The sequence below is a fragment of the Chiloscyllium punctatum genome, chromosome 37 (assembly GCF_047496795.1).
Source record: "Chiloscyllium punctatum isolate Juve2018m chromosome 37, sChiPun1.3, whole genome shotgun sequence".
Classification (NCBI taxonomy): Eukaryota; Metazoa; Chordata; class Chondrichthyes; order Orectolobiformes; family Hemiscylliidae; genus Chiloscyllium; species Chiloscyllium punctatum.
Genome location: NC_092775.1, coordinates 16,661,698 through 16,805,876, shown reverse-complemented (window position 1 = coordinate 16,805,876; position 144,179 = coordinate 16,661,698).

The window sequence follows — 144,179 nt, the reverse complement described above, 5'->3', positions numbered from 1 at the left end:
ACCCCAGCTGCGCATCCAGCCACATTCTATTGAATGGAAGCAAATTGAAGTCAACAAACATGCACAAAAATGATGAAGGGAATAATCAATTTCTTTTAATTCTTTCCAAAAGGGGGACTGATGGTGGTGAGACTCCCTCTTGATGAGGGCTGGGAGATGGTTAAACCTCCAGACAGTACTGGCCAAACACCGGAGTTCATTGGAGAAGTGATCTCACAGTTGTCAGCAATTTGTAAAAGCATGTGAGGGATATTTTTGGACGTGAAGAGAGCGAGAGACAGAGAAAAAAAAATGTTGCAAGGAGCTTTAGTGAAAGAAGTTGCAGAAGGCCATGTCAAGTCCGGAAAGGAACACCACTGAAAGAGAAGTTAAGGAGCAGGGAGTTCCCTAAAGGAAAGAGAGCAGAGTCGAAGTTATTCACGCATTACAGCAGCTGCACATTATAAATAGCCTTTGGAAGATTTCCAGCTTATAAAATTTAGTCACCACCAGCAACCAGTCAATTGACTTTTTCCGAACCTCACAATATAATATAGAAAATAGACTTTTTTTTACAAAAGTCAGCAGGTCCTCTAAAAGCATTTATATTGAAATGTGAGCACAATATTTCACATGGGCACTAACTGTACCCTGCAAGCACAGTATATAAATCTTCTCGAGGTGGGGAATGCCATAAATATATACATAAATATTTCACATCCATTGTTATGACTTGGAGGTCACATTTGCCTCTGCATGAGATGCAGACCTTTGAAGAACAAAAATTATAAATTAAAATGCAAATATCACTTAAGAAGGAAAGAAAAACAAGTGTTTATGAGGTTCACAACTTGATGATAAATAGCCAGGCAATATATAGAGGAAAAAAAAACCAGTACATCATTGTAGATTTCAACAACACTCCAGTTACTTAAAAGCAAAGATGTGAGAGATATTTGAAAGGAAAAGGGCTGTTTTAAGCAATACATGGAGTTATATTCACCTCAGCAATGACTTTTGTTTTTGTCTGCATTATCAGTTTGCAGTTGTCTCTTGGGATTAAGATTCTGTATCAAATAGGGTACTTTGGATCACTACCCCACTCTCCCATTCCTAATCAGTAGACACAGTGAGACCTCCGTTTATTTAGCACAGATCTTTTTAATATAGAATGTTTTTTACAAGAGAAGCCCTGGATGGGCAGCTTATAGTCTGTGTTATAAGATTGGGCATTAGAAGAGATAATCTGCTTGATCAAGAATGTAGAGAACAGGAGGATCTAAATGTAGGTCAAGGAGAAGTCTTTTTGTTTAGGTTTCTGTTCGGCCATTTACTTTTCAGCTTTATTGGTTTGATTAACTCTACTTTTGGCCGAGCTGATCAAATGGAATGGGCCTGTTGAAATCAGGCAAAAGTTACCACTGTGGTTCGGTTCAATCTTCATAATGTGGTAAAAGTCCCTGTGAAAACAGAGTGCTAAACACTGAGTAAATAGCTCTGATTGAGAGCTTTAAGTAGAAGTGCATAAATAAATCAAGGTCCCTCTGGGAGAGGCTGCTGAGGGAGGAAAAGAGTGAGAGAGAGTTAAGTGTTGTTTGAGATTTGTTTGTTGAAAGCAAGCTCCAGGTTAAATGTTTACACAAGCACAAAATAATTAACCCTTTCACTTCACAGAATCCCTAGCCTGGATGTCTTGCATGTGTCCAGCCAACTGCTGTAGCGTAATTTTAACCATGTGTTAAATTGGAGCTGGAGTTATACTGCAGTAGTTATCAAAGGCCTGTAGTTGTACAGTGTGAGTTGCAGCTGGTAAGACCCAAGTTATATTGAAGGATGGTAAATGGTACTTTGTATTCCAGGAGTAAATAAGTACGTGTTCCACTTGCATGCTACTATTTTAAATGTTGGAAGTGGGTAAGCCAGAGTGCCTGCTTTCTTTTAGCATTCTCAAGATTTCGTATTCAGCATTTAAGTGCATGATAAACTGAAGTGACAGCTTGAACATGTTGTATACCACAGTTTTACTCCACCTGATGCCAAGCTCAAGTTGCGTAGTGCATTCCAAAGCCAATAGATGCTAGCGTTGTGTTGCTTGCATTTATGTGCAATAATGCTATAGTCCAATGCCACAGCTCTCTCAGTGCAATAAAACATCTGGATTAAGAAAATAGATCTTCTAAAGTGAAAACAGAGAACTAATACACCCACAGGGCATGATCTCATTAATAGTAATGTCTAAATAAAACTGAAAACATGTTACAATTGGGTTTCCTACTTCTACATCACTGCTCAAGGAGTGGGTGGCATGGTTGGTTAGAACATTTTTAATTCTGGGACTTGCGCTTCAGTTTGAGTGCACATGGATGTGATCAAAGCCTCTCATGTCGAATGGGAATGCTGAGGCAAAACCAATACAGTCCTGAAACACTGAGTAAGTGGTTGAAATCAGAAAAACATGGTGAACCCTGTGTCCTAGTCCTTTTGATGCAGCTTTTGCATGCATCCAGGTGCAGAGTTAAAGTGGCAGTTTAATTTACCAACTTGTCTCAAGTGAAAGTTTTCCAGTCCTTCTCTAGGGATCTCAAACTGGGGTGGTATGGTGGCTCAGTCGTTAGCACTGTTACCTAACAGGACCAGGGACCTGTGTTCAATTCCACCCTGTGGACTGTCTGTGTGGAGTTTGCACATTCTCCCTGTGTCTGCATGGGTTTCTTCCACGTGCTTCAGTTTTCTCCCACAGTCCAAAGATGTGCAAGTTAAAGTGTCGGCCATGCTAAATTGCCCGTGGTGTTCAGGGATGTGCAGGTTACGTAGATTAACCATGGAAAATGCGGGGTTACAGGGCTAGGATAGATTGGATGGCATGCTCTTCGGAGAGTTGGACTGCTTCCACACTGTACAGATTCTATGAACTGTTTGTACATCACGTATGTCATGAGCACAAACTTTTAATGCCAGCTTGAGTTTTTCAATAGGGAACTGCTACAACTAAATAAATGACGACAGATATAAAATCGGAGGCTGTCTAGAGAAAGAGAGAGACAGCATGGAAACAGGCCCTTTGGCCCAACCCATCCATGCTGACCAGGTTTCCTAAACTGAATTAGTCCCATTTACCTGTGCTTGGCCTATATCTATCTAAAGCTTTCCTATTTAGGTACCTGTCAAAATGTCTTTTAAGTGTTGTGGAGGTGCTGGTGTTGGACTGGAGTGAAGAAAGTCAGAAGTCAAATGACACCAGATTATAGTCAAACAGGTTTATTTGAAATCATAAGCTTTTGGAGCGCTGTTTCTTAGTCAGGTGAAGTGAAGGAGCAGCACTCCGAAAGCTTGTGATTTCAAATAAACTAGTTGGACTATAATCTGGTGTCATGTGCCTTCTGACTTTTAAATATTGTAATTGTACCTGCCTGTGCCACTTCCTCTGGCAGTTCATTTCAGCAACTCACCATCCTCTGTGTGAAAAAGTTACCCCTTCGGGTTCCTTTTGAAATCTTTCCCCTCTACACTGGGGAAAAGATCATGGCTATTCATCTTATCCATACCCCTCATGATTTTATAAACCTCTATAAGGTCACTTCTCAGCCTCTTAAGCTCCAGGGAAACAAGTCCCAGTTTAACTAGCCTCTCCTGATAACTCAAACCTTCCGGTTTCAGAAGTATCCTTGTAAATCTTCTTTTGCACTCTTTCCAGTTTAATAACATCCTTCCTGAGGTATCAAGGGAACTTCCAAGGGGTTGCAAGAAGGTAATGTATTACAAACTGATCTATCATCTCCTGAGAGTTATTTAAAACTGTGAGCATGAAGTGTGAAAACACATCAGTTTGGGTAAGCAATGTGTTTTGTATCTTTCGGTTTCACAGATACACAAGAATGGGGGTTAATAGTCAATTCTGGCTTTGTGGCCTGTGTCTACTATTGGTATAAGGTGCACCAGTGAATTGAGGTGCTCATGTGTATAAGCATGGGTTCGAGTGCTAGTGTGCTATGAGAGTCATAGTCATAGTCATAGAACCCCATCCATTAGATGCCCCAACATCACAAGTAAAGGAATCTCTCACTGAGTGCGAGAAGCCAGCTAGCTAGCCATCCATCAAAGACTGATTTACCTCCCCGTCCCACACCTCTCTAAGGTTCCCAATCCTTCCCTGACCAAAAGAAAGCCTGGATGTATCTTAGTCTGGTATCCAAATTGTCTTTATTTTCCCCTGAGGCTCCGTTGTGGTCCCAGCCACATCTAATCAAATTGGCTGTGCAGACTTGACTTTGAAGTGTCCAGTGGTGAAAGTCCCAATCTCAGACAAGGATGTTCCCCTCCTCTGCCTAACGTGCCAGGCCCCATCCTCACACAGCAGCCATTATCAACTCATTTGACTTGAGGTTGATTTTTTTTTTACTGATGGTCAAGCAGTGTGTACATGCCACCCAATAAAATTAACCCATTTCCAAACACAGTGAAGTTAATAATGTGCTAGAGGTGCCATAATTTTTAGGTCTATGCCCTTTCTCAAGACCCATGGAATCTGTATCCTCCAAATTGACTTCAAAAAATTGACGTTCTTGGAGGTTGCACGCTCTTCACTGGATTAGTTGCAGCACAAAGGTAAACAAGTGAGGTCATTGACAATTAATTGCCTGATTATCCCAGCACCCATCCTCATTAAAGATCTCTGCCTCAAAAATTATAAGTCTTAATACTAAGTGAATATAATTTCTCCCAGGCTTGTGCAGACAGAGTCAGACATGTGATATGAGAAGCCAGAAAAATAAGAGGGAACTTCATTCCTACCTCCAGAGGGAGAACCTTCTTGCCTTTCTGAATCACTTGTGCCAATAAATGGGCAATGTAGGGCATCACCCCAATAATCCTGGTACTAACGTAGCAGCAGGCAGGGGATGGGGGATTGACAGGCAGAAGCTCAACAAGTAAAGCTTAGCATGATAGCTTGAAAGCATGAAGGGAGGGGGCCAAAGATACTCAGTGCATGGATTGGTATTGGCACAATGGGCCGAATGTCCTCCTGTGCTGTAACAACTCTGTGATTCTGGGATCAAGGAGTCTGGCATCAAGGAGTACGGGCCTGCCGAACAGCGCTTCATCCACCACCCCGTCACCTCCCATGAAACTGGCACTCCACCATCTGATGTTTTTCAGTTCCTCCTTGCTCTGAGGCTTTGGATGGATACAACGGCAGCAGCTCCTGTATGTCCAATGGAGTTGATAAGTACCAAAGATCTGGCCCGTTAACTGCCTGAGCAGAACACAATGGATAGATCTTCTCTTAAAGAGGTGATGCTAGCGTCCTGCCAGTTTTCCAGTCACTAGAGAAACCCTGTTTACTCCATAATGGTTCTGCCCCATGCCTCATTCTCCCCCATTTGCTCTGTGGTAGCAATATATCAGCGAGTGGAATTAAATTCCCACCAGAGTCCAAAAAAAGGATAGCATTTCAGAAGTAGCCAACTAACTATTAGCACTTGATGTTCCCACTGTCTGTCAGTGGAAATTAAAACTTTTCACGTAGATTGACCTCATTGTAATTCTGCATTGGCACAATGAGAACATGAGGGACCCAGATCCTGTAGTGTATGGTTCCAGTATCTACTTTGTTTTGCATTCTGTACTTTACACAATTAGAAAGTTTTCAACACTTAAACCTTGATATAACATCATTTATTAGAACATTATGTGGAGCTGTTGTTTCCCACAGGAAACTTGGCCAGAAACTGCAGAAGCCTTTTACCTTTCCAGTCCAGAACATTTCTCAAAACCACACGAAAGAGATTCAAGTTTTTCAAAAACGTATTCTCTCAAAATGGTTTGCTATTCCCCTTTCATGTGTTTCTATAAATAATCTCAACACTCCATGACTCATTTGATGGAAATTGTTCACCATTAGTTACAATGATTTAACTCCTTTCTTTCCTGGCTGGATATTTCCTTGGTCCATTATTTTCAGAGGAAGCTCAATCTTAAGTCCAAAGTGAGTTGGTTGTTGTCGTAAAATAAAACAAAGATCCACGGATGCTTGGAGCTCTGATAAAAAAGCAGAAAGTGTTGGAGAAACTCAGCAGGTCTGGCAACATCTGTGGAGAGGAAAATAAAGTGAACATTTTGAGTCCAGTGACTTACTGGGTTCAAAATATTAACTCTGTTTTCTCTTCACAGATGCTGCCAGACCTCCTGAGATTTTCCAGCATTTTCTGCTTTGAGTCATAGAGTCATACAGCATGGAAACAGACTCTTTAGCTCAACTCATCCATGCTGATCAGGTTTCCTAAACTGAACAAACCCCATTTGGCCATGTAGGCCCGTATCCCTCGAAACCTTTCCTATTCATGTATCTGACTAAATATCTTTAAAATGTCATAATAATACCATCTCTACCACTTCCTCTGTCAGTTCATTCCATATACGCACCACCCACTGCATGAAAAGGTTACCCTTCAGGTCTCTTTAAAATTATTCCCCTATCGCCCTCAACCTATGCCATCTAGTTTTGGACTCTTCTACCCTTGGAAAAGGATCTTGGCTATTCACCTTATCTCTGCCCCTTGTGATTTTATAAATCTCTATAAGGCTATCCCTTCGCCTCAGACACTCCAGGGACAAATATTCCAGTGTATCCAGCCTCTCCTTATATCTCAAACCCTCCAATCCCAGCTGGGTGTGGATAGGATGCTCTTTGGAGGATTAGTGCAGACCCAATGGGCCGAATGGCCTCTTTCCACACTGTAGAAATTCTATGAAATACCTTTGCAACAATACCTGTTGGCCGAAAGGAGCAGTGCTGCTTCTTCCATGTTTTGAGCACTGCCCAGTAAACCCAATAGAACCTCTGTTCATGCTCTCACCTTCAATTAGTATTTGCTGTCCTAGCATCCCTGACTCGCAACCATCTGCTCCCACCATTCCTCCTCACCTATGCCCATCATCAGACCCTTAAAATTACAATCAGAACTTGTCTTTGAATAATTGTTAGATCCCTGATCAGCCTGCATCCCTTACCTTCACTGTGCTCAACCATGGCCCAATGTTCTGAATGCTACTTCTTTCTCTGGCTACTAGGATTCCCTCCCAGCATCTTTCCGCTGCCCAAGAATTGGTTTCCATATTGACATGATTCAGAATTGAAAGATAATCTCACTGCACCTCATGGTCACATGACCTCTACCACGAGGCACACACGCTGGGAGCAATCAACTTACAAGCACTTTAATAATGACACAGTATAGACCAGACCGCTCCCTTGTGTATACAGGACAGGCCTTTGTGAGGCATGTTTCCTGTCGAAAAGCTCTGAGGCCTGCCATTCAAGTTGCCTCTCAATGAGAAACTGACAGGAAGTAAACGTTCAGAGCAACATTTGGGAAATTTGCTTCTGGGTTTCCAAACATCACAACAGCAACTCCACCTAAGATCCCTGCTCCAGGCTGAAAATCCATGTTCACAATCATTTTTCTCAGAATCATTTTCTGTACTCAAGGAGTTTTTTTATTTTTTTTAGAATTTTCACAGACATACAGGATGTTTAAAGGTTTGGCAGGATAACGCTTGCAGGAAGTGCATTGGTGTTGTGTTTCCATGATGTTAGCTGTGGCTCAATGGTTATAATCTTGCCTGAGTCATAATGCCCCATTCCAGGATCCTAGACCCAAACTCATAATAGAGTTTAACACAGATAGTGAGCTGTGCAACTCATAGTGCCATCTTTCAGCTAAACAAAAGTCCTTTCCATCCTTTAACCCAGATGTACAGTCCCCATTGAACCAGTTCAAAGAAGAGCAGGCAAAGTCTCCCCAATTGGTAAGCCAACATTTATCCTTCAACTGAGACATAACATTAGATTACCTGCTTATTTATTTCATTATTATTTGAAGGATCTTGTTATGTGCAAATTGGCTGCCCTATTTCCTGCATTCCAATAGGAATTCTTATTTTCAAAAGTATTTGTTTGTGGCTGCCTTCATCGCAAAGATTAATTTGGGTCTACTAGGGATAGTCAGCACGGCTTTGTGCCAGGGAGGTCTTCTCTCACAAATTGGATTGAGCTTTTTGAGAAAGCGATGATGATGATTGATGAGGGTAGGGCAATGGATGGACTTTACTAAAGCATTTGACAAGGTCCCTCATGACAGCTAGTCCAGAAGATTAAATCGCGTGGGATCCACGATGAGTTGGTAAGCTGGACACAAAACTGGCTTAGTCATAGAAGACAGACAGTCATTAGGAAGGGGTGCCTTTCTGACTGGAAGTCTGTGACCAATGGTATTCCACAAGGATCAGTGCTGGGACCTCTGTTGTTAGTCATATAAATGATCTGGATGAAAATGTAGGTGGTCTGATTAGTAAGTTTGCAGATGACGCGAAAATTGCTGGAGTTGTGGATATTGAGGAAAGTTGTCAAAAGATACAACAGGATACAGATCAGTTTGAAAGCTGGACAAAGAAATAGACAATGGAGTTTAACTCAGACAAGTCCAGACAAGTATGAGGTGATACATTTTTGAAGGTTAATTACTGTGAGTCATCGAGTCACAGTCATAGAGATGTACAGCACAGAAACAGATCCTGTGGTCCAACTCGTCCATGGCAATCAGATATCCTAAACTAATCTCATCTCATTTGCCATTTTCCTCTATACCCTTCCTATTCATTACCCATCTAGATGTCGGTTAAATGTTGTAATTGCACCAGCCTCCACCACTTCCTCTGGCAGCTCATTCCATATCCTCTATTAGAAAAAAATTGCCCCTTATGACCCTTTTAAGTTTTTCCCCTCTCACCCTCAACCTATGCCCTCTATCTCCCCCACCCCAGGGAAAAGACTTTGTCTATTTACTTTAGCCATGCCCTTTATAGTTTTATAAACCTCTACAAGGTCACCCCTCAGCCTCCAATGGTCCAGGGAAAACAACCCCAGCCTATTCAGCCTCTCTCTATAGCTCAAACCCTCCAAGCCTGGCAACATTCCTTGTAAATCTTTTCTGAACCCTGGAAATCATGCAGTAAATGGTAGGAGCATTGATATACAGAGGGACCTTGGTGTGCAAGTCAAGAGCTCCCTGAAAGTGGCAGCTCAGGTGTAAAAGATGATAAATAAGATGTATGGCAAGCTTGCCTTCATTCATCAGGACATTAACTATAAAAGTTGGCAAGTCAGGTTGAAGCTGTATAAAACTTTCGTCAGGCTATATTTGAGTATTGTGTGCAGTTCTGGTCCCCACACGACAGGAAGGAGACTTCATGGAGCAGTTTTTAAAAAGATGCAAAAGAGGTTTGTCAGGATGTTGCCTGGATGGGAGTGTATTAGCTATAAACAAGGGTTGGACAAACTTGGATTTTTTTTTTGCCTGTGTCAGAGGCTGTGAATTGACATGATAGAAGTATAGGTGAAAATGTGTTGCTGGAAAAGCGCAGCAGGTCAAGCAGCCCTTCAAGAAGGGCTCATGCCTGAAACGTCAATTCTCCTGCTCCTTGGATGCTGCCTGACCTGCTGCGCGTTTCCAGCAACACATTTTCAGCTCTGATCTCCAGCATCTGCAGTCCTCACTTTCTCCACAATAGAAGTATATAAAATTATGAGAGGCATTGATAGGGTGGATATTCTGAGTCATTTTCTTGTGGGTGGAAATGGCATAAACCAGGGGCTTGGCCTTGAGAGAAGAGGAGTAAAGTTTAATGGAGATGCGCACAGCTAGTTTTTTGCACAGAGAGTGGTAGGTGCCTGGAACACACTGCCATGGCAAGTAGGAGAAGCAGATACAATAGAAATGTTTAAGAGGCATTTAGACAAGCACATGAACAGATGGGGAATAGAGGGAGACAGACCATGTGCAGACAGCTGGGATTAGTTTAGAATGGCATCACATTCAGCACAGACATAGAGTCATAGAGATGTACAGCACGAAAACAGGCCCTTCGGTCCAACAGGTCCATGCCGACCAGATATTCCAACCCAATCTAGTCCCACCTGCCAGCACCTGGCCCACATCTCTCCAAACCCTCCCTATTCATATACCCATCCAAATGCCTCTTAAATGTTGCAATTGTACCAGCCTCAACCACATCCTCTGGCAGCTCATTCCATACACGTGTGTGAAAAAGTTGCCCCTTAGGTCTCTTTTATATCTTTCCCTCTCACCCTAAACCTATGCCCTCTAGTTCTGGACTCCCCAACCCCAGGAAAAAGACTTTGTCTATTTATCCTATTCATGCCTCTCATAATTTTATAAACCTCTGTAAGGTCACCCCTCAGCCTCCGATGCTCCAGGGAAAACTACCCCAGCCTATTCAACCTCTCTCTATAGCTCAAATCTTCCAACCCTGGCAACATCCTTGTCAAACTTTTCTGAACCCTTTCAAGTTTCACAACATCTTTCCGGTAGAAAGGAAACTAGAATTGCACGCAATATTCCAACAGTGGTCTAACCAATGTCCTGTACAGCAACAACGTGACCTCCTAACTCCTGTACTCAATACTCTGACCAATAAAGGAGAGCATACCTATGACTCCACTTTCAAGGAGCTATGAACCTGCACTCCGAGGTCTCTTTGTTCAGCAACACTCCTGAGGATCTTATCATTAAGTGTATAAGTCCTGCTAAGATTTGCTTTCCCAAAATGCAGCACCTCCCACTTATCTGAATTAAACTCCATCTGCCACTACTCAGCCCATTGGCCATCCGATCAAGATCCCATTGTAATCTGAAGTAACCTTCTTCACTGTCCACTACACCACTGATTTTGGTGTCATCTGCAAACTTACTAACCTATACCTCTTATGCTCACATCCAAATCATTTATGTAAATGACAAAAAGTAGAGGACCCAGCACTGATCCTTGTGGCACTCCACTGGTCACAGGCCTCCAGTCTGAAAAATAACCCTCCACCACCACCCTCTGTCTTCTACCTTTGAGCCAGTTCTGTATCCAAATGGCTAGTTCTCCCTGTATTCCATGAGATCTAACCTTGCTAACCAATCTCCCATGGGGAACCTTGTCGAACGCCTTACTGAAGTCCATATAGATCACATCAACCGCTCTGCCCTTATCAATCCTCTTTGTTACTTCTTCAAAAAACACAATCAAGTTTGTGAGACATGATTTCCCATGCACAAAGCCATGTTGACTATCCCTAATCAGTCCTCACCTTTCCAAATACATGTACATCCTGTCCCTCAGGATTCCCTCCAACAACTTGCCCACCACCGACATCAGGCTCATGGTCTATAGTTCCCTGGCTTGTCCTTACCATCCTTCTTAAACAGTGGCACCACATTAGCTAATCTCCAGTCTTCCAGCACCTCACCTGTGACTATCAATGATCCAAATATCTCAGCAAAAGGCCCAGCAATCACTTCCCTAGCTTCCCACAGAATTCTCGGGTACCTGATCAGGTCCTGGTGATTTATCCACTTAAATGCATTTCAAGACATCCAGCACTTCCTCCTCTGTAATCTGGACATTTTTCAAGATGTCACCATCTATTTCCCTACATTCTATGTCTTCCATGTCATTTTCCACAGTAAATACTGATGCAAAATATTCATTTAGTATCTCCCCATTTTCTGTGGCTCCACGCAAAGGCCACCTTGCTGATCTTTGAGGGGCCCTATTCTCTCCCTAGTTACCCTTTTGTCCTTAATATATTTGAAAAAACCCTTTGGATTCTCCTTAATTCTATTTGCCAAAGATATCTCATGTCCCCTTTTTGCCCTCCTGATTTCTCTCTTAAGTATACTCCTACTTCCTTTATACTCTTCTAAGGATTCACTCGATCTATCCTGTCTATACCTGACATATGCTTCCTTCTTTTTCTTAACTGAACCCTCAATTTCTTTAGTCATCCAGCATTCCCTATACCTACCAGCCTTCCCTTTCACCCTGACAGGAATATACTTTCTCTGGATTCTTGTTATCTCATTTCTGAAGGCTTCCCACTTTCCAGCCGTCCCTTTACCTGTGAACATCTGCCTCCAATCAGCTTTCGAAAGTTATTGCCTAATGCCGTCAAAATTGGCCTTTCTCCAATTTAGAACTTCAACTTTTAGATCTGGTCTATCCTTTTCCATCACGATTTTAAATCTAATAGAATTGTGTTTGCTCCCCCACTGACACCTCAGTCACCTGCCCTGCCTTATTTCCCAAGAGTAGGTCAAGGTTTGTACTTTCTCTAGTAGGTACATCCACATACTGAATCAGAAAATTTTCTTATATACACTTAAATTCCTCCCCATCTAAACCCTTAACACTATAGCAGTCCCAGTCTATGTTTGGAAAGTTAAAATCCCCTACCATAACTACTTTATTATTCTTACAGATAGCGGAGATCTCCTTACAAATTTGTTTCACAATTTCCCTCTGACTATTAGGGGATCTATGATACAATCCCAATAAGGTGATCATCCCTTTTTTTATTTCTCAGTTCTACCCAAATAGCGTCCCTGGATGTATTTCTGGGAATATCCTCCCTCAGTACAGCTGTAATGCTATCCCTCATCAAAAACATCACTTCCTCTCTTCTCATGCCTCCCTTTCTATCCTTCCTGTAGCATTTGTATCCTGGAACGTTAAGCTGCCAGCCCGTCCATTCATGAGCCATGTTTATGTAATTGCTACGATATCCCAGCCCCATGTTCCTAACCATGCCCTGAGTCCATCCGCCTTCCCTGTTAGACCCCTTGCATTGAAATAAATGCAGTTTAATTTATTAGTCCTACCTTGTCCCTGCCTGCCCTGACTGTTTGACTCACTTCTGTTCTCAACTGCACCAGTCTCAGATTGATCTCTTTCTTCACTATCTCCCTGGGTCCCACCCACCACCCCCCCCCCACCACCCCCCCACCACCTTACTTGTTTAAATTCTCCTGAGTAGCTCCAGCAAATTTTCCTGCCAGTATGTTAGTCCCTTTCCAATTCAGGTGCAATCTGTCCTTCTTGTACAGGTCACTTCTGCTCCAAAAGAGATTCCAATGATCCAAAAATGTGAATCCTTCTCCCATACACCAGCTCCTCAGCCATGCATTCATCTGCTCTATCCTCCTATTCCTGCCCTCACTAGCTCATAGCACCGGGAGTAATCCAGATATTACTACTCTTGAGGATCTCCTTTTTAAATTTCTGCCTAACTCTCTGTAATCTCCCTTCAGAATCTCAACCTTTTCCCCTCCTATATCATTGGTTCCAATGTCTACAATGGCCTCTTGCTGGCCCCTCTGCCCCTTGAGAACATTCTGCACCCTCTCTGAGACATCCTTAATCCTGGCTCCAGGGAAGCAGCACACTATTCTGATGTTTTGCTGCTGGCCACAGAAACGTCTGCCTGTACTTTGGACTAGAAGTTCCCTGACACAATTGATCGCTTGGAACCCGATGTACCCCTCTTTGCATTAGAGCCAGTCTCAATACCAGAAACATGTTGGGCCGAAGTGCCTGTCCCTGTGCTGTCCTGTTCTATGTTCGATGTTCTAAGTTTGCAGCTTCTTTTTACAAAATCTAAAATCACATCACACCAGTTTATAGCCCAACTGGTTTATGTGAATATGCAAGTTTTTGGAGCCCCTGCTTCTTCCTCATGCAGCCAGCGACAGACATACACAGACATAGAACTTCACCTCCACATCATTTTTCCAAAATATTTGATCATCTGTTCTTACTGCTGTTGCTCCACATCGATTATATTTGTTTGTAAAGCACTTTGGGTTCAGTCTGTTTCTTTCCTCTCTCCAAGGGTTGGAATTGGAATCCCAAATGTTCAGTTGAGACAGTAGCATGTTGGCACAAATACTCCTCTTAACCTGTGTTTGGTTTCCTTACAGTTCTTCTCTATTGTTTCCTTACTTACTGCTTCCTTCTCCTACCCGAGCTTATGAACTGCTGCAGTACATCTAGTGAATCAGTTATGTCATTATCACAGCATTGTTTGCTACTGCTGCTATCCTATTCTCTTAAGTATACTGTCCACTGCTCCACTTAAAAAGAACCTTGGATTGAGCTAAGGCCTGCATTGCATACTAAGTGATGTGTTTTCCATGTGTGACTGATTGGAATCAACTAATGGATTGAAAAGAGAGAAGATCACAGTGGATTGCTGAACCACACCACCAGCTAAATCAAATAATGACATTGTTGTCCCTTGATTGATATTGAGCAGCACAGAGTTTGGGCTTGTACGATTCTTAGTGGATTTGACAGGGTAGATACAGAAAGCTTGTTTTCCCTTGAGGGAGAGTATAGGACAAGCATGTGGAATCTCAGAGTGAGGGCTCACCCTTTTAAGATGGAAATTAGGAGGAATTTCTTTTTTCAGTGGGTGACAAATCTGTGTAATTCTGCACTGCAGAGGCTTATCGAGGTTGGGTGGTTAAGGCCGAGATTTTTTAATTAGTAAGGGAATCTGAGGAAGAGTCACTCAGACTAAAACGTTAATTCTGATTTCTCTCCACAGATACTGCCAGACCTGCTGAGTTTTTCCAGCAATTTCTGTTTTTGTCTCTGATTTATAGCATCCACAGTTCTTTCGGCTTTTAAATGGGGCAAAGGCAGGAAAATGGAATTGAGCATAATCAAACCAGCTATGATCTTATTGAAAGGCAGAGCAGACTAGATGGGCTGAATGCCATACTTGTGCTCCTAAGTCTTATAGTCAGAGAAAATACAATCCTTGCACTTTACTAAAACTGGGTCTTGAAAGAACTGGACAACTGCACAGGTATAAATACTGTGCTACTGGATGTAAGTTCGTTCACTGAGCTGGAAGGCTGTTTTCAGACATTTCGGCACAATCATCATAGGTAACATCATCAAAACTTGCTAATATTGTGCTAGTGTTTAAGACCAGTAAAGTTGAATGTTTACTTATGAACATAACCATCTCATAGAAAGAACAAACACCAAACTGTCACAATACCATTTTAAGAGAATGTAAAAGGATTTGACTCACCTTAAAACTGTGAATAAGTGCAGGTACACATACACTCACTGCGGGAAAAGATTTGCTAACCCACGATAGGCCCACAAAAGCAAAATTGGCCAAACTGTACCAGAACACCCAGAATTCCCGAGCAGCTCACATGCTGCATCTGACAGTACGCAGACAAGGGAATACACTGTAAGCTCCCATGGACATGACAGAGCACCACAGATATGTCAAAGCCCTAAGGGCAGTTTCACAACCCAGCAATACTAAAGCCACACAAAGAGCAGGATACCCAGACAAGCACCAGCAAAGGACATGCTCCAGGAACAGGACAATGGAAGCATCTCACCACTGTAGAAGAGACTTTTACACCTACCTGTGAGGATGAATGGAACCATGATACTGTCAGGATGTTGCATTGTGTGAAGGAACAGGACATTCATCCGATTAAACTTGTTTTTCAATTAGCTCCCTTGTAACTAAATTACTCCATTTCCAGAAACATTGTAGTTTCCTATTTCTTAATCAGTGTCATTGTGCAGCATTGCTATAAAACTGGTCTCATCCTCAGCTCTGGGAGGAGAAATCTGATCTACCTGTGCAGACTGTCAGTTTTGTGTCAGCCAAGTCACTTCCTCCTCCATGCAATATTTGTCAATTTCACTTCGAACTGTGTTTTATGATCTCTAACCTATTGGGCAACTTTCTCCGACACTCACTCATGCACACACTCGCACACACACACTCGCCTCACAGACACTCACTCACACACATGCGCACACACACACACACACAATTGCCTCACAGACACTCGCTCACACACAGACAGAGCAATATCTTTTCATGGTGTCTGAAGCACATGTGGTTTCGGGTGTAACAGACTTGCACTGATAGTATGAAAGGGGTTGATTTTCTCTCCCAGCTTTTATTTCCATTGGAATGGGAAATGAAGAGAGCTATTATCTGTTTTGCGCTATCAGCCAAAGAGTCTAATCTCCCTCTTGATGCTCTCTTCACCACAATTTTTGCATATGCTAATTTAAAAATGGCAAAAAAAAATTCGTCATGTACCATATAATAGCATGCAAAGTCTAGACATTGTTTCCATCACGAGTTGAATAAGGACTTCTTTCATCACAAAGATAATTTGTGTCTGTTAGGTTTACAACTCCTTTCTTTTTCCAGAATATTTGATCATCTGTTCTTACTCCTGTTGCCCCAAATGTATTCCCATCTGGACATCTCTTAGATTTGTAAAATGTTGCAGATCATAAATAAATCCTTTGGCCACTGCACCAGCATTTTTTTTCTGTATGAGACGCCTACTCTGCTCCCACTTTCCTGCTTGATCTCAAATCATTAACATTGTTTCATTGTCCAGAAACAATTAATTTCAGTTCTAAAATTATGAGTTTTGACTACAGTTTGTGGCAGAGAATTCCACACTGAAACTATCCTTCAGAAGTGCTGTCTTAATTATTTTTACTTTGTGCCCTGTCATGATCAATAGAAATAACCTTGTGAACCATATTTAAAAGTAATAAGGTAACTCAGTGCAAATATACAAGGCTCCAAAAGGAAAGTTAGGGCTGTACAGGCCCGCAGCATTTTTTTGGTGATCTTGCCAGTACCTTCGAACAATCATTTCTTGTATACTTTGATAGATTGACTGGTGACATTTGGTGGGTGCGCTAGTTTTATTGAGTGTGTCAGCCAAACTATTTTGTGTGGGTTTGTGGTACAATTTGGTAGATTTTGTGGTGCAATTTAGATGCTATATTTGCTGATCTATTTTACTGAGGTTTCTTCTGCATTTTGAATCATTTTCAGTTAAAAAGAAAGTTGCCAAATAAAGCTCTCTCGGTCTATCAAGCTTGACTCAATGGGAATGAGTTAATTCAGCCCATCAACCCATTCTGGAAACATGACCAAACATTTCTATTGCTGTTCTCTGTCGACATGACGCAATGTAATTATTGAGGCCTGCTTGAGTGGGAAGATGGTTGAAGAATTCATTCTAAAGATGGCATCCCCTGCCAGCAATGTCAGAGGTTGCTACCTATGCAATGGGGTCTCCAGAGAAACACTCACCCATGTAGGAAGAAGGCCAATGACCTTTTCTCCTCCTCTAGCTTTAGTGCCACTACCTTCTATCGGTTACCTCACACTCACTCTATCTCTTCTGCTGCACAGCCCTCCCCCTAAGGCTCAAGTTCTACCACTCTCAAAATTGCATGTAACATCTTCCTTCCCTCGTTCTTGCCCTTCCAACCCCACAGATTAAGAACTACATGCTGCCTGCTTGCACCTCACCACCTTTGCCCCCACACTAAGAGCTGTAACATTTCACTTTTCTCTTACTTGGTAGCCCCCTTTTCTGTCATTCCAAGAGAAAATTGCTCAAAGCAGGATGGAAAGAATCAAGATGAGCGGTGAGATGCCAGACATATTTTTCTTTCACCCTGTGTGGAGAAAGGACCCTGTCTTTAGCCAGAGAGGATCAGGATCACTCTTCTTGGGGTCCTGAAACTTCCATATATTGTTATGTAAGAAGCATTGATGTGCTGCCAAGGGGCTGACATTTAAACACATTCGTTGCTCTCCCTCTGAGGAAGAAAGTATAGATGCCTAAGGGTATGCATCAGTAAGGCTTCATCCTGCACCCTACCACCTCAGATGGAGTTAGGAGATGAAAAGTGGTTACATTTGCAAGATTCAAGTTGGAAGCAGCTGATGGTGAGCACCTCACTGCCACATCTCCGCAGCTAGCTGAGGAAGAATTGTGATTGGCTGTTGCCACTCAGAGGACTGTCAGAGACCAGGGACCTGCTCAGCTCTAGGCAGGAGAGGAGCCCATGATGCTGGCTGTTAAAAACTTCATCCAGATACATAAGCAGACCTAGGATTAACAGGCAAGTTTGACAGGCAAGCACTGGGCAAATTCACACAAAGGATAACACCAAAACTGTTTATTCCAAGATGTCTCTGGCATGATAGTACCCAGCTACCATATCGAGCCACATCCAGCGGATTAAGATTCTGCTCCAGACCTGCACTCCATTGCTATAGCCATCAGTACTCAGTATGCATCGAGGTAAAGGAAGCACCACAGACAGGACCCCCGAGGTCTCCTCACAGGACACTCCAAAGGCATCTAGGCTTTTCACCGCCATTGTGTTTCTTACCCTCAGCCCTGTGGAAGTTCAAGCTGAGAAGGTGCACCTGTCTCCAAGCTGAGAAGGTGCACCTGTCTCCAAGCTGAGAAGGTGCACCTGTCTCCAAGCTGAGAAGGTGCACCTGTCTCCAAGCTGAGAAGGTGCACCTGTCTCCAAGCTGAGAAGGTGCACCTGTCTCCAAGCTGAGAAGGTGCACCTGTCTCCAAGCTGAGAAGGTGCACCTGTCTCCAAGCTGAGAAGGTGCACCTGTCTCCAAAGAGGATAAACTCAGCATGTTGGGACCCGCTAGAAACAAATCGCGTCAGAGTGGCCCAACCTAACTCCAAGGCCAGCAGTTTCCACTTACCCCAGATCAAGATCCTGGGGCTACACCAAAACCTAGTGGGAGTGAAAGCAAGAAGACGACAATCTGAGGACATATAGGTGGAGTAGGTGGCACATCTTCGTAGCTACATTCTCACATTTATAAATATATTTTCACTTTTCATCATAAGGAGGAGATAGAAGGGCCAGGGACCTTGGCAGTATCCTGAGAGAAAACTTGTGGAAGTCTAGTAATGGCACCTTAACCTTATGAGTGATTCTGGCCATGCGAAGAATGGGCACCTGGAGGGAGGTTGTGTTCCCTTAACCCCTCTTGCCTTACATTGATGCAGAGTACTTCTGGCTAAAGTGATGGACTCCACATCCATGTGTATATTCAGCAGAACACTGCACATGCTAGACCTGGCTCCTCACAGTGTTGATAAATCTAGCCACACAGAGAGCCAACCTCACCCCTGCCTGAACCAGCACAGTGCTGATAATGTTGGTGGACCTCTCAACCCTACAGTTCAGTTTATCGTGTGCCTCTGACAAACCTGTCTGCTGTTCTTGTGCCTGCTTGTACATTTTGATAAAGTCATTAATGACTGAGACCACGTAATCACTTTCTGCTTGCGACTGACCAGGCCTCTGATCTCTGGCAGATTCTTCTTTGACCAGACACAGAGATGGGTCAGTGATCTGCTCACCAGATTGTGCTCCTGAGGCTAATCGAGATTGGGAGCCCAGCGAGGTGAAAGTGGAAGGTGCAGGTGGAAGCCTCGACAGTGCGTTCACTGTAGATTCAGTAGCTTCCTCTTCAGAGGTAGAGTCAGGGGCTCTAGCACTGACCTCTTTGAAATTCAATCTGTGCCACTAGTCCCTGCATAAGTGAAGAGATGTTGAAGAGGAATAAGGGCTTGTACAGATGATGAGTGAGTCAGCATTGATGTTAATGAAAGAGCAGTACAGCACAGCGCCATGAAGTTTACATGGTTGGTTGGTCATTGAGGTCTGTCCATTCCCACATGAGAGATTGTGCTATTCTGTGGATAATTCTGGAATTTTCCCCTTATAGTGAGTGAGGAGTCAGATGTCCACCTCCCACCAGCAACCAACCTAAAACCTACCTCACACCACCACTTCCCAAGACTTGGACCTCTTGATGTGGTTACGGCTGATAGGATTAGATTCCCTACAGTATGGAAACAGGCCCTTCAAGCCAACAAGTCCACACTGACCGTCCAAAGAGTAACCCACCCAGACCTATTCCCCTACTCTATGTTTACTTCTGACTAAAGCACCAAATACTATGGACAATTTAGCATGGACAATTCACCTGACCTGCACATCTTTGGATTGTGGGAGGAAACTGGAGCACCCTAAGGAAACCCACACAGACACAGGGAGAATGTCCAAACTCCACACAGACAGTTGTCCAAGGCAGGAATCAAACCCAGGTTGCTGGTACTGTGAGGCAGCAGTACTAACTACTGACCCACAATGCCGCCCCTTTTTTAAAATTTTCTTTTTTGTCCTGTAATAAGACTAAGAAAGGGACACCATATGATGGACGCAGATGACCGAGCAGTTTGTAGGGGTTGGAGATGTGGTGAGGGGTCCCCAGTGAGTGAGTAGGAACCACAAAGTGAAGGAAAGCTTAGTAGTTTGGAGGGTTGAGGTGGGTGAGAACTGTAGAGGCAACATGCATGCAATATTGAGAGCGGTAGTCTATAGGCCTTGGTAGGATAGGTTTGCAATGACAGAGTTAGAGTCAGTGAGTGTCCTATGAAGGTTAACAGATATAAATATTTGACAGATTTTCACCATTATTATTGTTACATTTGTCTTTTGCTGTGGCTGCCCTCACAATCTGTTCCACTTGCTCTTTCTTCCTCTCTGTCTACAACCATCATTTTCCATCTTCTTTCAGTTCTAAACAAGAATCATAATGGTCTCAAAACATTAAACTCTCTTTCTCTGTCTCCATAGATACAGCCAGACCTGCAGAGTTTCTCTGCCAGTTTTTATTTTACTGATTATCCAGTTTCTGTTGATGCCCTGGCAACCAGTTTGGGATGTAAGTTTGTGGAAACCAATCCTTATCATGTAACTGTCTGCAACTGTGATTCCTTGCCCTTGTTGGAACCTTTCCTAGAGGGAAGGAACTGAGAGGGTAGTTAATTTCCTTCTCTGCTTTCATTTGCCTCATCGTTAAAGTGTTCAGACTCAAAGCATGTTGCAGCTTGATGGACAGTTGTCACCATTTTGCCAAATTTATAGCAAGCGTAACTCGGTCATTAATATCAATGCTGCTGTGCTTTGAGGAATGCTTTAGGTCATGATACTTGCACAATGATTGAAGTGCTGGGTTGGTGAAGGGGTAGAGAATGTAATGGAAGTGATGGAGAGAAAGTAAGTATTATTGAGAGGGGGAATGAATGATATAGGAAACAATAAAGGCTACACTCCCCAGCCTGAAGTCCAATCTCCTCAGCATGAGACCCACCAGCTCATGTCCAAAAGGAAAGATGAAAAGAGAAACCAAAGAAGAAAGGAGCAACAGCAAAGGAAGGAAAGAGAGCCTGAGGGGAAAAGAAATCGAGACTGGGAAAATGAATATCATGACAATGATCATATTTTCCAACTTATCACATGCAGCATTACAGGCAATTAAAGAATGAAAATCAACTTATATTCATCACAAGTTGCTTCTGTGACATAAAGGTGAAGCTGCTGAGGAGATGAGAAAACTATGAGAGGCTGTATAAAATCATAAGACCATAAGATGTAGGAGCAGAATTAGGCCATTCAACTCATCAAGTCACTCTGCCATTTGACCATGACTGATATCCATCTCCTGCCTTCTCCCCATCACTCTTGATTCCCTTCCCAATCAAGAATTGATGTATCTCTGTCTTAAATATACTGAAAGACATGGTCTCCATAGCCCTCTGTGGTAGTGAGTTCCACAGATTAACCACCATCTGGCTGAAGAAATTCTTCCTCATCTCAGTTCAAAAGGACTGTCCCTTCACACTGAAGCTGTGCCCTTGGGTCCTAGTCTCTCCTAATAGTGGAAACATCTTCTCAATATCCACTCTATCCAAACGCCTCAGTATTCTGTAGGTTTCAATCAGATATCCCTCCTCATCCTTCTAAACTCTATTGAGTACGGATCCAGAGTCCTCAACCACTCCTCATTTGAAAAACCCTGGATCATTCCTGTAAACCTCTTCTGGACCTCCCCAAGGCCAGCCCATTTCTCCTTAGATATAGGGCCCAAAACTGCTCACAATACTCCAAATGCAGTCTGTCCAGAGACTTATACAGCCTCAGCAGTACATCTCTGTTCTTGTATTCTAGTCCTCTTAAAATGAATGCTAACATTGCATTGCCTTCTTAACTGCCCAGTGAACCTGCATATTAACCTTAGGAGAATCCTGAACTAGAACACCCAAGTCCCTTTGTGCTGACTCAGCCCTATTTTAAAATAGACATCCAAGTACTCCACAATTTCATCATTAATAATGGCCGCTAAAATCTTACTAACAATTGAGATAGGTTACTAACCTATAGTTTTCTGTTTTCTGCCTCCCTCCCTTCTTAAACAGGGGTGTTACATCAGCCATTTTCCAATCCTATGGAACCCTCCTTAACTCCAGCAATTCCTGAAAGATCACCAACAATGCCTCTACAGTCTCCTCAGCTATTTCCTTCAGAATTCTGAGATGTCGCCCATCTGATGTGGGTGATTTTTCCATCTTCAGACCTTTCAACTTCCCCAGCACTTTCTCCGCAGTGGTTGCCATGACAGCCACCACTGCCCCTGACTCTCATTAAGTTCTGGTGCCTTTCTCTGTGAAAACTGTTGCAAGTATCCATTCAGTTCCTTCGCCATTTCTTTGTTCCCCATGACTACTTCTCCAGCCTTGTTTTCTCACAGCCCAATGTCCATTATTGCCTCTCTCTTACTTTTTAGATATTGAAAAAACTCTTGCAATCTTCTTTTGTATCGTTAGCTAGCTTACTCTTATATTTCATTTTCTCCCCATTATTGCATTTTTGGTTATCCTCTGCAGATTTTAAAGGCTTCCCAATCCTCTGGCCTCTCACTAATCGTCAGCATGTTGCATACTTTTTTTTGTCTTTATTCTACCCCTGACTTCTCTTGTCAGCCACGGTTACTTCATCCTCCCCTTAGTATATTTCTTCTGCCTTGGGATGAATTTCTGCTGTACCTCCTGAATTATGACCAGAAAGCCCTGCTATTATTCCACCATCTTCCCTGCTAGGCTCCCCTTCCAATCAACTCTGGCCAGCTCCTCCCTCCTGTTTACTCAATTGCAATACCATTACATCTAATTCCAGCTTCTCCCTCTCAAACTGCAGGGTGAATTCTATCATATTATGGTCATTGCCCCCTTGGGGTTCCTTCACCTTAAGCTCCCTAACTAAATATGTCTAATTACACATCACGAAATCTAGAATTATTTGTTCCCTTGAGGGCTCTACCACAAACTGCTTCAAAAAAAAAACCATCTCAAAGGCATTCCACAAATTTCTTCTCTTGAAATCCTCCACCAACCTGATTTTCCCAGTACACTTGCATATTGAAGTCCCTCATGATTATTGTAATAGTGGTTTTATTACATGTATTTTCTATCTCCTGACTTATTTTCTTCCCAAATCCTGACTGTTGCTCAAAGGCCTGTACATTACTCTTGTTTTCCTTTGTGGTCCCTCAACTCTACTCACACAAATTTTATGACTTTCAACTCCATATCACTTCTTGCTATTGATTTAATTTCACTTCTTACTGACAAGCTCAAACCTCTCCCTTTGTCCACCTGCCTATCCTTTTGATAGAATGCGTATCCTTGGATATTTAGTGCCCAGCCCTGATCCCGTTGCAGCTATGTCTCTATGATACCCGCAAAATCATACCTGCCAATTTCAATCTGAGCTACAAGCACATCCACCTTGTTTCTGTGACTGCGTGCATTTACGTACAACATCCTCGGTCCTGCATTGACTGCCTTCCTCTCTTAGCTGTGGAGAGAGAGTGCCTGAAGTTAGATTCCTGACACTTTCCACACTTTCTGTCCTATCACTTGTTCTAAAACTTCAAAACCCTCTACTAAGCCATTTTGTCCCTTTAACTTGTTCCATAATTTTCCACACAACCGAACCCACCCCTCACCCCGTTATTTAGTTTAAAGCTCTATATACAGTCCAAGGTTGTTTTTTGTCAAAACAATTTATTGTTCTTTGTGTTTCTTTCCTTCTCCACCAGGAGAACACCCATATGGCCCAACTGAATGTCTAAAGGAAAGCCTATTTAGGGGAATACTGACATCAAAAAAAGTGAGGGGGATGTAGGGAGAGAGGAAAGGACTAAATCAAAATGGAGTTGGAGGGGGAAATAAGGCACTCTATCCCCCGTGGTGCCCTCTCTCTAAAGGCATTAAGAACATTGGTGGACATCACGTGCTCCCTCTCCGATGACCACCCAGACTTGACAGTCAGTAGATAGAGCCTCCTCCACAGCCCACTACCTGGACCTTTTATAGGCAGCCTGGCCAAGCCCAGGAGCAGACCCATGAGGAGATCCTCTGATCTGCCCACACCACTCCCCACCAGGAACATGGGGGTGGTACTGCAACCAAAAACACAACAAAAGGTTTTGCCAATAACTAAAAAGGGGCTGCAATCACTGATAACCAATATTTACAAAGCCTATGGACTCCACAGCACTGTAAAATAAATAGTTGGGCTGGGAGCCTGTGAACTGCTGCAATCTGTGGCTGTAAGGGACTGCAGCATTCTACACCCTCTACCCCAGCTCCCCAATAGAAAGAGGAAGGACTCCCACCTGGAGAGCCCTACACTGGGGAACCCTGCCGGCCAGCAGTAAATCAGCACACCATGGTGTGTCCAGACGGTGGAGGTCAGAGTCAAGACAGATGTTGTGCAGCAGCAGTCCATAGAGAAACTGTTTCACAAGCCTAAAGGACATAACTACTCATATTCAGGAAGTGACTCAGTTATGCACTTTGCCAGGACTCTGGTCCCAACAAGATTTAGATGGAGCTTGTCCCATTGGAACAGCTCCCTCCTTCCCCAGTACTTGTGGCAATGTCCTGTGAATTCAAACCTGTTTCTGCCACACCAATCTGTGAGCTATACATCTGGCTCTTGAATCTGTTGACTCTGTGCCAATGTGCTTGTGGTTCAGGTCTTAATCCAGAGATTATTACCTTTTGGTTCTGCTTTTTAGTTTAGCCCCAAGCTGCTTATATCCTGTCAGCAGAACCTCTTTCCTCTTTCTACCTATGTCATTGATGCCTACATGGACCATGACAACTGGATCTTTCCCTTCCTACTCCAAGTTCCTTTGCATCCCAGATGAGATATCCTGAACCCAGGCACCAGGCAGGCAACCAAGCCTTTGGGACTCTCGATTCTGGCCATAGAGACCAGTGTCTATTTCCTGACTGTACTATCCCCTATTACAACTACATTTCTCTTTTCTGCCCTCTCTTGAATGGCTTCCCGTATCACGGTGCTATGGTCCTCCCTACAGCCCCCACTTTAATCCAAACAGGGAGCAAGAATCTCAAGCCTGTTTAACAAGATCAAGGGCTGAAACTCCTTCAGCACCACCTCCTGCATCCCATTACCTGCCTTGCTGTTCCTGACCACTGACCAAATTCGACACAATTAACCTAAGGGCTATGACTGCCTCCTGAAACACAGGTCTCCACCTCCCTGATGTGCCACAGTGTTTGAAGCTCAGATTCCAGCTCATCTGCTCTGAGCTGGGGTTCCTCAAGTAACCAACACTTGTCACAGATGTGGTCACTATGAACCACAGTGGGGTCCACCAGCTCCCATATCAGCTAGCTCAGTGACACTAATTCTTTGTTCTTAATTTGATTTTTCGGAATTTTGTACTGCTCTTTTCATTCATAGTTTGTAAATATTTTCCCTATTTACCGCCGATCTGAAAGTCACTCATAACAATGATTTGGAGGTGCCGGTGTTGGACTGGGGTGTACAACATCACACAACACGAGGTTATAGTCCAACAGTTTCATTTGGAAGTACAAGCTTTCGGAGCACTGCTCCTTCATTTTCCACAACTACTTGATGAAGGAGCAGTGCTCCAAATACATCGGTGTTGTATGATGTTTCACATATAATATAGTCAAATTAGTCAGTATCAACAACCAATGAACTTAGGTTTATCTGTAATACCACTCTATTGTGCTGGGCCCATGATCCCAGGCTTCAGTTTAGCCTGTTAAAAAAACGCATACAAATGGAGCCAACAAAAAACATTGCTTCTCTCTCTGCATCGAATTCCCATGTTGCCTCTGAATCCCTCAAACTGCATATTCACTCAGGCTGTGTCTCACTCTGGATGTAGTCTCTCCTTTCTGACCGTGTGATGCTTACTGATATAAAAAGAGGCGCACTGCACAAGAAGGAAGACATTCCTGTGTATTTTGCAGGAAAAGAAGGAAAGTTTCCAAAATGTTAGTCATTATTTAGAAATCTATTGGCAGCCGGCAGAAGCCACATTTAAATTCCAATCACTCAGTTGTCCACTTCAATCAAACTTCCAAGACCTTTATCAACTGTAGTGCACAAGTAGCAACATGAAATCATTGGCATGGCATTATGCAAAGCCGCACTATTAAGCTCAGTGCGCAGCAGTATGCTTCCAAGCAGAATGATTCATAGCCGGACCGACCGAAAAAAAAAGGCGTCACCATGGTCACTTCAGTTCATATGTTACATTTCCTGATCCTTTCTTCCATTTTCATTCCAGATATTTCTGGATTTTGAAATTACTTTCACAAGTGAGTCTTAACTCCCTACAGTCACAGAGACGTCTGCAATGGCAAATACTTAGCAAAGCTTGCCCAAGACAGTGACTACCCAGAAAGCACAAAGTCGGGTACTTTAGGTGCCTGATGATCCACAGGAATTTTCCGTTGTTTCAAAAATGTGGCAGAACCTTTCCTACATGATGGACATTGACCAAACCACCATGTCTGAAATCAGATGGGGTCTCTCTAGACAATAAACAAAACTGATTAGCTGTCCCATATTTTCATTTATTGAGACTAAAAGATGATCTTTACCAAATCTGATCTTTGACCATAAATCTGTGAAACACAATGGGCAGAAGGGCATCAGGTCAGTTGGCAAAAGGCAAGGAGGAAGCAGCAAAGGCTTCCTGTCACTGAACAGTGGCTAATCAACTTGAAGATGTCTTTTTAAAAATTCATTCATGAGATGGGGGTGTCACTGGCATTGCCAGCATTTATTAGAAATCCTTAATTGCCCCAAGGGCAGTAAAGTGTCAACCACATTGCTGTGGTAATACCACTAGACTTACCTTCCCATAATACCTACTTGTACTTCAGTTATGGATGTCATGGACTACCAAGGCTGACATGGCCCTACAGAAAGCAAAGCCCAACAAGTGCTGTGGGTGGTTTGAACAGGTCAGAGGCTAAGAATCCTGCAGTGAGTAGCTCATTTTATGAATCTCCAAAAGCACCCACGAGGCACATGTCAGGAATGTGATGGAATACTTTCCACTTGCCTAGATGTGTACAACTCCAAAAACACTCAAGAAGCTCAACATCATCCAGAACAATACAGTCTGCTTGGTTGGCATCCCATCTAACACCTTCAACAGTCTCTCCCGGCTTCACTCAGCATGCTATTTATAAGATACACTGCAATAATCATACAACATCAGGCTATGGTCCAACAGGTTTATTTGGAATCACTAGCTTTTGGAGCGCTGCGCCTTCATCAGGTGGTCATCTTAGAAGCAGCACTTTGAAAGCTAATGCTTCCAAATAAACCTGTTGGACTATAACCTGGTGTTGTGGGGTTTTAACTTTATCCATCCAGTCCAACAATAGCACCTCCAAATCATGCAACAACTCAGCAAGGCTCATGAGGCAGTATCTCTCGCAACTTCTCTTTATCAAAAAGTTGAGGACAGCAAATACATGGGAGCACCACCATCTCCAAGCCACACACAATCTTGAGTTGTAGTTACATTATCCTTCCTTTACTGTCACTGGGCCAAAACCCCTGGAGCTTCCTCCTTCCAGCCCTTGTGGATGTGCCTACAGCACATGCATTGCCATGGTCCAAGAAGACTATGCCCTTCAAGGCAAAGTTAGGGTTGGGCAATAAATGCAGGCTTAGCCAACAATACTCACATCTGATTAAGAATAACACTGCCACTGGCTGTATTTATTGCTATCTCCTTTCCTGTGTTTGTGTTTGGTGGTGAACAGCGCTTCACATTTGGGTGGTAGAATGTAAATATCTTCCTGCCTTCTCCTCTCTGATTAAACCATATCATCCATAGCCTTCTTGCACCAGTTCCAATCAATGCCTGCTTAGCAATCTCATCCTGCCACAGCTGGTAACACCTAGCAATGCCAGGGACCACAACAAGCAATGCTGGGCAGGGCTGCTTAATTACCAGCTCCTGGAGAGAGTATCTCTCACTTAAAGCACTCAGTCCCTGATTAAGGGATAGAGGGGATCAGGAATGGAGGGGCCTGATGAGGGCAACACCTTTAGCCTTTCCACTGAATGTCTTCCCTGTGGCTCCCAACATGTTAGCCAGTCTAGTGACCATTCACTCTTGGCCCAGATCTTGCAAAGATTCTGGAACTTGGACAACTGTCATACTGGCAGCACAACCTTCCTAGTGACATAGTTTTTCAATTGAGCAGCTAACCTGTGATTGGCATTGGCAGTTGGGATTTCTGCCTCTTGGGGAAGACCCACTACTGTCCTCTTAACTACCTGAGTCGCTTGCCATTTGGGAGTCCCTCCATGGAAGAGGTGATTCGAGGCTCGAGCTGGGTCAGCAGCCAATAGGTGAGACACCCATTGCCTCTGGTAAAATTAAGAGTTGCATTTTTCTCAGTTTATGTTCAGAGCCCAGATGGATGTGACTAAACAGATAAGGATATTTAACCCATTATAATGAATCTTCAGGCATCATTACCATTCCACAATATTGCTCCCCTGAAGATATGTATTTACAAAACTGACTTTACAAAAATTCTTGTCACACGTCACATCAGAGAAACTTGTGAAGTCTTTCTAAGAACAGATTAAAGGCCAAAGCACATTCCTTTGTTGCATTTAAGAGCCGAGCTTGGATTTACGAGGGATTTGCATGTGTCCCCACAGCACTGCCAGAATTGAGTCACGTTGCAGCGTCCCCAAACACATAAAATGCATGTAGCAACCAGTTGCTGCATGGTAGTGCAGCAGTATTGGCCATGGAATCTGGGACTGGGAGTAAATCAAAGACGCACCAGCCACTGAATAATTAACCACAGGCAGCAGAGCTGCTAGTACAAAACATGGGAAAGAAGGTTCTGCAGTGAGCTTGTGACTTTGGGTGTGCCATCTGCTCTTTATGTTTGCCTGCATGGCTAAACAACAAATACACTTATCGAAGGCAGAACAGTTCATGATTATGCTGCTGGTTCCTTAGCAAACACCATAGAACAGGAACATTTTTAACCACTTCCCCCCAACCCAATCTTCCAGTTAGGTACAAATTCATGTCTTGATTTGTCAATGGCGTGGTTAATGCTGGCTTGTCCATCCGTTTCATTCCTTTTTTTTGGAATTTGTAACAGTTCAATCCTACTACGTGGCTTGCTAGGCCATTTCAGGGGGCTATCAACAGTCAAGCACATTGCTGTGGGTCAGGAGTCAGATGTAGGCCAGACCAAGTAAGAATGGAAGATTTCCTTCCTTAAAGAACATTATAATGAGTTATATCGGTGCAGAATCAATATCTATCAATACTTTGATTAAACATTTGAACATTTGATTCTATGGTGTAGCAGTATCTTATTTTTAAAATTCACATCCTTATTTTCAAGTACCTCCTTCTTTATGAACACTGCAAATTCCTCCATCCCTACAACCTCTGAGATTTCTGCACTCCACCAAATCTGGTCTCTTGTACATGCCCTATTTTAATCACTGCATCATTGACACTTGTGCCTTCAGCTTCCTCGGCCATAAGCTCTAGAATTCCCGAACTCAACCTCTCTATCTCTTTCTCTCCCACTGTAAAATGCTTCTTAAAATCTAATCTATGACCAAACATTTGAGCATCTATTCTAATATTTTCTTAACTCATTCAGAATAAAATTATGTTTGATGCTGCTCCTGTGAAGTTCTTTGAAAGGTTTTAGAAAGTCAAAGGTGATTATATAAATCACCTTTTGATGTTGGGCCCAGTTGTTAGAGACTAGGGATCCAGGTGTCTCCCAAACTTCCATAATCTATGTCCTTTAGAGACTTTTGGGTTACAGTAACATAATGCTAACAGCACCGGAGCACAATCGGCCTGGAGGAATGATGCTGAGTGTAGGAGTTCAAGTTCACCACAGCAACAGAGCAATGTAAAAGCTTTATCAATAATGACCGTGCAATTACCAGCTTATTGTTAAAATGCATCGGGTTTCCTTAATATAGTTTAAGGAAGGGAATCGGCTGTCCTGAGGCCTGGGTGATCAAAAACACTAGAACCTGAATAGTATGATTGACACTTTACTGCCCTCTGAAATGGTGCAACAAACGTTTTATCTGCATTGAAAAAGTAGTTCATTAACACCTTCCCAAGGATAATGAGAAATAGGCAATAAATGCTGACCCTCCTAATGATACACATATCCATCACAAACTAAAAGGAATGTCCACCTTGCTCAATGTTTCCACCTTGTGCCCCCACTGGTTTATTCAGCCACGTGCATTACTTTTGTTGCTCTGGAGCTGTGTGCATGTTTGGTCCTGACCTACAAGTTCCTGCTTGCTTCCAGTAGTGATATTATCAGCTGTACTGGCCAAACCAGTATCAAGAGGTCAAGGAATTTAAAATGTGACCAAATTATCCCACCTGAGCCCAAAAAATAAATGTTGTTTTTATTCTCTGCAAGGTTTTACATTAGTTCAATATACAATTCACAGGGATCAGGTCCCTCCTATAAAATTGGACCCACCTCCAAATCAACAGTGCAAAGTTCCACAATTGCATTGATTTGGGATTGACCTTCAAAACTGCTTTTATTTCTTAGGTACACATGTCGGCACTAGTTTTCTTTTTATTCATTCAAGAGGTGTGGCTATCACTGTCTAGGCCAGCACTGATTGTTCTTGAGAAGGTGATGGTGATGGTTCTTGAACTGCTGCAATCCATGTGCTCTTGGTAGACCCACAATATCATTAGGGAGGGAATTCCAGGACATTGATCCTGTGACACTGAACAAACTGCTATATTTCCAATTCAGGATTATGAATGGCTTGGAGGGGAATTTGCAGCTGGTGTTCCCATATATCTGCTTTCTGTGATCTTTGAATTGGAAGTGGTCGTTGCTTTGAAGATGTCGTCTAAGGATTCTTGGTGAATTTCTATATGTGGTGTCTTTTATATGGTACATAATGCTGTGATTAAGCACCACTGGTAGAGGAAGTGGTTGCTTATGAAGGGGGTAATAAGCACATGGGTTTTATAGTCCTGGAAGGTGTTGAGATTCTTGAGTCTTGCTGGAGTTGCACATATCAGGCAATTGGGGAGTATTCCATCACACTCCTGACTTGTGGCCTACAGATGATGGACAGGCTTTGGGAAGTTTGGAAGTGAGTTACTCGCTGTAGGATTGTTGGCCTCTTTTGACACATTCTAAATGTTGCTTTCATCTCAAAAATGTTCCACTACAAAGATGTGGAGGTGCCGGTGTTGGACTGGGATGGACAAAGTTAAAAATCACACAACACCAGGTTATAGTCCAACAGGTTTATGTGGAAGTACCAGTTTTCAGAGTGCTGGTCCTTTGTCAGGTAGCTAGTGGGGCAGGATCATAGGACATAGAATTTATAGTAAAAGATCAATACATCATGATGTGATGTATTGAACAAACCTAGATTGCTGTTAATCCATTAATCACTTAGAATAGGGATGCTGGTTTCACTTGAATAATATGCAAATCCCAGAACTTCTTTCAAAGTCACAGTCCTGAGATAACTTAAGGTTTTATCAGTTTATAAAAAGGTGACATCTCAGCTCAGACAATGCATTAAAGGTGTGAGGTTAGATCCTGTCTGTATCCCAAACTTGAGTCAGACTGGTTCTATTTCCAAAATGGGAATTGATAAAATGTCACATGGACTGACTGCCTACATGCTGTGTGCTCTTTCAACCAAAATAAAATGTATCTGCAAATGCAAATTCACCCCATAGACTGTGTGTGTATGTGCTTGTGAGGGAGAGAGAGAGAAAGAGAGAGAGAGAGAGAGAGTGTGTGTATGTATGTGTGTGTGTGGGAAAGAGGGAGAGAGTGTGTTTGAGCGTGTGTGTGTGCATGCTTGAAAGAGTGTGTGCACGAGTGTGATGGAGTATGTGCCTGTGAAAGGGTGTGCGCATGTGCCTGACAGAGAGTCTATGTGAGTGTGTGTATGTGAGACTAAGTGTGCTTGTGTGTGAGTGTATAGTATAATGGGGTCACCATGAACCCAAGATCCCAGTTGAGGGCACCCTTATGGATACTAAACTTGGCAATTAACCTCTGTTCAGCGACTCTGTGTTGTTGCATATCCCAAAGCCTACCTTGGAGGATGGTCACCTGAAGATCCGATCATACCTGAATATCCTTGACCGCTACAAAGAAACAGACCAGTGCGTGGCAGCTAAACTGTTACATGGTTCAGAGATATTTTTAAAGCTATTTTCAATAATTTCAAACAGGTCACTCATTGCTGTTGGACTGGACACCGTAGTTGAAAATGCTTATTTTTGCTGATAATCCCATTTTCAGCTGTATTGATAAACTGCACCACCTTATTATTTTTCAACAGTGCATCCAGAAAATCTCATCAATAAAAGCATAAAAAACAAAAATAATTATAAGTATGCTGTCTGGTTGCACTGGTTCATGGAAGGTTTTACATTTGTGAGTATTTAAATGAATTTCAGTAGAAACTAAAATCTAACCTAACCAATGCAATTTCAATTGGATTTTGGCCAGTTTCCTAATTCTTTCTAAAGCTCTGCACACCCTCACCTTCATCACCCACTCACCCCATCAAACTGTATAAATTCATGAAGAATAATTGTGACCATGTATACATCCTCAGAATGTAAACTGGCCCCAAATAATTCACAAAATGGGTGTCATTGAAGGATTAGTTATGTTGGGGTTAAATGTTGGGACAGAAATCAAGTGAGTCTGCTGCTAGCTCAGCCAGCTCTGAGATATACGGTTATGGCACTGGGCTAGCAACTCAGAGATCATGAGTTCAAATCCTACTATGACAAGTTGTGAAATTGAATTCAATAAATCAGGCAATTTATGAGCTAACATGAGGAAGATGACCATTAAAGTTCCCATATTATTGTAAAAGCCCAATGTATTTGCTAATGCCCTGTAGGAAAAAAGAACTTGCGAACTTTACCCAGTCTGATCACCACATGACTCCACCTCACAATGATGTCATTGGTTTATAATGGTGCTTGAAGTGATTTAGCAATTCATTCCATATTGAACAATTGCTGCAAAATTGTCAAGATCACATTATACCCATATCCCCAGCATTATCAGATCCAGAGAAGACTCAAGCAATCCAATGTTTGTGGGGACTTGAGTTGACGTGAAAGAGTTGTTCTATTGGATGCCAAAACAATAGCCTCACATAATAAGACTCAAAGAATTATATCTATGAGTAAAAACCCTAACTTTTCTATCACTCCCATTCTCTGGGTACATCCCCTTCCACCACAAGAATAGAGGTGGTAGCCAGTAGTAAATCGAGGGTTGGGTTTGAACTTCGAGTCCTCAAACCTGATTACGGATTCCATGAAGCTTCATGGTTATAAGTCAAACAGAGGCCAAGATTAAATCATAATAATTGCCACTTACTACTGAAGTTACAATTTGCTACAAATAGCGTATTTCAAATTGCTCTCGATACCACATTATGTTATTTTCCTAAAAAAAAGTTTGAATACTTCATTTCTTACTTATGTACAAAATAACCCCCAATTTTATTCTTTTACACATACATGTAAACATTTCCAAACCAACAGAATGGAATGGTCCTGCCAGGTAGTGGTGACCTTCTTTAGCTGTGGTACCTCTTTGAAGAATCCTGCAAGTCTCCAAAATGATCAACATTGAATTGGGCTGATCTGTCACCCTCTGTAACTGGCACAATTCTGAACAATTTCTCGCCACCTAAGAGGTTTACTGCATTTCTTAACAATATTTGCAATAAAGATCTCCATGTTCCAATTTTTTGAAGTTAACTTGTCTTAATTTACATACTGCGACTCTTCAAAAGTTTTAATTGCACAAATCAGCATTCGGAAATTAAATATTTGTTCTTTGCACAATCTAAGTGCTAGCAGAGTATCAAAGGGGGAGCAAATTCTGGATGGCTAATTTTTATTTTATTCTTGTTACAGATTTACATTACATTAAGTCACTTAGCAGCTAAAATGCATGTATGCTTTACTTTGTTATGATCTGAGCTGATATTATTGCTGGACAAGTCAGATCTCAGATTGAAATCTTGCTTGACAGATCAATTATCCTTCTTTTTTACTTAATGAGGTGGTCCTTCACTGAAAAATAAGCACACTATGCTGCAGATCTGGTTTGAACAAGAAAACAGGAGTTTATTACCAAAAGAAAAGATAAAATAGAATAAATTAAGTGATTTATATAAAAGACAGTTTGAAAGATTTTGAAACACAGCAAAAGTGCAACAGTCCAACTATCTCAACAACATCCTTTCATAGTACTTAAACACCAGAGAGAATTCCTTTCTCTATCACATCCAAAGATTTTACTTTACTGTTGCTTTACATTCTCCATCTTGAGAGTCTGATAACCTCTCCCTTGAGTATTCACAAATTTTTCACCTCTGAATATATCCTTCAGGATTCTAACAGTACAGCCTGCTGCTTTCATACTACAATCCTTACACTCAAGTATCATATTTCCTAACTAATCTGAACTAGCTTCTTTCCTTTGGAGTGCTATTTCATACATCCAACTTCAACTATAACTTCTGTGCATTGAAAGCTTTCCAAGCCTGTATGTTGTCCTATTCTATTTCCTTATCATTCTATCTGTATATATTCCTTATCCTTCTAGTTAGGGAGCACAGTGACTCAGTGGTTAGCACTGCTGCCGCACAGCTCCAGGGACCAAAGTTTGATTCCAGCCTTAGGTGACTGTCTGTGTGGAGTTTGCACATTCTGCCCATGTCTGTGTGGGTTTCCTCAGGATTCTCTGGTTTCCTCCCACAATCCAAAGATGGGCAGGTTAGGTGAATTGGCCATGCTAAATTACCCATAGTGTTCAAGGATGCATTGGTCAAGGGTAAATGTAGGTGAATGGTTTTGGGTGGGTTACTTTTCACGAGGGTCAGTGTGGACTTGTTAGACCGAAGGGCCTGTTTCAACACTGTAGGGATTCTATGAAAGCAAATGTTTCTCAATATTCACTCTGTCTGCTTGAAAAACTCTCCCAATGCAACCAAATTTCCATTAACACTCCAAGAACTATTTTTCTCATACTGGTTTCAAATAAAAAGCATAGCAAGATGGTCAAGAGCATCAAGTTCCTTTAGAGTGAGGATAACCAACAATCTGTCCTGGACAACCTACATTGATGCGATGTTCAAGAAGACACAACAATGCCTCTGCTTCCTCAGGAGGCTAAGGAAATTTGGCATGTCTATAAAGACCGTCACCAACTTTTACAGATGCATCATAGAAAGCATTCTATCTGGATGCATCATGGCTTGGTATGGCAACTGCTCTGCCCAGGACCGTAAGAAACTGCAGAGAGTTGTGAACACAGTCCAGTCCATCACGCAAACCAACCTTCCAACCATTGACTCCATCTACACTTCTCGCTGCCTTGGAACGGCAGTCAACATCATCAAAGACCCCTCCCACCCCCGTTATAATCTCTTTACACCTCTTCTGTCAGGCAGAAGATACAAAATCTTAAGCAAACACACCAACAGATTTAAGAACAGCTTCTTCCCCGCTGTTATTTGTCTTCTGAATGGACTTCTCAAATTTCAAATCTAATGTTGATCTTGCTTTCTATTCACCATCTTTGCAGCTGTACCTTTGTATTTCTCACTCTGTTCTATCACCCTATGATCTTTGTATGATATGATCACCTTTACTGCATGCAAAACAAAACTATTCACTGTATCCATGTACATGTGACAATAATAAATAAAATCAGAGATCAAATCAACCAAAACCCATATTCTACAACCAAACTCTAAAATAGATGATATTAAAACATGTATAAATCACATCTATTGGATATTTCCTTTGAACCACCAGTACTTGCTCAATGGACTGAATGTGTGGTACTGGAAAAGCAAAGCAGGCCAGGCAGCATCCGAGGAGCAGGAAAATCGACTTCATCTGGCTTTTGCCTGAAACGTTGCCTTTCCTGCTCCTCGGTTGTTGCCTGACCTGCGGTGATTTTCTAGCATCACACTCTCGTCTCTAATCTCCAGCATGTACAGTCCTCACTTTTGCCCAATGGACTGAATAGTCTGCTTCAGTGTTGTATTATCATACTATTTTAAAATTCTTCTGCAAAATGTAAGGACAGTATCTATACTTTATGCAGATAAAGCGAAAAATAGAGCTCCAATCTTGCATATGGTTAATTGCATTTTTTTAAATATTTGCCCTAATGTGCAGCGCTGCTCTCTCACTGACTTGTGGAACATAATTTACTGCTTAAAGAGTAAACTTCATTCTGTGCAAACCACACAAAAGTTGGAACAGACAGAAAAAGCCCACCCCTCCTCCACCTTCTCCCAATTGAGCAGCTCGGAGCGTCACCTCAACCCCTCAGCAAACACAGATGTACTGTTTATAATGTGCCAAGGTCTTTACAATTTCCAAACCTCAGTTAGACCGTGAAAGGAATGAGACAGTGAGTGTTTATCTCACAGTTATAGTCTAATGATTAAGTGAATGTTTACAAATGTTTACACTGCGCAGACTAACGTGTCTCTTGGGTAGGATCACAATGTTACTTTGAACAAGACCAGCTCAGGCTGAAACAGTTCAGGCGTGGAAGACATGTTAACTGAAGCTTTATGCCTTTTCTTTATTTTTAAATAAATTCTGTTGGGAGTCACTGCCCTTTTGTATTGTATAACATTGATTTATTTTTATGATTTCTTCAGCTTTAAAGCACTTACTATTGATTGCTTTTCGATGTATATCTTACATTATACATTTGTCCAAATAAACATTTATTTACATGATTATACATGAATGCCTCTTCTCGGGCAATGTTTCTCCTGCAAGTGATGTTATACTGTTTATTTCATTTCATCTCTGCCAAAAGCAATGATGTCACTGTAAAATATAGTTTTAGAATCGAATTACAATGTATTTTTTGAGAAACAGTCAATAAATATTGATCAAAAATTATAAATCTTAATGTGAAACATGAATGCTTGACTTTATTTATGCACTGGGCAAGATTCATCAAAACAGAAAAAGGAAAATGGGGACAGTATAATATGTCAAATTCTCTCTGTCATCAATTTGTGCTGATGGTTGGCTGCAACAGTAAATTATTACAAACTTTATTAACTTTCAACAATGATGGGTATCACTTCTGTCCAGTGTGGTGGTGTTTTAATAATCAAGCTTTTGATCCAATGCACTTTAAGATTTATAAGACGACTCAGAGTTGTACAGCACAGAATCAGACCCTTCGGGCCAACTCATCCATGCCAACCAGAGATCTTAAATTAATCTAGTTCCATTTGCCAGCGTCTGGCCCATGTATCTCTACACTCTTCCTATTTATATACCCATCCAGATGCCTTTTAAACGTTGTAATTGTACCTGCTTCCATCACTTCCTCTGGCAGTTCATTCCATACACGCACCATCCTCTGTGTGAAAAAAGTTGCCCCTTAGGTACTTTTTAAACCTTTCTCCTCTCACCTCTCCCCCACTCTAAGAAAAATATGTTATCTATTCACCCTATCTATGCCCCTTATGATTTTATAAACCTCTGTAAGGTTGCCCTTCAGCATCCAATACTCCAGGGAAAATAGCCTCACCTGATAGCTCAAACTCTCCAAACCCACCAACATCCTGATAAATCTTTTCTGAACACTTTCAAGTTCCACAATATTTTCCCACAGCAGGGCGACCAGAATTGAATGCTGTAGTCCGAACGTGGCATCACCAATGTCTTGTGCAGTTGCAACATGACCTCCCAACTCCCATACTCAATGCACTGACCAATAAAGGCAAGCAGTACCAAATGTCTTCTTGACTACCCTGGTGACAGTCCCTCCCTGCCTTCAATGAATGTTCTCCAGCAACTGCAAGGCTATCTGTTCTAGATATCCATTTGCCCAGGAGCAATGCAATTCCCATGTCACAGGCAAGTGATGCATTGGAGGAACTTGGAAGTCAGCAGTTCAGCCATTACCAACCCACAGATGATTAACAAAATTAGCTACAATGTGGGACACAGCGAGTCAGCAGGAACACTTCTGTTTCAATTAGTTAATAGTCGGGTATTCTGAGGGCGAGGATGAGGGTTGCTACCAATCATTCAAAAGACAGCAACTTGCCAACTTTCCTTGGCGTCCAAATGCCTTAATAATGAAGAGGAAGTAAATCCTGCATCACAGGTCTCATTACCTTGTGGCAAATCTGTGGGTTGAAAATTTGGCCTGTTCAGATGCATTATAAGCCATGGCAGAACCTTGTTAATCTGAGAAAATGCCATCCTCAAATCAGGGAACAGCCAGCAACAATAAATGATGGTTTGTCGTATTTGTAAAGCATGGTGGCTCAGCAGCTGTACCCAAAGCAGGGATCATAAATTTGGAAGGAGACCATTAAAAAACACACACACAATTCAATGAGATGAACCATCAGATGTTCTGAGCAGAAGGAGGCAGAGATTATTGGGTATTAAAGGAAGGAAACCAGATATAAAAGTTACTTGTTGCAAAATAAAACAAAGTCCATTTTAGCTACTAATGGTTGCATTTTCCTCACTGGATCAGTGCAATACTCCAGATGCCAACTACTGGTCAAATGTAGAAGTAGGTACAGTGGGAAGGGGCAATAGCAGAAGGGGACAGTCCAAGGTGACAACAGCTCACAATATTCACATGGATCCAAAGGAACACACCTGCTCTTCCTGCCCCCATTTTGTTACTGATTCTTCTGTGACAATATCACCATGATTGCTTGGTTTTATTGGTCAGAGGGCCAACAGAACATTTTGTACAGTAACTGAACAGTGGGCCATCTTCCAAAGGACAATAACAAATTCCCTCAAATGGGAGAAGGTAAGACAAACAAATCCAGAGTTCCCTGGATGACAAAAGGGATAGAAATTAAGATAAAGAAGATAAAGTCCTTTTGTGACAAATGGTAGGTAAAAATGAGAATTGAGAAGCAAGAAAACTGCCAATGGTTCAAAGGGGAGGGCAAAAAGCTGAAAAGAGAAGGAAAAAAGAATTATGAGAAAAGGCTAGCATCCAATTTAAAGGACTCTGCTAAAGTCTTCTGCAGTATAGAAATAGTAAATGCATGATAAATAGGGAAATAGGGACCAAAAAGGGGATTTACACAGAGGCTAGGGGTGCAGCTGTTGTGGAAAATGGAAATTTAGCCTCTGTCTTTACCAATGAGAGAAATGCTGTCCAGGTCATGTGATAGAGGAGGAAACTTTCACTACCAGTGTTCAAGATTGATAAGGAACAAGTCATAGAGTTATAGAGATGTACAGCATGGAAACAGACCCTTCGCTCCAACCCATCCATGCTGACCAGATACCCAACCCAATCTAGTCCCACCTGTCAGCACCTGGCCCAAATCCCTCCAAACACTTCCTATTCATATACTCATCCAAATGCCTCTTAAATGTTGCAATTGTACCAGCCTCCACCACATCCTCTGGCAGTTCATTCCATACACGTACCACCCTCTGCGTGAAAAAGTTGCCCCTTAGGTCTCTTTTATATCTTTCCCCTCTCACCCTAAACCTATGCCCTCTTGTTCCGGACTCGCCAACCCCAGGGAAATGACTTTGTTCCATTTATCCTATCCATGCCCCTCATAATTTTGTAAACCTCTATAAGGTCAACCCTCAGCCTCCGATGCTCCAGGGAAAACAGACCCAGCCTGTTCAGCCTCTCCCTGTAGCTCAGATCCTCCAACCCTGGCAACATCCTTGTAAATCTTTTCTGAACCCTTTCAAGTTTCACAACATCTTTCCGATAGGAAGGAGACCAGAATTGCATGCAGTATTCCAACAGTAGCCTAATCAATGTCCTGTACAGCCACAACATGACCTCCCAACTCCTGTACTCAATACTCTGACCAATAAAGGAAAGCATACCAAACGCCTTCTTCACTATCCTATCTACCTGCAACTCCACTTTCAAGGAACTATGAACCTGCGCTCCAAGGTCTCTTTGTTCAGCAACACTCCCTAGGACCTTACCATTAAGTGTATATGTCCTGCTAAGATTTGCTTTCCCAAAATGCAGCACCTCACATTTATCTGAATTAAACTCCATCTGCCACTTCTCAACCCATTGGCCCATCTGGTCCAGATCCTGTTATAATTTGAGGTAACCTTCTTTGCTGTGTGTTAGGTTGTTGGTATAAAGATGACAAGGCACCATGACCGGTTGAGATGCAATCAAGAATTTTGAAGGAAGTGGGAGGGGACACTGGCTATAATCTTTCAGTCTTTCAGACTGTTAATTTTATCTTGAGTTACTGTTTCAAGAAGCTCTCTACCACTGACTGCTCTGTAATTTCAACCTTTCTTGAACAAGGCTATAATGTTTGCCATTTTTCCAGTCCCTTGTAACCTCCCTGAGTCTTAGGAAGACTTATATTTGGTTAATTAAGAAGAGTCAGCATGGAATTGTAAATGGGAAATCATGATGAACTAACTGCTGGAGTTTTTTGACGAGGGAACAGAAAGGCTGATGAGGTTAATGATGTTGATGTGGTGTACAAGGACTTCCAGAAGATGTCTGATACAGTGCCACACAACAAATTGTGAGGAAAGTTGTAGATTACGGAATAAAAAGATCAGTATCAATGTAGATAGAGAATTGGCTGAGTGCTAGGAAAAGAGAATAATGGTCAATGGATAATTCTTAGGGTGGAGGAAGGTTTGTAGGCAATTCTAGGTTCTAGAATTCTAGCATTGAAGGTTTGTAGGCGGATAGCTGGCAGATGAGGTTCAATACAGAGATGTGTGAGGTGATGCATTGTTGGTAGGATTAACATTTTTTAAATAAGTATAAAATTGGGGTATAATTCTAAAAGGGTTGGAGAAGCAGAGGGATTTATATATATACACACACACACACACACACAGGTCATTGAAAGTGGCAGAGCGGGTAGAAAGAGGAGTAAGTAAATCATCCTCAGCTTTATAATTGGGAGCACAGAGTGCAACAGCAAGGATGTTGAACTTATATAAGACACTTATTAAACCTCAACTGGAGTATTGTGTACAGTTCTGGGCACTACGTTATATGAAAGTCAGGAATATATTGGAGAGGTACAGAGGCGATTTATAGGAATGTTCCCAGTGATGAGAAGCTGCAGTTATTTGGACACATTGAGGAAGTTAGGACAGTTTCCCTGGAGAGAAGCTTAAAATGAGATCCCATAAAAAGTTTCAAAAACAAGAATGAGAATATGTAGATTTAAAATGATTTGCAAAAGAAACAAGAGTGATGCAAGAAAAATATTTTATCGCTCAAGAAGTAGATTAAAAGTATGCACTGCCTGAAAGCATGATGGACTAAAGTTCAATTGTGGTATCCAAGAGGATACCGTGATTTCATTTTTTGGATGAAAATAATGTGCAATGGTATTGTGGAAAACCAAGAGATTGGCACTAAGTAATGATAGTAACTGGGACTCATTTGAAGAGCCAGAAAAGGCACAATGTGCCAAATGGCCTCCTGCTGTACAAAAAGACTTCTGTGATTGTGTGGAATGTTACACACATTTGGCCTGACAGCTCCAATGACTGTGTAGGGAGATGTACACATATGTGTATATGACTCTGCCACGTAAGCAATGCAGAGGAAAAGGAGAGTTTAGCTGATGGCAAAATGGAAATGGTCCAGTCAATTAAATTGTTCCTGCTGGGTGGCAGGTGTTAACGTAGCCACATGTGAGTCCTTCACCTCACTGCAAGGATTGACAAGGGAAACTAACAATGCTAAAATATTATTTGAGCTTTGCTCTAGCATTTAAGCTTTTTGTAAACAAATAATTTGATACATCATACTTAACTTGTGATGATAAGCTTGAAATAAATAGAATGGTTTAAATTTTGCTGTACCAAATTAGTAATAGATGTTAATACTTCAAAACATGGTCTATAATCATGCCTGGAGAAAATCATTCTATTCACTATTTTCAAAAGTTGTGAAAGAAAAAAATTGCTATTTCTATGTAAACAATGACCACAGAAATGTACTGCCATTATTGCATTTCATGATTATAATCCCACTAAATTTTAACTTGAAACAGTTTGTGTCGGATAGTCAATATGCTGCAGAATCAAAGTTAAATTAGACCAATACATGTTGTACTTAAATTAATCCCCAGATTATAAAGTGGATGATTGGGATTGATTCTAAGATCATAACTGGAATGTTTTGTTTTTAATTCTTGGCTCCACATTTCAGGAAAGGTGTGAAGGCCTTAGGGATGGTGTGGAAAAGGTTTACTAGAATGGTTTGAGATGAGGGTGGATAGATAGGAAAAACCGAGCTCCGCTCCTGGACCAGAGAGGACATTGATATTTGGTTGAACTACTCAGAACCATGAATGGCCTAAAAGCGTAGACATACAGAAAATACTCTCTTAGTTGAAGGGCTGAGAAGCAAATATGATTGGCAAAAGAACCAAGATGACATGAGGAAAATGTCTCAACCCCAACTCCCCCAACATATAGTTCTGATCAGGAGTGCACTGCTTTAGAGACTGTTGGAGAAAGAATGAATCTTGGATCTCAAAAGGGAATGTGATTAAGGTAAAGAAATTTGCATGCTCATAGTGAAAACCCAGTAAAGAAACAAACAATAATACTTGAAAATGAATATACTGGTCTTGCTGATCCTCAATTTTGAAGTATAAAAGTCAAGTCAGACCGATGTAAGTCATTCACCAGTTTTACTGATTTTTCCTTCCAGACTGGAGAAAGGGCAGAGGATTGGGACCAACTAATTTTTTTTTGTCACACAGACTCAACACAGACTTAATGGGCTGAATGACCTCCTGTACTGGAAAATTTCCATAATTCTACAATCCATTCTATCTTTTCTACTATCATTGCTTCGAATTATAATTTAATGAATATTTTCCAAGTTTAAGAAAACTTGCTGCCCACGAAATAAAATGGAAAGTATCAGAAGTGTTATCAGGCCTTGGTTGCTGGTTCTTTCATTCCTAAAATGCTTCAGAATTTCCCGAAATTAGTCTGTCAATTTTAGTCCTGTTCTTTTGTTTCTGTAGCATTCCTAAAAATGTACCTCAAACCTCAAACTCTCAAGCCTATGTTTTTCTTAATGATGGACATAGGATTGAGGTTGCATCAAAAGAACCCTTTTGTTGTGTAACAACAGCAACTTGCACTTAATTATGAGTGACTTTAATGTGAGAAAATATTCCACACATGTGATAGGAGCATTACAAACAAAAAGAAATTGGCACCAAGAAGGGAAAACTATGACCTAATGTTTTGTCTAAGATTTATGATTTAAGCAACATCTTAGAGAATGAGAGAGAAAGACAGAGAGGCAAAGGATTGAAGAGACAAATTCAACTCTTAAGGCCCAGATGGCTGAAGACATGGTTATCAGTATTGGAACAAATGAAATGGGGAATTGACCAGAAGGCCCACTGTAAAGACTCAGGAAGCTCAGAGTGTTGTAGGCCTGGAATGGGTAAAACAGAGTGCTCAGAGTGTGGTGGGTGGTTGGTTGGTTAGGTGGTGTTGTGGTGAGCATTGAAGCCATGGAGTAGTATCAACTTGGGAAAGAGAATTTTAATATTGATAGCTTTCGGCGCGCTGCTCCTTCATCACCTGATGAAGAAGCAAGCAGCACTCCGAAAGTTATTGCTTCCAAATAAACCTGTTGCACTATAACTTGGTGTTGTGTGATTTCTAACTTTGTACACCCCATTCCAACACTGCATCTCCAAATATTTCGTATTGATGCATTCTTGGAGCAGGAACAAAAGAAGGTTAGCGAGCACATGGGTGGCAGCTTATGCTCTCTATGCCTCACATCAAAGTTAACATTTCTACTATCCATCTCAGAACAACTGCCTTTTCTAAAAAAAAAGTCTGGTAAACATAACTAGTAGGAAAGCAATATGTTTGTGGGGACAAATTGCTGGAGAAACTCAGCAGGTCTAGAAGAATCTGTGGAGAGAAAACAGTCAATGCCTGAGGACCAGTGATTCTACTTCAGAAGGGTTCTAGGTTCTGAAGAAAGATAATTGGACCCAAAATGACTTTGCTTTCTCTCTACAGATGCTGCCAGACCTATTGAGTTTCTCCAGCAATTTCTGTTTTTGTTTCAGATTTCCAGCAGCCGCAGTTCTTTGTTTTGTATATAATATTTTTGCTGGGCTATTCTACCAGTAGGAGAAAGGGAGGACTGCAGATGCTGGAGAGTCAGAGTCAAAAAGTGTGACACTAGAAAAGCACAGCAGGTCAGGCAGCATCTGAGGAACAGGAGACTCTCCAGCTCCTTGAATGCTGCCTGACCTGCTGTGCTATTCCAGAACCACATTTTTTGACTCTATTCTAGCAATTGGATTGAGTTTGTGTTTGCATTTGAAGTCAGTTACTCATCAATTTCAGACAGCTCTGCTATTCCCAATATTAATCATAGAACCCCTACAGTGTGGAAACAGGCCATTTGGCCCAACATGTCCACACCGACCCTCTGAAGAGTATCTCACCCAGACCCATTCCCCTACATTTCTCCTGACTAATGCATCTAACCTGCACATCCCTGGACACTATGGGCAATTTAGCTTGGCCAATTCACCAAAACTGCAGATCTTTGGACTATGGGGGAAACCAGAGCAAACCCACGCAGACACAGGGAGAAGGTGCAAACTCCACACAGACAGTCGCCCAAGACTGAAATCGAACTCCGGTCCCTGGTGCTGTGAGGCAGCAGCGCTAACCACTGAGCCACCATGCCACCCAGGTATTAACTATACCTTTATTCTAAGAATAGCTACAGAACATGTGTGCGAGTAGTTACATCATAGTGGTGTCAGATCATGTGAAACTGGGATCTATGTCTGGAGGTACCAGAGATTTTCTGTCTTCACAGCTTTAGCAAGTAGCACCATGTTCAAAACAAACGTCTTAATGTTCACTCACCTGAGGGTAGACCTTATCTTTCTCTACCATTTAGAGATAATAATGATGGGAGCATATATCAGGTATTCAGGTTCAGAGGCTGTGCATCACATAAATATCTCTAATTATTCATTTAATTGAATGGAAAAACATATCAACAGTATGCCATACCTTAAGTTTCAATAAGCACTTGCATCATATGAGTCAAATACATTCACCTCCATGTTTACATTCCTGATATGCAGTTAAATGTTAACTGCACTCTAAATGTTAAGTCATCAAATTTACTTTTATTCTTTTGCTTAGGGATGAAAACCTTGAATCCAATTTAAACAGGGGTGCTTATGGCTTCCCTCTGTCTATATCTCTGTCATTCATTTTCTGGGGGCAAGGTTCAGAATTCTTTGGTGTTTTAGAAGTTGGATATGAAGAAACAAATACTGAATTTAATCTAAGATGGAGGACAGGTAACTGTAATCTAATGGTCTTTTACTGTCCATTACAATGACTTGGAGTTAGACTGGATGCCTCCTAGGGAACATCTCCAGGACACCTGCACCAATCAACCACACCACCCCGTGGCCCAACATTTCAACTCCCCCTACCACTCTGCCAAGGACATGGAGGTCCTGGGCCTCCTTCACCGCCGCTCCCTCACCACCAGACGCCTGGAGGAAGAACGCCTCAGCTTCCGCCTCGGAACACTTCAACCCCAGGGCATCAATGTGGACTTCAACAGTGTCCTCATTTCCCCTTCCCCCACCTCACCCTAGTTCCAAACTTCCAGCTCAGCACTGTCCCCATGACTTGTCCGGACTTGTCCTACCTGCCTATCTCCTTTTCCACCTATCCACTTCACCCTCTCCTCCCTAACCTATCACCTTCATCCCCTCCCCCACTCACCCATTGTACTCTATGCTACTTTCTCCCCACCCCCACCCTCCTCTAGCTTATTAGATTAGATTAGATTACTTACAATGTGGAAACAGGCCCTTCGGCCCAACAAGTCCACACCGCCCCGCCGAAGCGCAACCCACCCATACCCTTACATCTACCCCTTACCTAACACTACGGGCAATTTAGCATGGTCAATTCACCTGACCTGCACATCTTTGGACTGTGGGAGGAAACCGGAGCACCCGGAGGAAACCCACGCAGACACGGGGAGAACGTGCAAACTCCACACAGTCAGCTGCCTGAGTCGGGAATTGAACCCGGGTCTCTGGCACTGTGAAGCAGCAGTGCTAACCACTGTGCCACCGTGCCACCGTGCCGTCCATGCTTCAGGCTCACTGCCTTTATTCCTGATGAAGGGCTTTTTGCCCGAAACGTCGATTTCGAAGCTCCTCGGATGCTGCCTGAACTGCTGTGCTCTTCCAGCACCACTAATCCAGAATCTGGTTTCCAGCATCTGCAGTCATTGTTTTTACCTAGTTAGCTGTACAAGTTGACCAGAAATGTTTTAAACTCCTGCCTTCTTTTGTGGAGTATAATAGTCAATTAACATACCTTTTGATTCAAGATAATCCTTTACAGAGTTTTCCAATCAAAGGTTCCAGAGGTTTGCTTTCAAGAGTTAAAACTGAATTCCCTGGCTTCAACCCAAAAAGGGAGTGGCAATCTCTGTTCTTCTGGTGTCAAGTCTCAGTAAATCATACTGAACCACCAGTTAGTTCAGGCCCACTGTAAGAATAGTGTCAGCACAGTTTGGGCTGAATGGTTAAGGGAGATAACACATTTGGCTGAAGAATCTATTTCCATCATAAGGAACATAGGTTTATTCTTGAGTTATGAGCCCCAGAAAAAGTAAACCTTTTATATCTTCGTGAATTCTCAAATCCCTTTACGACCAATGGATATCTTATCACGTGTAGTCACTGTTCTAATGCATGAAGTCTGGCTGGTAATTTTGTGCCCAGGAAGGTCTCACAATGGATAATGACCAAAGAATGATGGGGAGATGAGGAAGCAATGGCCTTGTGGAATTATTTCTGGACTATTCATCTGGAGAGCTGAAAATGTGTTGCTGGAAAAGCGCAGCAGGTCAGGCAGCATCCAAGGAGCAGGAGAATCGATGTTTCGGGCATGAGCCCTTCTTCTTCTCCTGCTCCTTAGATGCTGCCTGACCTGCTGCGCTTTTCTAGCAACACATTTTCAGCTCTGATCTTCAGCTTCTGCGGTCCTCACTTTCCCCTATTCATCTGGAGACCCAGGTAATGTTCTGGGGACCTGGATTTAAATCCCACCACGGTAGATGGTGGAATTAGAATTCAATAAATATCTGGATTAGAGAGTCTAATGATGACCATTAAGCCATTGTCAGGAAAAAAACCATCTGGTTCACTAATGCCCTTTAGGGAGGGTAACTGTCATCCTTACCTGGTCTGGCCTACATGTGAGCCCAGATCCACAACAAAGTGGTTGACTTAACTGCCCTCTGGGCAATTAGGAATGGGCAATAAATGCTGGTCTAGCCAGTGATGCCTTCATCTTATAAAAGAATTTTTTAAAAAACTCTGCTTATAATTGCTGCTGATTGAGGTGTAAACACTAGACTGGATATTGTGGAGGACATTCCTATGCACAGTGCCAAATGATATTTTAGATTCACCTAAAAGGGAAAATGTGCAAGACTTCACTTTCAACAGTGCAGTTCTCTCTCAGTGAGAGGAGTGAAGTCTGTCGATTCTTGGTAGAAGTGATGTTGGCTCCCTGATTCTAAAAGGCTCTGTCCCTGAGAATTGAGATTGAGACTATTGTCTTGCAAAACAGACAGCTGAGAATCCTACCCTACTGTTCTTGTGGTGATGTAGTTTTGGGAGTTCATTATTCGGGATTAATCTTTACCAACAGGTGCAAGAATTGTCAGCAAAAATGACACTTGTTCAGCATGGATTTCCCTTCTTGTTTGCAGAAGACAATGTCTCCATATTACATTGGAACAGCACAAAGTGTCTAACTTCCTGGTCCTCTCCCTGCTTGTAAACATTGAACAGTAATCTGGTGAAACTGAAAAATCAACAGTTCTTGAGGATCACGACAGAACACTAAATTTAATGTCTGTGCTCTGGATCAATTAAACCAGTTTGAACTTGTGTTAGATGAGACTGTCTAAAATATTGTATGACAAGTATGTAGGACGGCTTGTGATGTCATTGCTTGGTAATGATTATGAAGTTTGTTTGAATGAGGTTTGTACCAACTTGTAAACTGAGTAAATAAAAACATCATTGAGACAACCACTAGTCAACCACTAGTCTGACTAGCTGTATAATCTACTTGCCTCCTGTCTCTTCTGACTTAACCAAGGCTGGTTTTGTTGGACAAGATCCCACTGAAGAATAATTATCTGGATTAAAGCCATTCCAGCCGTCACATTTTGCCTCACATTTGCTTTCTTCAATCCCTTAAGAAGCTTACTAACAGTCCTTACTGAAAGATATATAGTTGGGACCAATACAAGTGAGTCAAACTACATTTTGAACTTGTTTAAACTCAGGCCATTTGTACAAGAAAATAAAATATATTCACACATCTGGTAGCCAGCTGCCACTTATTTTGAAAAAAAGGTCAGAAAGATGACGCAATGAATTATAGGCCTGTTAGCTTCATATCATAAGTGGTGAGATGTTATAAGACTATTATTGAAAAAATCCTCAGGAACAAAGATTGATTTAAAAAAACGAAAATGGCCCTAACTTTGTGCCTCATCCCCAAGATATGGAATACTTTAATATTCCAGCAGAAAAAATGGGGCAGTCAGACCATTAAGCTTATGTCAGTGATTTTCTCCTCACAAGCCAGTTATTCTGACCCCAATCTCCAACTTGGTACTGCACTAAAACGCTTCATTTTCAAGCAACTATTTAATTTCTGTTTAAAAAAAATTATAGAGTCTACTCAAACAATAGCTTGTGGTTGGGAATTCCACTTTCTAACCACTCTCTGTCCAAAGGCATTTCTTCTCTAACCACCTCCTTAGCTTTTTCTGTAATTATCTGGAAATGTCAGCCCTCGTCTTACTGTATCGTTAGTATTGGAAGTGAATTGTTACCTTTCAATTTATTGTATATGGTCGGAATCTTGAAGACCACTTCAGTCCTTATGATCTCTGTTTTCATTTCAATTTTTTAAAGAAATTACTTCAGCACAATTCAACATCTTATCTGTGCTGCTATATTTGAAGTCATTTCTAAAACTACATGATTGCAATATGGTACTCTTTGCACCATGAAATGTGATGAGTCATGGGGTACTGAAATCCTGGTTGACTACTGGTATAGACAGCAGGAACATTCAGCTAACTCTCTACTATTTAACCAATTCTTTATACTATTACCATAATAGGGTTAGGGCTATTGCACCTCCCCCCCCCCCCACCACCCCACCAAACCATGATTTTTTTAATAAAAACCATAAGAATGCAAACCATGTAAATTAGAAACAAAACAGAAATTGCTGGAAAAGCTCAGCAGGTCTGGCAGCATCTGTGCAGGGAAAGCAGAGTTAATGTTTCAGATCGAGTGACTCTTCCTCAGATGATTTCTTATTTTCTGCGTCACCCTTTCTTGTGGCACCTTATTGAATACTTTTTGAAACTCCTAATATGCTTCATCAATTTATTTCCTCTGCAACCAGAAAAAAATGCAAAACCTGCTAATTCATCACCCCCCTCACCTCCATCCAGGGCCCTAAACAGTCCTTCCAGGTGAGATGGAGGTTCACCTGCCTCTCTTCCAACCTAGTTTACTGCATCAGGTGTTCCCAATGTGGTCTTCTGTACATCAGGGAGACAGAACAGAAACTTAGGGAACGGCTCACCGAGCATCACAACCAGGCCCGCAAGGGCCGACCAGACTGTCCAGTCACCACTCATTTCGATTCCCCTTCCCACTCCCTTTCTGACTTGACCATCCTTGGCCTCCTCCATAGCTCCTATTGGAGGAACAACACCTCATCTTCTGCCTGGACACCCTACAGCCTGGAGCACTCAACATTGAGTTCTCCAGTTTCAAATAACTTCCCTCTCCATCCCCCAACTCCCTTCCCAGCCCCTCCCCATCCACTGTCCCCTGCCAGCAACCGGATTCATTCCTCCCATTGACCAACCAGGTCTTACCCTCTGAGGAGCACAGGAATTGACGTTTTGGGTATAAACCCTTCATCTTTCCTGATGAAGGGCTTATGTCCGAAAGGTTGATTCTCCTACTCCTCAGATGCTGCCTGACGTGCTGTGCTTTTCCAGCACCACATTCTGACTCTGAGCTCCAGCATCTAGAGTCCTCACTTTCTCCAGGTCACACCCTCTACCTGTCTTTACCAATCCCCACTTCACCACCCTGTCCCCAACACCTCCTTTACCTGCAGCTCCCCCCACACCCACCCCCAGTCCTGAAGAAGGATGAAACCTGAAACATCGACTTCTCCACCTCCTGATGCTGCCTGGCTTGCTGTGTTCTTCCAGCCTCCTGCCTGTCTACTTTGGATTCCAGCATCTGCAGCTTTTCTGTCTCTCATCAATGTCGTTGACAGAGATATCTAATAGGATGCATTGGCCTCGCAACGGGCTAATGCAATTGCTTAAAGATGAGAAAGAAACACAACTAAAGTCACAAAAATAAAGGGATTCAGTAGTAAATAAATAGTAACAGTAGGTATTCATAATATGGAGTAAAAACTGAAAGAGTTCTGAGGAAGGGTCATCGGACCCGAAATGTTAATTCTGATTTCTCTTCACAGATGCTGCCAGACTTTCTGAGCTTTTCCAGCAATTTTGTGATTCATAATACAGAGGCAGTTCAGCTTGCGTGCTTGTCTCAATGCTTACACGAAGCCAGTAAAAGTAGGCAGCATTGTGCATGAGGCAGACACATGACCTCTTCCAGCTCAAAGGACAAGGACAGATGACACATAGGAATACCAACGTCTACAACTTCCCATCCATGCTAGATATCATTTGACTTGAAACACTGTCACTGTTCCTTCACGGTCAAATCCTTGAACCCCCCTTCCCAACAGCACTCTATGTGACCCTACACCATATCTGTTCAAGTTGACAGCTCACCATCACCTTTACAAGGTCAATTAAGGATGGGCAAACAAATGCTGACCTGGTTGGCAATGTCTAGATCCAGTAAGCAAATACATCAAATAGATAAACATCTTTTTCTTTATATTATATGGTTTGATGCCACACTATAAGTTTATGTTTAAGACAAACTGTTTGAGGGGAAGGCAAGATCAAGAACAGTCTTCAAGTTTAGACTTCAAAGGAACACTATTTATTATACAGGTAAATTGTTACTAAATACTGCTGCACCAGACCCAGCTCTGATACTTTCATTACATTAGGTAAGGATTAATCTATATTCTTCATGACTTCACATCCACGGGCTTCTGTGAGTTGTCGAGAAAGTTCAAACACCTCTGCCAATAACCATCTAAGGGGCAGCCTGTGATGAGTTTTGTTCATCTTATTAGAAGCAACACAATGTAGAGACACAAAAGCAGCCTCATTGAAAACTGACAACAGTGTTTGTTCACCCAAGAAAAAAAGGCAGCAAGGTATAATAATCAGAGGCACAAAAACTCCCAACACCGTGCACTATTCCTAAGGGGACTGAAGTATATTGTACTGTGGATGAAAACAAATACAATAGATAGGATTCATCACAGTTCACTATCACCTTTTAAAGGGTGATAAGGGATGGACAATAAATGCTGAACAAGATGGGGATGCTCACAACCTGTGAACAGACATATAAATAAAATTAGCCTCAGGGTAAATGTTTCCTTATAAACAAGTAATACTGGCAGAAACCAGCCTAACAATGGATTAATGCATGTTTAGTAGAAGCATGTGTCACTCAAGATATTCTCTGATCAATCTGTTCAGGGATGATGTTGCATACCTCTGGGATAGGTGGGACTTGAACCCAGGATTCCTGGCCCAGAGGCCTCTGTCAACATGGTCCAGAATGGCCCCATTTAGGAAAAATAGTCCTCATAGATAAGTACAGTTCAAGCTCTACTCCATATGCCACACTGTAGTGAGACATGTAGTGTGTAAAGCTGCACAATCAATTCAACACTCAGTTGGATACTCATTTGACAGATTGCACAGCTCCAGCACGACTAACATGAGTTTGATGGAGGTAGGATTATTTTAAGAAGTGTGGTTTTAACAGCCCAATGTCTTGTTTTAATTTATATGTAAAACTTGCACTGCTATATTTAAAGCAACTAAAGCTTTAAAAGGTCTCCTGGCAATGTTAGTGGATGGATATATATGCAAAATAAACTGGCCCACACCTCCATAAAAAAAAAATCAAAGGATCTGCATACAAGCATGTTAACCAAAAATGCCTGTAGACTTATGCTTTCTTTTAGAGTTAGAAGTTGATTAAAAAAAAACCTCAGCCATTTGAAAAGTAACATTATTCATTTATCTTTCACTATTTGAAGAATATTCTTTTTCAATAACTTAGTTCCCTGTTCCTAGTAACTGAGACTGGACTGTCATGAGTCGGGATTACCAGGATCAAAGTCCGCCTTGTACTGGAACCAATGGAAAAAATGTCAGTCTGGCATCCTCATCCCTCACCATAATGAACATATGAAATGTAGCAATTATGATAATGGGAACATTTACAACAATTATGGGTCTTCTGGAGTTTTATGATCGTCTGCATATAATACGTATTTGTGTAAAGTTATGGAAAAATACTTGTTGGTGTGACATGGTCTGTCCCACAGTGCAATAGACCTTACTTTAGGAGCAGTGCCAATCATAAGAGGGAATGTTGAGACATATTTGTAATAATTGCACTGTACAGTCTGTACCCCAGCACTTATTTTTCACATATTGTGCCATCATATCAGGAGTGGTGCACACGCCCCTGATCATGTCTAGTTTGTGGCTTTGATTTAAACATGTGTTGCATGTTAAGCCCTCTGTACTGGAATACAGTAATGTGGATATGTCGTCAAGCAGAGAAATCAGACCCCTAATTCCTTCACATTTTATGATTTATTTTTCTCCATGTCTCTCAGTTTTCCCTTTGCACATACAAGCACTCACTCGCAATTCATCAATCCTCATCTCAAAGTGCAAAGCTTGGAACTTGTTCTTAAGCTTTTACTAATCCCTGTTGAGGTACAGACTGTATGGTGCAATTATTATAAGAATGTCTCAACATTTACTCTGATGATAGTGTCAGCCATGGCTCAGTTGGTAGTTTTCTGGCTTCTAAGTCAGAACGCTGTAGGTTCCAAGATTCCCTCCAGAGAGAACTGAGTAAATCTAGGTTGATACTCCAGTGCAGTTGGGAAGGAGTTTTGCATTATCGGAGGGCTTAAATTTTGTATGAAATTTTAAATAGAGATACGGAAGATTCCATGGCATTATTTCAAAGAAAAGCAATTCCTTGTAGAATTTTTTTTTAAAAATCAACAGTCCAGTTGTGTTATGACACACCGCTGGAGCTTGTGGTACCTCAATCCTGGCATTCTGATCCAAAGGTAGAGCTCTGCAAGTTCCACTGAATCCTGCCAAATACTTATCCCCCCAGTGGCCATTAAAAATAATCTGGCCATTGTGAAATGGGAGTTTGCTGCTTTAAAAATGGCTGCTACATTTCGTAGAAACACAGGATGGTTACAGCACAGAAGGAGTCATTTTATCCCATCATATCTGTGCTAACTCCTGCAAAAGGAATTCATGTGGAGACTGGTTCTCACCTTCTCTCAATACAACCCTGCTCACTCTTTCTAAATGGATAATAGTCCAAATCTCTCTTGAATGCCTCGATTTAACCAAAATCCACCATACTCTCAGACAGTTCAATCCAAATTCTCAGTATTTGCTGCATGGAAGAACATTTCCTCATGCTGTCATCACCTCTTCGCTGATTATCATAAGTCTGTTCCATCCAGTTCTCTAACCTTTCACCACTGAGAATATTTTCTCCCTATCCACTCTCTCCAGACCCTTCAGGAATTTGAATGCCTCTGTCAAATCTCTTCAAAATGTTGTCTTTCTAAGGACAACATTTGCAACTCCTCCAATGATACCTAACTGAAGTTCCATTTTCCTTGAACCATTCTTGTGAATCTTTTGTGCACCTTTTCTAATTCTTGTCCAGAACAGTACTTCAGTTAAGACCAAACCAGTCTGCTATACGGTCACATATCTTCTTTGTTTTTGTTTTTCTATACCCCTATTAATAAAGAATATATATGCTTCATTAACCATTCTTCCAAACCATACTGACACCATCTGTGACTTGTGCATCTATACAGCCAGGTCTCTCTGCTTCTGCATCCCCTTTACCCTTTACTTTGTCTCTTCATGTTCTTCCTATCAAATAAATCACTTCACACTTCTCGACATTAAATGCAATCTGCCATTTTTTATCTGCCCATTGAATCAACCCACTGTTGAAAGTTTTGCAGAATCTTCCTCACAGTTCAAAATAATTCCACAAACTTTGGAAATATCTCCAGTTTACCAAGGTTCAAGATCACGAACAAAGATCAGAAACAGCAGGGTTCCAGATACCAGCACTGGTGAACCCCAGTGCTGTAACTTTTCCTCCATTTCAAAAAAATAAATTGCTCACCAGTATTCTTTGTCTCCTGTCACTCAGTCAATGTCATGTTGCGACTGTCTCCTTAATTCTATAAGCAGTAATTTTTCTTATGGGTTGGTTGTGTGGCATTTTATCAAATGTCTTTCTGAAGAATAATATACTGGCAGGGAAATTTGCTAGAACTGCTTGGGAGGATTTAAACTAGTAAGGTGGGGGGGGGGGGGGGGCACGATGGTGGGACCAGGGAGATAGTGAGGAAAGAGATCAATCTGAAACTGGTACAGTTGAGAACAGAAGTGAGTCAAACAGTCAGGGCAGGCAGGGACAAGGTAGGACTAATAAATTAAACTGCATTTATTTCAATGCAAGGGGCCTAACAGGGAAGGCAGATGAACTCAGGGCATGGTTAGGAACATGGAGCTGGGATATCATAGCAATTACAGAAACATGGCTCAGGGATGGGCAGGACTGGCAGCTTAATGTTCCAGGATACAAATGTTACAGGAAGGATAGAAAGGGAGGCAAGAGAGGAGGGGGAGTGGCATTTTTGATAAAGAATAGCATTACAGCTATGTTGAGGGAAGATATTCCTGGAAATACATCCAGGGAAGTTATTTGGGTGGAACTGAGAAATAAGAAAGGGATGATCACCTTATTTGGATTGTATTATAGACCCCCCAATAGTCAGAGGGAAATTGCGAAACAAACTTGTAAGGAGATCTCAGCTATCTGTAAGAATAATAGGGTAGTTATGGTAGGGGATTTTAACTTTCCAAACATTGACTGAGACTGCCATAGTGTTAAAGGTTTAGATGGAGAGGAATTTCTTAAGTGTGTACAAGACAATTTTCTGATTCAGTATGTGGAAGTACCTACTAGTGAAGGTGCAAAACTTGACCTATTCTTGGGAAATAAGGCAGGGCAGTTGACTGAGGTGTCACTGGGGGAGCACTTTGGGGGCAGCGACCATAATTCTATCCATTTTAAAAGGATGGAAAAGGATAGACCAGATCTAAACGTTGAAGTTCTAATTGGAGAAAGGCCAATTTTGACAGTATTAGGCAAGAACTTTCGAAAGCTGATTGGAGGCAGATGTTCGCAGGTAAAGGGACGGCTGGAAAATGGGAAGCCTTCAGGAATGAGATAACAAGAATCCAGAGAAAGTATATTCCTGTCAGGGTGAAAGGAAAGGCTGGTAGGTATAGGGAATGCTGGATGACTAAAGAAATTGAGGGTTCAGTTAAGAAAAAGAAGGAAGCATATGTCAGGTATAGACAGGATAGATCGAGTGAATCCTTAGAAGAGCATAAAGCAAGTAGGAGTATACTTAAGAGGGAAATCAGGAGGGCAAAACGGGGACATGAGATAGCTTTGGCAAATAGAATTAAGGAGAATCCAAAAGGTTTTTTCAAATATATTAAGGACAAAAGGATAACTAGGGAGAGAATAGGGCCCTTCAAAGATCAGCAAGGTGGCCTTTGTGTGGAGCCACAGAAAATGGGGGAGATACTAAATGAATATTTTGCATCAGTATTTACTGTGGAATAGGATGTGGAAGATATAGACTGTAGAGAAATAGATGGTGACATCTTGCAAAATGTCCAGATTACAAAGGAGGAAGTGCTGGAGGGGTTGGGGAGTCCAGAACTAGAGGGCATAGGTTTAGGGTGAGAAGGGAAAGATATAAAAGAGACCTAAGGGGCAACTTTTTCATGCGGAGGGTGGTACTTGTATGGAATGAGCTGCCAGAGGATGTGATGGAGGCTGGTACAATTGCAACATTTAAGAGGCATTTGGATGAGTATATGAATAGGAAGGGTTTGGAGGGATATGGGCCAGATGCTGGCAGGTGGGACTAGATTGGGTTGGGATATCTGGTCGGCATGGACAGGTTGGACCGAAGGGTCTGTTTCTATGCTATACATCTCTATGACTCAATGAATCTAAGTCCATGTACACCAGAACAACAGATTCAAATCTCATCGTTAGCTCACCTAAAATCTCTTGTGAGGTTAGTTGAACATGATTTTAGCTTCTCAAACATTAAAATTCATTGCTCTTCAACAGCACTTCATTTGCTGGCGAGTTTTGAGAAAATTTGTAGCTTATGTTGAGGTTCTGGATGTAAATTTGCTCATTGAGCTGAAAGGTTTGTTTTCAGATGTTTTGTCACCATACTAGGTAACATCATCAGTGAACAACCAGTGAAGCACTGGTGGCATGACTCGCTTTCTAATTATGTGTTTAGATTTCCTTGGGTTGGTGATGACATTTCCTATGATGTTGTATTTCCTGTTCTTTTTCTCAGGTGGTGGTAAATGGGATCCAAGTCAATGTGTTTGTTGATAGAGTTCCAGTCGGAGTGCCATGTTTCTCGGAATTCTCACACATGCCTCTGTTTTGCTTATTCTATGATGAATGAGTTTGTCCCAGTCAAAGTGATATCTTTCCTCATCTCTGTGTAAAGATACTAGTGAGAGTGGCTCACATCAGGAAATGACATCACCACAGGAAATGACATCACCAACCCAAGGAAACCTAAACACATAAATAAAAAGTGAGCCATACCACCAGGGCTTCACCGTAGGATCATTGATGATGTTACCTAGTATGGTGAGAAAACGTCTGAAAATGAACTTTCCAGCTCAGCCAGTAACTTATATCCAGAACTTCATTTGCTGTTATAAGATGTAGTTCATGCTAAAGACATGAAAGGCAGGGAAAAAATCTGACTTGTCTCTTTTCTTTCTCTTCCACTGAGTACATGCTTACAAATTTTAGTATTGCTTTCAATTCCTGAATCCTCAATGTTCAATGAATGAAGAATGTAGCCCCTGTAAGAATCAGACTGGAAAGATAGTGTAGAGGTAGGAAGTGGACATAAATTTTACCAGCCATTTTGTGTTATGATACAACGCATCACAACCATATTGCTTACTGTTAACCTGTTGGCAAAATAAAGATAACAATTGTAACGTGCTCTGTACTTAGCATATTGAGCTGGATTTTGTCATGAGTTTTTTTTAGAACCTCACAGTATACAGGGACAATTTGGACTCAATTTTAAGATCTTGTTTTTGTCTAAGTCCAGATTATGTCAGGTCTTTGGAAGATGTTTCACTGTGAGGCATAGCAAGTTGTCTCACTGTATCTTACCAAACATGACTCATTAACTAAAGCAAAAATACTGTGGCTGCTGGGAATATGAAATAAATAGAGACAATACTGGAGAAACTCAGCAAGTCTGACATCATCTGTGGAGAATGAAACAGAGATAACTTTTCAAGTCCGGTGTGACCCTTCGCTACTGGTATGAAAGTCTATCCTGCCATTCTCAGAACAACTCACTACATATTGAATATCCACCAAAAGACCTAGCAAACACATAATCTTTGAAAGGTTATTGTGCACTCAACCAAACATTGGCAATCTGGCATTGTCTCTCACTGGCAAAAAAATGGCACAGCAACAACAGAACCATGCTGCCCACAACATGTAGCCAACATGGGTGACACACCTTCACACATATAACCCTATTCCCTCACCTTCGCTACTGTTTAACCAACACAATGTAGCTGCCTATAGCTACTCCCCCCATCTGAACACCCTATCTGAGTCAGTGCCTCCTCTGTGCACAATGCCCACTTTAGACTCACTTCTGGTCATTTTCCAGAAGGGCTACATTGCAGGTAGGCAAGCAGTCAGACAATTCCAAACCTGAACTTCTATTGCAGCCAGCAGAAATGAACACAAATAAAGGCTGCAGTCAGTCCCCAGAATGTAAACAAGCTGCTGGCACCATGACCAATGACTAATTCTAATTCCAAGTAGGCTGTCGGCAGTTCTCATCAACTGGGACTGAAGGTCAATCAGCTCCTGTCTGGCTTGTAGGACAAGGAAGCCTTCCTCCTTTCCATTGACCCCATCCTACTTCCAGGAAGATTGCTCATGATTCCACAATTGCTCAGCATTCTGCATGTAACTCATTACCTTCCACTACATCCACCTTTTATAAATGTGCAGATCACATCACACCAGGAAGATGCAGCACACTCTGTCTGGACTCTGTCATGACACTAAGGTCAGTAGAGTTGTGGATAGTGACGAATGATGTTGTAGGTTACAGAGGGACATTGATAAGCTGCAGAGCTGGGCTGAGAGGTGGCAAATGGAGTTTAATACAGAAAAGTGTGAGGCGATTCACTTTGGAAAGAGTGATAGGAAGGCAGAGTACTGGGCTAATGGTAAGATTCTTGGTAGTGCAGATGAGCAGAGAGATCGTGGTGTCCAGGTACACAGATCCTTGAAAGTTGCCACCCAGGTTGATAGGGTTGTTAAGAAGGCATTAGGTTGTTAGCTTTTATTGGTAGAAGGATTGAGTTTCGGAACCATGAGGTCATGCTGCAGCTCTACAAAACTCTGGTGCAGCCGCACTTGGAGTATTGCGTGCAGTTCTGGTCACCATATTATAGGAAGAATATGGAAACTTTGGAAAAGGTTCATAGGAGGCTTACTATGATATTGCCGGGTGTAGAGCGAAGGTCTTACAAGGAAAGTCTAAGGGGCTTGAGGCTGTTTTCGTTAGAGAGAAGAAGGTTGAGAGGTGATTTAAGATAATCAGAGGGCTACTTGGGGTGGACAGTGGGAGTCTTTTTCCTCGGATGGTGATGGCTAGCACGAGGGGACATAGCTTTAAATTGAGGGGTGATAGATATAAGACAGATGTCAGAGGTAGTTTCTTTACTCAGAGAATAGTAGGGGCATGGAACGCGTTGTCTGCAACATTAGTGAACTTGCCAACATTAAGGACATTTAAATTGTCATTGGATAGGCATCTGGATGAGAATGGAATAGTGTAGGTTAGATGGGCTTCAGATTGGTTTCACAGGTTGGTGTCACATCGAAGGCCAAAGGGCATGTACTGCACTGTAATATCCTATGTTCTATGTTCTATGCAGGATGACACACCTCAGCTCCATTCCCAGACTGTCTCGAGCAAAAAGACTGTTCAACAGTCCCATTGCCTGCTCCTGTATGGCCCTGATTAAAGCATGGACAGCATTGTATCTGTGCTCACATCATTCAGGGGTTTTACAATGTCGTCATCAGCCAGCTTAGTACATAATAGTACCCCTTGTGGGTCAGAGACCAGCTTTGTACACAAACACAAAGAGTGCTCCAGGATATAAGAGTCTTGGCAGCTACCAAGGTAGAGGGCATACACTTTCAGGAAGTGGTAATGGTGATTGTAGATCATCCAAAAATTAGTAAAATGGAGTTCCTTCTTGTTGATAAATTCCTAATGTGATTCATCCCTCTTAGTGTCACGTACATACAGTCAACAGCACCCAGCACGTGGGGGACACCAGCCAGGTTCCCATAACCCACTGCTGGGCTGCAGCATTGACATGATCATGGTTGAATGAAATGAACTGGTGTGACCTTGTGTGGAAATCATCGGTCACTGTCCTGATGCAGTTATGGGTGCATGACTGAGAGATCCCACACAGATTACCCATCACCCCTTGGAAGGAGCCAATTGCATAGACATTCAAAGCCACTGTCTCCTTCACAATCACTGGGAGAGGACGGCCTCCCACTCCTGCAGCTCTCGGGTCCAGCCGGAGCATCCGGCACACTTTCGTCACACTTCCTGGGGCATATAGAGCCTGCATTGGTTTAGCGCCTTGTCCATCCCCAGGAAATGGAGTCAGGGCTGAAAATCCCGAGGCTCCTGTCCATCCCACACACCCTCAGGGGCCCTGAGGCATCAACCTGTTCCCGAGCTGGGTGCTCAGCAGCCTCTGCGCTGGCCTCCTGCTACTCTTGAACTTGTCTTCAGGTCTGGTCCTCCTACATCCACCTTCTTCACCCGGTCAGGAAGGCCCTTCAGTGACTGAAATACCACCAGCGGCAGCTGGAAATGATCTAAAATGGAAACAGAAAGAGCTATTGCGCACTGGAAATCAAGCAGTATTCCCAGTCATAGAGACCTAAAGCTCAGAAAAAGGTCCTATGGCCCATCAAGCCTGTTCTGGTCACAAATTATTCTAATCCCATTTCCTCGCACTTGGCATCATCCCAAAGGTTAAAGATTTTGAAAGGTGCACAAAATTTCTGAATTTTCTCTGTTTTAAAAATTATTTTAGATTATTTACAGAGTGGAAACAGGCCCTTTGACCCAACAAGTCCATACCGACCCTCCGAAGAGCAACCCACCCAGAGCCATTCCCTTACATTCACTCCTTCACCTAACACTACGGACAATTTAGCATGGCCAATTCACCTAACCTGCACATTTTTGGAGTGTGGGAGAATACTGGAGCATGCCGAGGAAACCCACGCAGACACGGGGAGAATGTGCAAACTCCACATAGATAGGTGCCTGAGGCGGGAATTGTACCCAGGTCTCTGGCGCTGTGCGGCAGCAGTGCTAACCACTGTGCCACCCTTCATTCATCGTTGCCCATTCCTATTTGCCCAGGTGGTATTTAAGAATCAACCACTTTGCTGGAGTATCAGACCACGTAAAGACAGAAGTTTCTTTCCCTCAAGGACATTAGCGAACAAGATGAGTTTCAATCACAATCGACAATGATGTCATTGTTATATTACACTCTTAATTCCAGATTTTTAAACTAAATTCCAATTCCACCGTCTGCCACAGTGAGATTCAAACTTGAGCCTTGTGATAATATCACTAGCCCATCATTTCTGTCAGAGCTTCCATGCCTCTTTCTACTCTGCTGCATCCTCCAAGCTCACTTCCACCCATCTCCCTCATGTGAAGAGCCACCACACTGAATTTCACTAAATTGTCCCTCGGGTCTCCTGAATCTGGGCTTTTCACTTTCATGATGCCCATCCTGCTCTTCTCTGTTTCCCCTGTGGAAACCACAAAAGTGTTTACTGTCAGTAACACCACCGTCTATAGCATATCATGTCATCTAATGCTGTTATGCATTACCACCAAGCACATTGAGACCCCCCCCCCCCACCCCCCCACCCCCTTCACCGTCCTTGACTACAACTCAAAAATATCTCTGCTTTTCCCCTACAGCCTTGGCTCCCCCAAATTCTTGGCAATGATCCCGACCCTGCTCCAACAATTCTCCCTTCATGGCTTTCTGAACAATCAACAGAGGAACTTCCAAAACTGTATTCTCTGCAGACCTCTGACTGACTTCAACATGGCTGACCAGACTCTGATCAGATGCTGACCACTGCGCTTGCAGCTTCCCAACAGAAGATGCATGATTCCCCTGATGGATTGCATTGGTCCTAAAAGACTGACTACTGCCTGCACCATAATCTGTCATCAGGCAGATCCTGTGGCCATTATCCAAGTGGATAAAAGATGTTGACCAAGCCTGTGACTGACAGTACCAGGATCCCCTCCAACCCCCAACAGACCATGCAACCAATCCCCTGACTAAAACACGGAGTAGCCTCCAATCATTTTCTGACAGTACTGTTTGGTTGTAAAACCATGCAGAGGGTTTGTAGATAACTCATGCTGTAGGTGTTAGATTGACATCACAGCGTGCTGCACACAAAGATAATTTACCACCCAGATAGATCCCAAATGACAAGCAACTTGTTTTTTGCCTGCAGTAAAAAGCATGTCAATACCAGTAATAATAGCTCTGGTTCTGGTTGAAGCATTGATGCTCTAACAGGCACAGCATGGCAGGTCAGGGCAGGGATGCTGTGAGCACTCAAGTAGGTGTAAGAGAGAAAGTGAGCAGTCCTGAGGTGCAGCCTGGTCTAACACTTGATTTAGGGCCTGTCCATATGCATGATGTGAACTTACTGCAGCCTTTCAATGTTCATTGTGTGCACCTTACAAAGCTGGGCTGCACTGCCTAAGAGGCTGCAAGTTTATTGGAGCGGTGCCATTTAGTTGGAAAATGCCAGATGCCAATGTGCATGGACAATGGGTTCATGAACTGGTGCCTGTGGATCTAACATACTGTTTTGTGGTATGCAATGCAGAAGTCCTTTGGGGTAAGTGGCAAACTGAATTTGCCAGTTAATCGCTCTGATTTACAAGTATAATTTTCTTGACATCTAGTCTATATGTCACATTTGGTAAGACATGGAGTTAAATATTGGTGAGACAAGTTGAGCCTTTTACATGGCCTTTTACAGGGCATCCAACAAGCAGTGAATTTGCTTTGTAAATGTAAAGCCTTTCCTCATCAGTCCTTTGTTGTAAAATAGTCCTTTTCCTAATTCAGTTCACAAACAAAAATAAAGTGAATGAAAAAGGTGATGTTGTTAATCTATATGTCAACTGAGTTACTGAAGATTACCTTTTTCCTGCTGCAAACAAATGTGTTCCAGATGAACAGAGTGGCCTGTTCACTCACAATAGTAAAGATAGAAATACGTCACCAATATACATAAGCCTTGTTCCATGTAGATAGTAGGGAATTGTTTATTTTTCACATAAAGTCTCCTCGGCTATTTATGGACACAGTTTAATCAAGTACAGGAAATTATTCCAATAACTTCAATTGAATTCATCCTTTAATGGAGGGCAGTTTCAATTATTGTAGGGAAGTCATGAATTAAAATAAATACATTTAATGAATGACCCTCTAGATAGAAAAAAGACTCCATCTTTCGTAGGTCATTTTTTAATTAACTGATGAGATTTAGGCATGGCTGGCTGGGCCAACATCTATTGGCCTTCCCTCGTTGTCTCCAAGAAAATGGTGGCGAGCTGCCTTTGTAAACCACTTGCAGTCCATTTAGTGCAAATACACTCACAGTGTTCTTCGGGTGGAAATTCCGGGATTGTGACCCTGCAAAATGGACGGAATGGCCATACATTTTCAAATCAAGATCATGTGCGGCTTGGAGGGGAACTTGCAAATGGTGGTGTTCCCATGTATCTGCTACCCTTTTACTTCCAGATGGTAGTATTTGTGAGTGTTGTTGGAGCTACTGTCATCCTGACAATTGGGGAGTATTTCATTGCAGTACTGACTTGTGCCTTGTTGATGGTGGACAGGCTTTGCAAACAGGAGGTGAATTACCCTCTGAACCCTAGCCTCTGACCTTGTACTGTAACCACTGTATTTATTTGGCTAGCCCAACTCTGTTTCTGGTCAATGGTAATCCCCAAGATTTTGATAGTGGGAGATTCAGTGATGGTTCCACCATTTACTGTCAAGGGGTAATGGTTTGACTGTCCCTTGTTGGAGACAGTCATTGCCACTTGTATGGCATAAGTGTTACTTGCCACTTGTCAGCCTAAACCTGCTCTTATTTTAACACAGATTTGAACCAATATAAAAGTTAAACTTGAGTTAACTGCTAAATTACACTTCAAATAAAAAGCAAAACAACTTCTTAGCTGTTATATACTCATGCAGGAGTTCTTTCCTTTTGAGTTTCACAGGTATAATTATCATTAGCAAGACACACTTCTACCAATCCACTCTCCCTCATGTCACAGTAATCCTAATGCTTGGAAGGGAACTTGCAAATGATCGTGTTCCCATGTATCTGCTGCATTACTTTTCAAACACCCAAACAATAAAAATCCCTGTTCATATTTGGTAACTTCTGTGAAAACGCCCAGCTCTTTAGCATCTGCTAGATATCCCCACAGCTTTCCAGGTGTTAGATTTTTTTTCCCAGTCAGCTGGCAGGGTATCTCCAAAACTCCTTGTAGCTTTTCTACCAAACAGGAAAATGTGAGAGTGATTTAATTCTTCTCCTCAAATGAATAGTCCTCTTGCAGCCTCTGTCTACATTTTCTTTCTGTCTGCTTTCACACTCCAACTCCACTGATTGTGACTCTCTCTTTGGCCTGGGGCTTTGCTTGCAGTCTGTCAGACACATGGATTTTTTTCTTAACACTTTTGTTACTGCTTCCAGATTAAGGGTCACCGGGTCAGAGAGCCATTACTTCCTATTATCCAAGAAAATTATAATTGATCTGTTTATAATTGATGCAAAGTCTTAAAATCCCTTTTCAATCATTCTTTAAAACAATTACAGATTCCACTGATCTTGTAAAGAAAGTACACATTTTCCTTACAGTACTGATTCCATGTCAAAGGTCATCACAGGGTGTCATGGGATCTTCCTTTTTGTACATAATTAACCTTGCTGACAGATTAAAGTAAATTCTGGATTAGTGGTGCTGGAAGAGCACAGCAGTTCAGACAGCATCCAAGTAGCTTCGAAATCGACGTTTTGTGCAAAAGCCCTTCATCAGGAATCAGATTAAAGTAAATGTCATTCTTTCACTGCAATATCTAACTTGTGATTTAAAGTCATTATTTCACTGCCCTATCTTTTAAGAATGGGAAATGCATAATTGTGAAACATATGCACATTTTGTTGACTGAGAGCTGAAGTAAATGTAGAAGTAAATAATGCAAAAAATGGGTCTTGTGAAATTCCACACCAACTGATTAATATAACTTTTATTTCTTTTTCTCCCAGAACAGCTGCTAAAATTATTTAATATTGTTTGAGATAATGCCAGAATTCCTGGCTAACGCTATGAAACCTATGTAATATAATCAGGTGAGTGCTATGGGATAGATTTGTTTGTTCCCATATCTGGAATATTGGATCATTGAAATATAATGGATAGAAGGAAGGAGCACATGCTGCTAAGGAAACCTGCCCAATTTTCCATCCACTTAAATCAGTAAACAGATAATCAAACAGGTTCAATAACAGCACTGAGTTCCACTTTGTTTAACATTTCGCTATTCTTTGTTCCCAAGAGCCCAACAGTGTCTGGCACAGAAACAGAAAAAAAAAATTCCCGTATATTAAGGGATGTTGTCTTAATTTTCTTTTAAGTGGTTGGGAAGTCTTTGTTCATTTGTTTAAAATTCAGTACCATAAACCCTTTCAGCTCTGTTCTTAACGGCCTTGTGCTGAGGATCACGATGAACATGAAGCTTGTTTTTTTTCTGACTTTTCTACTTCTTCGAACAAAAAGCCTTTGCGAAACACTTTCTCATAGAGACAGTGTCCCTTTAATGTTAAACCACAGAGTCAAATCTGAAAACAGCCAAGATAAGCATGAGACATATCTATGCTGACGTTAAAAAAAAAGTCCGAATCTCTTCAGGAACGTTGATTTGCTATTTGGTGTCTGTATTCTTCCTTACAAATTACAGAGTTTTCTTTCTCTTTTTTTTCTCATTCCTGTTCTCAGTCTCTCTCCTTACATCTTCATTCTTTTTCCTTTGGGCAGGGTTAGTGGACTTTTTGGACTGTGAATTTACTACCACTCCCTCACCCCTCCTCCCCATATTGACCCTCACCTCTAGTCACCAGCCGAATAAACCAGAATCTATTTTTGCATTCACTCTCCGCTCCTACCACCACCACCCCCCTTCCACCCCTGCTGCTCTGTCAAAGTAACTAGATCGACAGCGTTGCTATTGAATGCAATAAGTAGCCAAAGTCTGAAGAAATGACAGGAGCGTAAGTGTGACATTTGCTGGCAACTCATATACATAGTTAATAGAGAAAACTCAGTGGGACTGAGACAGACTGGCTCTCTCATCATGAGAGGAGGCCAGCTATATCAGCTGGGCACAGCTCTTCATGCTGTTTATGTTACTGCTTTAGACATACACTCTCTGTGTGAGACGGGCACAGAAGCTAATTGAAGCTGCTGGAGTAAAGCCTGGGAGAACCTCACGATCGATTGCTCCCGAATGCCAATCAGTTATTAACAGTAAATCGGTAACAGCCAGAAATTCCTGTTCTCGAGTTTGTTTAAGATCTTTGAAGATAACTTGCAAATACTTGTCGAATCCATGATGGAAAACACAGCTGGTTTTTGCATGTGCCCAGTTGTGCTGGGAGATCAAATTCATTTTGATCTGAATTTCGTTTGGTGTTCCCAACATGGACATTCACCTCTGCTCTGAACACTGGACTAAGACATTTACTGGACGAGAGTGAGGACTGCAGGTGCTGGAGATCAGAGTCTAGATTAGAGTGGTGCTGGAAAAGCACAACAGGTCAGGCAGCATCCGAGGAGCAGGAAAATCGACGTTTCGGGGAAAAGCCATTCATCAGGAATGGCTGAAAAAGGGCTTTTGCCTGAATTGTCGATTTTCCTGCTCCTCGGATGCTGCCTGACCTGCTGTGCTATTCCAGCACCACTCTAATCTAGACTAAGATATTTACTAGGCAGAGGCAGTTATTTGTATTTTAATGTGTATCGGTTACACCAATTGATAAGTTGCTGTTTTGTTAAAACACCATAAATCTTATCTTGACTACATTGATGCTCATGTGACAGTTTCAACAGGTCATAATAGCAAAATGATTTGAATCAAATTCATGATTTGGAGGATCCAGTGTTGGACAGGAGTGGACAAAGTTAAAAATCACACAACACCAAGTTATAGTCCAATTGGTTTATTTGGAAGCACTAGCTTTCGGAGCACCACTCCTTCATCAGGTGGCTTCGAAAGCTAGTGCTTCCAAATAAACCTGTTGGACTATAACCTGGTGTTGTGTGAGTTTTAACTCTTTCTAAAAAATGAAAGATTTAATCTCAAATTGTTCAATGAATCACATTTCCATGACACTTGACTCCTTTGGCTATAAATTCCATGATCATGATCTTATTCTGCACAACCATCTGATGAAGGAGCAATGCTCCGAAAGCTGGTGCTTCCAAATAAACCTGTTGGACTATATCCTGGTGTTGTGATTTTTAATTGAATCAAATTCCACCTCATACCTTGATAATTACTTTTAAAATGGATTAGCGATGAAAACAATCAAGGAAATTGTCGTCACCAGGTAAGATTATTGCTCTAAGTTACCCATTACTAGAAAGAAATGAGCCAGGCTGAATCACATCACATCACTAAACAGAAAAAGAGCTGTCCAGATGCATGTCTGAAACGGGCATTATAGACCCCAAATAGACAAATCAACAAACAATTACAAAAGCTACAGAGAGAGGCTGAATAGGATGGAGCTATTTTTCCTGGACCATCGGAGGCTGAAGGGTAACCTTATAGAATTTTATAAAATCATGAGCAGCATAAAACATAGAACATAGAAAAGTACAGCACAGCACAGGCCCTTCGGCCCACAATGTTGTGCCAGGGATTAATCATAATCAAAATTAAAATAACCTAACCTATGCTCCCCTCAATTCACCGTTGTCCATATGCATGTCCAGCAGTTGCTGAAATGTCCCTAATGACTCTGCTTCCCATCTGCTGCTAGCAATGCATTCAATGCACTCACAACTCTCTGTGTAAAGAATCTACCTCTGACGTCCCCTCCATACCCTCCTCCTAACACCTTAAAACAATGACCCCTTGTGGCAGTCAATCCTGCCCTGGGGAAAAGTCTCTGGCTATTGACTCGATCCATGCCACTCATTACGTTGTATACCTCGATCAGGTCACCTCTCTTCCTCCTTCTCTCCAGAGAGAAAAGTCCAAGCTCAGTCAACCTCTCCTCACAAGACAAACCCTCCTTTGCACCCTCTCGAAAGCCTCCACATCTTCCCTATAATACGGTGACCAGAACTGGACACAATATTCCAAGTATGGACTCAACAGGGTTTTGTAGAGCTGCAGCAAAACCTCGCAGCTCTTAAACTCGCTTCCCCTGTTGATGAAAGCCAAAACACCATATGTTTTCTTAACAACCGTATCCATTTGGGTGGCAACGTTAAGGGATCTATGTACTTGAACACCAAGATCCCACTGTTTCTCCATACTGCCAAGAATCCTGTCTTTAATCCTATATTCAGTATTCAAGTTCAACCTTCCAAAATACGTCACTTCACATTTATCCAGGGTGAACTCCATCTGCCATTTCTCAGCCCACTCTGCATACTGTCAATGTCGCACTGCAGCCTGCAATAACCCTTGATACTATCAATAGCACCTCCAACCTTTGTGTCATTGGCAAAATTACTAACCCTCCCCTCAACCTCCTCATCCAAGTCATTTATACAAACTACAAAGAGTAGAGGCCCAAGAACAGAGCCTTGTGGGACACCACTCACCACTGACAACCAGGTGGAATATTTTCCAACTACAACCACTCTCTGCTTCTGTCAGCCAACCAATTCTAAATCCAGAGAGCCAAATCTCCCTGTATCCCATACCTCCTGACTTTATAAATAAGCCTACAATGAGGAACCTTATCAAACGCCTTCCGAAAGTCCATGTACACCACATCCACTGCTCGACCTTTATCAACCTGTCTTGTCACATCCTCAAAGTACTCAATAAGATTTGTGAGGCATGACCTATCCCTCACAAAGCCATGCTGACTGCCTTTAATCACGCTATGCTTTTCCAAATAGTCATAAACCCTTTCATTCAGAATTCTTTCCAAAACCATGCTGACCACAGACGTAAGACTGACTGCTCTGGAACTGACAGGGATTTCCCGATTCCTCTTCTTGAAAAGAGGAACAACATTCACCTCTCTCCCATCCTCTGGTCTGACTCCTGTAGAGAGTGAGGAAGCAAAGATCTTCACCAGTGGCTCAGCAACTTCCTTTCTCGCTTCCTGGAGAAACCTAGGATAAATCTGGTCTTGCCCTGGGTTTTTTATCAATCTTAATGTTTGTGAAAATTTCCTGCACATTAATTTCCTCTATATTGATCTGTCCAAGCTTGTTTCCCTGCTCCTCAAAGTTCCCATTCACAACAAGGTCCCTTTCCTTAGTGAAAACCGAGGCAGACAACTCATTTTGGGCTTCCCCTATCTGCTCAGAATCCTCGCGCTAGTTCCCTATGCAATCCCTGATTGGCCCCACCTTCTCCCTGATCATTCTCTTATTCCGCATGTATTAGTAAAATGCCTCTGGGTTCTCCCTAATCCTTCTTGCCAAGCCTTTTTTGTTCCCCCTCCTGGCTGTCTTCAGTCCATTTTAGAGCTCCTTCCTAGTAAGCTTGTAACCTGTGAAGCTGTGCGGGACCCTTGCTTCCTCCACCTTACGTAAGCTGCCTTCTTTCTTTTGACAAGAAGCTCCTCTGTTCTTGTCATCCAAGGATCCTCAATCTTAGCCTCCTCTGTTCTCGTCATCCAAGGATCCTCAATCTTAGCTCCTCTGTTCTCGTCATCCAAGGATCCTCAATCTTAGCCCTTCTTGCTTGACTCAGAGGAACAAATTTGTGCATCACTCGCAACAACTGCTCCTTAAACATTGTCCACATATCTGCTGTGCCCTTTCTGTGGAACAATTGCTGCCAATCTGTACTTCCCAACTCCTGTTTGATAGCATCATACTTTCCTTTTTCCCAATTAAATATTTTCCCATGGTAACTGCTCCTTTCCCTCTCCATGGCTCTAGTAAATGTGAGACAGTTGTGGTCACTGTCACCAAAGTGTTCTCCCACCGTGAGATCTGACACCTGTCCTGGCTCTTTGCTGAGTACCAAATCCAAAATGGCCTCTCTCCTCGTCTGTCTGTCTATGTACTGAGTAAGGAAACCCTCCTGAACACACCTGACAAAAACGGCTCCATCCAAACCATCTGCACTTAGGGGGTTCCAGTCAATGTTAGGAAAAGTGAAGTCACCTATAACAATAACCCAGCTACGTCTGCACTTTTCCAAGCCGGCCTATGAGTTTTTTGATCTCCTTACTGCTATTAGGGGGTCTGTAGAAAACCCCCAATGAGGTTGCTGCTCCCTTGCTGTTCCTAACTTCCAATCATACTGACTCAGTAGACAAACCTTCTTCGACAACCTTCATTTCTGTAGCTGTGATGCACTCTCTGATTAGCAATGCTACACTCCTTCCTCTTTTTCTACCCCCCCCCCCCCCCGTTCTTTCTAAATGTTCTCAACCCTGGGATAGCTAGCAACCATTCCTGCCCCTATGAAACCCACGTCTCCATTATGGCCACAACATCATGTCCCAAGTACTGATCCATGCTCTAAGTTCGTCACTCTTATTTCTGACACTCTTGCGTTAAAGCAGACACACTTTACCCGATTCCTTTATTCTATCACATGAATAACCTTACCGATAGATTCACTACATCCTATCTCTGCCTCATCTACAACTACCCCCTCTCAGATGAGTAGCTCTGGTTCCCAACCCCCCTCCACCAAACTAGTTTAAACCCTCCCGAACCACACAAGCAATCTCCCACCCAGGACATTTGTACCCCTCCAGTCCTTCATGTACAGATCCCACCTTCCTCAGAAGGCATCCCAATGGTCTAAATATCTGAAGCCCTCCCACCTGCACCAGCACGCAGCCATGTGTTAAGCTGCACTCGCTGCCTGTTTCTCATCTCACTATCTCCTGGCACCGGTAGCAAACCTGAGAGCTCTACTCTACTCGCCCTGCTCTTTAGCTTCCATCCTAGCTTTCTGCGGTCACTTTTCAGATCCTCAATCACTTTCCTGGCTATGTCATTAGTGCCAATGTATACCACGATTTCTGGCTGCTCACCCTCCCCCTTCAAAATCCTGTAAACCCGAACAGCGACATCCCGGACCCTGGCCCCTCAGAGACATCATACCTTCCGGGAATACTGATCCTGACCACAAAATCTCCTGTCAATCCGTCTAACTATTGAGTCCCCTACCACTAGCACTTTTCTATTCTCCCCCCTTCCCTTCTGAGCCACAGTGCTCGGCTCAGTGCCAGAGACCTGATAACTAAGGCTTTCCCCTGGTAGGCCGTCCCCACCGGCAGTATCCAAAACAGTATACATATTGTTGAGGGGAATGACCACAGGGGCTCCCTGCTCTGTCTGTCAGTTTCCTTTCTGCCCCCTGACTGTAACCTAGCTGTCCTTATCCTGTGTCTGAGGAGTGACCACCTCCCTGTACATCCCTCAATTTCCCTCGGATAAGGTGAATACCCAAGGTCTTTTCCCCAGGGTAGAAGAGTCTAAAACTAGAGGTCATAGGTTTAAGGTGAAAAGAGAAAGATTTAAATGGGACCTGAGGGGTAATTTTTTCTCACAAATAGTGGTGTGGGTATGGAATGAGCTGCCAGAGGAGGTGATGGAGACGGGTACAATTGCAACATTTAAAAGGCATCTGGATGGGTCCATGGATAGGAAGGGTTTAGAGGGATATAAGCAAAATGTTGGCAAATGGCACTAGATTAATTTGGGATATCGAGTCAGCATAGACAGTTTGGACCAAAGGGTTTGTTTCCATGTTTGCATCTCTGTGACTCTGTGAGCCTATCTGAGTTTTGATGTCCCCATACATAATGTTGAATCATCCTGAGCATAGCCAATAGCCTGCTAATTCTTGGAAAATGTGGCATACTTATGGCTTAACCAGTAGTATTTATAGACTGCTGAAGCCCACCATCAAATAAGACCCCTCTATTTTTAATATTTGCATATATGTGAAATGAAGAGAATTGGTAATGTTGTTGACCCTTACTTGGAAAAAATATTTTTTTTTCACTTTCTTCGAACATTTTTATTTACCTGTTATATAAACATTGGTGATGAAAAAATAACTTGTTAAACCAGGCGTAGTGTTATGAAACAGTAGGTCATAGGATAAAATCTCCAGGAATATGTTCCACCAGCACTGGCAGTCCTCTCGTTAAAATGATGAATGTCGGAGACTTTCATAGTAAGTAGCTTGATATAAACACTCTGCCGTGTTGTCAATATTATTTCACTATTTATTAATTTTACACTATTTTAATGGGCAGGTTTCACTGCAAAAGAAAGGAAATGCAGCCAGAGGTAAGGAAGAATAGATTGTTTTCTTTCTTACATCATCCCACTGAATTTTAAACACAGCGTACTATCAATAATTCGCTTAGACAATTGTGATAGCCTGTCACTATCTTGGACATTGTTATATAGGTACTCATTTAACTAATAGGTGTAAAACTGCCATGCATAAGCTTAAGAATTAGCTTTTTATGTGTAACAATCCTCTTTTTTTTCCAAATTAATATTTAAGATACAAAAAGTAACATTCTACTTCTCGCATAGCAGAGGGTGCAGAGGAGATTTATTGGGATGGAAAAAAACAAAGAACTATGGTTACTGAAAATCAGAAACAGTAACGGAAATTGCTGGGAAAACTCAGAAATCTGTCGAGAGAAAGCAGAGATAATTTCCAGTTGAGTGACCTTTGTTCAGAACTGCTCAGATTTACCAAGTTGTTGCCTGGGCTTGAGAGTTTCAGTTATGAAGAGAAATTGTTTAGACTAGTGTTGTTTTCCTTGGAGCGGAGGAGCTGAGGGGGCATATGGCTTGAGATGTATAAAATTACAAGGGGCAGAGATGGGGTAGGCAGGCAGAAACCTTTCAGCATGGTGGAAGGATCAATGACCAGGGGGCATAAATTCAAGGTAATCAGCATGACATTTAGAGGAGATGTGATGAAAAATGGCTTCATCATGAGGGTGGTGGGAATCTGGAATGCACTGCCTGTAAGGGTGATAGAGACAGAAACCTTCATAACATTTACGAAGTACTTATATGCACAGTTGTGATGCCAAAGGCATTCATGTCTATGGTCTAAATGCTGGCAAATGAGATAAAAGTAGTTAGGTAGGGGTTTTGGATGAATGCAAACACAATGGTCTGAAGAGCCAAAGGACTTTGATCTGTGCAGTAGACGTCTATCACTCATCGATACAGGCCATTCGGCCCAGCAGATTTGTGCCAGTTTATATGTTCTTGTTACCTGTCACTCAACTTCTTCGCATCTGATCTCATAACCTTCTAGTTTTGTTTTTCTCCCCCATGTCCTCCTCTAGCTTTCCCTTAAATACATTTATTTTACTGAGCTCAACTGCTCAATGAGACAGCAAGTTCCAGTAAACCATTCTCTGCATAAAGAAGTTTTAATTGTTTTTTTTTTAATTGGATTTCTTTATTGGCTACCATCTATTTAATTCCCCAGCGCCGATATTTTCAGTTTGTACTTATAACCCATGATCATGTTGAAATATCTTAAAGTGTTTTCACTGGCGAGCAATGATATATATTCTTGCATGGAGCTGAGTGATAATAGTACCATTATTGGGGAGGATGAAGCATAAAACCTTTAGGCAGGAAACTGCACATTTATACGTCTGACAATGGCACATCACTCCTGACAAGAGTCTCAGCATTAAAGCTTTTCCTCTGCAATCACCAGAACTGAGGCAAAAGGAACCAAACTTTGAGAAGAAGGTGGATTATAGCTCTCATGGAGATGGAGTGTGTTCTGTTGACTTTTAATCTTAGCTAACTGATTAACATCAGAGCAGGCAGATAGACTTTGACTGGTTAGGGTATTGCCATGGATATGTCACATTACTTTTCAGCATAGACTCTGGCTTTGGTCAGTAATATGAAATGTGCAAAAACTAACTACAATGGAAATAAGAATGGGCAGAGATGTAAACTGGGCTGTTGATTCACCATAACCTGGTTTGCACTGTCAGACAAACTCAAGATCTACCCTTTTCTGTACACTGTGGTGTCGATGGTATGACAGAGAATGATGGCCAGAAATGAAAATTTTGAGTCATTGCGTACAGACCCTTTTCCTGTTTAAAGCAGTCTCATTGGAATACAGACCAAGGTGGTTTGGATCAAAGTGATGATATTTTTCTGTGAGGGTATAAATCTGAGGCAGAGACATAAACTGGCATTTTAACTTCAGTTCAGTGCCAAACATACCTGACTCTTCTACATGAATGAACTTCTAAATTCAAAACCTTGATCTTCCAGTGTAATGCAGAAAGGAGGACTTGCAATCATATAGCTCCTTTCACAACTCCTGAATGTCCGAAGCAATAAGGTAAACTACTGAAGCTTTTGGTGATTGTAGGAAATGTAGCACCAATTAGCATGCAGCAAGGTTCAACAGCCCTGCACAAATTATTAGGTAAATATTGGTCACAGGTCTACTGCTCTCCTTTTATATTGTGACATTTGATCTTTTATATGAGCTGAGTCTTGGATTAACATTTCATTCAAAAGAAAGCACTTTAGACAGAGTGTCGGTCAGGATTAGGTGTACAAATTTTAGGTCGGAACTTGACTCTGCAACTTGGTGCATTCGAGACTTGATAAGATGAAATAAGAAGCATTAATTAGAGTTGGAAAGTCAATATTGGAAGAGTGTTTCCTTTATTTAATAAAAGTTGTTTTGAGCTTGCAGACGAGCTTTTCAAAGAGCAACTACACATGGTCTTCGGACACATGCTGTTTTCCAATATATAATCATAGTTAGTTCTCGCTTAACAAAAAAAAACAAACATTTGACAACAGAACCACAGGAATTAAACAGCCCAGATTTATTAGCTAAGTTGCAAACAAAGGCTAATTTGAGCACAGTCTGTACATTGGACTGTCACTATGCACAGAAACACCCTTACAGTATCAATACAGTCACAGCATACTATCCTCCCAAGCTTGAGTTTACTGTAGGTCTATACATGTATCTCAACAATCGTAAATCCTTGTTGATGAGAGTAATATTGAGTGATGACTCAACAAAGGTCTTCGAGGTAATGAAAGGTGTTGATAAGACAGATGTAGAAAACATGTTGTCACTTGTTAAGGTAGGTGGGGGAGCACCATGTAAAAGGAAAAGGATACCAGAAACAGAGGCCATAAGCATAAGCACAGCAGTCATAAAACCCAATAGGAAATTCAAGAGAAATATCTTTACTTTAAGAATGGTTACACCGTGGAACTTACCACATGGACCATTTGAGGCAGATAGATACACACATGAAGGAGTAAATAATAGAAGGCGAATAGAGGTGGAAAGAAATTCCTGTGGAGCATGAACACCAGCATGGACCAATTGGTTTGAGAGACCCGTTTATACTCTATCGAGTTAATATGACCTGATACATATAAATGTTCTGAAAATAATTTTTGATCTGCTGTCCAATAATTTGTGTCTAATGTATCTACTTATCCAATAAGAGGCTGCACTATGTAGGCTACAAAGTAGAACTCCAGAGTCCATCCTACATTAGTGCTGTTGGTTGACCTGATGAAAATGAGACTTAACCACTGGATTACTGAGAGCAAATTGGACAATGTTTCCTAATGGTGATCATCTAGTGACAATAACATCATTGTCACTGTGACGAATATCCTGCTAGTGCTCCATATCAAGTTCAGCATGTGGATTATATTTGGAAAGTGGATCTGGCCCATTCGTACAGCTGTATCTCAGAAAGAGATACCTTTGGGAGAAGATCAAAGGTATAGAAAAGTTAAGTGAGTCAAAAAGAAAGAGAAAAAGAAATGTTGTATGGTGCCATCTGCTAATCCAAAATGACCAAAGTGTACATTAGGTAAGGACCCATAACTGAACTGTTGCTTATCTTAGAAAACAAGAATATTATAATCATATTTCCATTTGGAGTCAAGCCTGCATTGCACTCAGGAGGTAATGAGATGCACCTGATTGATGATATGCTGCATCATCTCCCAGCCCGGTCAAAGTTCGAAAGGCCTGTCAGCACCAGATTGTTTTCATCAGGTTGATGACAATTAGAGGCTGCAGATTTGCAACTACTGTATCTGACAAGCCTCTCAGATAGTGCAAGCAATGAAACACCGACAGCTGCTCAGTGATAAGGCTGCAGAGTTAAAGTCAAGGGCTAACGTGGTTTGGCTTGGAGCAAAGCAAATGAAAAAGCATGGAAATTGAGGGGGATACTGAACATCAAGAACAGAGCAATGACTGCTTTGAACTTTTTTAACCAAAATATTCTCGACATAATTAAGCAAGAGAGAAAAGAATGAATACTGACATGGTTTTCAAACCTTGTTAATATTTCCAGTACCATGGAGGAAGTTGTTTTTGGATTTGTTTGGCGATTATGTTATGATCCCTGGAAAGATTGATAACCTCAAAATGATATTCAGATTTCTGTTAGCTGATGTAAGTGACTGACATGCAATTTCACATTTTAAATCTCCACTGTAAGAAACAAGCTAAAAGCAATATTGTCTAAACACTATTCAGTTAGCAACTTATACTCTAAAAGATCCACCATTCAACTTTTAAAACAACCAACGCTCCTCTGTATGTTTACACTTCACTCTGACTCTTATGTGAATACTCCAATCACCAAAACTAAGTAAATCTTCCAGTCTCATGTTTTCTTTCATGCACACTGTCTATTCAATTTAAGTATGAGCTCCCATTCACACACTGTATGGTGAGCAAAGGTCACTGGTTTTCTCTGCCTCTCTGCTTTGTCTCAGGTCCTTATGGAATAGTTGCATCTGTGAATTTGAGGGATGTCTTAGGAAAAGATGTAACACAATCTTAAACAATGGCTTCCAATAGATTATTCTCTCCTGAAGCCCATCACACAGGTCTTGAATGCAGAAAAAAATGTTAATTATATATTCTTTACACCTATTCTAACTTGAAATTAAATAGTCAGTTTAAAGTATGACCATTTGTAATAAACTGTGTCACATTAGTGATGACAGAACTCTGTTCATTCCTCTATTTTACTATAAAGTGGCTATCCCAGAACATAATCTTTTTGCCTTTGTATTTGTTACCATTAATAAATACATCCTAAGAGAACAGTTCAGCCAGATTATTATGCTTAGGTTTTGAACTTCATACATTATCTATTTAACAAGTTTGATGCAATTGATCATGGACGAGGTTTGGCCCCTTTAAGATCTCTCTGTTTTCTGCTAAACAATATTAAGAGCCCAATTGCATTCACTATCTATGGCTGCTATAATTGTGAAAGTAAATCCAAAAATTCAGGTAAACCTTATTAACTGTATAAATGTGCAGTTATGGCCATTGTTAACCCGAGAAAAATATTTCCTCAACTACTAAGGTTTTCATGTTGTTCCTGGAGATTTTTAACTTCTAATTAAGCTTTTTACAGTGCCAATACTGCACCTTACAATATTTCATGCTTTATTTTAAAATAACTTTCAGTGTTGCTGCAAGAATATCTCCAAGTTTATTTTTATGGGGGAAGCAAAGGTGTACGGCATTGTACATCATTAGAGAAGGAGACCTCCTCTCGCCTCCCTACCAAACCCAGCACTAACTGCATCCATATTCCATGCTTCACAACTTTGTAAATAAATATCTGAAATGTGATGCACCTTCATGTTGCACTCACTGTACACATTCTTTAAGTGTAGGAATCAGGAGTTTATTCTACTCCCCGACTGTTGAACTCAGTGTTCAATTGCATTTATTTAAACTTTGTGCTGTGTCAGACATGCGAACACATGATATGACATGATTAGGATTGAAATGTAGGTGGCTGTTATGCAGAACTTATTGGTTTTCTTCATGTATGTTTAGTAACTCATTGGGACTCAATGTAAGTGGTATCACTGAACATCTTAAATTATTTCAGTTCACATTGCATGTGTAAGACCTTCCCCGTGTTTAAGCAAACTACAGTGATATGATAATTAGAACATGAATGGTGCATTATACTCTAATGGCTTCTCTCACTCGCATATAATGCTATCATGAGTCAAGAACCTAACAAATTAAGGAGGTCGCTCGATCTAAGTGGGACATGCATCTTGTTGGTCAGCCTTATTAAATCTTTTCCAATGACTGAGGGAAGATAAATGTTGACTGTGACATAACCCCTCAGATGCTTTCCAAGTCCAGCTCATCAAATGAGCTGAGTCTGTTTACATGGATCCCAAATGAATGTGCATTCACAGTATAACCTGTGCTGCCCTGAAATGAAGGTGTTTTGGTTTCCCCTCATTGTGATTGCGATGTATATGCAGCCTGAATCAGACACCAGGATTGATCCATCACTGCAACAAGGATCAGTAAAGCTCCGCTGGCTGAGGTAGGCTAGCTCCACTTCACTTTGGAGTTAGTTCAGCCCTCTACATCAACTTAAACTGCACTGAGTTGATTATCTCTTTCAGCACTGTTTGGAAAACAGCCTGGTGGGGACAGATACTGACTATGTTTACTGCCAAGTATTCTTTACCATCTTTAGCATCTCCTACCAATGAATCACTGCCATCACAATTAAGAACAGACTTCCTCTCACTTCCACCCCTCTCCTCACTCTTGTAGATTTTGTATCAAATGGGATACCGACGAATGGGAACAAAGGGTGGATAATTACTTCCTTGGGCCTGTTCTTCCACTCATTCAGATTATGAACAAAATCTTTCCATCTCAGATTAAAACTTAATAACTGATTCAGCAAAAAGTGCAGTTTGCACATTTCCACCACCTTTTGCCTGAAGAGGCTTTTTTAGGTGTGGTTCTGATCTCCAGACTTTGCCTCCATGTCCTTTTCTCCTCACCCAGCTGAAATAGTTTCTTCCAATCCACGCTATCTGTTCCCTCTGTTATCCTGAAAATGTTGATCAAATCATCCTTAACCTTTATGGTCCAGGCCATGTAGCCCTACTGCTTAATATTCAGAGTCCAGGCATAATTCCAGTAAGTTTACATTGTATTTCTTCCAAGACTAATTTGTGTTTTCTAAGGTGTGGTGCCCAGAAGTGCTTGCAGTACTCCAGGTGTGATCTAATCACAGCTTTTTACAGCATTATTCTGTCCCTTTGTATTCTGCAGCTACAATGGTAAGAGCTCCATTAGTCATTTTGTAAATTTTCAGTGCTCATCTTTGACATTTTAATGATCAGTATATCTAAACAACCAACTCTCTTCAGTTATTCACTCTTTCTAGCTTTTCAACATTTGGGAGATACCCTGCTTTTACGTCCAAAATGGATGGTCTCACATTTTCCTACAATTAAGTGTATTTCACCTTCACAAAATTGTCATGTCAATGCTTCATTGGGCATCATTGCACGGGTTCCAAAGGGAATTTGTTTTCTGCCTATTCCGTAAGGAACATTCTCAATCCTTTCTTCTCTTATGGCTTGTATTTCAAAAGACAAGTGTGTGCCAACAGCATGAGAAGTATTTATGGATTCAGTGTAAATGTTACCAAGTTGGCAATTATCCAACATAATACACAATGATTCTTGATCTGGAAAGTAAAAGGTAAGTAATCGTTTTCAGATCCCTTGTTTTCAAGAATTCTAGCTAAGCCATTGTTTTTCCCCTCACTTGCAGAAGAGGTGTGCTATTATTCAGGGAGTAGGTCTTATGTAGCATTGGTATTGTCATAGAATCCCTACAGTGTGGAAGCAGGCCAAGCAGCCCATCGAGTCTACACCAACCCTCTGAAGAATAGCCCACCCTACCCTATAACCCTGCATTTCCCATGGCTAACCCACCTCATCTGCACATCCCTGGACACTATGGTCAGTATAGCATGGCCAATCCACCTAATCTGCACACCTTTGAACTGTGGGAGGAAACTGGAGCACCAGAGGAAATCCATGCAGATACAGAGAGAATGTGCAAACTCTACACAGTCACCTGAGGCTAGAATCAAATCCGGGTACCTCACGCTGAGGCAGCAGTGTTAACCACTGAGCCACTGTGTCACCAAAGTATTGCCCAAATGCTTGTATTCACAGCTTAGGTAGAGAATTGGATGTTTTCTACACAGGGAGTAGTTGAGAAAAACAGTTAGATGTTTTCAAAAAGAGGCTAACCAAGCACTTGAGGGAAATGTAAATGTTGTCTAAGGTAACATTTCTAAAAGGGTTAATGTAGGAGACTAAATTAAGCTCAACCTAATCTGATGATCATGTAACTTTGAGTGAGGAACGTCATCACTGTCTTCTACACTCTTGGTTAATATGTCTAACTTGCCAATGTAAATTATACCTACTGTTATCTTGCAGTAAACAACATCTATTTTAGTTAAAAATCACACAATACCAGGTTATAGTCCAACAGGTTTAATTGGAAGCATTGGCTTTTGGAGCGCCGAACCTTCATCAAGTGGTTGTGGGAGAGGCGCTCCAAAAGCTAGTGCTTCCAATTAAACCTGTTGGACGATAACCTGGTGTTGTGTGATTTTTAACTTTATACACCTCAGTCCAACACCGGCATCTCCAAATCATACATCTATTTAACGCAAGTACCTCTTCTCGTTAAGATTCATTAATGGTTCATCCTCCGACTCTATATAGCCAGTATGGAAAAGAAGATCATCACACCCAGAAGTGGCATTTTAGATTAGTTTTGATAAGTTTCCTTTGCAGGTCTGTAAGTTCCTGCTAACTCTTTGATTTCTATTTTTGTTACAGTGTCCCGCCAAGGGCTGTCTAATTAATGGAATATTTACTTTAAAAGACTAAAGGAAGATTGGTGGCAGCATCCCAACCTTACCTGGTTATCTGGGTATGGTTAGTTCTGCAGCACACGCAGCAACAAACCCACTCCTGTTATCTCAAATAATCTTGTGACCTAACGTTCACAACTACCAAATGTAAAAAATGATTGAACTCCATTAGTTACACAGGATCAAATTAAGCATAAGCTCAGGATAGCATAATGTCATACCTTGGGTTGATGGCTGTGTCTAGGCTTTTCCCTGTTCCACCTGGAATGATTGGAATATCACCTTCACAGCTTTGTGGAGACAAATGCCTCAGACTGTACAGACTGGCTGTCTCCTACTAATCAGAGTCTACCAGAGAAGAGAGAGGCTCACGTTACATCTTATATAAAGTACATTATACAATCATTTGAGGACTAAGGACTTGATATTTAGTTCATATACTTGTTATTAACATTTCCATATGTAACTATTCTAAAGTAAATCTAATCTTGTTTGTTTTCCAAAATAGCTGTAAGTACAGTCCTCAAAAATAAGTGCAAATTGAAGATAAGCCTATTTAGCTTTAAAGTCTATGGAAGCCTCCAATCTCCCCATGATGGTATATATCTGCCTTTGAGAATGATTCAAGAGGTTTTGCCACTCCAAAGATATCTGCATCAATCCTGAACTTGCCTTTCATCAGCTTGCATCCAAATCACCTGGTTCCTCAACTATAGTTTGGCTCAAAACAAAGCTCAGTATTAATCTCTTTGATCCCGGTTAATGAGCTGAATCTTGTCATATTTTGCCAAGCCTCAGTTTTGTAGAGTTCACACAGGGTTTCTCTCCTTGAGGCCCAGTGAGATTTCTCACCAATCAGCTCCAAACCCATTTCACTAACTAACCACTCTCCCCCTAGGAAGATTCATATGTCCTACTGTGGTCCAATTTTACCACCTGTCATAGCTAGGAGAACTCACCACTGCTGATAACCCAGCTCAGACTGGTATCCTTGGTGTGGGCACTACCCTTAAAAGGTCATTATAGCCCTGGAGCTGCCCTACACAATGACTGATATTTGCCCAGGCAAGACAGAGCAGGGGAAATTAGCATCTCAACATATGGAGAGGTACATGGACGTACTGCTGGAGGGGTTGGGGTAGAGGTGGACTATTGCCTTCCATCAGGACTGAACGTGGAGGCCTTGACACGAGACCATGGCAGCCTGGACCAAGGTTGCCAATGAGGTCAGTGCAGCCTCAGCCATCTGGAGGAATATCCAGTACCTTAGGAAGAAGGTGAATGACCTTCTCCACTCTTCCACGGTAAGATGTACCACCTTCTGTCTGCTACCTCACATACACTCTATCTCTCCCTCTGGACACACCTCCAACTAATGCACATGTTCTACCCCTCTCATTATTGCATGCTACACTCTCTTCCATCACTCACTCACACACACACACACATCCATGCCATTGCAGCCAACCCTATATTGTCTCTGCACTGTCTACTCACTCACTCAGGCCAACTCACCACTTCGCTCCCCAACACCACACCTCCCTTATGCCCCGCATCAGCACTAACAGCCATACCATCCACTTTAATCTTATTCAGTCCTTCCCTTTCTCTCATTCCAGGGGATAATAGTGATGGACCAGAATCATGGAATTCCCACCCTCAGGCTATAGTGAGTCTATCATCAGCACATAGACTGTAGTGGTTCAAGCAGGCAGATCACTCCCTTCTCAAGGTAAATAGGAACAGACAGTGAATGTCCACATCCAATGAGTGAATAAGAAAACACAACAATGCAGGAAGATTCACGAGATGTGGTGGGCTTTCTGAAAGTTAGCTCCTTATCCCTTATGAGGAGGAGTCCTGACTCTGATTGTGTCCAAGCTGCTGGTCTGGTATCAGAGGTAGTCCTTAATTTAATGTGCCAAGAACCATGAGTGGAGTCATCTCCCTTGCTGCGATTGAGGACTACTGCCAACTATAAGCTTCCTGACTCTATATCTGTGCTAAACAGCAAGGCATGACAGACGTACTGTCAGCCTGGTACCACAGTCTGATGGAGGCAGCATTCAAAAACACTGAGCAACGCAGGGATGCTGTGAGCATCCAGTTAAGATCAAAATGAGTGTGTGAGTTCTTCGAGAGTAAACAAATAGCTCTGAGATGCAGCCTGGTCCAGTCTGTGAGCTGGGTGTATGAACTTTGAGAAATGTCCTTGAAACAGCACTCCAACTCTAATTGCTGGTGTACCCTGAAGTTAAGCTTTAAAGAACCAAAATGTCTGAAAGTTAGTAGTTGTCGGGTATCCATGGATGAGGATACATGTGGCTAGTACCTTGCAGTGTGCCCTGAAGTGTTTTTCCAAGATGGCAGCCGGGAGGAGAAAGTAGCGAGCTTAAGTTGCCAGGTACCCATTCAGACTTTCACATATGGAAGCATTCTCTGATCTACCACCTTGGACACCAGTCACCAACATCTCAGGGCATGCTCCACTGGTAGTGGCCACCAGCATCACCCATCCATCCATGGGCATTGCCATTAGGCATGTACGTTTCTCACCTCACTGTCATGGCACATCTCCAATCCACTTGAAAGATAGCTTTCCATTTCTAGGGTGGACTATGGAGCATATCAGGACCTCTCAATGCAATGCATGCAGGGACCAGCTCATGGACTGGACCAGGCTGCATCTCAATGTTATTCATTCTCCACTCACTTTGCACATGTTTGAATCCTCATAGAGTCCCTGCCTTCCCTTGCTTTAATGTTTTGCACTTTGCCCCACCAACAGTACCTTAAAGACTCAAAGTACTGCTATCTTGTTATGTCCTTTAGCAACAACATAAAACTAGACAGCTTTTCATGTCTATCCACTGTCACTAGTCAAGGGAGTTACTGTATGACACTGTGAGATGTCCACTTGGGATTTGTGCCATGTGCCACCTGACTACACAGCAAAGTATAGAATGCTCTTCAATCAAATGGCCATGTTTCAAGGTCTAAGAGGAGTAGCCATCAGCTAAGTCAAGGGGCACCTTCAGTCAGGGTACTCAGGTGTGGTAAGTCAATAGCAGCCTCTAATATCAGTCCAGTTAACACAATCAGTCGGCCACTTGAGGTAATTGGGGTATCCATTCCCCGGAAGGCCAGAGAGCAGTCCATGGATCCACTGCAGTCCATGGATCCACTGCAACCCCCTCAATCCAGGAGTTGAGGGATCACACCCTAGATCTGGTCAGCCATCATTCAGGGCTGTCCAAACAAGTCAGTCAAAACGGTCTCTCCTTGAGTCTGTAGCTGCTTTGGGGGGAGGGGCACGATTAACAAGGACCAATGCTGTGGAGAGGAAGCTGGGGCATCCAAGTACGGAGATTGGAGGCAGCATGCTGGGAGATTGAGGGGATAACAGTTGTGAAAGAGGCAACTCAACATATAAAGGAGTATGTGATAGAGCATGAGAGGATGGTCATCAACAGTCAAGGTTAGACAGGTGCTGGAAAAGCACAGCAGTTCAGGCAGCATCCAAGGAGCAGTAAAATCGACGTATCGGGCAAAAGCCCTTCATCAGGAATACAGACAGAGAGCCTGAAGGGTGGAGAGATAGGTCAACACCACCCTGCTTTCATTGGGAGCCCTGTGGAGCGCTATGCTTAGGATATTCACTGGGCATGCTTGGACTCTGAAGATAATGTAGGGAGCTGAAGAGTTAGCTAGTTAGAACATGAGGAAGCTCAAAGCTAATGGGCTGACCCAGAAGGCAGCCAAAAAGGAATTATGAAAATTTGGGAGGTCACCTAGATTAAGAGGTTGAGCCTATGACTCCCTGCCTGAAGCATGGTGGCTGGTGCCTTCCAATATGATGCAAACAGCAAGAGCATAATGGAGATGAAAATGACTGTTAGCACACCCGGAGTGAGAGGATCAGTGTTTCTCTCTGCACACATGTCTGGGCACAGCTATAAGCACAAGTACGTAAAAGTGAGGACTACAGATACTGGAAACCAGGGTCTAGATTAGAGTGGTGCTGGAAAAGCACAGCCAGTCAGGCAGCATCCGAGGAGCAGGAAAATTGATGTTTCGGGCAAAAGCCCTTCATCAGGAATCTGATGAAGGGCTTTTGTCCGAAACGTCGATTTTCCTGCCCCTTGGATGCTGCCTGACCTGCTGTGCATTTCCAGCACCACTCTAATCTAGACACTGTATGCACAAGTGTAGATATGTCTCAGAGGGGGAGACGGTCAAGTGTCCAAAAGGAGTGAGTAGGCAGGGTTAATCGATTAGGTGGGTTGGAATGCATGAGAAAATATGTTGCATGCTATAGTGAGGGTGGTAGACCATGATTCTTGGTGGTAAGATGGTGCAGTAATAGACAGAAAGTGAGTATGAGGCAGAAGAGACAAGACGGTGGCACTTACCCTTGTAAGTGGAGAAGATCATTGACCTTCTTCCAGCATTGTTGGGCAATCCTCGGGACTGCCCTAGGTGCTTAGGATGGCACGGTGTGAAATGCCTTGGCCATCTCTGTCAGTCCTGAGGAAAGAGGACAACCCTCCTCTTCACCACCTTGTCCACCAGACCCTGCAAGTCCATGCCAGCAAAACAGGATAACAACTTCCCTGTGTCCAAGGTATCTGGAGCACTTGACACGAATCCTGCAGGACAGGTCCAGACTGGTAGCACTTGACCTGATGTGCAACTACATTTTCGATATGGTGCCAGGCCTGGGAATCTCTGATGTGGGGAGTGCTTCTGCCCACGCGAGAAGTAGGACATGACTTAATGGGATGCGATACAAACACAGTGCATCGGTAGTGAAGTGAGTTTAGCGAGACAGCATGAGAAATCCAGCTAGGCCTCAGCAAGAGAAAGCCTTTTTGAGACTTTGTCGAAATTGGCACTTGGCCAATTTTCAGTGAAATCCATCCACATGGATTGACCCAACAAAAGGTTAGGATATTTTCGCTTGACTCTGATGTTCAGATTTAACATAACACTGAAGTTGCGACCTTAACAGAGCACTATGCAGCATGCAACTCCAGCGTGCTGGTTGTTGACTTAAAATCTACCGATTTGGCAATATAGCTCAGCTATTGTGTAGAGTTCCTGTTTATCCAACAAGGTAGTCTAACTGTATTGAGTTCCTGTTTATTCAGCAAGGTAAGGGTTACCCACTATGTAACTCTGTGCAGTTCCTGTTTATTCACAGGATGCTCTCGGTGGGGCCTATGGCTTGTCTCCTAATGCAGAATCACAGAACCGCTAATCCCTGGGCACCGTGTGTGCCTCTGGGGATATGAGCTCAGCTCACATGATGTTGCAAGGTCATTTTATTTTAATGGGCTAGAATTTGTCAGCAATTTCATAGCAAGTCAAAGACACACACCATTATTAATGTGTAAGAAAATTCAGTGATCTGTGACAAGGGCTGGATATGTTTGAAGCTGTGAATCTCCACAAACTTGCACTGCATTCCAATAATGAGTGACTGATGTCAGTGTCCCCCTGAATTTCAAGAAATAATAATTGAATTGATTGAATAAAGTTAAGATAGAAATTTCATGATACAAATGCCCATTTAATTTTGTAATGTACGCCCTTGCAATGCCACTCAACATTAGATGAGCAGAAAGAAAACAATTGACACTATGGGATGTTACAATCATAGATCAGAACCTCAAATATGATAGGAACCTTTTAGCCCTTAATTCCAAATTGTGTTTTTTTTTAATAGGGGACTGTTACAGGAACAAAATAACTGTAGCTCCAAATTCAGTGAGTGGCTGGCAAAGTTTCTGTGTGGGACTGATGAGAGGTCACACCAAAATGTATCAAACAAACTTGAAACAGACTGCACTATGATCTCCTATGACTGCAAAGGTAACAAGGGGTTGACAAGTCCCTGCTTAGCTACAAGCCAGTCCCTGTCCCAAACTGCAGACACATTCTGTGTTTTTCCCTTTGAAGAATACACAAAGACAGGGGTTAAAAAAGCCAGTTTCAATTCTAGAGTAGTGTACTAATGGGAATGCTCTTACGTGTAACAGCCTGGGTTTGAGTATCAGTGTTCTGTGAAGCCCACTGCAGAAGAACTATTTCTAGTCACCCTTGTGTTACAGGTAAAGAAATGATATCTCTCACTCCAAATGCTGCATATTAAATGAGAAGGAACATGATAGCAAAAGGACTTGTCTCACCCTGAATGCTGGTATTCAATCACAGTCGATAGGAATCAGATCTACAGAATCTCAACCAATATGCAAAACTAAGGTTCCTGAAACTGACTGATAAACTACCAATGACAACATTACCAGTAATCTACACTGCAGTGGCCACAAGGTTCAACTATTCACTCTTCAGCTGTATAACAGATATACAGATGAACCTCAGTTATCTGAAGAAGATCTTAAGGTCCCAATAGAAATATTATATTAGATTACTTACTTACAGTGTGGAAACAGGCCCTTCGGCCCAACAAGTCCACACTGACCCTCCAAAGAGCAACCCACCCAGACCCATTCCCCTACATTTACCCCTTCACCTCACACTACGAGCAATTTAGCATGGCCAGTTCACCTAACCTGCACATTTTTTGGACTGTGGGATGAAACCAGAGCACTCGGAGGAAACCCACACAGACACAGGGAGGATGTGCAAACTCCACACAGTCAGTTGCCTGAGGCAGGAATTGAACCCGGGTCTCTGGCACTGTGAGGCGGCAGTGCTAACCACTGTGCCACCCTGCCGCCCTCAAAGAGGTTTTCCAACATTGATCGTGTCTTTTGTTTACAATGATCAAAAGTGAACTCAGCTTACTGAAATGTTGCCAAGAATAGTCCTGAACATTGATGGGAGCCCAGGAAAATGACTGACCACCCACCTTCTCTCCTCACGCTTTCCATGGAGTTCTGCACAGGGGTGTACCCAGAGGGTCAGCCGGGCTGGACACCAACAGCAAAACTGTTACTGCCTTTGGTGGGATGACAGTTTTGCTGTTGGTGTCCAGCCCAGCTGACCCAGAGAGGGAGGGGAGGGTGAGGGGGAAGGGAAGAGATCAATTTTTAAATTAACCTTATTGTGATCAATCGAGGGAGTGGGTGAAAAAAGAAGAGGAGCCAGATTATCCATCCTCACCCAGGACCTGAATAGTTTGGGATATTCCCATCTGGAACTGGAAATTAAGGAATCTCACCTGGTGTCTAGTAGTTATAGGGGTCTCACTCCTGAAAGGAGTAAAAGTGATCATGGAGGTATTTTGCAGGATTAAATCTTAATTTGTACTTTTTCCTTTTCCTTTTTATTTCATAGAATCACAGGCTCAGAGATATTTACTGTCAGCACCAGTGAACAAAGATTCAAATTCATTTATCCCATTTGTCTTTCTCCTCCCACTATTAATACTATTGTTTCTTCTATTTCTCCTTATTTATTCAACTTGACTTCCATCTTATTTCTTCTCAATCTTCCTTCTGTTTCTTTTTCTATCCTCAATGTTAATTTAATCTGGACATTGGTCACAGATGCCACATTGACCTTGCTGTACTAATATCTGCTCACATTTCCAACAATTTATTGCGCAACCATTTCTGAGATGAAGGGAGAGGAAAATAATCCAACTCAAAATTAGGGCAGGGTAGGGCGGGAGTAAACTATAAAGCAACAGAGCTGCTATTGGATTGTTGACTCCCTTAATACAATATTTCATTTTTATTAATATCTTAGGAGTTAGTAGTGCCTATGGAAAACAGGACTATGAATGAGCAGCTCAAGGACCATTTGGAATCAGAGGAGGCCTTTCTCTTCCAACAGGTCCTCCTCTCTTGTCTCTGGCCCTTTCAATCTGCGCTGACCCCGGAAAGCCCAAAGTCTCCAGTCAGAGCTTCTTGACCGCTCTGTCATGTTCTGGAACGTTTGCCAAATTACGTGGTTTTCGGAGACGGTGCTGAAGCTCGCTAAAGCATAAAACACAATATTTCCCCATCACGTTATTAGCCTACTATACCTCGTCTGTAATCCGTCCTTCTGACGAACCCTTATTGTGAAGTTTTTCTGCCATGAATTGTGCGGGTTTCATTTTTTTTAAATGCAGGGTCAGGTTTGTTCACTTCATGTGAATGCTCATCTTTTGTCCAGCACGGTAAGGGTTAACAATAATCCATGTTGACATTGTGATCCTTTTAAGTTTCTCTGATGAGACAGTTTTTATCATAGTTGACAAGAAGTTGACTCTTCAATGGAATAACCTTAATGAAGTGAACTCAACCATAAAGGCGATCACATATTTGCTGAGGTACTGCTACAACAAGCCTCAAATGCTTAATCTCTGCTATGTCTGTTAATGGGAGGAGGGAAAGGGGGCTAGATGGGGCCAGGTTTTCCCCATAATTTCTGGCAGAGTCACCAGCAGAGTATGCAAGTCCAGAACACCCAGCAAAGATGTTCTTTCTCACTACAAAGTATCTTGTTCCTGCAAATTCTGATTAGAAAGCCTCACCAGAGAGTGTGCAGCTGGCAAAACAGAGTCAGAGAGAATGAAACACAGAGAGAATGGCTCCAGAAAGTGAAATAAATTGTCAGAGGTTCTCCCAACCTGTCAGTGAGCTGGACTTGCATTCAGTGTATATTTGAAATTTCCTCATTTGTTTGATATTACTGAGAATATTCCTTTGCTTTCCCATATTAAATGTATGGCAAAAAATCCTACTTTTTCTTCGTGCAGTTTCATAAGAAGGGGGGGATACAATGTTAGGGAGAATGAACAATCAGTGAAGCCATCCAGCAGACCGAAACCAAATGAAGGATGTTTCACTACAGTGTAAAGCCCCCTCCACATTCCTCCAAGAATATGACTTGGCTCAGATTTCAAAAGAGCACCCCCTGCTGTGCTGGTGTGGCAATTTTCTGTCTCATGCACTCACTATCACCCAGTAATTTTGTTCTTCTCATTGATGCTATTGTTAAATTTTGCCAGTTCAACCCGGCCAGCAATCAGGTTGAAATCAGTGAACTGAGGAAAATGTAACAGAATTAGTCTTGCTCGTTAAAGAACTTCGATAATGTTACACCTAGCTGGATGAAGTAGAACTGAACTTTTATAATTGTGCTAAGTTTATAATTACTGCTGTGTAGCCTCACTGACCCTAAAAAAAAATAATTTTACGTGGGTATATGATTGTGAGCTAACTATTTAAAAGCTGGTAACATACAGCACACATGAGAACTTCCCCCTCTACCATGAACCCCCACATTATTCTGTGCTTGTGAATTATGGAACTAAGGTGTAAATTTACAGCTCACCTGAAATGACATGTACCTCACAGCCATTACTAAGATTAATTTGTACGCTTAATAGCATGGTCATGATTGCTTCTGGCCAGGTTTTTTCCTCAAGGCAGTTGATTCATGCATAAGGGTTAATCCAGAATTTTGATGTGGAGGTGCCAGTGTTGGACTGGTGAGAACAAAGTCAGAGGTCACACAGCACCAAGTTACAGTGCTACAGGTTTATCATTGACTTCACTTGACGAAGGAGCGGCACTCTGAAAGCTTGTGATTTGAAATAAGGCTATTGGACTAAAACCTGGGGTTGTGTAACTTCTGACTTTATCCAGAATTCTGTGGTAACAGGCATCCTTTTAACCTGTACAATGTGATTGTCTTCAGTGAACTTGCCCCTTGGAAGGCCTCACGTCATCCATCTACTTTTTCAGAGAAAAAGCCAACCACATACACCAGCTATTTTTCATTTCGAAAGTACACTTATGATTTGTTTCAGGGAGGAAGACAATATTGGCACCGCTTCACCGAGTTAGTTGCAGGATGACATTGTCAATCTGGGTGACCCGCAACCAACCTTCATATTCCTTTCTGCTTTCCCTCCCTGACAACCCCGTTGACTTTGAACTTCTACACATTCCCACCTAATGTTTTCTAACTAAGTATTTATCTCCTGAATTTATCACCTCAGCCACAAGTATACAGTTATGCCACGCATAATTATACACTGTCCCCAACTCCACACCCCTTGGACAACAGGGGGTGAAAAAAATCTCAGAGTCTTTTGCCTCATGGCTTGCCTGGAGAAAATGTCAATGTGATTGGCTGCTCGATTACATTATTGTTGTTGGATGCCTGGAGATTGCCTTCCATGGCGCCAGATTCCAACAAACACAAGGGAAAAATGGGAAATCCTTGCTACAGAGATGATTAGATCTTTGTGGGTGGCTTTCTGTTAAGTCATTGACAAGGACTATTGCTTCATTGCTGACCATGAAATGTAGGTGATTTTATGCTTGACAATTTAGACAAAATTGCAGACTGTACTGTAATTGATAGGTCCCCATGGTTTATATATATTTATACATATATATTTATGTGAATAATAATTGATGGGTTATAGTGAGTTACAGGCCATAATATAATCATAGGTTTCAGGTGGTTTATGTTCAGAATAATAAATATGCAAGAGTGAGTTATGGGCAATGATTGAACCAAAGTTCAAATAAGGATGATAATTAACTGGAGTTATTGCAAATCTATAAGTGCACCTTATACCAGCACATTGTAAAGGATTGGTATCAAATCCAAATGACTTCTTCCCAGATACTGACTGACTGACTGTTGCACTGCTGGATCAGACTTGGCAAGTATCTTGGCAGATTGACAAGTGAATAATTGGAAAGATAACACTTGCCTTTCAGCACAAATTCACAGAAATGACCAATTAGTTAACAGGAACATGTAGAATTGCCCCGCTGTAAAATTAGTTTTTGGGAGAAAGAGAGGGGGATTTGATTTCTCTTTTAATAATGAAGGAAAGCTGCAGAGAGTGAAACAAAAAAAAACTGCAAGCAGTGAACGAAAAGGTTATTAAATTCCCTCTAGTTTTATCTGATGCAGTTTTGTTCAGAATTGTTAAAGGGGTATACAGTACCTGATCAAGGACACATTTTACTTTCATTCTGTATTAGGTGTGCAGGAATGGAAAGAGCTGTAACCGACTCCATTGACCTACACAGTTGCCCCTAAACTAACCAGAACAGCTGTAGTAGGAAAACCAAGGGTACAATTGAAGCCTAAAACCAGATGTCAACGATAAGTGCCTCTACAGTATCTGACAGCTTACTCCAGTTTCTGAGGCCATTCTTTCACATGGTTTGTTTTGTCAGCTGTGGAAGTTCTGGTGCAACTTTTTTTTTGACAGAAAATATTACATTTGGCCACTTAAAGAAAACATAAGCACTGAGGCAAAAAAAAGGAATATTTAAGATTTTCAAGATGCAGAGTCTGCGTGTTCCTCTGCATGAAGAGTTATTTCCTTTTCTCACTTCCACCCCAAAATATTTCAAGGTAATTTGCTAAAACTTGCATTCATTATACATTGAAATTAAAAAATAATCATTTTATGCAGCCTTTCAAAATAATTCACGAGCTGCATCTGTTAACCCTTTGTATCTCATTCGAGCAAGACCAAAGAGGAAATGTGTTAGTTAAAAGAAAACTTATGTTTAACCGTATTCAGCCGGAGGGTGATGTTTAGTAAAAGGTCAATTATGCTTATTCACAAGTAATTTGGATTTTCAAGGTATCAAGGTAAGCTGCTTCTGTTGGCTGGAGAGTCCAGGGGCAGATTGAAAACCCAAAATGGTAGCTAGAGGACCACATGATGTGAAAAGCCAACATAGTGCAGAAAGTGGCCATTCAGCCCATCAAGTCCACACCGATCGTCTGACGAGCATCCCACCCAGCCCTCCATCCTATCCCCACATTTCACAAGTGCCTAGGCACTACAGACAATTTATGCAAGGCCAAACCACCTAACCTTCACATCTATAGACTGTGGGAGGACACCAGCGAACCCAGAGGAAACCCATGTAGACACAGGGAGAATGTGCAAACTCCACACAGAAGTCACCCAAGGCTGCATTCGAACCCAGGTCCCTGGCATTGTGAGGCTCCGGTGCTAACCACTGTGCCGGCCCCTGGTGATTTTCTCAGATTTGGCCAATTGGTAGCCGGAGGCTGCCTGGCTGATGATCTCCTGAAGCCAAAGGCTAACAGCAGGTCTGTTCAACTTGGAAACAGGAACTGGATGCCCAGATGAGGAGGAGGGCATTTTATCCTTGTTGCCCAGGTACCACTGTAGAGGGGCCATCTAATCAGGATCACTTGCACCTACAGCTGTACACAGGAGATCAGAAAAGGCCTCAAGACAAGGCTGTGGCACTGTCCAATCATTGCTTCCTGTCTGCCTTCAGATAACCACAACACCCCACACCATCTCCAGGGATATGGGGGCTGATTGAAAAACCCAAAATTCTTTCAGCAATAGGCCATCAAGGCCTTTGATTGCTTTAATTGATTATCCATCACTTGTGGGTAATCCCTGCCAATCTTTCCCTTCACATCTGTCTCTGGGTAGGGCCATCACATTGGCCATGGCTCAAAATCTCGCATTACCCACTATTGTGCCCACCTACATCAGAGAGTCAAAACTGAGTCTAAGGACTAAGGAGGCATTGTCTGAAAATTAAAACCAGAACTTTCTGGAATAAAATGAAGAAACACTTCTACAAACGAGAGGTGAGCAATGTCTCTTCTGTAAATGGCATTCGATGCTGGATCAATTGTTAACTTTAAAACTGGTTTTGATATATTTTTGCAAATCAAGACTGCTCAAGGGCATGGGCAGAGGTGGGTATGTAGAGTTAGGTGCTGAGCAGTACTGAAAGGCCTAATTAGCCTAATCCTCTCTCACTGTTTCTATGTTACTTATAATATTGAAAATATTCCCTCCATCAGACCTTTCAAATGGATTTCTTTGCACTCTTAAAAAAAATTACATTAGAAGGGTTTCCTCCAGTCATCACAAATTACTAATACGTCTGCATTCAGTCCTTCATATGAAGTCCACATAACATAAAAAGAAAGACTTGCATTTATGCAGGATCTTTCACGACCATGAAATTTGACAATAAGAAGTTGACACCCTCCAGCAGTGTAGTACTCCCTTAGTAATGCATTTGAGTATCTTAATTTTTGTGTTCATGTACATTCTGAAGTGGTACATTAATCTTGAGTATTTCATTGAACAAAGCAGTGGAAATCTTCCTGCTGCCCATTACAACATTTCTGCCTCATACTGATTGTTTTTATTCAATCTTCCCACCATGCAGGAATCCTAAAATGGTTTCAGAACAAGACGATGGCATTCAGCGTGCTGTATCTATGCTGGCTCTTAGCAAGAGCGAATTAAGCAGCTCTATTTCCAGCACGGTGGTTCAGTGGTTAGCGCTGCTGCCTCACAGCACCAGGGTCCCAGGTTTGATTCCAGCCTTGGGTGACTGTCTGTGTGGAGTTTGCAAATTCTCTCTGTGTCTGCGTGGGTTTCCTCCGGGTGCTCCTGTTTCCTCCCACAGTCCAAAGATGTGCAGGTCGAGTGAATTGGCCATATTAAATTGCCCATACTGTTAGGTGCATTAGTTGGAGGGAAATGGGTCTGGATGGGTTACTCTTCAGAGGTTCAATGTGGGCTGGTTGGGCCGAAGGGCCTGTTTCCACACTGGAGGGAATCTAATCTAATCTTTTCCTCATAGCACTACAATTCTTTCAGAAAATAGAACATAGAACAGGGAGAAAGTGAGGACTGCAGATGCTGGAGATCAGAGTTCAAGAGTGTGGTACTGGAAAAGCACAGCCAGTCAGGCAGCATCCGAAAAGCTGGAGAATCGATATTTTAGTCATAAGCCCTACATCAGGAATGAGACTTGTGGACAAGGAGGAAGAATGCTTCATCTTCTGTCTTGGGACCCTGCAACCACATGGGATTAATGCGGATTTCACCAGTTTCCTCAGTTCCCCTCCCCCCCCCCACATTATCCCAGTCCCAAGCCTTAAACTCGGCACAGCCCTCTTGACCTGTCCGTCATTTTTCTCATCAATCCGCTCCACCCTCCTCTCCGACCTATCACCTCCTCCCCCACCTTCATCTACCTATTGCATCCTCAGCTACCTTCCCCCAAGCTCTACCCCCTCCCATTTATCTCTCAGCCCCGTTGGCCTACAAGTCTCATTCCTGATGAAGGGCTCATGCCCAAAACGTCGATTCTCCTGTTCCTCAGCTGTTGCCTGGCCTGCTGTGCTTTTCTAGACATAGAACATAGAATATAGAACAGTACAGCATAGTACAGGTCCTTCAGCCCTCAGTGTTGTGCCGGCCTTTTATCCTACTCTAAGATCAGAATAACCTACATACCCTTCATTGTACTATCTTCCATATGCCTACCCAAGAGTCACTTAAATGTCCCAAATATATCTGACTCTACTACCATTGCTGGCAGTGCATTCCACGCACCACCACTTTCTGAATAAAGAACCTATCTTTGACATCTCCCCTAAACCTTCCTCCAGTTACTTTGAAATTATGCCTCCTCGTGATATATAATTCCACCTTGGGAAAAGGTCTCGAGCTATACACTCTATCTACGCCTCTTAATATCTTGTACACTTCTATCAAGTCACTTCCTTCTTAACTCCAGTGAGAAAAATCCTAGCTCATTCAACCTTTCTTCATAAGACATGCCCTCCAGTCCAGGCAGCATCCTGATAAATCTCCTCTGCACCCTCCCTAAAGCTTCCACATCTTTCCTATAATGAGGTGACCAGAAACTGAACACAACAGAACATAGAACATAGAACATAGAACAATACAGCACAGAACAGACCCTTCGGCCCACGATGTTGTGCCGAACATTTGTCCCAGCTTAAGCACCCATCCATGTACCTATCCAACTGCCGCTTAAAGGTCACCAATGATTCTGACTCTGCCACTCCCACAGGCAGCGCATTCCATGCCCCCACCACTCTCTAGGTAAAGAACCTACCTCTGACATCCCCCATATACCTTCCACCCTTCACCTTAAATTTATGTCCCCTTGAAACACTCTGTTGTACCCAGGGAAAAAGTTTCTGACTGTCTACTCTATCTACTCCTCTGATCATCTTATAAACCTCTATCAAGTCACCCGTCATCCTTCGCCGTTCCAATGAGAAAAGGCCTAGCACTCTCAACCTATCCTCATACGACTTTTCCAGGCAACATCCTGGTAAATCTTCTCTGCACCCTCTCCAAAGCTTCCACATCTTTCCTAAAGCGAGGTGACCAGAACTGCACACAGTACTCCAAATGTGGCCTAACCAAGGTCCTGTACAGCTGCAACATCACTTCATGACTCTTGAATTCAATCCCTCTGCTAATGAACGCTAATACACCATAGGCCTTCTTACAAGCTCTATCCACCTGAGTGGCAACTTTCAAAGATCTATGAACATAGACCCCAAGATCCCTCTGCTCCTCCACCTTACTAAGAATCCTACCGTTAACCCTGTATTCTGTCCTTCCAAAATGGACAACCTCACACTTGACAGGGTTGAACTCCATCTGCCACTCCTCAGCCCAGCTCTGCATCATATCTAAGTCCCTTTGCAGCCGACAACAGTCCTCCTCACTATCCACAACTCCACCAATCTTCGTATCATCTGCAAATTTACTGACCCACCCTTCGACTCCCTCTTCCAAGTCATTAATAAAAATTACAAACAGCAGAGGACCAGAACTGATCCCTGCAGAACTCCACTTGTAACTGGGCTCCAGGCTGAATATTTACCATCTACCACCACTCTCTGACTTTGACCGCTTAGCCAGTTTTCTATCCAACTGGCCAAATTTCCCTCTATCCCATGTCTCCTGACTTTCCGCATGAGCCTACCATGGGGAACCTTATCAAATGCCTTACTAAAATCCATGTACACTACATCCACTGCTTTACCCTCATCCACATGCTTGGTCACCTCCTCAAAGAATTCAATAAGACTTGTAAGGCAAGACCTACCCCTCACAAATCCGTGCTGGCTGTCCCTAATCAAGCAGTGTCTTTCCAGATACTCATAAATCCTATCCCTCAGTACCCTTTCCATTACTTTGCCTACCACCGAAGTAAGACTAACTGGCCTGTAATTCCCGGGGTTATCCCTATTCCCTTTTTTGAACAGGGGCACAACATTCGCCACTCTCCAGTCCCCTGGTACCACCCCCTTTGACAGTGAAGACGAAAAGATCATTGCCAACGGCTCTGCAATTTCCTCTCTTGCTTCCCACATAATCCGAGGATATATCCCATCAGGCCCAGGGGACTTGTCTATCCTCAAGTTTTTCAAAATGTCCAACACATCTTCCTTCCTAATAAGTATCTCCATTAGCTTACCAGTCCGTTTCACACTCTCCTCTTCAACAATACGGTCCCTCTCATTTGTAAATACTGAAGAAAAGTACTCATTCAAGACCTCTCCTATCTCTTCCGACTCAATACACAGTCTCCCACTACTGTCCTTGATCGGACCTACCCTCGTTCTCGTCATTCTCACGTTTCTCACATACGCATAAAATGCCTTGGGGTTATCCTTGATCCTACCCACCAAAGATTTTTCATGCCCTCTCTTAGCTCTCCTAATCCCTTTCTTCAGCTCCCTCCTGGCTATCCTGTATCCCTCCAACGCTCTGTCTGAACCTTGTTTCCTCAGCCTTATGTAAGCCTCCTTCTTCCTCTTTACGAGACATTCAACCTCCCTCCTCAACCAAGGTTCCCTCACACGACCATCTCTTTCTTGCCTGACAGGTACATACATATCAAGGACATGTCGTATCTGTTCCTTGAAAAAGTTCCACATTCCCACGACATCCTTCCCTGACAGCCTACGCTCCCAACTTATGCTCCTCAGATCCTGTCTTACAGCATCGTATTTACCCTTCCCCGAACTGTAAAACCTACCCTGTTGCACGCACCTATTTCTCTCCATAACCAAGGTGAAAGTCACAGAATTGTGGTCACCATCACCAAAATGCTCACCCACTAACAAGCCAATCACTTGTCCCGGTTCGTTACAAAGTACCAAATCCAATAGGGCCACCCCTCTGGTCGGACAATCTACATACTGAGTTAGAAAAGCTTCCTGGACACACTGCACAAACACCACCCCATCCAATCTATTTGATCTAAAGAGCTTCCAATCAATATTTGGGAAGTTGAAATCGCCCATGACTACTACCCTGTGGTTTCTGCACCTTTCCAAAATCTGTTTCCCAATCTGTTTCTCCACATCTCTGCTGCTATTGGGGGGCCTATAGTAAACACCCAATAAGGTGACTGCTCCTTTCCTATTTCTGACTTCAGCCCATACTACCTCCAAAGGCAGATCCTCCTCGAACTGCCTTTCTGCAGCCGTTATACCATTTCTAATTCGCAACGCCACCTCCCCCCCTCCTTTTTTACCACCTCCCCTAATCTTACTGAAACATCTGTAACCAGGAACCTCCAACAGCCATTCCTGTCCCTCTTCTATCCACGTTTCCGTGATGGCCACAACATCGTAGTCCCAGGTACCGATCCACGCCTTAAGTTCACCCACCTTATTTCTAATACTCCTTGCGTTGAAGTATTCACACTTGAACCCATCTCTGTGTCCGCAAGTATTCCCTGTCAGTGCTACCTTCTCCACAGCCTCCCTACATTCTTGGACATCCTGACACACAGCTAGCCTACTTGCTGGACTACAAGTCCGGATCCCCCTGCCAAATTAGTTTAAATCCCCCCGAAGAGTGCGAGTAAACCTACCTCCCAGGATATTGGTGCCCTTCTGGTTCAGGTGCAACCCGTCCTGCTTGTACAGGTCCCACCTTTCCCAGAATGCAGTCCAGTTGTCCAAATACTTGAAGCCCTCCCTCCTACACCATCCTTGTAGCCACGTGTTCAACTGCACTCTCTCCCTATTCCTTGCCTCACTGTCACGTGGCACCGGCAACAACCCAGAGATGACAACTCTGTCCGTCCTAGATTTTAGCTTCCAGCCTAACTCCCTGAGCTCCTGAATGACCTCCCCACCCCTCTTCCTACCTATGTCATTGGTGCCAATGTGAACCACGACTTCTGTCTGCACACCCTCCCCCTTAAGGATTCTGAAGACACGGTCTGAGACATCTCGGACCCTGGTACCCGGGAGGCAACAAACTAACTGAGAGTCTTGCCCATGTCCTCAGAACCACCTGTCTGTCCCTCTAACTATAGAGTCTCCTATAACTAGTGCTCTCCTCCTCTCCTCCTTTCCCTTCTGAGCCTCAGAGCCGGACCTGTTGCCAGAGACCCGGTCACTGTAGCTTACCCCCTCTAGGCCGTCCCCCCCAACAGTATCCAAAGCGGTATACTTATTGTTGAGGGGAACGACCACAGGGGATCCTTGCACTGCCTGCTTCCTCCCCTTCCCACCTCTAACTGTTGCCCAGCTACCTCTGTTCTCTGGCGTAACTATGTCCCTGTAGCTTCTATCTATCACCCTCTCAGCCTCTCGAATAGTCCTCAGTTCATCCAACCCCAGCTCCAGTTCCCTAACGCGTTCTGTGAGGCGCTGGAGCTGGCTGCACTTCCTGCAGATGAAGTCGGCAGGAGCATCGGTGGTAACCCCGACCTCAAACATCCTGCAGGAGGAACATTCCACTGCCTGCACTGCCATTACTCTACACTTACTCTCCAAAACAAGAACACTGAGTAGCTTACCTGTGAACTTTAAAGTAAGGTTAGAGGAGGAGGATGGGAGGGAGGCCCTACTTTGTAGGGTCTGGGGTCTAGAACACACCCACTCAAATATCAATCACTTACCTTCCCGACCAGCTCTGCGCTCCAACTTCACTTCCGCCCAGCTCCCGCCGCTCTCTGCTGTGAAAAGCAACATTCCAAGTGCGGTCTAACCAGGACTCTACAGAGCTGCAGGATAACCTTACAGCTCTTAAACTCAATCCCCTACTACTGAAAGCCAATACACCATATACTTTCTTAACAACCCTATCTACCTGGGTGGCAACTTTGAGGGATCTATGGACGTGGACCCCAAGATCCCTCTGTTCCTCCACACTGTCAAGCATCCTGCCTTTAACCCTGTATTGTGCATTCAAATTCGACCTTCCAAAGTGAAAGACTTCACACTTTTCCAGGTTGAACTCCAACTGCCACTTATCAGCACAATCCTGCATTCTGTCAATGTTCCACTGCAACCTATAACAACCCTCCACATTATCCACAATTCTACCAACCTTCATGTCATCGGCAAACTTATTAACCCACCCTTCCGCTTCCTCATCCAAGTCATTTATAAAAATCACAAAGAGCAGAGGTCCCAGAACTGATCCCTGTGGAACAACACTGGTCACCAACCTTCAGGCTGAATACTTTCCATCTACCATCGCCCTCTGTTTTCTAGGGGCCAGCCTATTCTGTATCCAGACAGACAGGTTTCTCTGCATCCCATGTCTCCTTACTTTCTGAATGAGTTGACCATGGGGAATCTTATCAAATGCCTTGCTAAAATCCATGTCCACCACACCCAAAAATGATCCATTTATCTTTCGAAGGTTTATGACAACATGTTGATGGATGTTGGGGTTAAGGGAATTGGACCTCTCCTAGCCCCAGACAGAAACCATAATTGTCCCCATCAGCTCCTTTCATCAGGAATTGAAACTTTTCAACACATTCAAAAGATGCTGGGAATCCATTCTACTCTTCAAATCAGAATCTTCAAGCAAGCCCAGTTCTGTCACTGAGTGAACCGATTTACTACTGCAGGTAACCTCCTGCCAGGCCTTGGATTTGCAGTTTGGAAGTTCTTGGTTTTGCAAAGCCCTGACCAGCCCTGCCAAATTCTCTTGTTCTCAATGTTCTTGCTCAGGACAAGCAAATGTTCCAGGTAAAAACAATGACTGCAGATGCTGCTCCTTGAATGCTGCCTGAACTGCTGTGGTCTTCCAGCACCACTAATCCAGAAGCAAATGTTCCAGCCCAGGAGATCCCAACACACAGTGTCAAAGCTACACAACTCAATCTGAGCTTAATTTCTAGCCCTTCCATTATCCCTTACCAAGGTGGAAACAGCAATAAGCTGAAAATACCATAGATTTTTCAGTCCAAGGCTTTTCAATTTTACTTATAGTTTAAAAACTATATATAAGAGAAACTAAGGGTCTGACAGTGAACCCAATGAGAATGGTGCACATAAATAATAATGGGTTATTTGTCTTAACTGTAAATTTTAAAATAACAGACCAGAAGACCATGAAAAGTAGAAGCAGAAGTAGACCATCAGCCCATCAATTCTCTCTGTCATTCACTGAGATCATGGCTGATCTGATAATCCTCAACTCCATGTTCCTGTTTTCTCCTCATAACCTTTGAATCCCTTACTGATCAAAAGTCTGTTCATCACTGCCTTGAATATACCAAGGTAGACAAGCAGGAGGCTGGAAGAACACAGCAAGCCAGGCAGCATCAGGAGGTGGAGAAGTCGACGTTTCAAGTGTAACCCTTCTTCAGGACTGAGGGTGGGTGTAGGGGGATCTGCAGATAAAAAGGGTGGTGAAGTGGAGATAGGTGAAGACAGGTAGAGGGTATGACCTGGTTGATCGATGGGAGGAATGAATCCAGTTGATAGCTAGAAGGAAGGATCGATGACAGGAGTGGAAGGGAGGGGGAAGGGCTGGGAAGGGAGTCGGTGGATGGGAAGGGAGGTTAGTTGAAATTGGAGAACACAATGTTCAGTCCTCTGTGCTGTAGGCTGCTCAGGCGGAAGATGAGGTGTTGTTCCTCCAATTTGCGGCCTGATTCGCTGTGGCAATGGAAGTGGCCAAGGATGGTCATGTCGGAATGGGAGTGGGATGGGGAATTAAAATGGGTGGTGACTGGGAAGTCAGACCAGTCCCTGCGGGCCCGGCTGAGATGCTCAGTGAAACGTGCCCTGAGTTTACATTTTGCCTCCCTGATGTAGAAAAGACCACAGACTCTGCAGCCCTCTGTAGTAAACATTCAGGCATATTCACTTGCCTCTAGCAGTAGAAATTCATTCTCACCTCTGTCTTTTAATTGTTAACCCCATTCTCTGTGATATGATGCTCTCCGGTCCGTGACTCTCCCATGTTGTGAAACAGCCTTCCTGCATCTATCTTGTTAGGTCCTTTCTGAATTTTGTATGTTTCAATAAAGTTGTCATTCATCCTTCTATATTCCAACAATTACAGACCCAACTTCACAAGGTTTACAAATATGACCGTACCTCCTTTTATATGGCTTCTTGGCTTTTAGATATGTTCAAAGATCAAAGAAAGATTTGCATTCACATGATTTTTAGTTCAATAAATTTCATCATAAAAATGTGACAGTCATGATGCACAACAAGAACCCACAAACATGACTGTGGTAACAACTCGATAATCCGTTTCGGTGCAGTGCAGATGGTCGAGGGGTAAAGATCTGTGAGAATGCTCCTGTTCTTCTTCAAAATAATGCTAAACGACCTTTTACAGATTTCAGCCAAATTTACCCAAGCTTTCAAAATCTAGTTTCCTCCCCCATCAATTAGCTTCTATTTTCTCAACACTAAAAACGAAACAGCAAAAACAAAGTAACAAGATTTTAAGTTGGGCATAAAAACTGACTTCAAATTTCTTGAACTTGGAATTATTGCTCTCTATACTTTGACCCTTACTTCCTCACCATTCTTACTATACCATTTACTATGCTATGTTATTTGCGATCTATATTAGTTACAAAAGCATTTGCTTATGGTACTATGTTTTCATTGACCATGTTTCTTAGCAAACATACAGATCACTTCTCCATACCATTTTTAACAAATTTACTAACCAACTGTACAGTTCACTGACCCATCACTTTAAAAGAAAACAAGTATCTTGCTAAATGTATTACACCTGATACCATCCCTTTTATTAACGAGATCCTTCACTAACTGGTCTGCTTACAATACAGATTCCTGTCTGTAACATACTGCTCACTATAATATAATACTTATACCATTCTTTGGCCATACCATTAACAACTTAACACTGTCAGTGCAGCATTCACTATAAAATTATGTTCACTCCATTGCTCCTAGTTAGTTTGATTAGATTAGATTACTTACAGTGTGGAAACAGGCCCTTCGGCCCAACAAGTCCACACTGCCCCGCCGAAGCGCAACCCACCCATACCCCTACATCTACCCCTTACCTAACACTACGGGCAATTTAACATGGCCAATTCACCTGACCTGCACATCTTTGGAGTGTGGGAGGAAACCGGAGTACCCGGAGGAAACCCACGCAGACACTGGGAGAACGTGCAAACTCCACACAGTCAGTCGCCTGAGGCGGGAATTGAACCCGGGTCTCTGGCGCTGTGAGGCAGCAGTGCTAACCACTGTGCCACCGTGCCGCCCCTAAAAATACAGTCACAGAGTCATAAAGATGTACAGCACAGAAACAGACCCTTCGGGCCAACTCATCTATGCCAACCAGATATCCTAACCTAATCTCTTGGCCATATCCATGTAACCCTGCCTATTCCCATACCATCCACATGCATTTTAAATGCTGCAATTGTACCATTTTCTTCTAGCAGCTCATTCCATACACATACCACCCTCTGTGTGAAAAGGTTGCCCCTTAGGTCCCTTTTATATCTTTCCCTTCTCACCCTAAATCTATGCCCTCTAGTTCTGGACTCCTCCACTTCAGGGAAGAGACTTTGCCTATTTACCCTACCCATGCCCTTCATAATTTTGTAAACCTCTATAAGGTCACCCCTCAGCCTCCGACGCTCCAGGGAAAACAGCCCTAGCCTATTCAACCTCTATCTGTAGCTCAAATCCTCCAACCCTGGCAACATCCTTGAAAATCTTTTCTGAACCCTTTCAAGTTTCACAACATCCTTCCGATCAGAAGGAGACCAGAATTGCATGCAATATTCCAAAAGTGGCTGAGCCAATGTCCTGTAAAGCCACAACATTACCTCCCAACTCCTATACTCAGTGGGCTCTGACCAATAAAGGAAAGTATACCAAATGCCTTCTTCACTATCCTATCTGCCTGCGACTCTACTTTCAAGGAACTATGAACCTGCACTCCAAGGTCTCCTTGTTCAGCAACACTCCCCAGGACCTTACCATTAAGTGTATAAGTCCTGCCCTGATTTGCTTTTCCAAAATGCAGCACCTCGCATTTATCTAAATTAAACTCCATCTGCCATTACTTAGCCCATTGGTCCATCTGATCAAGATCCCGCTGTATCTGAAGTAACCTTCTTTGTTGTCTACTACACCTCCAATTTTGTTGTCGTCCTCAAACTTACTAACTATACCTCCTATGTTTACATCCAAATTATCTATAGAAACGGCAAAAAGTAGTGGACCCAGCACCGATTCTTGTGGCACACCACTGGTCACAAGCCTCCAGTCTGAAAAGCAACCTTCCACTGTCCAACATAACTTGTTGTAATGTTTTAGACAAATTCTCACTGCAAGCATAAAGTTTTTAAATAAATCTCTTCTGTAACAAGCAGATAAATCAGAGAAACAGACGTATTGCTAATAATGAGAATCTGAAAGTTACCCAACGAATTAACGTTGGATGATGGAAGGTTTGAATCTGTTACAATTGAAACTTGTTATACAATGAGAAAGAAGTGGATAATTGGAAATTGTTAAAGACCACAAGGGCAACTAGAGGAAATTGATATTAATTATTCAAACTAACAACACTGCATCAGGGGAAAGGAGTGATAATTATGGTGGATTTTAATTACCCTTAGTTCACGTGAAATTGGGAAAAGGATCTTGACAAGGTCAGTTAATAGAGTTAATGCGGGATTGACTAGGAAAGAAGCTGTACTTGATTTAGAAATTAATCTGATCCTGAGAGGATGTAAAACATAAGATGCAAGTAACACTGATCACCAGTGATTGTTGCAATGTCTTTGACCACAATCTGATTGCCTCTATGAAATGGTGTGAAAGATTGCCTGTTTGCATACACACACACCCACCACTAACCCTAACTTCCTTGTGAAACTATTTGCCCATGTCCTCGTCTGCTGCTGAATCTCTCATTCACACCTTTGCTGCCTTTAAACTCTACCATTCCAAAGCAACCCTTGTTAGCTCACAGGTTTCATCCTTTGTAAATCTGAGCTCATCTAAGACTCTTTTGCCCTTTTTCCAGAGTGTGTTAAATCCTATTTTACCTCCATGCCCTTCGCTCATTGAAAATACATTGGTTTCTGGTCCGGCATTGCCTTGCTTTTAAAGTTCTCAACCCTGTTTTTAATCTCCTCCTCATCTTTTCCCTCTTTCTAATTGTCCAGTCCTGTGAGATCTCAACTTTCAAATATTGTCCAGTTATCTAACCTTGATCTCCATCACTTCACCATTGGCGGTCATGCCTTAGCTGTTGAATTCCATTCCCAACCTGTTTGTTTCTCTCTCCCCTTCTTATAAATAATCCTTCAAATTTATTTCTTTTCACCAAGCAATTGGACAGCTGTCTTGGAAACGCCTTGTGTACTTCAGTGAAAAATTTTGATTGATAACATTTCCTTGAAGTACCAATGTTTTGTGTATGTTTAATCATGTGGAAGATAGTTTATATGAAAATAAAATGTTGGTTTTCCAGTTGAAGAGCTAACAGCAGTGGCCTCAGTGATCAAAAATGAATTATTTCTAAACTATTGCTTAGAGGTGACTTGTGTTATAGGAGCCGATTGTCAGGAGGCAGTAGAAAATCCCTCAATGTACATGTTGTGCAAGACCCTTTTCATGAAACCTATCATTATGAGCCCTCTGCAATGCACAACACATAGCTGTTCACAGTAAACTCCTGACTAACAGACACTTCATTGCCACATCCGCGGCAATATGCCAGTCATAACATGATTTTCGTGTAACATACTTACGCATAATTTTTGTGTTATAAAGAGAGCTCATGTAATTAGGGTAACTGATCTGCACAAGGAACTTTCATTCAAAGTTTTGTAATATCTTTCTCTATAGATAAAAACAACTTAACAAGATTGTTTTGTTCAAGCTGCAGTTGTACAAAACTCTGGTGCGGCCGCACTTGGAATATTGCGTACAGTTCTGGTCACCACATCATAGGAAGGATGTGGAAGCTTATGAAAGGATTCAGAGGAGATTTACTAGGATGTTGCCTGGTATAGAGGGAAGGTCTTACGAGGAAAGGCGGAGGGACTTGAGGCTGTTTTTGTTAGAGAGAAGAGAGTTGAGAGATAACTTAATTGAGACATACACGATAATCAGAGGGTTCGATATGGTGGACAGTAAGAGCCTTTTTCCTCAGGTGGTGATGGCTAGCATGAGGGGACATAGCTTAAATTGAAGAGTGATGGATAAAGGGCAGATGTCAGAGGTAGGATTTTTACTTAGAGAGTAGTAGGGGTGTGGAACACACTGCCTGCAACTTTAAGGGCATTTAAATGATCATTGAATAAGCATATGGACAAGAATGGAATAGTGTTGGTTAGATGGGCTTCATATTGGTTCCACAGGTTGGCGCAACATTGAGGGCTGAAGGGCCTGTACTGCGTTGTAATGTTCGAAGCTCTATGTTCTAAGATCGTGTCATTTATGAGGATAAAGATGAGAAAAATGTAAGGATTGTTCTTTGAGCCTGTATTATTACCTTACTTGGAAGCAGTTCAGACCTTAAAGTGAAACATATTTTTTTCCCAACTTCTGTGTTTTGTTTGCTTTTTGGTTTCACACACCTGAACTTTTGTCATTTTGTCAGTGAGTCACCAAGGCTGATCTTCTTTAAATCTATCCAGGTTTTACAAAAATGGATACGTAAAGGCTTGTAACACTGCTTTTGTGCGCAAGTGTTGCCCCTCCCTCCCATTTTACTGTCAGTGCATGCAGCTCTCTTGGTGCCATTCTCCCTTTTGGCTAAGAAGACTATGAGTTAGGAAATAGATCAGATTGCTCTTTAGACAATATCGAAAGGTAAAAGAGCTTACATGAAATTCACTCTTGTCAAGATGAGATGGGTGATACTGCCTCTGGGCAGGAAACTCAATATATCCGTGGCTGTTAGCTCCAAATGCCTCCAGGGTCTCCTGACCAAAGCCCCAAGGCTAACAATCTCCACCATAGGACAGGTTCACTCCACCCTAATTGAGGATACCAGGATTGCACCAAGCTGTACTGAGAGGAAAAGGAAAAAGATCACCATGTACATTGCTTCCGTGTCTGCATGGGTCTCCTCCGGGTGCTCTGGTTTCCTCCTGCAGTCCAAAGATGTGCAGGTTTAGTGTATTGGCCATGCTAAATTTCCCAGAGTGTGCAGGCTAGGTAGTTTAGCCATTGGAAGTGAAAGATTAAAGGGATAGTGTCAGTGGGATGCTCTTCAGAGGGTCTCGATGGGCTGAATGGCCTATTTCCACACTGTAGGGAATCTATGATTCTTTCTTCTGATGGATGAAATTTCATTTTGAGCACGTTCTCATATTTGTAAAAATAGATTCACTATTCGTCATCAGCTGTGTGAACAAATGTCTTTCTAGCCACAATTAAAAGATTGAAGACCCAGAAGTTGGCCATCCTTCATGATATGTTATGGTGTGAAATGAGCTGCTCCTGAACAGTGTGCAGGCAATGTGGAAGGTGATGCCACTTTGGCAACAAGAGTGAACCTTTCTAAGCTGTAATACATTGCTGATTCCTGCTCCTGCATGACATGGTCAACAGAGACACGGCCAAGGTTTGGACTCCATACAGTGGATCAATGTCAAAGATTCACATATGGTAGTTAGAGCTCACAGACAAAAACAGAAATTACTGGAACACCTCAGCAGGTTAGAGTGTTGTCTGTGCTAGTCACAGTTCAGAGTTCAGTGGAGAGTATTCAGAGTTAACATTTCAGGTCTAGTGACCCTTCTTCAGAATATCAGAACTGATTATTTTGAGCTTGCAGTTGTCTTCTACCTGCACTATATGACGTCTATTTAGTGTTTTTGCCCTTTGAAGGGTTTCAGGAAAGTGAAGCCTAATTCTTCACAGAAGGAAATGCTTGTCCCCCTCACTCTGGCTACAATGACAGCCATCTTCATCATCATTGTGCACTTGCTGTTTGCATCATGATGGAAGGCACCAGCCACTATGCTCCACGTAGTGAGTCATAGGGTCATACTCTCTGCCCAGGTGATGTCCCAATTTTCACATTCCCTTCTCAGTTGTCCTCCCTGTCAACTGCAGTGGCTTTGTCCCTCCCTATGGTTCCACTTACCCGGCTTATTTAACTGTTCCTCTCCCCACTCTCCCCTCTGAGCTGCAGGAATATCGCATTGTCATGCTAGACATTGTGGACCACTGTCACCGATCAAGACCAGGGTGCTGCTGACTGTGGATAACCTCATCCCCCTTCACAATACAATTTTCCCTCCTTATGTATTGCATTACCCTCTTCATCCCAGCAGGAAGCCCCCAGCTTCCCCAATTGAATTCTCAGCTTCTCTACCACAGCAATGGCTTCTGAAAACCCCATATTGAATTTTAGTGGACAGGCCCTCAGGACTGACCGAGGCCCACCATCATGATGGACTTAGACCGATTATCCTGACTGATGACTAGCCACGCCCAAATTAATCTGTAAAACTCCCTGACTGACTTAGTGTGACTCCCTGGACTGGTTGCACTGGATCTCCCGGGCTGATTGTGGCCCACTTCCTAGATTGTTAACACATGGAACTCTGAACTGTGACTAGCACAGACAACACTCTGACAATGTCTAGACTCCTGAACTGATACTGATGATACCCTTGACTTAGTGTGCTGGGACCCCCGATTGAAAGCTATGTCATTTAACTTGACTGAGGACTTGTCCCCTTAGACATGGAGACAGAGGTGAAGCATGTGTTGTGTGTTTTTCATGTACCAGTGCAATATTGGCATTGTGTGATTTTACAAACCTCTATAAGGTTACCCCTCAGCCTCCTACACTCCAGGGGAGAAAAATCTCAGTCTATCCAGCTTCTCCTTCTTACTCAAATCTTCCAGCGTTGGAAACATCCTTGTAAATCCTTTTTGCACCCTTTCCAGTTTAATAACATTCTTATTATATTAGGGTGACCAGAATGGTACACAGTACTCCAAAAGTGACCTTAGCAATGTTTTATACAGCTGTAACACTATGTCCCAATTCCTGTACTCAAAGCTCTGACCGATAAAGGCAAGCATGCCAAATGCCTTCTTCGCCACCCAGTCTACGTCACTTTCAAAGAACTCTGTCCCTGCACAGAAACTCTCTTCACATTACAATGAGAGCTGCCTGTACACTCCAAATTGTAGCAGCAATGGGCGGAATTATATGACATTCAGTTGAACTTGTGCCATGACAGTGTGGTGAAGGTGACACCTTGTCTGTTGCGATCGGGATAGGATGTGATCAGCCACCCACAGAGTGTGCCCTCAGATGTTGGGGATGGCTGTCCAAGCTGGAAGCTCAGATGTTTAAGCTGAACTCAGCAGGTACAGAGGAACCTCAATTATCCGAATGAAATGGGCAGACATTATTTTGTTTGGATAATTGATTATTCGGATAATCGATTTTACCTTAAACAAAGGAAGCCATAGTGATCTAATGTTGTGCTCCACCGGAGAATCTGTTTAAATCTATAATTTTAATGAGTTTGCTATTCAAACAAACTAATCTTTGCATTCTACAAATTACTGGTTAGACTGAGAAGGACTTACCATCACATAAATACTGGATATTAAATCCCAGCATTAAACAAGGTCCCAAACAGCTTCTATGATTGCAAAAGCATTTGTCAGTTTCTGCTAACTCAGTATCGTGATAGAAATATGGAAGCATTGCCTCACGCATGTGTTTACTTTCTTCGCCATTTTTTTTCATGAACGGCCCGGTAAAGTGACAGGAATACTGTAAAACACTTACTTTCGCAAAGAGCTGTGTAATTAACCCTTACCTAAAAAATACCCAGTCGCTGATACTTGAGGTGCTTGTATTTCATTGTTTTTTGCCAGCGTTTTCACATGTTCTGCAGTACAGGTAAATCGGATACACTCACCTCTTTAATGTAACGCTTTTGCAGGGTCCTTGAAATCTTCTTCAGGTAATCCAAAATTTAGCTAATCGATATTTGGATAATTGAGGTTCCTCTGTATCCGCCTGACCTCATGTCAGGAATTGTCACCATCTAATGTCTATCTGGCTGGTGGAGAACGGGAAGCTCCATATCAATGTGGTTTACACCCTGCTGGGTTGAAGCATTGGCCAATTTTCCGACTTACCACTGCCTACATCATTCAAAGGCTGGGGAAAATTCTGTCCAGAATACCTGCTCATCATCACATTGCTGTTTGTGGGAGTTCACTTTGAGAAATTCTACCACTGTAATCTCCACATTAAAACAATGTTTCCATTTTCGAATTCCTTCATTGTTTATATAACACTCCAAGGAGCCCAGCCATCCTGAAAAGTGCTACAAAAATGCAAGTCACTGCTTTTTACTCAAATGAAGTGAATTGATTCAAATTTCTATTTATCCAATTCCAGTGACAGAGAATTAAACAACTTCACTGCTATTACAATTTCTCTCAATTTCCATCTCAGAAAATAAAAATTGCAGTCATCCACAAACCTCTATAATGATGGTGTACTCATTGTAAAGACTAGCACAAAACTGTCATAGTGGACCTATACTTTGAAACCATTTGGTCTGCTGTAGGCAGGATCCAGTACTCAACTGATGCCAAAATGGCATCTGTTGCAAATGCTCAAGTAATTGTTGATTAGGATAGTTAATCGTGGGCAAAGAAATGATTTTCAGTAAACCATGAAAATCTGCCATTTTTTAATATATTGACCATCAGTTGTGCTCTTAAAAATAATTATTCCAGATGTGACTTTGATTTAATTCTGTACTGGATTGAGAGACCACCTATGAATAAAGACCCCTCCATGGGTGGTCCCCCTTGACAGATCTCACTATACAGGGAATTAAATTATACACAATACCTTGGTGCGAACAAAGACATTGCTTCTAATGAGAATTCCATGCAGTAGTTATCTTGGTACTGGCTAAGTCAGGAATAAACCATCGGGGAGTTGATGAACATGTGTTTCCCAGAAATCTTCTTTTTGTGAATTGTGTTGAGGAGTTTGGGCCAGCTTTCTAATTAATTCAATGATGATAAGTGTAAGCCAAACGTTTTTTTCTGAGCACATTCTTAATTGATACTGTTGATTTAACCCTTTCACCTTCCTGGTGAGTTGCTGATGTGACTCAAACACATATTTCGTGCCAGACAGTCGTATGTCGATCTCTTTTCCAATGTGTGCCGGGAATAATGGCATTCAGCAGCTATTTCCTTAAGTGCTTTGTGCAAGCTGGAAATATAGATTGCTCGGTTGTCTTGCATCTTCACACACATTTTTTTTCCCCTTTGAGGAATAATGAGGAAGTGTTGGAAGGATTAGGAGGCTAAATATCAACCTGATTAAACTACATCATGAACACTCCTTTTTGGCCCCTAAAACCTGGAGTAGGTCTTAAACCCATAGCTTCAGGCTCAGAAACAGTGATGCTGACACTGTGCTGCAGAACGACGTATAGTATAATGACATAAGACGCAAATATTTTACACAGAGAGTGGTTCACGTGTGGACTGAACTTCCTGAGGAAGTGGTGGATGTGGGTAAAATTGCAATGTTTGAAAGATATTTGGATAAGTACATGAATAGGAAAGTTTGGAAGGATGGGGCCAGAAGCAGGCAGGTGGGACTAGTTTAGATTGGGATTATGTTCAGCATGGACTGGTTGGATTGAAGGGTCTGTTTCTGTACTGTATGATTCTATAACTCTATGACTCTATAAAGTAAGTGTCTTATAACAACAACACTTTGAAAATTAAGATCATTCACAACTTTCATTTGCATCATGGATTTAATGCTTTACTGTATTAATAGAACACCAACTGAAATTGTAGCACATGGAATTTATATCTATGGGTGCATTTATATTATCCTTAAGAAAATAAGTTTCTGCATATTACAAATGGTGATATGCATTTAATAATTAATTATGTTGTCTATGCACCATATATTAAATGAACCATATTCAATCAGCAGATGTGCAAAATTGTAGTAATTCCATTTTTAAGTGAAAGTTTAGTAACTGATGGAATTCCAATAGGGCACATGCCAATTACTGCATTCTAAATTTGATTTACTTTTTGGATTATTGATGTATTAGTATAGTGGAGGAAGCATAAAATGCATTGTATCCACATGCTAATATTGGAACAGCCTAATTTGAAAATGACTGAAATTCAGTGTGTTGTCAATAAAGGAGTTCAGAAAACATTGACTCGATACTATGCAGCACGCAACGTAACATGCACATCCAGGTTACTGAAACATGTGCCGTCCTGACCAGCTAAGGCATGATTTCTTTATTTGGAAAGTTGCTACTATCTTGTAACATGCCAGAAGTGGCAAGCCCATTTTTCTCACAGCAGTAACTTATGAAAAGTTGTTAGTTGTCCTGACAAGCTGAACAGTTTCCCACTGCAGTGAGTGAAAGGAATTGACTAGGAAGAGAATAGGGCTACGTGGACAGGGGAACCTTGACAAATGGGCATTGGTGCTAGGGAGATAGGAACCAAATGGCACCAGGTAACAAATGTAATATGCATTTCTTTTTAGAAACATCCCTTTCATGTTCCAATCAAACACTGTGCAGCTGGAGCACTGCTTAGGCATAATGGAGTGATTGACTCAATATCATCGTTAATAAGCCTGAGGCACAGGCTGGACACACTGGGTGTGTTATAGACCTCAGGCTCAACTATCGGTTTCTTGGAGAGCTGCATCTAATGCACCTCACTGGCTCAAAGATGAAAGAAAACTATCTTAATAGGCAGACATGCAGCCATAAGCAACAGATCACAAGTTGTCAATGACACACCCATAAATATTGATGCAAACTCTCAGGGCATGACTCCATTTCCTCTCTGATTTGGAAGACCTCATACGAACCAGTGTTCAGATATGTCATGTACATGTCCTATTATCTTTGCCAATTTAAATTTCGATGTTAATTTGACAAATTCTTTGGCACAACTTCACAACAGTAACTGTTCAAATGTTAATAATGTGACTAATATCTTTCGTTACAAGCTCAGTGACTCCCACAATTACCTTGACTGCATTGTGTTACTAATAATTTCCATTCTTCATTACCTCTGCCTCCATGGAATCTGCTTCTGATAATGTAACCTTTTGTAACAAAACAAAATATATCCTCCCTTTCCTCAGCTGAAGACATGGCCCCACAATTATAAGGAGAGTCCTCGAGCCTGCATTCCTTCCACTTCTTGCCCTTTTGCTCTCATCCACTCTCTCAACTCCAAAAACTTAGACAGTACTCCACTTCTCACCTTCTACCCCACCAATCTCTATGTTCAATGGACCATCTTTCTCCAAGTTTAGCATGACGCCACCTCCAATCACATTTTCACTCCTGCCCTATTTCAGCATCCCCCCCGAAGGGACCATTCTCTGAAGGATATGCTGGTCCGCGAGTCACCAGTAATACTCCTTCCTCTTCCCATCATACCTTCCCATACAGCGCTTGTCCCTTCATCTCCTCTCTCTTCACTGTCTATTGCCCCAAAGTTGACTCATACTTCTTTTAGTTCAGTACACAATTCAATTCAACAGTACGTTCACTGTTTGTCGTGTGGTCTCTATTACGTTAGGGAAACGAATTGTTAATCAGGAGATAGTTTTGGAGAACATTCATTCCCCAAATGTGAACTTGAGCTTCTGGCATTTTGTCATTTTAATTTTCTGTTCCACTTTGACTTGTTCAAAATTGAGACCAAACATTGTTCCAAGGAAACTCATCATGAGTCCATAGTTATTTGAAATCTGCTACAACTTTAACTTCTTCCAATTTCGATAATAAGTCATCAAACTAAAACATTAACTCTGTTTCTCCCTGCAGACATGCTGAGTATTTCTCACATTTATATTGGTATCGGAGATGTTGTCACACAAGCACAATGAGTAACCTCTTTAAAAGCCTCCACTTAGTTAGGGCTGAGTTAATTTAAATTTTAATAAATGAATTTTCTTGCATTGCCATTTTAGAATGTAGGAAATTTCGCAGTGTATAAACCTCCCTCCCTATTTCATCTAACCCTAGCATATGAACATAAATACCTACAGAGACCGGTTGGGTCAAATTGCATGTTTCTCCACTATAAATTCTATGTAAGTTCTTTATGGATATGTAAATTGGTTGGATTTAAATCTGAAATGATGTTAATGTAAAGTATTTCTTTCCTGTTTTGAGCTGTACAGATCTCCAGAGATCTATAAAAACTTTACTGGGGTACATAAAATATTCGAGAAGGTGTGCAAATGACTGGGCTGGAGAAGATCTTGATTTGGACCAGGACTTAAAAGGAACATGTGCACTGCAGAGTGAGCTTACTGTCTCACCTCAGAGAGAAGGCAAGCATGAGGGTGGCAACTCTGAAGATGACAGATCACTAGATAAAACTACAATTACCAAGATTGGTGATGGAAATGTGGTAAGTTCAGCCTTGTTCAAAAGACGAGAGACTGATGCTACATATGTTATTTAAACTCAAAGAAAGGATACCAAAATATGAGTCATCTTAATGTATTACGAGTTGAAAGTAGTATTATAATTTAGATGTGGACGTCCATGCTACTTAACTATTTAAAAAGCGGCCTTTCATTCAAACTTACTTGAGAACTGCTGTGGTATAGCAATTGTGCTTTGAATTGAGTTAGCTCTATATGGGTTAGAATGATAATGTTAAAAATCACAACACCAGGTTATAGTCCAACAGGTTTAATCGGAAGCACACTAGCTTTCGGAGCATCGCTCCTTCATCAGGTGATAGTGAGCGTCGCTCCAAAAGCTAGTGTGCTTCCAATTAAACCTGTTGGACTATAACCTGGTGTAGTGTGATTTTTAACTTTGTACACCCCAGTCTAACACCAGAATCTCCAAATGATAATGTTGCATGTGTTGTGCTCCCTAAGTAATGCAGACTTGAAGGCCCACTGTTTAATTTCTAGCCTTTGGTAAGTTGGGCTGATCTCAGCTCATGAAACAGTCAGTGGCAGTGCAATTGCCATCAGTGCCTTTAGGCCCGGGAGGGAAAGTATTGGGCAACTTCTTCTGCAAGGTGTGCATGTCTAGACAAATAGGGTTGGGCTGGACACGGTGACTGAATAAACATTCATTATCTCAGCTCAGCAACCTTGGGTGGAGCATCAGAGGCCAGGCCACACCTAGGGAAGTGTACCCCAGAAACATTACAGCTTCAGATGAAAAAGGAACAGAACTGAGCGAAAGATTCTGTTTTAACATAGCTGTCACTGCAAACCTTCGGATAATGTGCTGCAAAGAGACCTACTTATACACATAAGATGCGAAAATACCTTGAGGGAGGGAGTGCACCTACAATCTGAGGTTTATTTAAAAGTACGAACTTTCCTCCACATTGACTTCCTTACTTTGACAAGTGTCGTCTGTCTCTATAGTGGAAGTGAACTCTGCTTTCTGTACATCGTGCGGAACCAAACTTTTCCAATGTGTCTTTCTTGCTGTGGCTTAAACCTGACATTCGTGTTTTCGTTGGAGAGGTACCTCACTGTAACATCTGGTTCTTGTATATTACTTCCAGGATTCCTAAAGGGGGTGGATTTAATGGCGCAGATCCATTAAAAATGTTTCTTTCTCTATAAACAATTATTCACTTTTTTTTATTGGCAAAAGGGACTGTATAATTTAACTTTTTTAACTTTGAGAGAAATGTAAAACCATTGATTGCATAATTTTTTTTTACCATTGATTTATTACCATTCACCATCCCATTAACACAAGTTGAAAAGAAAAAAAACAGTAGCAAAGCTTATGGTCTCAGAAGGTGATTTAAAAAGTAAGTGACTGACCTGCAAACTTTGGAGGAGCAACTAGACAACCTTGTTAAAATTTTCCACTCTGTGCACAAATAAAAAGTAAGACTGGGTTCTGGAATAAATGTTATGTACACCTCCACAGCCCCCTACCCAAAAGAGATTCCTAATGTTATGGAAAAGGACTTAGTGCCAAAACACTGTAAGTTGGATAGATTAAATAATATTTAAATGCTTTTACTTTTGTTCTACTGATTTTAGAGGGGACATCTTGTGGCACAGAGGTAGTGCCCCTGCCTCTGAGTCAGGAACTCCAAGTTAGAGTCTCACTCCAGCAATGGATGGTTTTGGAGGGTGCACTGGTTACTAAGCTGTGTATCCTGTTGATACGTCAGTGGCAGACAGTAAGGGTAGGAATGTCCTTGTTAGCCATATTTGATGCTGCATGATGTGGCTCAAGGTAGGACATCTGACAACTGCTTTTTGACCTGTTCCACAAAAAATACCTAGCTGTGGAAACAGGCATAAGAACATCTATGTCTATATCGTACAATATCAGGTGTGAGAAAAGAATAGAAGAATGTTAGAAAAGTGCATTGGTGTTGCTTACAGTGTTGGTATTGGATTGACAAAAAAAAACTGGTGAGAACAGCTCTCAAGACCTGGCTCTGTCACAAGTAATCTACTGGATCAGCTGGGATCTTGGTAAATTGGCAGCTCTCCTTGGAAAGACACAAGAATTAGGAGCAGGAGTTGGCCATTTGCCCCCTTGAATCCATTGTCTAGTATTTTAGGGAGTTGAACAGTTATCACTTCCAGCATCAGTCAGCCATTAATTAGTCCAAATATAAAAGACTTGTAAAGTGGGGTTACATTTCAAAAGGATTTTAAAATTTGTTTTTCCTGTCTTCTCTTGCTTTAGAAGATGGAAAGATGTTGTGAAACTTGAAAGGGTTCTGAAAAGGTTTACAAGGATGTTGCCAGGGTTGGAGGGTTTGAGCTATGGGGAGAGGCTGAATAGGCTAGGGCTGTTTTCCCTGGAATGTTGGAGGCTGAGGGATGACCTTACAGAGGTTTATAAAATCATGAAGGGCCTAGATAGGATAAATAGACAAGGTCTTTTCCCTGGGGTGGGAGAGTCCAGAACTAGAGGGCATAGGTTTAAGGAGAGAGAGGAAAAATTTAAAAGGGACCCGGGGGCAGATTTTTCCACACAGAGGGTGGTACACGTATGAAATGAGGTGCCAGAGGAAATGGTGGAGGCTAGTACAATTTCAACTTTTAAAAGGTATCTGGATGGGTTTATGAATAGGAAGGGTTTAGAGGGATATGGGCCAAGTGCTGGCAAATGGGGCTAGATTGGGTTGGGATATCTGATCAGCATGGACAAGTTGGACCGAAGGGTCTGTTTCCATGCTGTACATCTCTACGACTCTATGACCCTCAGATAAAACCAAATTAACCTCACCAGCATGCACACTCTGATTTGAATCTGAAATCCTATTATCAGTGACTACCCACAAAGTGGACATCTCCATTCAGTTTCCGTGCTGATCAGATCCTTATTCTGAGTATCTCTATAGCTGCACTAGGTAACAATCTGCCCTCATTGTAGCGATTTTTAAACTGAAGGAATGCGGTCAATAGTAGAGAACTATGGATCCTCCTTCATTATCGATATTGTAAAGCAAATATTGGAATTAGGTTCATCATTGTGACACAGAACTTTTGCTTTAAGGTCTGCAACAAACATAAATTGGAGGTCATGTGTTTGTATTTTATAACTGCACATCAGAGTCCAGCATACTTAAGGACTTGGGTTTCCATCATTGAATGTCAAGGGAGAGAGGTCATCAATCCAAACAATAACAAAGAAATGCCAGCTGCGTAAAAACATTTTATAATGATCTATCATGTAACATGGTAGAGTTGCATGTGATATTTATCATTGACTTTAGGAAGGGAGATATAGGTTATGAATATACTACCACCTGTTCTGCCTTATTGCATGCAAATTTAAAATGTTCACCTGTATGTGCAATGCACTTTGAGGAATAAAGTTAAAAATGGCCAAAAAGGAGAGTGTAGCAATAGAAACAAGAGGCTAAATAGATCTTTTCTTTGTCATAAATTCTGAATGAAGCTTTCCTTTTCTCTGAAAAGTGATCTGGCACAAGGTAAATTATTCTGTCTTAATTGTTTGTATCCTTCTTAATTTCATTCCAGTCATTTATTCCTCGTGGTTCTTCAGTTCTCCATAGGGGGAAGGAGTAGTCCATCAGATGTCTGTGCTTCTGTGTGGAGTTGTATTACTTCTGTACAAAAATACAGGAAGTTGGTGAAATTGACATTTTTGTACACCCTATGTGACAATAGCCTGCTGAACACAATCAGAAAAATAATTATAACTCTGAATGTTCATCTCCCATAAGGAGGAGCTGTTTTTGCAAATAATTACAATTTCCATCTTGCCTGGACTTGAGTGAAGCATATTACTACTGACTGACTCACCTTGGAAGCAAAGACTGTGCATGTGATTGACTTGTGTAAGCATGGATACTTTGAATAATAAATCCAGGCTTGCTGTCTGTATAATATCTTCTGGAATTGAATACATTTCATTCATAATGCTGAAGAGAGAGAGACAGAGAGATGTTTCTGACACATTGTGTCTTGAATTCAGTAACACAAATACAAAAACATCAAATTCCAAACAATCTCAACATTCGAACAGCTGACAAGTCAACTCTGTTTGGCTGAGGTGGTGCCATGGAGAAAGCAATTGGAAACGACAGGGTCCTGAAGCTCCAGGTAATTTTAAAAGAATGCAAGGCTGTTTCTCCAAAAGGCAGCTTTATGAAGGACTTATACCTGAAATGTCGATTCTCCAGCTCCTAGGATGCTACCTGACCGGTTATGCTTTTCCAGCACCATACTCTTCTATCCTGATCTCCAGCATCTGTATTCCTCACTTTCTCTTGGAATATATTTCTGTTTGCAAAAAAAAAAGGTTCCTGAGTTTCCGTGTTGTTTCTACATGTGTAAATTAACCACACTATGAGCTTGACGAATCATCCTAATTAAGTTGTTAGTGTTAGTTCAGGATAGTTCAGTAAGTGCTGCTCAATAGCAGAATCACATCCAACAGTAAGACTTTGAGCTGGGTTTCACAAACACAGCCATGATTTTGATTCACGGTTGCATAAACAGAAGTAGGAAATGTCTGGCTCTGTGAACTTGGTTTTTAAAATTAGCCATCTGCACTTCCGACTTTTGCTCTGGAGTGGGCAAGCTGAATTAGGAGTTGGACTAGGCCACCCAGGAAGAATCCAAGAGACTGCTTGTTCCCAAAGTGTACTGGGTGGAAAGCCTGCCCTGGGGGCTCCAGTACCTTGCTCAGTATTTAGAAATGAAGTATAAAGCATGAAACATTCATCACTCCCACAATACCAATACACTCCCCGTGTCCCATCCCCATTACACTAGACTGTTCCATCTGTCTCTATGGGCCCTTATATCCCTGCACCACCCAATGGTGATTTGCCCAGACCTGGGTCTATCTATAGCCCTCTGCCACCATGTGGCCATCAGCCCATCATCCTTAGCCCATCATAACCCATATTTCACCCATTGTCCATTACCCATTCTGATAAAATATTATAGCATCTGTACCACCCAATGCCCATTTTTGGATTACCCAGAGCCTCTAATATTCTCATGGCACCTTATGCTCCAATCATTCTCTTTGGTTCTTCATTGTCCCTTTGTCAACTTGTACCTCCACCTTTTGCCCTTGCCTTTCATTCCAACTCACCTAATACCCACCATGGATGTTGACAGTTATTTTTGATGTTGTCACAAAAGGAAACAAAAAAACCCAGAAAAAATTAATACTTTTGAATTCCTGCAATTAATCTTTTATGAAACTGAGCATTTAATATAAGTACATCCCATAGAGACATAAAATTCTCACAGGACTATACAGGGTAGATGCAGGGAGGATGTTCTCAATGGTAGGTGTGACCAGAACCAGGGTCACAGTCTGAGGATTCGGTGTGGACCATTTAGGACAGAGATGAGGAGACATTTCTTCACTCAAAGAGTGGTGAGCCTGTGGAATTCATTACCACAGGAAGTAGTTGATGCCAGAACATTGAACGTATTCAAGACGCAGCTAGATATAGCTCTTGGAGCGAATGGGATCAAAAGTTATGGGGAGAAAGTAGGAAGAGGCTACTGAGTTGATGATCAGCAAAGGTCGTGATGAATAGTGGATCAGGCTCGAAGGGCCAAATGGCCTCCTCCTGCACCTATCTTCTATGTTTTCATGTTTCTATATCCCTTAAGTGCATAATCCCATAAATCAAAAATATAATCCCAATGCATTCATTGAGCATTGGAATGGTCTTTCAATATATTTATTTGATGGGCACCCCAATATAAAAATAACAGTTTAGCTAATCAATAAACCACTATAATGGTTTTATGTGAACAGGCATTTTGAGATAGCATGCGCATATTTTAAAAATCCACCTTTTTTCTGAGGAGCTCCTTTAGCAGTATTGTCAATCCCATTACATTTATGTACTTTTTATGCAGAAACACACCCTCCCACAACCCCAGAGAGCACCTTACCTCCTCCAAAGAAAGCCTGACCTCTACTAAAGATATGCCTGTGCCAGATACACAAGGGGTACCTTACCTTTGCAAATTACCCTGACAAGACAAAGTATCTCAAAAACTTAAGAAGTTTAACACGCCATGTCACATTGCTACTATGCAGTGGCTGCACAAGTGATATCCTACACTATCAGGATGCTGGCATCAATCCAAGAAGAATGTTTTGCTTCGTACTCAATTGTGCAACAACGAGTTTGAATGTCAGTACAAGTGAAATGCCGGGTAATTAGACTGTATGTTGCAACAATTGAATTCAAGAGAGGTGGGCAAATCCTTCAAAAGGAAAGAAGAAACTAGAGAGGTCTTCAAAGCAAATGAGGCTTAATATTTGTATTTTCAACTCAAAACAACAGAGACTAAAAGCATTTTCATTGCACTTATCAAGTAGTAAGGAGATAAGATGTGAATTTAGATAGTGCCTTTCACATTCCCAGGCAATTACAAAATTTGACACAGCCAAGACTCCATTTTTGAAATAGAAGGCTCTTGCAGGATTTTCCTGCTCCTTGGATGCTACCTGACCTGCAGTGCTTTTCCAGCACCACTCTAATTCAGATACTTGTGATTTATGTCCACATTCAAGGAAATTGTTTTGAAGCCATCTCTGTGCTACAGATTACATGCTTTTCACTGACAAATGATTTTCTCCATTTCATATGGTGAAATTATTACCTGCCCACAATTAATGAATCAAAATGTGCCTTGCTCCTCTAAGGACATCAATCCAATGCTAACTACAAAATATGTTTAAAGTTAAAAATCACACAACCACCTGATGAAGGAGCAGTGCTCCGAAATCTAGTGCTTCCACTAGACCTGGTGTTGTGTGATTTTTAACATTGTACACCCCAGACCAACACCGGAGTCTCCAAATCATTACAAAATATGTACTTCACAGCAGACACCTTTCCATTGAAAAAGTTATGGACCTGAAGCCCAACACATACTAAATGCACCCATTGCTTTATCCTCACCTGAAAGAAACAATGGGACACCAAAGAGTGCAACAGGAAGTCCTTATGTACCTGGCAGTGATGGGTGGGTTCCAGGTTCCTCATTTGCATTAAGGGACTCAAACAACACTTGTTCTATATCACAAGGGCCATTATTGTCATTAGCTTTCACACGGTTTGGGTATAAATCTCTCAGGAAGTGGCGAATCATAAAATCCCTACAGTGTGGAAGCAAGCCATTTGTCCCATCAAGTCCACACCAACCCACTGAAGTGCATCCCACCTAGATCTATCCCATCCCTTAATCCTGAATTTCCCATGGTCAATCTACTTGATCTGCACATCTTTGGACTGTGGGAGGAAACTTGTGGACAGAGAGACACCCAAGGCTGTAATTGAACCTGGGTCCCTGGTGCTGTGAGGCTAACCACTGAGCCACCATACCTAAAATGAGTGGTATGAGGTCTGAGGTCACACCATTCCTGACAAGCGCTATTTCATCTTGACTGACTCTCAAGTTAACCAGAGCTTGTACAACAGGGAGGCATGCTGCCTGATTTAAATTCACAGCACCTTGTAAAAGCCAATGTCCTCCTTAATCTATATCAAGAAACTGGCATGATTCCACACAGAAAGAATTCATGCCATACTGAGAAATAAGGGAATGCTGAAGGAAATACCCCACAGTGAAAGACTTATTTTGGATTCTCAGAAGGGGAGTGAAGTATGGAGGGGATTAATTCTATTGTGAGGGGGTAAGAGCTCAGTTCTGTGTTAAAGGAGACCTAGGAGTACATAATTGCACTGCTGACATATCAGTATCATATAGGGAAGTTTTATATCCATTCACTACAGAAGTGGGGAAGTTTGATAGTATTATCTGGTACTGAAAGGAAAGTTAATCTTCCCCTCAAAAAGATTTGGTTTCAAAATCACAGAAGGCGACTGTTTTGGAAAATGCATCACATGCTAAAATCTGCTGAAAGGGTCAAAATTATTGCCAGTTATGCTTGATAACTCCACTGAAAGCTGGTATCCTGTCACCAAGTCACTCTTTATTTACACATGCACAGTACGTGATACTGACCCAGCTAGCTCAGAGCCAGCTCCTGGAGTGAGCAGAAACCCTGGCACTCCTGTTTATATCTGTCAGCCATAGCTCCCTGACTGGGGCTCTCAACCTATTCCATGAGCTCCAAAATCAGAAATTGTTGGAAATGTGCAGCAGATCTTGCAGTATCTGTGGAGAGAAATCGGACTTAGTGTCCAGTGACCCTTCCTCATATCTGATGGTAGCTAGGAGGTCGACCTGTCGTCCTTCTCCCTCTAAGTCCAGGGATGTAGGTCCATTCTTTCTCCTACAGTTTCTCCTGGGATATTTTCACACCAGGTCCAGTTCCTCCAAATCTACCTTGGGTACTGTAGCCTGTGCCAGACTGTAGTCAACCTCTTGTGCCCGGAGCACCTTGGTTGAATTTCGTCTTCTTCAGGCAGTAACAGCATCGAGGCTGTGACCTTTGTCCTGTCCATCAAATGTGCAACAGGTTTTCTAACGCTAGGTGGAGGGGGAGGACCTACAGGTTCTGACAGCCTTGTTGGATATTCTGAGGGACCGAATATGTTTTACTCGTGCACCGTTCGTGATTTACATAAGAACTAGGAGCAGGAGTAGGCCAGCTGACCCTTCCAGCCTGCTCCACCATTCAATAAGATCATGGCTGATCTTTTCATGGACTCGCCTCCATTTTCCCACCCTCTCACCATATCCCTTAATTCCTTTATTGTTCAAAACAATATCTATCTTAACTTTAAAAACATTTACTAAAGTAGTGTTAACCTCTTCACTGGACAGGGAATTCCACAGGTTCACAACCCTCTGGGTGAAGATGTTCCTTCTCAGTTCAGTCCTTAAACTGGTTCCCCTAATTTTGAGACTATGCCCTCTTGTCCTAGTTTCACCCGCCAGTGGAAACATCCTCTCTATGTCTAATTTATATATTACCTTCATAATTTTCTATGTTCCCCCCTTGTTCTTTTAAATTCCAATGAATATAATCCCAGTCTATTCAATCTCTCCTCATAAGCCAACCCCCTCAACTCCAGAATCAACTTAGTGAACCTCCTCTGTACCCCCTCTAGTGCCAGTGCATCCTTTCTCAAATAAGGAGACCAAAACTGTACACTGTAGTCCAGGTGTGGCCTCACCAGCACCCTGTACAGCTGCAACATAACCTCCCTGCTCATAAACTCAATCCCTTTAGCAATGAAGGACAACATTCCATTTGCCTTCCTAATTAGCTGTTGTACCTGCAGACCAACCCTCTGTGATTCATACACAAGGACACCCAGGTCCCTCTGCACAGCAGCACACTAACATTTTACCATTCAAGTAAAAATCCTTTTTACTGTTACTCCCACAAAAATGGGTGACTTCCCATTTATTAACATTGTATTCATTTGCCAGACCTTTGCCTGTTCACTTAAAGTATCTATGTCCCTTTGCAAAGTTTCACAGTCTCTACACACTTTGCTCTGTTACTCAACTTAGTGACATCTGCAAACTTTGACACATTACACGTGGTTCCCAATTCCAAATCATTGATATAATAGTGCGGTCCTAACACTGATCCCTGAGGCACACCACTAGTTTCTGATGGCCAACCAGAATGGCACTCATTTATCTCCACTCTTTACCTCCTGTTAGTCAACCATCCTCTAGTTTGCAGCTTTCTTGTTGTTCACGTGCTTGTTCAGGATTGCACTCCTGCCAGAAGTTTGTACTTCATAAGACCTGACCTTGGATTGACCATGCTTCTTACCCATGCAGGGCCATTCCTGTTGTTTCAACGCTAAATTTCATTCCCTGAAGTCAACTGCTTCTCTTGTTTAGAGGAATCTGGTGTCCAGCATTGGTGTTCCTGATGCCGCTTCACCCCCTGACCTACTCTGGGAAGATCAGGTTTAACCTGGTGTGGAGTCTTCTCCACATTAACAACTCTGCTGGAGCTATCTCTGCAGATTCATAAGGAGCGATCCTTTAATCAAACAGGAACCGGGACAGGTTGGTATTGAGTGAAGCTGCAGGCTGTTACATTAAGCCTGCCTTCAATGTTTGGACTGTTCTTTTCACCGACCATATGATGATGGATAGTATGGAGCTGTCCTTAATGTTGAATGCCATTTGACTTTAGAAAATAGTCAAATTCCCTGCCGGTAATGCTGGCCTGTTGTCTGTGACCAAAACTTCCGGGAGTTGGCGTATTGCAAAAGATACTTGCAGCTTTTCAATTGTTGTCCCTGTGCTTTACGAATGAACTCTGTGCATGCCTCCCACTTTGAGAACATACAGCCCATTACAGGATCAGCATTGTCATAGAGTCATAGAGATGTACAGCATGGAAATAGATCCTTTGGTTCAACTGCCAACCAGATATCCCAACCCAATCTAGTCCCACCTGCCAGCATCCAGCCCAAATCCCTCCAAACCCTTCCTATATATGTACCCATCCAGATGCATTTTAAATGTTGCAATCACACTAGCCTCCACCACTTCCTCTGGCAGCTCATTCCATACACGTACCACCTCTTAGATCCCTTAGGTCTCTTTTATATCTTTCTCCTCTCACCCTAAACCTATGCCCTCTAGTTCTGGACTCCCCTACCCAAGGGAAAATATTTTGTCTATTTATCCTATCCATACCCCTCATGATTTTATAAACCTCTATAAGGTCACCCCTCAGCCTCCGACGCTCCAGGGAAAACAGCCCTTCCCTATTCAACCTCTCCCTATAGCTCAAATCCTCCAACCCTGGAAACATCCTTGTAAATCTTCTCTGAAACCTTTCAAGTTTCACAACATTCTTCTGATAGGAAGGAGATCAGATTTGCATGCAATATTCCAATAGTGGCCTAACCAATGTGTTGTACTGCTGCAACATGACCTCCCAACTCCTGTACTCAATACTCTGACTGATAAAGGAAAGCATACCAAGCATCTTCTTCACTATCCTATCTACCTGCGACTCCACTTCCAAGGAGCTATGAACCTGCACTCCAAAGTCTCTATGTTCAGCAACACTCCGTAGGACCTTACCATTAAGTGTATAAGTCCTGCTCTGATTTGCTTTGCCAAAGTGCAACACCTCATATTTATCTGAATTAAACACCATCTGCCACTTCTCAGCCCATTGGCCCACCTGATCAAGATCCCGTTGTATTCTGAGGTAACCTTCTTCGCTGTCCACTACACCTCCAATTTTGGTGTCATCTGCAAACTTACTAACTATACTTCTTATGTTCACAAAGAGTCATCAGAGTGTAGCCGAGCCCAGGGTTTACCCAGCCATTGCTGCGAATGTGTGCAAGTTGCTGCTGATAATTTTTGTCCTCGTTGGCACTCTGGGCACTGCCCCACCAATGTGGCTATGTCAACACCCCATCCTGGTCACAGGACATAACTTCTTGCCATTTTGGAAACCCTGGATGACCCTGGTGAAGGTCAGCCAATATCTGGTGGCAACCTTTGATCAGGTCAATCATCTGTGTTCCCCATTATAATATGCTATCCTGCAGTGTGATCTGGTCTCACCGGATCCAGAAAGGTTTCAGTCTTTGTTGTGATGGGCCTTTTACTTCCCCTATTATCACCAGCTGTTTTAGTTTTCCTATGGTGCGATCCTTTTGCAACCACAGCCTGATATTCTCAGCAGTGACTGGAATATTCAGAAAGTTTAAAATCAGAATTATCTCTTCTAAACATCTGCCAGCAGGAGGCTGCTCAAGGCAGCTGCATTTGTCACTTGGCCTCCTGGATGGTGTTCTGACTTGTAATTGTGTTCTCTCAGAACAAGAGTCCATTCCTGCCGCATTTGACCTGAAGTTATGGGTGGCATGGCCTTGTCTTCTTTAAGTAGCTCTAGCCGGGATTTGTGGTCCATCACCAGAATAAATATACATCAGTGAAAGTATTGGTGGAACTTTCTCACACCAAAAATGACTGCCACATCTTCCTTCTCTATCTGGGTGTATTTGCATTTGGCATCAAAGTCCGGGAAGCATACGCTATCGGCCGTTCCTCTCCATTGGGCCACAAGTGAGCCAACACAACCCCGATACAGTATGGGGAGAGATCACATGTCAGCAACACCTCTTGTTTGGATCAGAGTCTACCAACTCCTTCGACTACAATAGTTGCTTCTTCACTTCCCTAAAGACTTTATCTTTGCTATGAGATCATTTCCAAGGCTGGGTCTTTTTCAATAGCAGATGTAAGGGTGCTAGGATGGACACCAGGCTTTGTAAGAATTTTCTGTAATAATTCACCAATTCAGATCTGGTACAGATGTGGGAGCCAGGACTCCTTTGATTGCCCTCAATTTATCTTCAACAGGTGTAACCCGGCCTTCTTGATTCTGTAACCCAAGAAGGTCACTTGGGATGCCTGGAAAACGCATATTTCCCTCTTAAACATGCACCCACCCTGGTTCAGTTAGTACTGATTATAGTAAAAGGCTTGGGCCCAAGCTTGCTGTGGAAAAATTGGTTAGGAAAGATTCAACTTGATTGGCACAAGATTGTTCAATTAGAAAATGGGTGCCTGAGTAAAATCCTAATTAAATACCTGGAGGTTTTTCAGGAAGGTCAAGGGACTATCAAAAGGGCCAAGGCCACCTTGCATGTTGACCCGGAAACAATTCCACGATTCTGCAAGGCCTTCCCAGTGCTATTTGCATTACAGGCAAAAGTGGAGGCAGAATTCAGAAGCTTGGAAAGTTGAGGAATCATCAAACCAGTCCAGTTTGTGGAATGGGCAGCAGTGGTCATTCTGATTGTGAAGCCCAATACGTCGTTTAAGCACTACGTTCTAGGTGCTCCTTATCAATCTTCCCTGTTATGAGCATATCATCCAGATAACTGGCGACCTGGGGTAGACCTTGCAAAATGTTCTCCATCGCTCGCTGGAAAATGGCTGATGATACTCCAAACAGCAGTCTTGTATACTCGTACAAACTGTTAGGCGTATTAATTGTTGCATACTTCGGGGAATCCTCACCTAACTGCAATTTCAGGCATGCGTGGCTCATGCCCAGGTTCGTGAAGGACAACACCCCCTCTCGTTCTGCATTTAAGTCCTCCATGTGAAGGATTGGTTATTTATCCAGCTGTGAAAAGTGGTTTAGTGTTTGTTTGAAATCCCCCACAAAGTTGAATTGACCCATTGGGCTACCCATTCCACAAACTGGACTGGTTCGATGATTCTTTAACTTTCCAGTCTCCTGATTTCTGCCTCTACTTTTGCACATAAGACAAATGGCACTGGGCGGACCTTGCAACATCATGGAATTGCTTCCGGGTCAACATGTAAAGTGGCCTTGGCTCCTTTGATAGTGCCTTGACCTTCCTAAAAATCCTACAGGTATTCAATTAGGATTTCATTCAGGCAACCATTTTCTGGTTGAAAAATGTTGTGCCAATCAAGTTGAATTTTTCTAAACCAATTTTGCCACATCAAGCTTGGGCATGATGCTTTTAGTACAATCAGTGGTAACTGAATCAGCAGCTTTTCATAAGAGAACCGAAGTTGTACCCTTATTCTGTAGGGATTCCCCGTTCTTGGTTCCCAGCCTGGCCTAGGTCTTATGTAAACTCAAAGGTTGGAGTCCAGAGCGGATTTTGGTTAAGACTGGTTCCGCAATCACTGTTCCAGCCGTGCTGGTGTCGACTTCCATTAAAAGTGGCAGACCATCTAACCAGACATTTATTTTGTTTAGTTCTGATTTGGATGTTGCTAAGCAGTACAACTGTTCCAACCCAGCTATGGGCAAACTTTCCAGGGTGTGCACTCTTGCTGGATAATGGCCTAGGACTTATTTTACTGAAGTCAGGCCTCATAGGACTTGTTTGCTGTCTTGAGTCCACATTCCGGCAGCAAATACAATGGCCTACCAGCCTGGATCCATATTGAGATTATTTAACAGTTGGACTGAGACTTGGCTTTGTTTTAGGGTTTTGCTAGAGGTTTACCCAGAGTCCCTCTGTTCAGGAAATGTCCTGAGTGAGGCTATGCAATTGTCTTCACTCAAATGCTGTTCCCCAAGCTCAGTCAGCCTGTCGAGGACTGGCACTTTGTTCAGAATACCCTGTACTCATTAGCTCAATTTGCCACATTTTCTCATGACAAAGCCAGTTGCAGTGCCTGTTTCAAAATCCAGTTGGTCTTCAGCCAGTAGGTGCTTTGGTATGGTCACACCATTAATCCCACATCTCAAATAGTCTGTCAGCATCTCATTGAGGGTTAAACCAAAGTCACATGCCTCTGCCGGTCATCTTAACCTGATCAAAAATCCTGATACAGATTCCCCTGATTCTTGAATCGCCGAGTAAAACCGATAGCATCTCAGAATTAGAGGTTTCATAATATTCCTTAACTAAATCCATCAACACCTGAAAGGTTTTATTATCTGGTGCCTTGGGGAAAGTTAGACAAATAACAAATGAAAAAGCGAGGGGCCACAAGCTGTCAAGAGAATTAATCATTGCTTTTTGTCCATCCCAAAGTCATTTTTCCAGAAAAAAGTAACACATTCTTTCCATACTCTGGGTCCAATCTTCTACGGCAGGATTGAATGAACCAAGTTTCCTAAATACTGGCATGATGCCAGGAATGCATGTCCCCAACTCAAAGATGACTATTGCAAGTGAATATCTTCAGGGACGTGTTTTTCTCTCATCATTATTGAAATAATTCCACGAAGGCCAGTATCCCATCACCAAGTCACCCTTTATTTTCACATGCATAGCACATGACACTGACCCAGCCAGCTCAGAGCTGGATCCTAGACTAAACAGAACCTCTGGTACTCCAGTTTATTTTTTTTTCTTTTTCTTTTTTTCTTTTTGTTTTTTCTTTTCTTTTTTTTCTTTTTTTTGTGCAGGTGTTTTTTTTTCTTTTTTTTCTTTTCCTTTACCCCCCCACACTACCGCCTAACCGCGGTAGTGTTTACTCCAGTTTATATCTCTCAGCCAGAGATCCCTGATTGGACTAGATTAACAGCTCCAATCAGGGAACTCGTTCTATGAGATCCACCTGGCTGACCTCGTTCCAATCCCCATAATGCTGATTTTTTGATCTATTCAAATTTCAGCCTCCTTTGGAAGTGTTTTCAGAGCCCGCTGATGAAATGTGAAGTAACTATCCAAAGAATTGAAATCAGGTTAAGTTTATCAGCCACGTGGGAGGCTGAGAGTTTTCACATTCCTCACATTTCAGAAACTCCACCCAAATTACAACTAAAGCAGGTGCACAGCATTCAACCCAATACGTGAGCTTGGCAGCAAGAAAACGTTCAGAAGAAAAGGAAATGCCTTTGACAGGCGTTCAGGCCACAATCAGATTAGCGATCATCTTTATTGAAAGCAGTTATTGAGTGGCACAGTGGTTAGCACAACTGCCTCACAGTGCCAGGGATCAGTGGTTCAAATCCATCCTCAGGTGACAGTCTGTGTGGAGTCTGTATGTTCCCCCCATGGCTGTGTGGAGTCTGTATGTTCCCCCCATGGCTGTGTGGAGTCTGCATGTCCCCCCCCCCTCCCCCCCCCCCCCCACCCCCCATGGCTGTGTGGAGTCTGCATGCTCCCCCCATGGCTGTGTGGAGTCTGCATGCTCCCCTCATGGCTGTGTGGAGTCTGCATGTTCCACCCCCCCCACCCCCCACCCCCCATGGCTGTGTGGAGTCTGCATGCTCCCCTCATGGCTGTGTGGGTTTCCTCTGGGTGCTCTGGTTTCCTCCCACATCCAAAGATGTACAGGTTAGATAGATTGGCCATGGGAAATGCAGTGTTACTTGGATGGGGTTTGGGTCTGGGAAAAATGCTCTTCAGAGGGTCGTTGTGGTCTTGGTGCGCTGAATGACCTGCTCCCATACTGTCGGGATTCCATGACAGTGCAGCTTGAGTGACCAAATAGCTTATTCCTGCTTATGCTCTTATGAAATCAAGGTGCATGTACTTCAGTGATGATGAGAACAAATGAGCATTTTAGTTTTGCTCTGTAAATATACACACAAGGTATTGGGTATCTATGAAATAACCGGTGTAGTTATTTAGATGGTTGAAATTCCCCTATATCATGAGGTACTTGGATTTTGATTATGGCCCTTTTATCACTTAAAGAGCCTCCAATCTCCTGATCAGAGGATTAATATCTCAGTTAAGCAGCTCTTCCTCACATGTAACAGGACACTGTTGACAGCATCCTGAGAGTATGCTGCCTTCCCATCTGCCCACTCACTCGCGTGCATATCCTCTGATTCATAAATGACGTCAATGAAATCTAAAAGAGGAGGAGAAAAATAATTTAAATGCAATGCCTAAAAATCTTGACATTCCTTTGGTTGTTGGAATTAGTTTTAACTGTCATCAACATCATCAGCTTCAAAAACAAACTCCAAAAAAGCCTATATTAAACAAACCATAAAAAGATCTAAATATGGGTTACATGGAGTTACATATAATGACACTTATGGGGCAATAATGCGAGTTTACATGGGCTTCCTATGTGGCTAAGTTACATAATTTGAACTAATGCAGCATTGTAACACGGTATGAGTTACAGTCATATCTGGTTTCATTTAACACCATGCTTTAGGGAATGACCTACCTTGTGCACTTTAAAAAGCTGAAGTACAATCTCAAATTTCAGATGATGCATATTGGGCAGTGGCTTTGCTGTTAATGACAGTATCTGAATCCACAACTGCGTTCAACCTAATCAACACACTACTGCCCAGAAATGAATGTAAGTGAATGAATATTTAACCCATTGATATGGAAAACATTTGTGATGTAACATCTTTGTCAAAATATTGGAGAAATATTATACAAACACAATAACATTTGCTTTCTAAAACTAACTGTGATAATGTCTAGCTTTCTATTGTCAGGTCAGTCGCTGTGTTATCTTACTCCCATGTAAAGCTCTGTTCTGTTACCTACATTTCTCTAACGAATTCCAAATTCACTATAGACAATTTCTCTACATGTGGAAGACACAGTTTTTGTTAATGTGGACAAAGACTTGAACTGAAACTTCCTTCACAAGGTAACATGCTCCCTTCACTTTGATTTGGTAATAATGAATGCTTGTGTCAATCACCGGATTTCATCAGTTCACCCCTTTGGCATTTCTTTCTCCCCCATTTCATTTTGGCGACGTTATAAACATGTCCACTTAACAGGAGGGGTTGAGTAGTGTTGAGTAAAAACAGAAGGCCTGAACAAGCCACTTTTCTATTTGTTACACTCACGAGCTGTTTATTGCTGAAGTGAAAACAGAGCTACTGGGGCTTGTCACTGTCTGTAACCACAGGACTGCATATGAAAGGAGCTAATAATGTCAGCAGTTATAAGTCCTTCAGTGCTGGCTTTTATAGTGTGACTGACTCTGCAGGGAATTGAAGTTACTTTAGGTTTTCTTGGATAAGCGTTTTTCGCTTTACAGAGGATGAAGACTTTGCCAGTAAGGATGTGAGACTCTACTAAATTTTGTTACTTTTTCTCCAGTGTTTTCCACTACTGGGTCCAAAAGACACTGTTGGATATGTTCTCAACAAGCAAAGAAAGCAAACAAGAAACTGATAACCCCTCACAATAAGCACCAACTAAATATATATGTTTGTAGATACAGATTCTAAGTGACAGGCTGGCAGTAATCTTATCATGGATCTATGATGATGCTTAGAAATGGCTGAATTTTACTACCAGGGTTTTTGAAGTCGTCTGATCCCTTTAGCTGAAATAGAGTGTTTAGCTTCCAAATCCCCAAGGAAGCTTTGGAGCTAATTTTCGAGAACAATTATGTCATATTCTACTCCTGTATTGATTATCCTGAGTTTGAATTTCTTAGAATCCTTAAAATCTCTACAGCGTGGAAACAGACCATTCAACCCAACAAGTCCATACCAATCCTTCAAAAAGCATCCCACCCAGAACCATTTACTTCCCATATCCCTGTATCCCTACATTTCCCATGGCTAACACACCTGACCGACACGCCCCTGGACATTATGGGAAGTGTTAGCATGGCCAATCCACCTAACCTGCACATATTTGGACTGAACTCTTCAGTTAAGTTTAGTTGCCAACGTAGTTTACATGTTGTTTCAATACATCCCAGAGCCGAACCTGAATCTATTACACACTGTAAGTTTGAAGGTATCATTAAGATGTAATCTGTATCAAGTTAGCTTGTTTGAGTTTGAAGAGATGGACAATTCTGAGAGGTGATGTTTCCTGACAGTTACATGGGTCTGATGTGAGAGAAAAAAACTTACAATTCTGAAGATTCTTTTATGACTTTAGGAATAACCAAAGCATTTTGCAGGCAATTAAGTATTTTTAAAGAGTATCTAGTGTTGCAGTGTTGGGAACATGACAGCAAATCTGCACACATTTATAATCTGCACAAATACTATGGTGATTATCTGTTTTTAGTGATTTGGTTGAAGGATAAATATTGGGCAGGACACCGAGGAGAACGCTCTTCTCTTTTTGAAAACTGCTGTGGGATATTTCATGTCCATCTGAGCAAGTTATGGACTATTAATTTATCCTATCCATGGGATTAAACTTCTGACTGTGTTGTACTTCCTCAGTACTACATGGGATTGTGAGCATAGATTATGCACTCAGTCCTGAACTTGAAACCACAACGTTATTGCTCACAAGTGGGAATGTGACCGTGGAGCAAGGTTTTGCACTTTGAATTCAGTTTAAACATAGTAGCTAGCATAAATATAGGTTTAAGGCACACGGCTTAGCATGATTGAGTTAACATTAAGTTCAGCCGCAAGGCTGAATCATGGAAATTCACCAGAAAGAAGGGACTGTGCTCTTGAAATTAGGATTCAGGCATAGTTGTTGAAGTTCACAAGAAGGAGTTTTACTCTCCATCTGTGATAGCACCAAATCTACAAGTTGGCATCTATTGTGCCTGAAAAAAATCCACAGAGGCTGATATCCCATCACTAAGTCACCCTTTATTTACATGTGGCGAGTCCTTGATACTATTCTAGCTCCCTTAGAGCCAGCTCTCAGAGTGAACAGAACCTCTGACACACCTGTTCTTATCTGCCAGCCAGCACTCCCTGATTGGACCAGATTAACAGCCCCAATCAGGGAACTCATATTCTAAGAGGTCCACCTGGCTGACCTTGTTACAATCACTCCAGTATCCACTACAATTCTGTGGAATAGTGATTCAATTAACATTATCCTCAATTATTACTCAACTCTGGAAGCATTCTTTCTCCAGTACCCATCTATTTCTCTTTTTGAACATTGTTATCTGAGTTGCTTCAGCCAATACATTCACAATCCAACTTGCTGTGTAAAATAAGATTTTCCTCCCTCTCTCTTATCTTGATTCCAAACCTGTATGAAACTTGACACTAGCAATTTTCTTGGTAATGGGTTTAAGCGCAGAATGCAGTATCACACATGTCTGTTTCCTATCTCCCAAATCATTGTCCCAGCAGATGCGTTTTTATAAGTGTTCTAAGTATTTGCTTAAACAATGTCCTCCTCTTGTTTATCTTAACAGTACAATTAATACATTGTTAAGACTGACCTAACTGATATAACTACACCTGAAGTTACATATTGTGACTTTTCTTTTGATAAACTACCCCAAAATGCTTGTATCGTTAATTAAACAGTGAATAAATTACAGACACTGCCCACCAGTGCATAAATAACAAAAGGGAAGGATAAGGAAAGGGGGGGGTGTTAAATTAAAATGGAATTGGAAAGGGAAATTGTGACTTTTTAAAATTTTAATCAATCTGTTCAGATGTGTTAGGACACATCTTGGAGTGCAGCATGGACTTGAACTTGCTGTATCCAGAGGTGTTTCTATGTCCTTCTGAACAGGTTTTCCCATCATCTAATTGCCTATGTACTTTTTATTTCCTTTTTCCTCCTCCACCAGATCACCCATAACTAACTAAATGATCTATTTACATGTAAAGTCTGTCAGAGATCGTGCAATGACAACTAAAGTGAGGGTAAAGTAGGGAAAGAGGGAGAGGGCTAAGTGAAAATGGAACTGGGGGGGAGGGAATTGTTGATTTTTTTAATTTAATGTATTATGTCAGCCTTCTAGAGCAGCTTGTACTTGAACCAGAGTCTCCTAAGAATCTATTCTTAGAAATATTTGATCTCTTCAATAGAATTACATACAATGGTGGCAATTTTCTACTGCTTGCAACACTGTTTCAAGGCACATAACATTTAATGGGATGTTTGGGCTACACCTCAGAAAATTACCTGATATGATTGTCAGGGGCTATGTATATAGACGGCAAACATTCCTACAGGCAGGAAGCTGGCTAAGTATGGCTAATACAGGCAATTTCAAACCCCAAGCAAACACAGTGTCCAATGCATATCCTCTGTCCTTGTGAACCATGCATTGAGCAATCTAATGAGTCATTTTCAAAGAACCCTGCTTCAAAATCAGCCTGAAATTATTAAGGGGAATTTTTTATATGCTGGAAGGACCATACTCCTGAAAAGAACTGCTGCAGGATACTGGATCAAGTGCTTCCCCTCTCCTGTCTCCACACCTCCTACCCCAACCCTCCACTCCACCCACTTTTCCTGCTATTTTCCAGGTTGACTTGCTCATGAAACATGCATTCCACTGAACTATTGAATAACCTCTGATGGTCACTGATGATTTGCGGCATGGTGGCTCAGTGGTTGGCACTGCTGCCTCACAGCACCAGGGTCCCAGGTTCAATTCCAGCCTCAGGCGACTATCTGTTTGGAGTTTGCACATTCTCCCCATGTCTGCGTGGGTTTCCACCCACAGTCCAAAGATGTGCAGGTCAGGTGAATTGGCCATACTAAATTGTCTGTAGTGTTGGGTGCATTAGTCAGAGGGAAGTGGATCTGGGTGGGTTACTCTTCGGAGGGTCGGTGTGGACTGGTTGGGCTGAAGGGCCTGTTTCCACACTGTGGGGAATCTAGTCTCGAGGGGCATGGTAGCTCAGTGATTAGCACCGCTGCCTCACAGCACCAGGGTCCCAGATTCAATTCCAGCCTCAGGCGACTGTCTGTGTGGAGTTTGCACATTCTCCCTGTGTCTGTGTGGGTTTCCATCAGGTGCTCTGGTTTCCCCCCACAGTTCAAAGATGTGCAGGTCAGGTGAATTGGCCATGCTAAATTGCCCACTATTGTTAGTGTTAGGAAGGAAATGGTTCTGGATAGGTTACTCTTCGGAGGGTCGGTGTGGACTGGTTGGGCAGAAGGGCCTGTTTCCACACTGTAAGGTATCTAATCTAATCTAATATAAACATGGTTCACTCCCCATCTGGAACCTGGAAATAATGTCACTTTTAAGCGGATGGATCATGTAATCTGCTGCAAGTAGATTAAATGTTTGCACTGCATTATTGTACTGCATAACATTCAGGCAATGGAGGGCTGGAAAGCAAATGTAATCGAAACAAAAACTTTACTACATGAAATAAACATTGGCCATAATTATAACATCAACTATTCCTCAAAAATTAAGTTTAAGAAATAAATTTGCAAGGATTTAAACATAAGGATTGATATGCGGATTATGAATAGCACTTAAGTGGCTGCTTTTTTTAACCAAGAAATGGAAGTAATTACGGAATCATAGACCAGTTAGTTTAGCATTGATAGTGAGAAAAAGCATTTTATAAGATGGTATGAATGTTCCTCTGATGAGCATGTTTGTCATAAGGGGTAGTCAGCATGAATTTAGAAGCAATTGGTCATACCTCACAAATCTACTGCAATTATTTGAAGAGGTAACTTAATTAGTGCACAAGTTCTGTTTAATGGATACAATATATCTAGAATTTCAGAAGGCATCTGACAAGGTTCTGCATCTCAGGCTTCTGAGGAAGATAAAGGTGTCTGGAATTAATGGTGATTTAGTCAACCAGACTGAAATTTATTTTGGCAAAGGAAACTGGAAGATGAGGATGGATGTGAAATGTTCTGCTTGGAAGCAATGACTAGTGGCACTCTACCAAAGTCTGCTCTGACTTCCTTACTGTTTACATTATTCATAAAAATTATGAGAAAAGGGTAGTACTAATGCTGTAATGACAATTGCTAATGGTACTGAGTTATGTGCCCAGTTACTCAGAATAAGAGAAATTGGTAGGATGGGATCCAGACAGATTAAAATACATGGTCCAAAGAACTGTAGATGCAGTCTAATGCAATCCACCTTGATGGTATCTCATTATATGTCATAACACAGTATTTTAACCTATTCTAACCGCTTTGTAATATCCATGAAGGCTTCAACACAATGCAAGTGGCAGTACCATCCATTTGTCCAGCCAAGAGGCTACCAGACAGTTCAGTGCACTTGAATTGAGGCATTTCAATTAGGTTATTTTAAAACCTTAAGTATTTTCTCTCTGATAGTCCTGCTTTACAATAAATATTCTTGTTTAAGAGAAGAGACTTGAGAGTTTATTACAGCACTGGAAGCTTTGATTAAAAACCAAAACAACTTTTGATGCCGCAAATCACAGACAAAAGGAGAAATGGCTGGAAAACCTCAACAAGTCTGGCAGCATCTATGGAGAGAACTCAGAATTAAAGTTTTGGGTCAAGCAGTTCTGAGGAAGGGTCATTCGACCCAGACGTTAAGTCTGATTTCTCTACATAGATGCTGCCAACCAGCTGAGCTTTTCCAGCAATTTCTATTTTTGTCACTGACAAGTTCTGTGAGAATTTTTTCTTCTGTTCTAAAGCCTGAAGACGTTTCATTCAATGTAGTGATCTGGCTGACTAAGGCAATTGAGATTCAGTGAAAGAAAGACATGGATAATAAGAGGAAATGTTAGACATATGCAACATAGCCAGTGGTATATTTTAGATCACCACTACGTGTGCTGCCTGACCTGCTGAGTATTTCCAGAAATTTTTGTCTTTATTTCAGATTTTAAGCATCTGTGGTATTTTGCTTTTGTGAACGTAAGTGTTTGAAACGAGCCTAAAGATAACTTGTGAACAATCGAGAGTTCCCTTGTGCAATATTCAGTCCTTATTTTCGAAACTAAACAACCTCATCCATTACAAAAGTAAAAATCCTCCTACATTTCTTTCTTTCAGAAAAATGTGCCTTTTTGAAGTATTTAATTTTGCACTATTTTATAGACTACAATGACTTACATTTGACGCACTGCATGTTGCTCCTAAATGAAGGTTTGTGTGCTATTAAAGTGAAGAAAATCTGAGTGATAAGGGTAGCTCTGGTTTTCTAACTGTTGCCGAACTAGGACCAAATCAAAGACTCCACTGTTCAAATTATCCCTCTTCTTACCTCCACCATCCCTCATTCAAACCTTTATTAACTTCCCCTTGTATGTGCTCTGATGAAATTCTTGTATAAAACAGCTATCCAGAAAAAAATCAGCAGAAAGAAAAGTCACGGGGGCTCCTGACATCTGAACCATCGTAATCGAATCTCTCACGGCTTTATAGATCAGCCTGATTCTCACAATAGTGTTGAAAACTCATAAACTGATTCCAGTTCAGATCACCCTTTATTAAAGTATCAATGCATTGCATAATTCTGTCTCAAGCTTGGCTCGAACCTTATTTTAGTTAACAGCAAATGAAGTGATATATATTCAACTGTTTTTCTTTCCTAATCAATTCATGGTAAGTCTTTGTAATAAAATCTTCAGGAAGGCTACTTATTTTTAAATTGAACAATTGAAAATACTTATAATCCAAATATTCTGTATTACAGTTTCACATACAGTTTATTTTGTCATCTTTTGGAGATCCTAATGAATACTCCTGGCAGGACCAACTATAGTTTATTGGTTTAGTATAGATTTTCCTGCAGTAATATTGCCCAGGGACGAACTCATTGGGCAACTTACTCAGCTCTTTGCTTCCTCTGAAATTGCTTGAACCAATATTTCTTAATTGTGTTGCATAGAATGAGGATGGTGATGAAATAGCACTTACTGAGCACCAGTGACTCAAAGTTCAAAGCTGCGTAGTTAATTGAAGCTCTCCCGCACAATGGACACTCACTTTCTTTTAATATTAACTTGCGACTTGTTTTCGTTTAAAAAAAAGATACAGCGTACAGATATGCACATTCAAACTGCCAGCCAAACCTTTTATCAAGGGAGAGAAAACAAATCCCCTCTGGGCAATTCTTGCTAAGACAGCTGTTTGCTTACCCTTACCACTGGACTAAATTAAAACACAGTGGGGTAGGGGTAGCTGAAGAACCACATAATCGAAGTTTATTTAGGATGGTGTTTTCCTTTTCATAAGATCCCAGATAACTATTGTTTGAGGAAGGCCACTCAAAAACAGCAACTTACATTTACATAATGCTTTTTGCATCCAAAGGCGCTTCACAGAAGTGGAATCGGACAAAAAAGACTCCATCTTCAATCCTCCATCTCAAAAAACCACACTCTCTCCCATTACTTGTTGAATGGCTCAATACTTTTTGACCCCTGAACTTGCCTCACCTTTGAGTGGGAAATAATGATCATTTGTTTAAATAAGCCAAGCACAAAAAAAAACTTTAAGAATTTGGACAGTCTGCTTACTTTGTTTGGAGCAAAAAGGGACTTTTGCCTTTTTCTTTATTTTCAGTCCACTCACAAAATCGCAGGCTCTGATGTGCATTGTTTACTTACAAAAGCCAGGAACATTTCCATTTCCTGACCCTGCATGGGTCTGTGGTGCAAACTGTGGGCTGATCTTCCTGGAATCAGCCTTCTATTTGGCTGTCTCCACATCCGTTGTCCAGTTGAGGACAGTAGGTGGTTTTCTCAGGCTGCTGACTCAATGAGAGCTTTGGAAGATGCATAGGGTGCTGCTCATACCGCAAGGAAAGTACAGGGGTGCATCTAAACAGAATTACCCTTTTAGGCATGAATAAAGTTGATGAAAAGAAGAAAGACAAAGGCAGTAGGACCTTCAGAGTAGGGTAATGCTTTTGAAGAAAACACACAGCCGATTAAACTCTTGAAATGCCAGTTGTGGGGTGATGCTGGTAAAATGTGCCCTACTGAGATAGTTTCACATTGTTTACTTTGTGGCACACAAATCTTTCCAAATTTTGGTTGCTAAGACTCTCTTGTCCATTGATTTTTGGAAACACCATTAACTTACTGGTTCTGTGGCTTGGGGAACTAAACAAGTTAAATGTTTTTTATCCCACGTTATGAAGATGTATTAACTAAGCTATCAATTTGTGATGTCATCAAAAAGATATAGAAGGGAGTCTACGGCTAGAACTGGCAGACGGGAAAGCTGGTTGAGATCACATACAGATCAGCCATGCTCTTGTAAAATGGTGCAGCAGGCATGAAGGGTCGAATGGCTGAATGTTGTTTCTGTGTTCCTATGCCCTATTCCTACATATACTATGGAATATTGTGAAATGAATATGTTTCAAAATGAAGGGCACTGTTTGAGATCAGCTCAGATGTTCCATTTGTGAAGGAAGCAAATTGCTTTTTGAGAATCACTGAGAAATTCTTAGAAACCGATCACAGGACCTTATGATATCCCAAAGTGCTTTACAGACACTGCAGTATTTTTGAATTGCAGTTACTACTGTACTATAGGAAATGTGTCAACCAAATTGCCTACATCAAGGTCCCACAATCAGCAAGCAATCTAATGTTGATTAATGCATAGGTACCTGCCAGGACATGAGAGAGAAATCCTACACTGTTCTTCAAAATAAAATCATGGAATCTTTTACAACTTCCTGAATGGGCTGATGAAATCTCAGTTTCAGCATCTCATCTGAAATAGTCACTGAAGTTGAAATTTTATGGGGTGATGCTACAATGGGTTATGCTATTTACCACAAAAAGGCCTATGCATGTGAGGAAAATCAAGATTCTCTGACCAAGTGGTAGTTGAATCATACAGGACTAAAAGCCCAAGGTCCTCAATCGCCTGACCTCAAACAAGATGGCAAAAATTTGCTTCAGTCTACAGAGGTGCAAATCAGTCAGTTGGCATTTGAGTTTATGATCAGGTTCAATTATAATAGTACTCCAACCCAACAAAACCTAAACCTAAATCTGTTCAGAGGACACCAAATGCCTGGGAGTTAAAAGTGAATTCAATGGTTATGTGTCATCAAATGCAGAAGGTGCAGTGATAGTATCCCTACCTCTAGGCCAGGGTAATCTAGTTTCAGATTTGGGAGGTGTGTAATAACATCTCTGATCAGGTTGATTCAAAATATATATTCAAATGTACTGGGGATGGTAGTGTTGTGGGAAAATCACTAGCCTCAGAGTCAGAGCCGGAGTTCAATGACAGAGTTTATTGTACAAGGAAATACCGGAACTTCGGGAAGAGTAAGACACCAATAGCACAGTGGTCAGCTGCAAGTCACCTCTCAATCTGGAGCAAGTGTCAAGATACCTTTATACATTTTGTAATAATAGGTCAGTGATGAGATTATTGTCTTTGTAACATGTTTTGTTTGTCGTAAACTTTGCACAATTGTTAATAGCTTCGGTGCAGTCATTGTCAGTTCCAGCACAATCTTTGTTAATTTCAGCGTGGTCGTTGTCAGATTCAGTACAGACATTTTCAGTTTCAATGTCTGCGTGGAAGTCCATTGCTGTAGTAGTGGGTGCTAATTGCTCTTCCTGAGAAGGGCAATTACTGCAGCCCTGGCTATTAGCAATCTGTATTGAGTCTGTATCAAGCTGTTAACGTTTCTATAAAAGGTACTGGCCGGACCCAGATACTTTGGCAGGCAGTTACTCACGTGTATTCTTGCCCCCACCTACCTTAAACTAATCAACTAGGTTATGAGTGCATTGTGCTGGCATTTTGGTGGCCCCAGGCAGTGTTTCCAGTGTCTGTGTTTGCTCTGCTGTCTCTCTCCATATTGTGGTCCGGTGGCCATCTTGTATATCAAGTGGCCAACTGACAGCTCAGAGGCCATCTTGTGTGTCCATGTGCCTCGTGTCACTCTGCCCCATGCCATCTCCTGCTTCAGTAGTATGGTAGGAGCACCCTTCTATGCCCTGGGTATCTCAACTGGACAGGGTGTCTATGAACCACGGACCCACCTAGACCCATTCCAACTAGGCTGCAGGAAAATTGACAGGTTTTGTTAGGTGGTTTTCCTGCAAGGCAAGTCCTTCATTCACTGCTAATTCCAATAGCAGCAGGATAAGGATTTCAGTGGCCACTGAAAGGCACTCAGTTGGCTTCCAGACACTTAGGGCACACTTGATCTCTCCCACCTTGGAGCTTGATCGGGGGAAATATGTCTGCACCCTCCCAATTAATCAAATAGCCCTCCTGTCTTGAAATTCATCTCAGTGAGGGGGAAGTGGGGTGGGGGAAGTGGGAAGGAGGAAGGGGGGAGGAGGGGTCTTTAAATTATGCTCAATGTTTTATCTGGTGATGTAATCTCCTAGATATGTGCTTATCATTGTCAGATTCCCATTTTAGTCAGGCATATCTTGGGGATTTTTGTCTGCAGTGACTAGTCAGCATACCATAGCTTCTTACAACATGGCATTGTGTCTCACAAGAAGCATTATTTCTGTCAAATATTGGATCTCTGCTTCTGAGAGATTCTACCCTCCTCCATCTCTAAGTGAAAGAGGCTGTTTTCCTCCACATTAACATTTTCCGGTGCTCTATCCAATGAGTCAGCCTTTACACAGGAACATAAATGAATAACATGAAGATAATGAGAAAAGTAATTACAAACTGTGACTTTGGACCATGTGTTATCTTATTTAGAAATTGACTGCTTAAGACTTTGAACTCCAATTACTTTGGGAAATCTCAGAATTGTGGGTACAAGAGTACAGAGAACATTATATCCATAACTGTAAGCTGTGTATAAAATGATAAAATAATAAACAAGCATGATATTTCCTAGCTCAAATTACATCTACCTGCCACTTACACACGATTATTATAGAGTCATAGAGTCATACAGCACAGAAACAGAACCTTCGGTCCAACTCGTCCACACCGACCAGACATTCCAATCTCACCTCGTCCCATTTGGGCATTTGGCCCATATCCCTCTAAATCCTTTCTATTCATAAACTCATCCAATGCCTTTTATATGTTACAATCATACCAGCCTCCACCACTTCCTCTGGCAGCTCATTCCACATATGCACCTCCCCTTAGATCCTTTTTAAATCTTTCCCTTCTCACCTTAAACCTATGCACCTAGTTTTTGACTCCCCTGCCCTGGGGAAAAGACTTTGACTATTCACCCTATCCATGCCTCTCATGAGTTCATAAACCTCGATAAGGTCACCCCTCAGCTTCTGATGCTCTGGGGAAAAAAGCCCCAACCTATTCGATCTCTCCCTATATCTCAAACCCTTCAGTCTCGGCACAAGCCAAGGCACACATCGAGAGATTTAAAAAGTTAATCTGGAAAGAAAACAGCTCCATTGAAAACAAATTACAGGAAGGAAACAAACAGTGTTGATAAATAGTTGGAGAGACGGGAGGAACATTCCCTTGAGTTGTACACTAGGAAGAACGTGAACACCAAGAAAGCTGTAGATGCTATAGAAACCCTGTCTTGTCATGGCAGATTTGGACATAGAACACACAATGAAGGAACATTATGAAGCTATTGAGTCATTTGCCATGGGCAAAGCTCGAGGTGGTGATGGTGCACAACCTGAACTCATCATGACAGGAAAAGGGTGCTCCAGCAGCATTTGCATAAACATTTCTACTGCTGCTAGATGGAGGGAGGGAGGCTGTACCCTGGGATATGCCACAAGCAAAGATTGTGACCTTGCACAAGACCAAGGACAACTGCAGCAATTGCAACAACTAACAAGGCAATTCCCTGCCACTTTCTCTGGAAAAACGTATTAGCTTGGGTTTTAGTTGCCAGGATGCAGATATTGGCTGAATGCATCTATCCTAATCCCAATGTGGTTTCAAAACTACAATTGAAATGATCTTCTCAGTCCAGCAGAGGCAAAAGAAATGGTGAAACGAAGGAGACCAGCATCTATTACCTTCATCAATCTGACCGAACAATCAGTCATGTGAGCAGAGGTGGTCTATTTAAACAGCTGTAGAAAATTAGATGTCCACTCTGAAGCTGCTCAAGATGATCTCCTCTTTTTATGAGAGTATCATGGGTAAAATCATCTATCATGGAACAACATCAGATCATTTTTAGATCTTGCAATATTGTCAAAGTCTTGCGTCTAGCACCAAGGCTCTTTGACATAATCTCAATTATTTCTGTCACACACCTTCAGATCATCTACAGAATGAGTCCACTTGCCAACACTGACGGAAAGCAGTTCAGATTTGATCACTGCGATCCAAAGACAAAGATGGACCGAATCCTCATCAGACAGATGCTCTGCAGTGAAGATGTCTCACTAATATTTCATGCTGAGGAGCACTTGAAACAATAAATGGACAGGCTCACACTTGTAAAGAGTTTGGTTTGACTTGGGATATCAGGAAAACAAATGTCCAGATCCAAGAAGTTGTTATGCCACCATTTAACTGATGCTGTAGATTACTGATATCTGACACTTGATACTGAAATCAACACACACATTGCAAACCCTGCATCTGTTATGCCCAAGTCAAAAAGTGTGGCACTGGAAAAGCACAGCAGGTCAGGCAACATCTCAGGAGCAGGAGAGTTGACGTTTTGAGTATAAGACTTATGCCTGAAACATCGACTCTCCTGCTCCTCAGATGCTGCCTGACCTGCTGTGCTTTTCCAAAGTTACACTTTTTGACTATGATTTACAGCATCTGCTATCTTCACTTTCTCCTATCTGCGATGTCCAAGCTGACTAAGAGAGTGCAGAAAAGCAGCAACCTAACTGAATAACAAACTCGGAGTCTACCTAATCTGCATGTTCCGTGCACTCCTGTGTAGTGGTGATACCTGGATATGTGAAGCAGGAGAAAAGGCT